Source organism: Hyaena hyaena, unplaced genomic scaffold (genome assembly GCF_003009895.1).
Source record: "Hyaena hyaena isolate Hyena2069 unplaced genomic scaffold, ASM300989v1 scaffold_741, whole genome shotgun sequence".
Lineage (NCBI taxonomy): Eukaryota > Metazoa > Chordata > Mammalia > Carnivora > Hyaenidae > Hyaena > Hyaena hyaena.
Window position 1 is genome coordinate 84240 of NW_024081373.1, and position 128840 is coordinate 213079.

Sequence of the window (128840 nt, forward strand, 5' to 3'; positions counted from 1 at the left end):
AACTGTTGGTAAACTTTTCCTATAAGGTATCTTGTTGTTGTTGTTTAAATTTATTTATTGAAATATAATTGAAATGAACAGTTTCAAGTGTATAGCATAGCAATTTGATATACGTATATATTGTGAAATGATCACCACAATAAATTTAGTTAACATCCATCACCACATATAATTACAATTTTTTTCTTGTGATGAGAATTTTTAAGATCTACTCTTGACTTTTCAAAGGCACAATACACTACTATTAACTATAGACGCCATGCTTCACATTACATCACCCGGATTTACTCATTTTATAACTGGAAGTTTGTACATTTTGACCATTTTCATCCATTTCACCCACCTCTCAACCTCCACCTCTGGCAACCAGCAATCTGTCCTCTGTCTGTATTTTTGTTTTCTCTTTAGAGAAAACTGACTTACTTCACTTAGCATAAGGCCCTTAAAGTCCATCCATGTTATGGCAAACAGCAAGATTTTATTCCTTCCTTCTTTTATATGGCTGAATAATATTCCTCCGTGTGTGTGTGTGTGTATGTATGTGTTTGTACATATCCCACATTTTCTTGATCTATTCACCCTTCAATGGACACAGGTTATTTCCATGCCTTGGCTATTACATGCAATGACACAATGAACAGAAAAGTGCAGATATCTTTTTGAGTTAGTGTCTTCATTTACCTAAGAAAATTCCCCAAAGTGGAATTGCTAGATCACATGGTAGTTCTTTTTTTTAATTTTTTGTGGAAACTACATACAGTTTGCCATAGTGGAAGGTACACAAGTGTTCCCTTTTCTCCACCTTCTCACCAACACTTATTATTTCTTGTCATTTTGATAATAGTCAGTATAACAGGTGTAAGATGATATGTCATTGTGGCTTTGATCTGCATTTCCCTGATGACCAGTGATGCTGGGCACTTTCTCATGCACCTGTTGGCCCTCTGTATATCTTGTTTGGAAAAAAAAAAGTTTATTCAAATCCTCTCCCCATTTTTAATCAGATTGTTTTGTTGTTTTGTTGTTTTTGCTTTTTGATACTGTTATATAAGTTCTTTTTTAAAATAGTTTATTGTCAAGTTGGTTTCCATATAACACCCAGTGCCCATCCCCACAAGTGCCCTCCTCCATGCCCATCACCCCCTTCACTTTCCCCCACCGCCATCAATCCTCAGTTTGTTCTCAGCATTCAAGAGTTATATAAGTTCTTCATGTATTTTAAATACTAACTCTTTATCAGATACATGATTTGCAAGTATTTTCCCCCATTTAGTAGGTTACCTTTATTTTTTTCCATTTCCTTTTTGGTGTAGAAGCTTTTTAATTTGATGTAGTCCCACTTGTTTATTTTTGCTTTTGTTGCCTTTGCTTTTCATGTCAAATCCAAAAAAACTCATTGCCAAGACCTATGTCAAAAGAGCTTACTGCCTATGTCTTCTTCTAGGAGCCTTATAGTTTCAGGTCTTATATTCAAATGTTTAACAGCTTTTTTGACTTTAAACCTGACATTCTTATATTTTGTTTTTCAGTTTGCAAGGGGAGCATTTCATAGGCTTAAAGAACAGGCTTTTTCTTTATTTTAACATTTATCAAAAATGAATTACTTCCTATTATAAACAGCTTTATAATGCCTTATGAAGGTATTATATACCTTTACATCACTATGGTAAAATAGGAAAATGAGGACAATTTATTGAAAAAGACATTTCTTACAAAGGGAAAGGCATAAGCAAAGAAATAAGACAACCATCTTAAAGGAAACCTCCCCCTTCCTTTACTTTGCTTTTAACCAAGTAGATTCATGGACCAAAAGGTGGAGATCAATGGTTCCTCAAGCCTGGCTGAGCATTAAAATCATCTAGGGAGCTTATAACAAACACCAACGTCTGGGCCTTCCCTGTGGAGTATACGATTTAATTGGCTTGGGGTGACATCTGGGCGTTGTCATTTTTAATAGCTCCTCAGGTGTTTCCAATGTTCAGCCAGGATTGAGAACCACTAGTCTAGAAACTGGATCAACTGCCCATATGAAATATATAGATAGCATAATCAGAAGTGTATTTTATTGATATTTTGACTCAAAGGGTAAAACTTAATTGATCTTTGATTTTTTTTTACTTTCAGGAAATGTTGTAGTTAGACATTAAACACACATAGGCATAATAGTACACCGTAATGAATCTGATCTTTGGAGCAACAGAGAGGCATGGTCTTTAACATGGTCTTAAATACTATTGGTTAATATCTCCAATGGGCAGTAACTGCCACAGTGATAATGACTGGTCTTTAATAAGAAGAGAATTGTACAGTTTGGGCTTCTAAGATGAATCATTAACCCAAACTCTTAACTATAGTGATGTTTGCATCAATTGGAAAATTCTTTGGAAGGGGCTATCCAATGTTCTTTTACTCTCTCCTGGATGTGAGAGTAATAACACATGAAGGGTAAAAGTAGGGATATGGGGTGGAATGCAGCGCCCATCAAAATCTCCTCCACACTGAGAAAACTGGTATAGTTTGAAGTGGCCAGGCTGTGTGTGGTTGAAGACCCCTGGAGAATATGTCTCTCCACTCCATCGCCGAAGGGCACATTGATAGGCAGGAATCAGGCTACAGGATTCAGCAGGATGAAGAAGGAGGCATGGTCTTCCTACTCAAAACATGCAAATATTTCTTTTATTAATTTTTTATCACTTACTTTTACTAGATGATACTATTAATTTAACATACTCTCAGGGATTCGTTGGAAGTCAGCACTAAATAAGAAGGGAGCATTGACTAGGTGGCAGAGTCTAGGCAAAACAGTGCTTCCACTAATGGATTAGAAGCCTTGATGGAAACCTACACCCAATGCTTTTCACATAGCTTTCTCTTCCCCAGTGATTGATTAGCCTGAGTGGACTTCCCAATCTCCTTCTCCCCAGATCTGTTATTGCTCCCTGAGCTTGTAATGCCGCCCTCCTTTCCTTCTCTCTTTCCATATCTGAATCCCTCTCAGCCATTGTCAGGGTGCCCATCAAAAATCCCATCAAGATTCTGGCTTATCCAATGAATATTTATGTAACCTTTGGCAACCTCAGTGTATAAAATGGAAATGATATTACTTGTCTTATGGTTTTTATTGTAACAAAAATTATATTAATTTGTTTAAGGGTAAACTGTAATTTTTGCTACTCAACTTTTGAGAACTCAACGTAGACAAATTCACATTGCTAATTTTTGTTTGTTTTTACTGTCAAATATCACTGTGGGAAGTGTTACAAAGACACTGATCCTACTGAAGTATTTGTTTTGTTTCTATAGAATTTTATTTTGAAAATACTATTTCACTTGAAGACTGGTCTAAAACCATTAAAATATTTTTTAGTGTTTACTTCTGAGAGAGAGAGAGAGAGCAGGCAGATGAGGGGCTGAGGGAGAGGAAGACACAGAATCTGAAGCAGGCTCTAGGTTCTGAGCTGTCATCACAGAGCCTGATGAGGGGCTGGAGCTCCATTTTGTCTCCACATGTGACTGGTGTCTAAACAATATGTAGTTTATACATAGGACTATATATATAGTTCTATATATATGGTTCTATATATAGAATCCCAAACTATTTAAAAGTTATTCTTATGGTTTGCCTCCCTCCCTCCCTCTCCCCCACTATTTTTCCCCTCCTTCTCCCCCATGGTCCTCTAATAAGTTCCTCTTAATCCTCCTATACGTGCAAACATATGGTATCTGTCCTTCTCTGCCTGACTTATTTCGCTCAGCATAACACCCTCAAGATCCATCCATGTTGCTACACATGGCCAGATTTCATTCTTTCTCATTGCCATGTAGTATTCTGATGGGGGTGGAAGGGAGGGGAAAGAGAGTAATGGGCATAGAGGAGGGCACTTGTGGGGATGAGCACCGGGTGTTATATGGAAACCAACTTGACAAACTATTTATAAAAAAAAGATTAATCAATCAAAAAATAAATAAAAATTATTCCAAGGGCACTTGGGTGACTCAGTTGAGTAAGTGTCTGACTTTGGCTCAGGTCATGATCTCACAGTCCGTGGATTCAAGACCCACATTGGGCTCTGTGCTGACAGCTCAGAGCCAGGAGTCTGCTTTGGATTCTGTGTTTCCTTCTCTCTTTGCCCCTCCGCTGGTCACACTCTTTCTTTCTCTGTCTCTCAAAAATAAATAAATGTTAAAAAATTAAAAAAAAAAGTTATTCTGTGAAATATCAACTTCATAAATATCAGAACTCAATGTACAGTAAAACAACCATTTTGGTAAACATGCATTTATTCACAGTTGATTCTCCTCTGGATAAATGCATAACTGCTCAAAATTATTTATGTAGAGGTATAAGAGAATACTTACAAATCTATTTCTACCTTCATTTTGAAGAAACACTGATCTTGGCAAAAAATCTGGCTTATTTTAAGATGAATGATTGCTGGTAAGAAGGCATACAGTAAAACTTTTCCGTGACCTGCACCTGCTCTTTTCTTTTTACATTAAAATATAAAAAAGCATTTGTGTTCAGAGATGTAGCTGATGATTGTGGCATAAGTGAATAATTGCATAAAAGCAGACCCTGAATGTAGTTGAGCATTAAAATGCCTGCAGACCCTCATTTTACTTGAAAGTTATAACTGCCTTAAATAGCAGTTGATCATAATTGCAAGAAACTGACAGAACCAGACCATTTTAGTGTTATGAAATTGATACAAAGCTGCCTATACAGCTTTCCTTCACTGAGCTGAGGTCGTATTATACTTCAAAAATAAGGATAAATACATTGAATTGTGAGTCTTATTTCTATAATACACCCAGTGTTTAAAGTAAGCTTCTAACAAGAGAAGTGGGTAACTGCAGAGTATGGATCCAGACTTGACTATTACCCATTGCAGTATTCAATGCCAGTCTGTACCTCATTGCTGTTCTTTAATTGTTGAGTTTAACTTTTTCAGTCTTCCTGTTGCATTGTTTAAAATGGCTATTTCATACCTTATCCTCGTACCTCACATCTCCCCTTCTTCCCCCTATTTTAGCTTCTGTGAATAGATCCCTTCTCTCTCTTAACAAGAATGATTGGTCTATCCGCTGGAGGGCTGCTTTAATTTTTCTGGCTATTTCCCTGAATTTTCATCTTCCCTATCTCTCTATGCTCCTGATGAATAGTCTCTCCTTTCAGATTACCTTGACTCAGTCCCATCTTCTCCTGCTCCTATGCAGCCTGCTAAGTCATCATATCCTCTCTGCCCTGCTTCCTCTCTCTCCCTATTCATTGGATGTTGGCTTCAGACATATTCATGCCACACCATCCACACCAAAGGAAACTCTCCTTTCCTCTCTTTCGACTTTATATAACCATGATACCTTCCTCTTTCTTGGACCCCAAATTTTTTAAGTGAGAAGTATTTCCTCATCTGCCTTTCAATACTTAACTTTTCGTTATTTATCTTCACCTCCTGTTCTCAAACTTTATTTTCTGTGGCTTCTCAGCTGCATGTCCTACCATTCATCGTTCCTATCTTTATGGCAGTAGCACCCTCTCTGGCCTCTGTGACAATGGCTGTCCTCATTTTTGTCTTACATCCCACGCTTTTGCACTGAACTCATTTTTCTTTCTGGTCTTCCGGGTTCACTTTTACACTAAATGCATTCATTCTACCACTATCTTGTCTTTTTAAGACTTCTCCCTTAAGATTATTATCCATTCTCACAAATTCCAATATGTATGTAACTCTCAAATTTGTTCAATGCTAAATGTGACTATTCTTGGGTCATACCTTGCATTTTCAATTGTTTGATGGTCACCCTCCCCAAACTCCTATAAAACTAGTTCATATGTTTCTGTAAGGCACATTTTTTCTAGTGCTTCTTATTTCTATCAATTGAATTATCAGCTATAGCTGATACTAGCACTTAGATTTGACTCAACTGCCCACCCAACCATATTTACTCTAAATGTAATTGGATTCATATTTAAAAAGCATTTATTCAGCCTAGCCATGCAGTAAAAAACTCTCCTAAATATACATACCTTATGTTTTCTTTATTGTCATTTATTTTTGTGACTAACATGAATTTTAGAAATATTATTAGTATGAAATGAATTATTAGAAATAGTTTGATTTGATGCAATTGTACTGATGGAAGAAAGGAATGGATTTATAGTAATCTGATATACAACTATTGTGTAGGAATTAAGCACATCTAATATCCAGTGTGGCATGAATCTCTTTTACAATAATTATTGTATTCTGCCTTTAGTGTCTTTTCAAATTTTATTTTACATCTTAGGTTGCAATGTTAAATGACAGTAAGGACTATGTCCTATTAATCTCTGTTTTTTAAATACTTTAATTTTAAGTAATCTCTACACCCAATGTAAGACTCAAACTCAGAACCCTGAGATCGAGTCACATGTTCCAGCAATTGAGCTAGCCAAGTACCCATATCTCTGTTTTATCTCTAGCTTCTAGAACATTGCCCATATATAATAGATAATCAATAAATATTCACTACATTCACAGAGACACTGAGTTCTTAAGATATTATGGAAGAAGTCACCCCACAAATGGAATGGCTGATGGGAAGATTGCTGATAACAGACTAAGGATTACAAAAAGCAATCTTTGCTTACTTATTGATTTTTCCCTAGGCCCAGACATAGCCGTGCATCCTCAGCAAGAACAGGAAATTAATACAAGAAGTGCATACAATTCTGCCCTGTATTACCACCATGTGTTTCTTATATTCTATTGGTTTCCTTTGTGGTTGGCAAGCACTACATATTTAGCTTAACTATTCAGTCTGGGAGTTCTTCCAGAAATATCATGAGATTAGCTCCCTTATGAAACTTGAGCAATTTTACTACACAATATTACTAGTAATAACAACAATTAGTTAATAAAGAGAAACATTGATTCAGAACCAACAGAGCTATATGGAATCATTTGCTGTTTGAAACATGATTGGAGGTGGTGCATGAAGCACCAGTGAGCAGAGTGTAGATATTTTAAAGCAATCTGAGCCAAGAATTATGGAAGCAAATCTTCGGGGAACCAACTTCCAACTTTATAAATTTCCTCATAAATTTTCAGGATCACTTTTTGAAAATTTTCATGAAATTCTGGCACCTTCCATTTCATTTTGGAACTTGGATTATCTTAGAATCAAGCCACTGTTTTAATCTGACTTTTACAGTTGATTTCATACTACCTTTTCATTAGTTTTACTGATCTCGGCTCTAGCACCATGCCTAAAAATGCTGGCATGTCAAGAAAACCCAGCTTTTGGTTTTTATTGCCAGCATGTTATGTATGACCTCATAGAGTGCATAGTGGGTAAATGGACAGTCTCCGTTCATTGTGGCAATAGGAATTAGCTTTCAGTGTACTCATTTGCTGAAGATGAATGTACTGGTGTAGGCTACTGCTTATGCCAGCAGTGTGTAAAATTAGAAACACATTAAAAGAAACCTTAGAACATGAAGACTTGATTTAAATCTTGGAGACTTTTTTTAAAGTTTATTTATTTATTTTGACAGAGAGAAAGCACGATGAGCAGGGGAGAGGCAGAAAGAGTGGGAGAGAGAGAATTGCAAACAGATTCTCCATTGTCAGCACTGAGCCAGAGGCAGGGCTTGAACCCACCAACCATGAGATCATGACCTGAGATCATGTCTGATGCTTAACTGAGCCACCCAGGTGCCCCTTGAAGAGTTTTAAAATTAATAGTTTGATATTCGATTTCTTAGACTCAGACAGGAAGTATAGAATACTAACAGGAAAAAAGTGAAGGGGTAAAAGGAAAGGAAAAGAAAAATGTAAAAGAAAAATCCCTTCCTTTGACTTTTATTGCCTTTTTTAGCCTATATAGGGAAAACAAAGTTCAGAGTTCATTATCAAATATTTATCCCGTGAGCTTGTCAAATTAAATGATGATATGTTAGTATAAGCACTTTAAAAATTATAAATAGATAAATAAATGGAATAGCATTTCAAGTAATACTAGACAGTAAAGACCAGAAAATGTTTTAATTTTATGAGAGATTGTAAGCTCTTCAATACTGGGAAAAATTTTTTGCTTCATCTTTTTATCTATTCAGGAAGCTGGTATATTTTAGTGAAGACATGAATGTGAGTATGTTAATATATAATTTGACATAAATAGATATGTGAATATATTTATATAATTTATATATGACTATACTTAAGTATGTATAATATATATGAACATATATGTGAAAGTTACAAAGAAGTAGTACTACCTCAACAAGCTTATATTTTCATCACCTTAATAGTCACACTGTATGTTTCTATTGTTCTGTGGAAACATGAAGAGTTAAATTCAGAAAAGTAGGACAAAGCAGGAGCCCAGCATTCTTCAGTGTGACATATTGGGAATATTCCTACAAAACAGAAATATCTATGGCTTGATGTGTATTACCTGAGAATATGGCCCTACAGAGATAATAGAATGAAGAAACATCTTGGTGACTTGTCTATTTTTAATAGATGTTCTACAGTGTATTATAAATGGAAGGCATTCTGCTCTAAAATAACACCCTCATTCTTTATATAAAGTTAACCTCATATGTCTGTTTCTTTATAGAACGTTTTAAAGCCAGCTCCTAAAACACTTTGGAGACTTAATAAAGGTTTACCAAAAATTTAGAATGGACTTTCTCCCCTGTTTATTCATCCTACCAGACCCTCAAAACCCAAGTCTTATCTCACCTTCCCCTAGAAGCATCTAAAGTCCAGAAAGGAAAAGTAACAATCATCTTACTGGCTGTATTATTTTCCACATGAGAAAATGGAGACAGAGAGGTTAAGTGACTTACCTAAGCTCACACAGTCTGTTGCTATGAGGTCAGAACTTAAACCTTCCAGTCCAAGTCTACTCCATTTTCCTGGCTTCCTCACCATCCCTAGTGAACTTCTTGTGCTTTGAAAATTATCAGCTAGATGCAGTAGGATGGTAGTGTTCTCGGATATGGGTGAAGTGTTCCAGAACCAACTGCCTTGCCTTTTCAGGAAGTGAGTCTTCCCGACAAAAGAAAAAAGATGTAGGAGGCCCTTTAGAGGCAAGGCCTCCCTCGTCCTGGCTGGTTAGTTTGAGGGGGTGATGATGGTAATTATTGCAGGGTAAGAACAACCTCCTTGTCAATATTATTATATTTTGCTTTTAATAGCAGGAATCCGCAAAAGTTCTAGAACATTGATTTTGAAACCGGGTCTATAAATGGACTTCAAGGAGTCAGTGTCTCCCACATAACAATCTATGCAGAAACTTTTTCCTTTGCATTTATCTGGGATAAAATCCACTGATGTCCTCAAATTTTCTGAGGGTTTTATGAACCAAATAAGAGTTCAGAATCACTGATTTTACATTCAAAGAAGGCAAATGCTAAAATAAAAACTGTAATGTTGGTATTTTATCTTGGGTATTTCCATCCTCTCCTTTCTGTAATGTTTTGCCTTTGTTAGTAATACTCTGTTTCTACTATCCCTTACCATTTTATGTACTCAGTATTCTCATTGTCTTTTTCTCCCTTTTAAAAACTTATCTTCGAGGAAAAAAAAAGTGCCCCAAACTCGTGACTCCCACTGAGATGTATGTAACTGATAAGACAAGAACCCACCCTTTGGTTTATTTGAGCTGGCAGTTTGAGGGGTCCATCTACTTCCTGCTTTGTTAATGTGAGGAAGTCTTGGCTCAATAATCCTTAGCTCTTTGCCATTCTCTCTTTTAGGCCAACTTGAATGATTCCCATGTGGAATGTAGTTCTCTTTCTGTGTTTATCAATTTAACCTTCTAGAGAAGATAGAGTTTTATCTGTGGGAGCTAGGTGATATTTCTATTAGCATTAAGTTCTAAGAATTCTCTAATAACCCTTGAGATTTGTGTTTGTTTGATCTTTAGTTGTTAAGAAGTCTGTTCTTAAATTCCCAATCATAAGCCTCCTATAGATTCAATTCAATCTATTAAGATTCTAAAGGCATATTTTACAGAAGTAGAGAAAGCGTTCCTAAAAGTTATGCAGAATCTTTTAAAAATGACCCTGAATTGCCAAAGAAGTCTTGAGAAATAAGAACAAAGCAGAAAGTATCCCACTTCCTGATTTCAAGCTATACTACGAATCTATTGTTGTCAAAATAGTCAAGTACTAGCATGAAAAGAGACAAACAGACCACAGAGCAGAATAGACAGCCAGAAATAAACCTAAAACATATTATCTCATGTTTTACAAGAGAGCCAAGTATACTCAGTGGTGAAAAGACAATCTATTCAATAAATGGGTGCTGGAATAACTAGATATTTGCATGTAAAAGAGTAAAGCTGCACCTATATCTTTCACCATTCACAAAAATTAACTCAAAGAAGATTGGTAATTTAAGTGGAAGACGTGAATCCATGCAACTCCTAGAAGAAAATATAAAAAGTAAGCTTCTTGATATAGAGTATGGTAATCTTATTTTTGGATATGACACCTAAATCACAGGCAACATCAACAACAACAACAACAACAACCATGTGAGACTACATCAAACTAAAAAGCTTCTGCACAGCAGAAGAAACCATCAACAAAGTGAAAAATAACCTACAGAATGGGAAAAAAAATTTCCAAACCATACATATGATAAGAGGTTAATATCCAAAATATAGAAAAACTCATATAACTCAATAGTAAAAAGTCAGTAACCCAATTAAAGAATGGGAAAAGGACTTGAAGAGACATTTCCCAAAAGAAGGTATATAAAAGGCAATGGTTCATGAAAAGATGCTCAACATTACCGGTCATTAGGGAAATGTGAACTATAACCACCATGAGATATCCCCTTACCCCTGTTGGAATGGCCATCATCAAAAGATAAGAGATGACAAATGTTGGCATAAATGTGGAGAAAAAGGAACGCTTGTTCACTGTTGTTGAGACTGTAAGTTGGTGCAGCTACTATGGAAAATAGTATGGAGGAGCCTCAAAAAAAAGATTAAAAAGAGAACTACCACATCATCCAACAATTCCATTGTTGGTGACGGTGCAGCTACCGTAAGCATCATGCTGCACACAAGGTATTGCTTTAGGAATATAGGAAAGCTAAGCCTTGAAGATTTTATGCTACAGATTTTCCTTGACTTACAATGGGGTTATGTAGCAATACACCCACTGTAAATTGAAAATATCCCAAGTTGGAAAAAAAATGCATTTAATACACCTAACCTACCCAGCATCATAGATTAGCTTAGTGTACCTTAAATGTGCTGTGAACACTTCCATGAGCCCACAGTTAAGCAAAATCATCTAACACAGGCCTGTTTTAACCTAGGTTAAAAGGATTTGCTTTGGGAATGATAGGAAGGAAGGGTGAGCACCTAGAGGAAGATAAGTTATGTAGGGCCTCCTATTCTCAAATAAATTTGAACAGTGTTATCTCTACAGATTGAGGTACAAAATAAAGTCTGTTTGCACAGACCTTGGCAAAAAGGATGCCAGGGAAAGTGACTGGGCTACAAGACTGGCTCTGGAGACACAAGTGAGTGAAGAAGGCAGTATATGATTTGGCAAATAATTCAGGTGGTCAATGAATCAGGCAATCAGAACAAAATAGTGGGAAATTCAGGCAAAGGTTAATTTTCAGGTTTCTGCAAGAAAATGCTTTTTGTGAGAACTCTCCATGGATGCCAGATCTTTCACACTGATTTGGGTCTAGGACAGAGATCAAGTCTTAAGGTGGGACTGTGACAGGCATGAGGACATCTCTCCCTACCAAAAAGTAAACAAAATCCCAAATCAGAAGCAGAGGACTGTGGACTACACTTGGTTAGGTTGGAGAAGGGCTTTATCAGCCAAGTAACTTATATCTAGAACTCTTTTCTGGAAATATAAATGTCCAGGCAGGAAATGGGATGCAGAAACTATCACAGATATCTAACAGGTATGATTCAACCATTTTATTCCTTAATCTAAAAGGGGCATCAATTCCTACTAATAAGGTCTACCGGGTGTGGAGAGGAATAGAGACTATAGTTTACATCTTATGTGCTATGCTATTTAGGATTGACACAAATTCTGGTATGAGGCAATTGAGCCTATGGGTAGTAACACCAGGAGAGCTGCTGTGAGGAGCTGGGGTGGGTAGAGGCAGGGGAAATTCATGAAGACTACAGAAAAGACAGAAGTTGTGTTTTTGGAAAGATTAGTCTAAATGTGACATGCAAAATATTCTTTTTTTTTTTTTAATTTTTTTATTTATTTCTAGGAGAGAGAGAGACAGCACGAGCAGGGGAGGGTCAGAGAGAGAGGGAGTCACAGACTGAAACAGGCTCCAGGCTCAAAGCTGGCAGTCAGCACAGAGCCCGAAGCGGGGCTCGAACCCACGAACCGCGAGATCATGACCTAAGCGAAAGTCGGACGCTAAGCCGACTAAGCCACCCAGGCGCCCCATGACATGCAAAATATTCTTTAGGGGAGAAATCTTGGAACATTACAGAAGTCCAAGAACAGCCATAGAAATTGAGAAAGGGAAGAATGAACATGACATAAAAACTACGTATGAGTAGAAAGTCTCGGCAAGTATCCTATTAAGAGTTTGGGTACAGGGGGTGCCTGGGTGGCTCAGTTGGTTAAGTGTCCAACTTTGGCTCAGGTCATGATCACACTGTTCATGGGTTTGAGCCCCATGTTGGGCTCTATGCTGACGGCTAGCTCAGAGCCTGGAGCCTGCTTCAGATTCTGTATCTCCCTCTCTCTGACCCTCCCCTGCTCACGTTTCTCTCTCAGAAATAAACAAAACATTAAAAAAAATTTTTTTAAAAGAGTTTGGGTACAGATGAGACATTATATAATTTACCATCCAAATCAAGCCATATTGAGAGTAAAAAGGAGTAATATCAATGGCTAGGCCAAACACCACAGGAGTAAATGGGGGCTGTCCCACTTGCTAAGATGCATGGTCTGGGAATGGGTTCAAAGTAGAAGAAGGATTCTTGGGTTTAATCAGCTCATGGGAAGCCCCAACCCAGCATACAGGGTAATAGCACTTTGAATTCACTCACCCTTTGTATGGTATGGGATCACAGGGGTGTTAAATAACCTAAGTATGTGTTATTTACTACTTTTCAGACCCATTTTATTATAACAGTTGCTATGACTCACATGTGAAGTATCATTATTGTAATGCTCAAGGCTTTGGACTCATACTAACTAGTTCAAAAAATATCTACAAGAGAGTTTCCCGAACCATACTGTAAGAATGCTATCTGAAATAATATGGTGGTTTTAAAACATGCCCTCAAATTCTTTGACATTCCTTCCATGCAGAAGAGTCTAATTCCCTCCTCTTAGTGGCTTGCCACTAGTAAATAGAATATGGTAGAAATTATACTGCATTTTTTTATGCAGTTACAAAATACAAATACAACTTCCACTCAGGTAGGTCTCTCTTGGGACACTTGCCCTTGGAACTGAGAGGCAATGCTCTGAGGGAGTGTCCAGGCCATGTAAGGAAACCTTATACATGTGGTCGAGTTCATGCCCAGCCCTGACTTCCAGACTTGAGAAAATGATCCCTGTCTTGTTTCAAGCCCCAGCTTCTGTCACACTGCAATTGTACGAGAGATCCCAAGCAAGAACTGCCTAGCCCGGGCAAATCCCAGAAACATGAGGGATAACAATATTCATATATGATTGTTTTATAAGTATTGATGGGTGGGAGATGGTATGTTATAGAGCAAAAGATGACTGGAATAGATGCTAACTATTCTTCCACCAAAAAATAGTTCCATGACCAAATATCTTCTGGCAATTCCAGATACTATCTTGGCATGTCACCAGATGTAGTAACATTAAAGTTTCTGATAAGTCTTACAGTAGAGAAAGCTGATCTGTCATAACTAGTGCATTCAATGACCACCTCCACCCTACTTTTTTTGATGGGAACAACTCAATATAAAAAAAAAATCATGAATTTTCACAGAGATTATTGAAAAAAGGACTAGAAAATCTCTTTATTTCTATTTGGTATTACAGATTGTTACTGAAATATGTCATTAGGGGCTAAATTCATGCTTTTACATGCATTGCTATCTTTCTGATTTTGTCAAAATAGATACTGTTCCACTGAATAAAAGCTTTTGCTCCAGTGCATCAAACATCCTTTCTGGACCAGTCAAGATCTGTATCGCAAGAACGGGCTAGACAGAACCCAGGGGAGATAGCACAGGTTATTAGTCTGGAACAGAATAAAACTCAAGTCTGTGGATAGCCTAAGCCCAAATGATCTACCTCAATGTCTTCTTGAGTCTCCAGCTCTGATCTCAAAATGCCATCTGAAGTTTATGAGAAGTAAAAATGAACAGGCTGAAACAATGCTAGAGCAATAGTAAGGAGCACAGAACTATGATAATATGCACGTAGGGCTTTGGGAAAAGACGATGAGGAATGCACAATTCAGTGTGAGATCTGACTTTAATGACGAGATAATAAAGACAAGTGTAAATTAGTCATGACTCACTTTGTAATCTGATCATGCCTCACCCTCTTATGTCAAGAATGGCCAGCCCTGTTTCTATTTTCCATCCACAACTGGTGGGAATAGATGGCTTTGGAGAGATTTGTTTTGTAAGATGAGCTTCTGAATTGTCTACTGCATTTTTTACGTGAGCTCTACCTCTAAACACAAATCCTTTATTATTTGTCACACTGTCAGGGGATGCCAACCTCTCTCAGTCTATGCTGACTAATCCCATGTCCTGGCCCTCATCCATTTCTACCTAAATTAACAATGAGAAAGGCTATAATTGGAGCAGAGGTTTGAAGAAAAAAAATTCTTGATTCAGAGGTAGGAGAACTGAATTTATTTCCTTTTTTGGCATTAACTGATAGTGGAATTTTTTTTAAGTGACTTGGCCTCACCAACCTCAGCTTTCTTAGGAAAATACGTGGGTTTAGCTCAAAGGCTCCCTGAGGTGTCTTCCCAACAAACTCGTTATTTGGTAGCTCCGATCCCTGTTGCATTCAGGAGCACCTCTGTTGGGGCTAAAAATGGTGTGGTGTGTTGTGTTGTGAAAAGCAGATTTGATTTCACAGCTCAGTTCTTCCCCTTCCTGGTTCTATCTTCTCCATCTCCTCCACCGATTTCAAATTCTCTTCTTACCATGCACACTATCCGCTAACTGCCCTGACTAGCATCCCTGGACTTCCTGTCCCTATTACTTTTCATTAGTTCTGAATTCTAATTTCCTCATTGGCTCCTCTCTCTCAGCCTTCAGGCTTCTATCCAGGTTGTTAGCAATCACTGGAACTGTTCTTATGTCCTCAGCTTGCTTCTTCCTCTCTAAGCATGGTATCTTCTTACAAGAACTCCATCCTGCCTGGACAGGAAGACTAACTCAAACATGACCAATGGCAATATTGCCTCTTGCCTGCCATCTTCTCCTACATGTAGTATACTATGTAATCTTTTATTTTATGATATTCGCGTAGCCTGGTCTTGATTATAAAGTCTCAGAGAAATAGAATGTTCTGTACTTGAGTGCTGAGCATATGAGAACTGAATTATCATGCTTATTTGTTATTTGTGTGATCCTCGGCAATGGATTCTTATATGACCTATGCAAATTTATGTTAAAGATACCTGCAGTATATTAGCTGTTTTCTTACCTTGCTCGATATTTTTTAAGGTAATCTGTAATCACTTATGAAGTGAATGAATGAAACTGTTTAAAAGATAGGAAGCTCAAAAAATAAGATATGAAAATCAAAAAAGTATTAAAAGTGTCATTTTCAATTAATAAATAGAACAGAGAGACACACCTACTTACTGACCTACGTCTCTAAGAAAAGCCAAAGTTTTAAAAAATTCAATAAGATTTTTCTGTAGCTCCCACTTTTCAGGTTTATTTTGAAATTTTCTAAATCCCACATCTTCATAGAAGGTATATTTAAGGTTTTTAAATGCAAGTGAAATAAAACATGCTTCTGGAAACTATCACTATGCTAAGAATTAGTTGATTTCAAATTTTCATATGACTGTGACCATCAGATCTCATTGATAGGGACACTACACTTAACACTGGTAGAATTGCCAGTAAATACAGTTGACCTTTGAACAACATAGATTTGAACTTACGGGGTCTACTTATTCACAGATTTATTTTGATAAATATAGTACAGGACTGTAAATATATTTTCTCTTCCTTATGGCTTATTTTCTTAATAACATTTTCTTTTCTCTAGTTTACTTTGTTGTAAGAACACAGTTTATAATACATACAACACAAAATATGTTTTAATCCACTGTGTATATTGTCTATAAGGCTTCCAGTTAACAGCAGACTATCAGTTAAGGTTTGGGGGAGTTACATGTTATATGTGGAGTTTTGACTATATGGGAGGTCAGCACCCCTAACATCTGCATAGTTCAAGGGTCAACTGCACATTTTTGTTTCCAGTGAAGGATGTTGCCCATTTTGGCAAAAGTGGGACTAATTTATAGATCACTAATTTACTCTGATGTTGTGTGTACAGATATGCATAAACAAACACATGTATATAGATCAATCGCTTGATATACTAAAGATAGATATATTATAGATAGATGTAGATATACTTTCCCAGTAAACAATAGCTCAGCTAACCAACACTGCAATCCAATTTGCCAGTGTCAATAAAAACTGGCTGAAATAACATATGTTCTAGTTAAACTGTGTCTGTCTCCAAATGGGAAAAGCGTTCACAAGCTTATACATGAACATTCTCTGCAACAGTGTCATAGCGAAATTTTAGACGCAACCTCAACAAAAGGGCATTAGCTAAACTGTATGTCCATACAATGGAGAATACAAATGCTTCAGAACTGTATCCATTAATGTAAAGATTCTCACAATAAATTTGTAAATGACAGGATGCCTTAAAACTTAATATCATGATCTCATTTTGGAAAAAGCAATATACGTATAGATATGTAGAAAAGTTTTCTAAAAGAATATACCCTGGAGTGATAACTTGTCTCTGGTTCGGGGAAGTAGGGCCTTTAAAAGCACCCTCCCCTTTTTTTCTTTTATGCTTGTTGGTACATTACTCAACATGAATTAACATTACAAGAAAGATATTTGGCCATATATTTTAAAGCCCAGGAATCATCATGCCTTCAGCATAAGACAATTTTTATACTTTGGAATGTAACTCAAGAAAATATTAATAATGTATACAAAATGCACAAAATATTGAATTGAGTTCCTCTCTTTTCAACAGTTGTGCCCTTGGCAATATAAAACATTATTATTTTTAAAATAATGATTTTTTTTTTTTTTTTTTTTTTTGTACTGAGACTGGATGGCTCAGTTGGTTATGCATCCAACTTCAGCTCAGGTCATGATCTTGTGGTCTGTGAGTTTGAGCCCCTCATTGGGCTCTTTGCTGAAAGCTCAGAACCTGGAGCCTGCTTCAGATTCTGTGTGTGTCTCTTTCTGTCTCTGCTCCTCCCCACCCATGCTCTGCCTCTCTCTGTCTCTCAAAAATAAATAAGTGTTAAAATTTTTTAAAATTTTGCCAATTTGATAGGTGAAAAATGTGTTTATTTCTGTTCATATTTTATATATTAGTTTTTAAGCAATCTGGAATTCATATAATGGACAGAAATTCTAAGGTAATATTTTCCTTTTATATATTAGTAGATTTACTAATTAGTAAACCTACTAATTAATATCATTTATTCATTTATTGAGCATTCTAAGCTTATATGAAATTATGACCTCATTATGCACTAAATTTTTTTTAATGTTTATTTATTTTTGAGACAGAGAGAGACAGAGAGCAAGCAGGGGAGGGGCAGAGAAAGAGAGAGACACAGAATCCAAAGCAGGCTCCAGGCTCTGAGCTGCTCGAACCCATGAACTGCGAGATCATGACCTGAGCCAAAGTCAGAAACTTAACTGACTGAGCCTCTGAGGCACCCCAATTGTGCACTAAATTTTAAAATATATTCCTGTTCATTTCTGGGCTGTGTATTCTGATCCACTTATCTGTCTATTACTATTCCTATTCAAGGCTTTTAAATATTGTAGCTTCGTGATCGATTCTAACATCCGTGGAAAATTTACCCTCACTTGTTCTCACTTTAATGAAGGTTGTTTACTAAAATAGAGAACTATTAATCACGAAGGTCAAGAACATGAAAAAGACTGTCCTGGGGCCATTTACAAAGCTTGACAGGTAAATTGCTGATATATTTCCTTAGGTCTCTGAGCCAGTAATTTCATTATGACTTGTTTACATACTTAGACAGGTTTTATCTGCAGATCAGTGCTCCTTCTAATCTGCTTTTCTGCTATAAATTTCCTTATTCTCTGGGGCACCTGGATGGCTCAGTCAGTTAAGAGTCCGACTTCGGCTCACGTCATGATCTTGCAGTCTATGAGTTTGAGCCCAGGTCATGATCTTACAGTCAGTGAGTTTGAGCCCTGCATCAGGCTCTGTGCTAGCCTGGAGCCTGCTTCAGATTCTATGTCTCCCCCTCTCTCTAACCCTCCCCTGCTCATACTCTGTCTCTCTCTTTCTCAAAAATAAAGAAATATTTTAAAAATATATCCTTACTCTCTGTCACTCAGCTTATTTCCTAGGATCAAGGAATAACAATGTAGAACCTTCCTATAGCTCCTTGGATTCTGTGGTTCATATTTCATTCTATTTATTCTACCATTCTGATCTCATTCACAAGGTATCACTGTTCCTGATAAATAACTTTCCTACAGTAAACACATTCTAAGGTGTGTACCCAGCAGCTAAGGTTATGTCAAGCAATTCTGGCAATGATTCATTAGGAAATGCATGCTTTAGTCATCTGAGATTGCTTCTGGAAGTTCCTGGGATACATGAAAATAGTTCAAGGCAATATTTGTTCATGAAAACTCTCATCTCCTATTTCTGCATTCTTCTTATTTTTCTCCTACAATTGCATCTTTGCTCCTAGAATTGTATATTTTTCTGTCAAGTCCTGGTATCCTTAGTTATCTACCCAATGGAAACTACTTTGGTGAATATTTTTCTATACCCTTATCTAAAATTCTCCACCAGCTTGTCACCTCGCCACTGCTCTGTCTTCCAGGCTGTCCAATATGCCTTCCAGAATGAGTTTCATTGTTTACAAAACCTGCATAGCTTTTAACATCTCTTCACCTGACTCAGCTATTCCAAGGAGAGTGCATATCTGTAGCTTTTTTGTAGACAATCCTCATTCTATTGCCTCCTAGGAATGCAGAAAGCAGTGTGGTTAGTTTTCCCAAGTGTCCATAGCCATTTGCATGCTCTACTCATGTACATGCTATGAGCATGTGTTGTTCCTTGCAATCAGCCAGCCATCTACATGTACTTAGCCTTCTCCCTTTTCACCTAGAATTTAGTACACATTTCACAGTTTTCTTTCTTTCAAACCCAGTTTCTCCCATCATCCCACATGATCACAACATTCATGTAATCTGAAAGAAAACCTTAGCTTCTCTCTCAGTTTCTGGACGTTCAGTTGCATTTATTGTCTCTCTTCTTATGCTGTTTGCAGAAAATGCTTCATTCTTGACTTATTCATCACTCTAAAATTCTTCAGCTTTGAAACATTAAAAATTTGTGATTTCTTTTTTTACTTTATAAAAATTAATAATGCTTATTTTAGAAAACTTTAAGAGATCACAAACATAAAAAGAAAATACAAATTACCAGTAAGCTCATGGTATTGGTAATTTGTATTATATATGGACCTCTGTATCTATCTATCTATCTATCTATCTATCTATCATCTATCCATGTCTATCATCTATCTATGTATCTATCTCTCTATCTAACATCTATTTATTATCTACCATATGTATGTTACTGGCTAGCTAGTTATTATCTAGCAATCTAATTAATTATCTGTAATTCTTCCTCTTCACACCCATAGCCACACCCTAACACACATATACTAATATATGGGTATACATACATAATTTGGTCTATGTCTATGTGAAATGGCATACACCCCATTCTGGCCCAACCTGCTAGAAATAAGCATGTGCTCTGGAAAAGGACTGTATAGATGCATTTTCAAAATTGTAATAATGTGATCCAAGCCAATTGGAGCAAGAAGCACACAACATCAGATATATTAGGGCTCATCGTCTAAATGTTGGCTCTTGAATAATTGCCAATAGTGCAATGAGCAACAGTGCCCCAACTGTCTTGCAGGAAATCCAAACAGCACTGTGCTCTATACCTCTCTGGGGGACTTAGGAGTGTCTGGAGCAGAAATATTTGGTCCCTATGCTCACATTCCTATCTTACATAGTCTTCTTTTGCATGTTTTTCTCATTACAGGCAGCTCTCTCTGAATGTTTGAGTGTGGTTCCTTCCTGTTACACAGAGATTTTTAAAAATACATTTTGGAGGCCAGCATATGCCTTCTAAATGGTTTATATACCTTTCATAAAATTATTTTAACATCCATGCTTTTCTATTAAACTTGAGAGTGTTCCATTGCCTTACTTCTGTACATATTTTCATAGACTCCAAGTTGGTTATTTTATTTATATTTAACTTGGATGGAACGATATCTTTCTACTTCTGATGTTTCCTAATATGTATGTTGATGGAACTGCACTACAGTTTTGTGGACCCCAACATCCAACATGTTCCTTGAGTCTGTCACCTAGAATAGGATACTTGGCTCTTTTTTTACTTGGAAAAATACTTTTCATAGTGTATGTACTTTTTTTTATTAGCTGCCAACATTTTTTAGATGTTCCTATAAGTGTAGTCATTTATAACCATAACTCCAGTGTAATCCATCTATAAACCCTCACATAAGTTGTCAACTGTTATTTGACAAAGGAACCAAGAACACTCAGTGGAGAAAGCTTAGACTCTTCAATAAAGAGTATTGGGAAAACTGGATAATCATGCAAAGAAGAATGAAGTTGGACCCTTTTGTACACCATGCACAAAAAATTAATGCAAAAAAAGGTTTAAACACATATCAGACCTGAAACCATAAAAGTCCTAGAAGAAAACATAGGGGACAAGCTCATTAACACTGGTTCTGGCAATGACTTTTTGGGTGTGACACCAAAAGCACCATCCACAAAAGCCAAAAATAATAAGTTGGACTACAGAAAATTGAAACACTTCTGAATAGGAAAAGAAACAATCAACAAAACTGTTGGTTTGTAACCCCCTCAGAAGCTTCCTGGGTATAATCAGAAACTGGCCCCTGAATATGGAGGGCTGGGATAGACCAAAGAAAGAGGCAGGCCACTCCAACTAGGTGGCACTTTTAGAAGCAAAGGGAACTTGCATACATGGTTTGTCTTGAGCAGCAGCAAGACAAATGGATCCTTGCACCTGCCTCCGAAATCTTAAACGTTTATAAAGAGGTCTTAATTGGGTTTAGTCATGTACACTGTGCAGATGTTCTCCTCGCCACATTACTTGTCCTTGGATCAGCCTCTGGGAGTGGGAAAGGCAAGTGAAGCCCACATTCCAAGGACAGAGGCACTTGGGGTGCCTCTTTTCATAGTGTTTCACACACAGGGGTGTGAAACCTCTGATTCCCCAGGTCCAGCTATAGGCAATGGCAGTCACATCTTTTTGATGACCTCCCCCAACATTCCACCCCTTGTGGCTAGCTCTTACAGTCTCACATGCCACCCTCTTCTGCCATGGGCCCTGCCTCAGTGATCAACAAGGGGCTTCACTAGCATGGAAGTGGCTCTTTTGACAGCTGTCTGGTTGCACTGGAGGCAGCTGCGACAGCCACAAGACAGGCACACACATAAGAAAACATAGATTAAGTAATGATTCCCAAAATGAGTGACAAAATTTTCCCTTAAGAGCTCCATTGTCATAGACTCTGGGTCTAAAGTTCTTTCTTGTCCAGCAAGAAAGTGGATGCAGGATTAAAATGCGAGAGATGGCTAATGTCTGAAAAAAGACAAGAGCCCCGAATAAGGGTCTGTATTTATTAAGATCAGAGGGCTTACAAACGTGATGGGTGTGTACAAAGAGACAATGAGTCTGTGAACATTAACTCATTTGTCGGCATGAGGGGAAGGGGTTTTGAAGATACATAGTGTTAGGAGTTTGGGTCAACATAAAATTCTGGCACTGGGTAGACATATGTTAATGGCTGACAAGAGGCGCCACCCTGTCTGTTTATCTTAGCCAGCCTAGGGGATAAGACAGATAAGAGCATGTAACCTTAGGGTCAACAAGACACCTTTCTTTTGCTAATTATCTCTTCTCTGGGCAACTTCACTTGCAGAGGCCAATAGCCCTATTTACCTGTTTACCTAATTTGGTCCTTCCTTCTTGTGAAAGCAGCTTTCTGCTATAGTACTAAATTGGGGCATTTTTGCCCTGAATACCTAATCTTGCTTACCTCATATACCTTTGTTTTGGGGCCTTTGGCCCACCCTCTCTATTCTGGGAGCCTTTGCCTCCCCTCATACTTATTTACCTGATCTTATTTACCCCAACTTGGGTATGAGCATCCTATGGTTTTGTAATTCTTTTTGCCTTGTTGACCTATCAGTGCAGGATCAGGGAATTCTTAAGCTTATTCCCCACACCCTAAGATCTGATTCATTGATTTATCAAGTCCCTTAAACAGAGGGTCGGATCACTCAGAATGTTTACTTGGGTCCTCATAAGAAGGACTTGTGACTTGATAAAGATAATACATTAGCAGATTCATCAGGTATGAACACACAACAATCTGTTTAGATAATGGCACAGATGTCTCCTTGAGAGGCAGTAATAATGTCTTAGGCTATTCATTTTGGAAAACAGCTTTTCTCCTGAGAGACATTTCAGTGATCAGTAAGGACAGGTTTGGTTGGCTATCAGTTAAGGCTTGCCTGGGGAATTTAGTAAAGGCTTCTATGTGTGCTATACCATCTTCCAGGCCAATCAAAGAGACAAAGATGGCTGCCAAATGATCATACTAGTGGAAAATAGTATCCATTGGCCTTAAAAGGAGGGAGGTTAGTAGTTTTAGGAACCTGACCTGGCTTAACATACATGTTGCCTAGGGGAAGCAGCATTATTAGGCATGAAGTGACAGGCTAGGGGTGGGATACACCAGACTGGGCCCCCCACCTTTTCCCCTCTTTCCATGGTGTGTGCTCCATTTCAGGTATAACACATTTTAGCAGGTCCAGGTTGAAGTAGGACATTGGGATCCTTGTGGACACTGAGTAGTTCCCCTTGACCCAGGGGTATGCAGTCACTCACCCATCTTAGCAAGACCTCACATTGTAAATTCCAGAATGCTCTCAGCAGCATGATCCATGTTGGCAATTGGGGCAATGGCTGTTTCCCACGACTTCCATACCTTTACTGTACTGGGTGCCTTGGCAGGGACCCCTTGCTTGTCATATAGGGCAACAGGACCTACTGGGTGGTCATTCACATGTATTCAAGCCTGGACCAATACTTCAGTCTACCTGGCCAAGATGGTTTTACCTGTTAATAATTTAATCTACTGCTTTAATATCCATTTTTCTTTTCAGCCAACTCTTTTGCCTGTGGGTTATAGGGGAGATAAAACCAGCTTTGCATGTCATGACTTTTGAAATGTATTCCTTAAAGACTGTCTTGTCAATGATGGTATCCTAGGTGGTATGGATAGATTTTATAATCCTCTATTAGCTTTTATACTCATCTAATGATGGCAGCCTGGTTTGCCCAATAATAGAAAAAAGCTTAGGTTAGGCCAGACATAGTGTCCACACAAATCAAGGCATATTTAGAACCCTTACTTAGGGGGAAAGGGCCCAACTAATCAATATGTCAATTCCTCACTGATTGGAAACTCAGGATTCTTTTGGTTAGTTGCTTCTGGCATTGTTTAAAACACACAAGACATGTGGTTACTACATTATACCAAATCACTATACTTCAAGGGCAATTGGCTTTCTTGGCAATATGCCATCTTATTTGGGCACCATGGTATTCGTTCTTTGTAAATACCCAATCTACTGTATATACTGAAGAGGTCAATAGCTAGGATTCATACCAGAGCTAAGGCATCAACTTCCTGATTACCAGGGACTGTCAATGTCTTATGAGTTGAGACACAAAAAACACTGAAGGCTGCCTCAGGCTCTTGTAGACAGACCCAAATGTCTTTCCACATATCTTGGCCCCAGAAGGGTTTATTTATGATCATGACTCCTCAGTTTTCCAAGCCATAGGGTTAATCCCTTTATAATACTCCAACTGTCAGTGCAAAGGGTTAATGTTAAGGGCTCATGAGTGATTAATCTCCAGCCAGACTGCTCTGAGCTCAGCCCACTGGTAGCTGTGTGAAAGGCTTTAGCTGGAGGAGTGCCATGTACACCACCAGAAGGCATATTGGGTTTCTACCCTTTTCCAGAGCTGGGGCCAAAACTCTGGGGGAATACTTCCCTTATTGTCTCTACCACAGGGTCTGACCCATACCTTCTAAATTCAAAGACACAACTAACCCAAATGTTAACCCTGCTTAGGAGATCCCAGAACTTTAATCTGCTTTGTTGGTGGTTTTGTTTTCTCAAAGGCAGCTTGTTGCTCTGATTCCCAGTCCCACATGTGCCCTTTCTTTATCAGGCAGCACAAGGGATGGAGGCACTGTGCCAGGTAAGGATTAAAAGTCTTCCCAAACCCCCAAATCCCTACAAAGACTTGCACCTCTTTCACATTCTTAGGGGTTGGATGAACTTGGACTTTATCAATCAAAACTTCTGGGACAACATACATTTTATATGACCGGATGACTCCCAAAACCGTACCGTGGTGCCGGGGCCTTGACTTTTTCATGGGTTTATTGCCCATCTTATCCATCATGGATGGTCCAGTAAAGTCTGTAGGGTGTCCTGCTGCAGAGAAAAATCTTCACTTGTTAACATTATACTATAAATGTAATGGGCTCATTTTACTGATGGAGGAAGAAAAGGGATGGGTCCCAGCTACCATCCCATGACATATTCATATTGTGTAGCTATGCAGGTAGCCTTGGAGGAACAGCTGAAAAGTTCATCATTGTTCCTCCTACATAAGAGCAAATTGATCTTAGTTATCAAAAACCTGTACTTGTCAAAGTCATTTCTATGAATGTCACTGAAGTGAAATACTTTTAAGCAGACTCCAATGCTCTGTGTGCAGCCCAGCAAAGGGCTCAATCCCACAACCACAGGATCATGACTTGAGTCGAAATCAAGACGCTCAACCGACAGAGCCACCCAGGCGTCCCAGAAACTGAAGCACTTCTGTAGAAACACATTTTTTGCCAAAGCATCAGGGTGAAACAATAATTGTCTGCAAATGACCAAAGACTTAAAAATTGCCACAATTAAGATGTGGTGAGAGTTCATTATACTACAATTGACAAAAGAATTTGATTATTTCTGTGACATACATGCTTACCTTTTAAAATTATGACCGATGACATTATACCGGGAGAAATGAAATGGAATAAGTCCACCTCAAGGGGTCAACTTGTGGTCATGTCTTCTCAATGACCTTTCCTCAGCACTCAATAAAAAGGAAAAGGATTAAAAGCACAGCTTTTAACCATACAAGTCCCTTTTGGAACACTTGTATGTAATTGGTATTTAGTTGTGGTGGTAGAGTTCATTATAATTCAATTGACAAGGGAAATTCTACATTTTAAACACCCCCATCTTCTTTTTCTTTAATCTCTGTGGGCAGTGTTTTTATCTTCTGGGGTGTTTACATTTCAAAGACAGGAAAAGATTTACAACTTTAAAGGACAGAGAAATAAATCAAGTTTTCTTCTAGGAGTTTGGGGTATAATTACTATTTAATTTTTGCTTTAGGAGTCAAGAAGGCATGGGGCATTTTGTCCATTTCCACATCAATTACAATACCCTCTTCTTTATTTTCATCACTTCCTCAGATGTTCCATTTCTTAGCCTCTAATCCAGCTTTGTTGCAAGTGCATGGAACTTAAATCAAGGCATCTTGGGCCCTTCTAGCTTTGCAAAAACAGCACGTGAAGGTTCTTATTTAGTATCCTGCTCTCCCACCTGATCACCCTCTAAACTGCTGGACTACTGGACACCCACATGCCCTTCTCTAATCTTTGCTCATCTTCTAACTTCCTGACCATAGCTTCCGCCTCTAGAAGGGCACTGGCAGCCAGATGAACTGCCCATAGTAGAGACCAACCCACTGCAGTACTATGTGCTTCTCTTTCCTGCTCCAGGAAGGGAAATGGAAGTCAGTCATTAGACTGACTGACTGGTGTTTTCTTGGGTGCCCCTGTACTGACATGGTGGTCCACAACCATCTAATATACGGGCCACCCCTCCCCACATAGAGGTCAACGGCCAATTCAGGACTTCCCTCTGAAGATGCCTCATTTCCATTTCTTTAGTCTCCTCAGAGTCTCACCAGTGGCTGGTTCCTAATCTCTTTGGGGGTTTCTGGGTATTATCTGAAACTGGATCCTGAATGGGGAGGGCAGGGAGCGACCAGAGAAAGAAACAGGCTCCTCCATGTTAGTAGGTGGCAGTTTTAAGAAGTACAGGAGGCTTATCTTGGGTAACAGCAAGACAAAAAGATGCACCTGTCCCCCAAATCTTAAAAGTTCATGAAGAGGTCTTAACCGGGTTCAGTCATGTGTACTGTGCAGGCACTCTCCTCACCACGTCACTGCCTCAAGGCTCTGTCCTCAGAACAGCCTATGGATCAGGAAGAGTAAGTGTAAACTATATTCCAAGGAGAAGGGAAGGGGGTTAGAAGCTTCCAAGTGACTGAGTTCAGGACACAGGTCAATCAGCGGCCACATCATCTTGATGACCTCTCTCAACAAAAATAAAAAGGCAGCCTACAGAATGGGAAAAAATAATTACAAATCATATAAGGGGTTAACAGCCAAAATGGAACTCCTACAGCTAAGTAACAAAACCACACAATAAAAAAAAAATGGGTAAAGGACATGAACAGACATTTTCCAAAAAATACAAATGACCAACAAGTACATGAAAAGGTGGTCAGTTTATCAGGGAAATGCAAGTTGAAAGGACCATGAGATATCACCTTACATTTGTTGGAATGGCTATCATCAAAAAGACAGGAGATACTGTCTGTACTGGTGAATATGTGGAGAAAAGGGAACTCTCATACAAAATTGGTGGGATCATAAATTGGTGCAGCCACTATGGGAAACAATATGGTGGTTTCTCAGAAAATTAAAAATAGAACTATCCAGCAATCCCAGCAATTCTACTTCTAGGTATTTATCCAAATACCTGAAATCAGAATCTCAAAGAGACACCTGTCCTCCCATGTGCACTGAAACCTTATTCACAATAGGCAATGTTTAGAAACAACCAAAATGTCCACTGATGGATAAGTGGATCAAGAAATGTTTGTATATACAAACAATGTGATAGTTTTCAGCCTTAAAAAAGAAGAAAATCCTGCTATTTATGACAACATGGATGGACCTAGAGAAGTTTATGTTAAATGAAATAAGTTAGACACAGAAAAACAAATATAGTATGATTTCATTTATGTGTAGAATCTAAAATAGTCAAATTTTAGAAGCAGAGAGTAGAGTGTTGGTTACCAGGGTATGAGGGGAGGGGGAGTGGGGAGTTGGTGGTCAAAAGATCCAAAGTTTCGATTATGCAAGGTAAATAAATTCAATAAATCAACGATACATAACAGTGCCCATAACTAACAATACTATATTGTATACTTAAAATTTACTGAGCGGGTAGATCTTATGTTAAGTGATCTTACCACATGAAATAATAATAATAATAATAATAATAATAATAATAAATAATGCTAGTGATACTAATAAAAAGGGGGCCTTTGTTGGTGGCAATGAGAGGGGAGAGTGTGCCCTGAAGGCCTTGAGCACACTGTGAGAGTCCAAGGTGGTGGTGCTGCCTACTCACCCCACAATGCCACACTCCGCCCCTCTATTGCCTGAGAATCTTTGCACCTAATCATATTGTCCACAAGTCCTGCTTCTGGTACTTTGTGTCTTAGCTGAAGAAGATGAAGTTTTCAGGGGAAATGGCCTACTATGGACAGGTGTTGGAAAATTCCCCTTATGGGTGAAGAACTTCAACAAGGCTGGGTTATGATTTCCCCAGTGGCACCCACAACACGTACTGGGAGTACCCAGACCTGACCACTACCGGTGCAGTCACTCAATGCTCTGAAACATAGGTGTCCTGCACAGTGTCCAGGGCCTACTGTATCCAGATCATGAAGGTGGAGGAGATCACAGCCAGCAAGTACTGCCCACCACCAGTCAATTGATTCTATGACTCCATGATCAAGTTCTCACTGCCCTCCTGGATCCGGCATCACCAGCACAAGATGCTGGTTCACCACCAGGAGCCCCAACCTTTCTTTTAGATGCAGAGCCTCTCTGCCCCCAGGTCTGCCCAAATAAACTCCTTGGGAAAATAATAATAATAATAATAATAATAATAATAATAATAATGAGAGTGGGAGGAAATTGTAGCAGGATTCTAGCACAGAGAGTCGTGACACGGAGGCTTTTCTTTCCAGGAAGTAACTTTATTCCTGCCAGCACTGCTCAGTTGGGTTCATCCTTAAAGAACTGAGCCCCAAACATCCTGTGGCATAATTTTTGATACATTTTCTATTTCTTAGGATCCCATATATGGTAACATACACAAACATGTAGTCTGATTAAGTAGTCTCAGTTTACAAGGTCATGAGGGATGTTGTCACGTAGGCACATAGCAAGGTTGCCTTGATGTTTTTTTTTTTCTTTTCTTTGTCTCTGTCTCTCTTTTTCTCCTTAGGGAGGGGACCCTACCACAAAATTATAAGAGAAGTTAGATAGTTCTATGGCTATACATTCATAGATGTATACGTATATCCAATTTCATCTACTTGTGTACATTAAATATGTACAGCTCTTTACATGTCGATCATACCTCAGTAAAGTGGTTTTTAAAAAGTCTGCTGATTTATATGTAGGCCTCATCAAAAACACCTTCATAGAAATATCCAGGATAATGTTTGACCAAATATGTGGGCATTATGGCTCAGCCAAGTTCACACAAAAAATTCACCATCAACATATTTATATTCTAAATTTTAATTTCTTCAAACACTTTTCTCTCAGTTCCTTGACATTTAGTTACATTTATCTCCTCCTTCTTAAGCCACTCTCAGATATGGATTCATTCTTGACCTCTTAAGCCATCTGTTGAATCCAAAAATTGAATATATGAATAATTGGATGGATTGCATTCATACATGTAGTATATAAATGATCACACATTGATAAGGGCATGGATTAACAACTTTCCTTAGTTTAGTTGACAGAGGAATCAGAAAAGATCGCTTTGTCCTATATTTGGATCCTGTCAACTTTACCAAATACTTCTTATGAAACAGAATTTGTAAAATGGCTTAGTTATAAATAGATCAATTGGTTGCACAGTACTCTTATCAAACAATGTTCTTCCATATAGTTTGTTTGAAAGTGAGACCATCACATTAACCTTAGAGTTCCTCCAATGTACAGAAACAACTTAAAGATTCATTGGTAGATGAATGCATAAAGAAAATTTTGTATATATATACAATATAATAGTTTTCAGCCTTAAAAAAGAAGGATCTGGAGAAAGTTATATTAAGTGAAATAAGTTAGACACAGAAAGAGAAATAAAGTTTTTGTTCTTCCTGGGTTACATGATCCCACCTGCTCAAAAGATGCACATTTGGGTCTGAAAGTCTACTTAAAAAACAAACAAAGAAACAAACAAACAAACAAAAAACCTTGACTCAGAACTTGCGATCAGCATCTTGTATTCAATTCCAGCTGTTTTTCATTCATTTTTATTAACCTGTTACATCTTCAGGCAGTATGTGGGATGCTCATGTGGATATCCCTTACTTTGTAGATTGGGTTCAGGATTTCTATCTGGAGAAACCTATCCTCTGTGTCCTACAAAGGATTACTGGGAGGGCCTTCTTTGATATACAAATGTAGGACACACACTTTTTTCCCTAAGATTAGTGGATTAGTATATAACACATTCTCTCTCTCTCTCTCTTTAATGGTTAAAAAGTTGCAATATCTATTTGGTATGCAGTAGATCTCTGTGGAGAAAGTGACAGTTTTAATAAAGAGCATTGGGTTTCCTAGGACAAAAAGGTCAAATCCCAACCTATATGCCCTGTGATGAATAATCGTGTGTGTGTCAACCTGGCTAGGCCATAGTACCCAGATATTTGGTCAAACAGTATTTTGTTTCTGTGAAGGTATTTTTTTTAGATGAGATTAACACTTAAATCAACAGACTTTAGTAAAGCAGATTATCTACTATAATACGATGTGTGGGCCTCATCCAATTTGTTAAAGGCCTTCATAGAAGAAAGACTGACCTCCCTGGAGAGAGATGGCATTCTGCCAGTAGACTACTTTCAAACTTGACCTAACATCAGCTCTTCTGTGCCTCTAACTGGCCAGCATACCCTGCACATTTTGGACTTGCCAGCCTCCACAATTTTGTGGGAACCTTTCAGGGCTCTGCATTATATCACATGTGGGAAAAGGTAACTTAGGCTGGAGAACTGGGATGTAGATAAAGAAGAGTAGGTTTGAAGCAGTATGGAGCTCATATCTCCTTTAGATCTAACTACTCTGGAATTAACAAGTTAATGTGAATAGCATCTAAGTCAATGTGGACTAAGAACCCTAATGTCTTAGCTGGAACACCATCGTAGTGCAGGGAAGGTCCAGGAGCTATAAAAATGCTTCAACAGTATGGATCAGTTTCAGATCAATAACCATACAATTGCAGTAACAGACCAGTCAGAATCCAATCCTCTTCCTATGCCTAGTATCTTGGAAGGGCATGCCATTCTATCAACTATGTAAAGCTGTAAGAGTTATTGAAAGATTTGGGGGAGGGGGTGTAAAAGAGAAATATGATGGACTTCCTGCTAATAGTGTGCAAGAAGGGCTCAATGGGTTCCTGAAAACTTTTCTAAAGTGAAAAATAAGTACAAAAATTCTGTGTTAATAAATAAAAGAATTCCTCCTAGGAAAGCTTTAAAAAATCTTTAAATTACTCACTTAACCAATATTAACAAATATTTATTGGACACTTGCTCTGAAACAGGCTCTGTTATAAAAGCTGGGAATTGCTTATTGAACAATGACTTACCCCAATGGAATTTGACATTCAAGCAGGCAGAAGACAGATGATAAAGATAAATAATAAGTAAACAAATGCCTAATGAAGAATGCTAGTGTGTGATAATTGTAATGGAAAAAATAAATAAAACAGCAAGGGGGATAGGTCATACCAGAGAGGAGAAAAATGGAAATCTCTGATCAGGTTACCTCTCATTGAGAAGGCTATGTTAGGCCAAATACCTGAACTGGTTAATCATTCAGGTAGACATCTGAGGGAAGTGCATTTCAGGAAAAAGGAGCAGTCCAAGCAAATGCTGAAGCAAGCATGTGTCTGACATATTCAAGGAATGTGGAGTATTCCAGTACAGGTAGGTTAAAGTGAGCAAGAAGATGAGGGCAGAGAGCAGAAGGGACAGAGAAGTGAGTACAGAGTACCAGACTGCCCACAGTCTGATAGATATTATGGTAATGAATGGAATTAATGGAGGTGGTGAAGAGTTTTTAATCACTCTGGATTTTCATGTGTAAGAAGACTATGAGAGTAAACATAAGCAACTTCTCTCTAACCCTGATTATAAATAAGAGGAATAAGATGTCCATGAGGGAGTTTAACTGTGAAATAAAAACATAATGAATCAAAGCAGATATACACAGAATACCTCTCAAGGCCAAGGACATGTTAACTGTTCCTGGAGGTGTCTGTGCTGGGTGCTTAATAATGCCTCCTACTTACCCCAATGGTGAGGAAGAGATTTCTGCCCTAGTGCACTAGGGGATGGCTGAACACATAACCCTATACACTGGAAAGATGAGATCAACAACAGTTTATGTCGCATATACTCACAACCCAGAGTTGGAGAGTGCCCATGGCATGCACACCACACCCAGACACCAAGGGTTGCACTTGGGAATGGTGTGAACTAGGGATTGTGAGAGGTAGGTTTAGTAGTATAAAGGGGAAGGGGTGCACCCTGGTTCCCATGGAAGTATGTGATTGGCTTGTTTGGGTAATTCTGTAGGTTCATAGGGAAATGAAGCCTGCTATTCAGGAGATAGGGAACTGTGCCTGTCCTGTAATTAGAATTGGTGTTTCCCAAGGGGGCCTGACCCTTGGAAATAGGGTAGAGAGGGAAACTCATAGTTAGGCCAATCCAGGCCCTCTAGTTTTTCCCCAGATGTCAAGGAATACATAATCTTGGATCTTAATTTTAGTTCTTATACCAGATGGAGGGCTGGGGAGGGGATAGGTCAGCAACAGAGCACAGAAATTGAAGGATCGGGTATAAAGATAGACAAAGTCCATCCTCATTCAACCTAGATGATGAAGTGCTCTTCTAGCCCTTTGTACTTAATAAGCTCTTGTCTGCTTGTTAAGTACGTTGGGTTATACAAATGGCAGATCAGTTTGATTAGACCCAATAAATCTCTGCTGATCACTGATTGCTTTTGGATTTAGATTTTGCATGATGAGAGGAAAGACCACTTCATATTATACAGCTACCTAGGAAATACTGTGAGTTGAGTTTCAAAACACTGCAATGTAGTGAATATTACAATAAAGTGCGTCAAATAAATTTGTTGGTTTTTCAGTGGATATAAAAATTATGTTTACATTGTACTGTATAGTCTATTATGTGTGCAATAGCATTATGTCTGAAAAAACAATGTACATACCTTAATTTAAAAATACTTTATTGCTAAAAACTGCTAACTGCTAATTATTAAGCTTTCAGCCAGTCATAATCACTGATTAAAGATCACCAAAACAAATATACTAATAATGGAGAAAATGAAGGAAAACTCCTTGAGATCATACAGGTCATAATGGCAAACCATCCAAACTGTCCAGGCTGGGTGCTCCCCACACCCATTTCCTTTGCCTACCTCTGGTAGTGATGACCCCAAGTCACCCTAGCCCTATACATCCAATCAGCTTTAAACACCTTTGCTGGTATGGGGTGGGGGTGGGGGGCTTCTTTTAACTTTATAAGCAAACGACCACCTTTGTTTGGGGCTCAGACTTCTGGAGAATGATCTCCTCTGAGCCCACTGGTGTAAAATAAACCTCTTCGCTTCCAAGATCTCCGAGTGCCACTTGGTTCTTCTGCCAGTGATCCAGACCAGATTCCGCAACACTAATAATGAAAAAGTTTGAAATATTACAAAAATTACCAAAATGTAACAGAGACCTGAAGTGAGCAAATGCTGTTGGAAAAATGGCACCAATAGCCTTAGCTGATGCAAGGTTGCCACAAACTCTCAATTTGTAAAAAACACAATACCTGCAAAGTGCAATAAAATAAGCCTGTACAAAGAACCTAATGGAATGAAGCAGGTCTTAAACCAACTGAATAATTCAGTGCCAGAGGGTGACTGGCTGATTATAATATTAAAACCTAAGCAAGAAACTAAACTCTTATGTAAATATAGTACCTGAAAGGTGATAACAAAATCTCTTGGCCTTCTTATGTAAAACTGTATTTACTAAGCTTAAAAGCAAATTGCTTTCTTTCTTTCGTGTTATGCTATCTAGTTACCACAGGTAGGAATATGATAAGTGAGAATAGGGAACCCTGAGACTTTAAAGTGGTTTTGGTTTTAAAAGACTAACAGCTATTTTTCCTCCTTTTATTCTAAGACTGGCTGTTTATGGCTTGTGGTTCAGAGGCTCTCCTTGTTTTTTAAGCAGTCTTACCCCAACCATTAATTCAGTGTGCCAACCCATATTTTAGTAGCTACTATTTTCAAAGAATTTCGCTGGGGGCTTGGATATAATGATGACCAGCACATATCCTGAAGGAGAGCTCAGTTTAGGGCAGGGAAGCCCTGTCAATAATTTTGTAAAATATTTTGATATTTTGGTATTTATTACATAATGTTTAAATTATTAAAAAAGATCAGCGCCTGGGTGGCTCAGTTGGTTAAGCATCTGACTTCAGCTCAGGTCATGATCTCACAGTTCGTGGGTTCGAGCCCCACGCTGGGCTCTGTGCTGACAGCTAGCTCAGAGACTGGAGCCTGCTTTGGATTTTGTATCTCCCTCTCTCTTTGACCCTCCCCTGCTCACGCTGTCTCTCTCAAAAATAAATAAAACATTTTAAAATTTTTATTAAAATAGTAACCATGACTTTAAAAATCCAGAAATATGGAAAGAAAGAGATAAAAGCTCCCAATCTCCCAGGACATACAGAAAAATTTCTCTAGGGGCACCTAGGTGGCTCAGTCAGTTGAGATCTGACTGTTATTGGCTCAGGTCTTGATCTCATCACTAATGAACTTGAGCCCTGGGTCAGAGACCTGCTTGAGATTTTCTCTCTCCCTCTCTCTTTGCCCTTCCTCCACTCATGCTTGTTTTCTTTCCCTCTTTCTCTTTCTCTCTCTCTCTTTCTCTCCTGTCTCTCTTCTTCTCTAAACAAACAAACAAAGAAACATTTAAAAAACGATTCTCTTTCTCTCTCCCTTTGCCCATCCCCCTCTCTAAAATATAAACAGTTAAAAAAAAGATTCTTTATCCTTTTGCCCATGCCCCTCTCTAAAATATAAATAAATACATAAATACAGAAAAAGAAAGAGAGATAGAAAGAAATAAAGAAAGAATAAAAGAAAAAAAGAAAAGTGTTTCTAAATAATTTGGCTTCCCCCACCCCCCGTTTTTGTTTTTTCACTCTGAATAGGTTTGTGAAGGTTTTATTTAGATTTTGATCATTTTGTATATAACTTTATTGCTTTACTTTTGTTCTAAGGCATAATGTAGAGATTTCCCATAATAGCAAAATTCACTGCATAGAGAATTTAAAACAATAGTTTAATATGTCACTGAATAGGTATGTAGGAGGTTCCATAGTTATCTTCTGATTTGGGTGATAATTTAGTTTAGGTTTTTCCTTTAAAAGTACTGTAATTAACATCTTGGTGCATAAAACCCGTTTTATACCTCAGACAAATTTCTTAGAGTGATTCTCAGTGGTGGAATTCTTGGTTTAAAAAGTAAGAAACTATTTTAAAATGTTGAATCTGACAACCAGTCTGTCTCCTCTTGGAGATTACTTTCAACCTTTAAGTTTGTGCTTTTGTTTGTTCTGTTCCCGGAAGTAGAGGTAGAGACGTGATTAGGTAAAATTTCAACATGTATACAATGAGTGCAGAGGGCAGAGAGAAGGAATATGTCCAGCCCTGTTAAAACCTGCACTTCTCATGCCCCTTTCCATATCCTTTAATAGTATCACTAGAGACAATGACTTGGCACCAACTCTGCACAGTTCCTTTCTGTCTGCAAGCTAAACAGTGAAGGCAGTGCCTCAGTATTCAGGCACCTTATGGTCTGTCTTTGGTTTGAAGGAGTGGTGAGCCTGTGTCCGCTCCAGAAGCAATTGCAACAGCACAGCGGTTTAGAAATGTTTTAATTAAGTAGAAACTTATATTAAAGATCTATACCCAAGGGTACCAATATTTGTCACATGTGCTTAGAAAAAGATCAACTGCCTTTGATATTTCAATGCTACTTCCTTCTCAAGGTTTTGGTAAGAATGAATGTACGCTATGATCTCACACTTCTTGAGTTTGAGTCCCAAGTCAGGTTCTGTGATGACAACTCTGAATATTCTCCTTGGGATTCTTTGTCTCCCTTTCTCTGTGTCTCTTTCCTGCTTGCACACTGTCTCTCAAAATCAAACAAACAAACAAACAAACAGATGGATTGATCCATGCTGATGTGAAGAGGCTGGCATACTCTAATCACCCAGAAAGGCTTTGCTCCCTTCTCTCTTCCTATTAGGAGGACCTGGCATCCTCTGCCTAAGTGAGGCCAAGTAGGTGGTGACCGACTTATCTTTTCCTCCTGGTTTCGGTACTAACCATTTGCTCTTCTTTCTATGTGACAATCTTTGAAATAATTAAATTGGAAAGCAGAAAGGACAGTGGGGATTCTGAGTTGAAAACAGATTTTTGTAAAATGAGGAAAGATATAATCTTCCACACGTGTGATTCCTTTTCTGCCCTTAGTGACTAGAGTACCTGGGAGTAGAGTCATTACGGTCCTGGGAGTGAAACAGTTACAGTGAGGTCTTCTTGGTGCTTCAGTAATAACCCACTTTGGGCACAATGGTCTCTATTCATACAATCTGATGGTTCTCAGTCATTATTTCTGAAGATATTTTGAAGCCTGTGGATGAAATACTTTATATAGAGAACACAGCAAAACAATTGTATTTATTTATTTAATCAATCCAATCTATGAGTCTTAGGAAATTACCCATACTTGTTCCATTTTTCCCATCTTCTTATTCTCAAGTTTTAGGTCCATCCATTCCTAAGAGAGAGGGGCCATCTACCATAAAGATAAGGTGTTTCGAATTTGAACACCTCCCCTCTTCATTTACCTGTATATGTTTTTTCCAGCACTTTCTTTTTTGAGATGTGCACCAGAAAAGGAAATAGAGGAAGGTATCATACCTTGATATATATATATACACTCTCCTCTAAGGAGCACTTCACAAAGAATCAGCAGCGCTCCAGACTAGATCCTGCTTGATAGAGCATTATCTGTCTCCTGGTTGGTGCAGGAGGATTCTTTTACTCTCTGTCCCTCCCCAATAGGCACCTGTGAAGGGCTTTCTCCTTCTAACAATCATTAACCACTGAACTGTGTCCCCTAAGGGATGAAGCTAGGATCTAGGCACACCCTGTTGGTGAATGCCACCACAAGACAATCGCCAGAAGCCACACACTGCTAGAGTCCTTGAGACGACTGCTTTAATACCTCTGGGACTCAGTTTCCTCATAGGAACTTGGAGTTGATGATATCTACATTGAAAAATTATTATAAGAATTAAGGGCACTAAATACACTGCACTTTAAGTGGTATTAGGGATACATTAAGGGGTAGGGACTTTCCCAATATCCCATAAATTAAAATACATAGGAACTGCACAATTTGGAACACTGGTAAAAGCAGTAATGCTCTTACTGCATCCAAATCAGATTTCAGACCCCACTATTTTTAATCCGATGGTTAAACGTGGATCACTTTGGGGCATCTGAGTGGCTCAGTCAGTTCAGCATCTGACTCTTGATTTTGGCTCATGGTCATGATCTCACGGTTCTTGAGTTCGAGCCCCATATTGGGCTTCATGCTGCAGAGCCTGCTGGAGATTCTCTCTCTCCTTCTCTCTCTGCCCCTACCTGGCTCGTGCCCTCCCTCTAAACAAACAAACAAACTTAAAAAATGGATCATTTGCTAGAATCCTCTTCTTAGGTGACATTTAACTAAAAGAAGTTTGTGTAGAATAGAAAATAAAATAGACATTTTACAAACGTGTTGAAAAGGAGGGACAATAAAGTATCCTTCAGACTGAGAAGGCACTTTGAGACCAAAAAAATGAAACCAGAGACTCTGTACAGTTACAGTTTTATTCAGGTAACTTACTGACTGGAAGAATGGGTGGCTTTCCCGCAATTCTTCCACAATGACCTTAGAGCCAGATCCTGGGAGTTGACTTGTATTCTTTCACTATAGTAGCAGTATAAACATCAACATGAGATTATTATACATACAAGACAAAAGAAGATATCTGGAACCCTAGTTCCCTGGAGACCTGGTTAAGAGGTGAGCTATCTAGTGAAGGTATCAGCAAAAGAGATCTTTTTGATGTGATTAATACATTTCTGCTATGAGGCATAAGTTCAGCATTCCGCAGATGCATAATTCCGTGATTATGAATTTCAGCATATATGGTGGCTCATGACAGGGAAATACTCCCTGAGGCAGCAGAGAAGGACATCAGTCATATGACGCTGGGCACAATAAGACAAATAAATGTTTCAAAGGCAATGGACATGCCAAATCTTCCTTTAGCAACAGCACAGTAGGTATCTGGTCTCCTCAGCCAGTACTACCCCAACTTTCCATCATTCCTCACTCATGAGCAATAGGGGTGAGTCTAGCTATTTCCTGCTGAGAAGGGGTGGAGATCAATCTTGAGGAATGAATGTACCTTGCATCCAATTGCAGATATTCCCTAGTTAGTAGAAGGTTGAGCCATTCTTCATAGAGCCATTATTTTGGCACTCTTGTGCAGAGTTTTAGACAGCATCTTACTCCATATTTTATAACAAGGTAAATTAGATCAGTTCAGTTAAGCAGTTTTCTGCATGTCAGAAGATGGTTCTGAAAGGGAGCTTTCAACGTCAGGCTGTAGCAGGATCTCACACAGAGAATCATGACGCTAATGTTTTTCTTTCCATGAAGGAACTTTATTTGTGACAGCATGGGCTCAGTTGGGTTGGTACCTGAAAAACTGAGCTCTGAACACCACGTGGTGCAGCTTTTTATGCATTTTCTACTTTTTTTCCTCCCATTTGTGGGTAATGTATAGACATACAGTCTGATTGGGGCAGTCTCCTGTTTTATGGTCTTGAGGGATGTCACATATGTACATACCCAGGTTGCCTTCCCTTATCTTGAGGGTTTTTTCTCACTATCTTCCTTAGGGAGGGGACCCTGCCACATGGCCTATAGTGTGCAAGCAGTCAGGTAGGAACTTAGCCAGATATACTAGGAACTTAGAAGAATTCAGTTTTAAAGGTAAATAACAAACATCCAAGGACAATTAATCAGAACTCGAATCTAACACCCATAAAGGTATGCTATTGAAACATATTTTTCTTCTCTCAAAAATCACCCTTAATTCTAGCAAAAATAGCCAAATTAAAACTAAACAGTAACAAACTTGGCTTATTTACATAAGTGCAGCAAGAATAGTGACTGGCCAGATGAATTCTTTTAAATCTGTTTCCCTGGAATTTTTCATAAGGAATTTCAGGTTGAATGTTTAACAGCTTCTTAAGGCTAAGATCCAAGCCAAATACTTGCTATCAGATTTGCCTATAATACTGTGATAGGGGACAATAGCATTCAGTAAGGCAGAGAGGGAAAGATTAGGGTCTGAGTTCCCTGGGTGGGGGAAAAACACCTATTTGGGAAAAATGCTGGGAGTGTCTGACCACAGCACACCCCCTCAGGCTTAAAGTTCCCCTTAAGAATGTAACAAACCCCACCTACTCCCCCTCAGTCTTCCCCTCTGGAATTTGACAAGAGCTAAGTATGGCTATAGGCCAGCCCTCATACAATGGAGATGAACCAATCAGGAACGGACAACCCAGCACCTAGCCCTATCAAGCCCATAAGGGTAGACCTGAGAAGGAATAAGGGGGAAAGGAGGGGGGAAGGCTGACCAGAACCTTATAAAATGAGGACCCTTGCTTATAGTCCTCGGACATTCACTTTGAAACGTCCACTCTCTGTAAAGAGAGCTTTACCTACTATTCTTCCTTTCTCACCTTACACTCTAATAAACTTTTGCCTGCTGCTCATTTTGTCCACCTCTTTATTCTTCGAGTGGTGAGACAATGAATCCCGGGTATTGTGGTAAAAAATCTTGCAAAAATACCTATAGATTTGGGTCACTTCCTCTTTTTTTGAGGTCCCCAAAATATGTCACAAAGTAACTTTCAGTATTTGCTTGGTAAGTCCCCCAGGAATGGTGTCAAAAAGATTCCAGGCCAATTTTTCCAAAAGGCTTCATTGGCTCCCTGAAGTCAACCTTAGTTCCTTAAGCTGTCTGGTCATAACTGAGTCTATGTATGTCACTCTCAAATATGACATTCCAGTCAAAGGCTTGGTAATATAACCAGTGGTTCCAATGCTGTCCTCTTACAAGGAGAACAGATTCTTGTTAACCTAATGCAAACTGTAAATTTCATGAGAGAAAAGAATACTTACTGAGAGTTCTGAATTCTGAAGGGATCAGGGAAGGAGGAAAAGATAAATGGTTTTTGTTTGTCGGTTTTTGTTTTGTTTTTTAAATCTGGTAGAGCAAATATAAGAAAGCCACCAATGTTTTTAACAAGAGTCAGAAAAACTACAATTGTTTTCTTCAACTCATTTAGTCCCATGTTACTAATTCTTGTTCTGTTTGAATGAGGTTTTTCCTTTAGTTCTGGAAACTCTTACTCCCACTTAATTTTGTGATCTTGCGATCTTAAGAGCATGAGAAACCTTTACCCATCAAAAGTCCTTCCCATGAATCTCTTTGAAGATAAAACACATTTGGAAGAACATCAGAACAATAGCTTCCAATGTAATTTAAATACCAAATAAATAAGCCTAATTAGTCAAAAAGACCTCAATTAGAATTTGAATTTTGGAAAGTTTGTTAAAAATGTCAGGTTTTAAATTTTGTTTTTTTAAATATTTATTTCTTACAGACAGAGAAAGAGAGAGGGAGAGAGCACTAGTGGGACAAAGGAAAGAAAGAGGGAGACACAGAATCCAAAGCAGTCTCCAGGCTCTGAGCTGTCAACACAGAGCCCAATGTGGGGCTTGAACCCACAAACTGCAAGATTATGACCTGATCTGAAATTGGACATTTAATCGACTGAGTCACCTAGGTGCCCCAAAAGTGTCAGAAGGTTTTAAAGCACATGCCTAAGTAGGAGTACAGATCATCACAAAACTTAAAACTTAATTTTATCTGGGGCGCCTGGGTGGCTTAGTCGGTTAAGCATCCGACTTTCGCTTAGGTCATGATCTCGCGGTTCGTGCGTTCGAGCCCCACGTCGGGCTCTGTGCTGACTGCCAGCTCAGAGCCTGGAGCCTGTTTCAGTCTGTGACTCCCTCTCTCTCTGACCCTCCCCTGTTCAAGCTGTCTCTCTCTCTCTCTCTTAGAAATAAATAAAAACATTAAAAAAAATCACTTAATTTTATCTATTTAACCCAGATGGCAGTAAGAGATTCTAAAGGCCAATATTGAAGTTTACATAGTTGTTAGCAAATTTTGGCTCATTTAATATTGAGATTTAGCTTTCTTAAATAATTAAAGACAGGATAAAGGCAAAATGTAAGAATCTTTGTTTTTTCTGGGCAGATAAAGAACTTTTGTTTAAATTTCCTATCAAGAGCAGACCGGCTATCAAGAAAACCCCACAAGAAAACAGAAAAACAAAAAAATCTTTTGTCAGAGAAAAACCAAATTCCAATCTTATGCCCTTGTACTTATGATATTAAAACTCATTCATTCCAAAAAAATAAAAATAAAAGTAAAACTCATTCATTCTGATCTTAGTCCTGACGATACATAAAATTATTTTCCAAAGAGTATTTTCTCACTAACTTTCTACAACTTTCTTTTTCATTTAGATTTTGTCCTGTTTTCTCTGTTTAAACAATCAGTCTCATTTTAGGACAACTTTACTTTCTCCCTCAAAAAATGTATTCCTATCCTTCATATGTTTCTTAACAAAAATGCATATTTTACTTTCCTTACATACAGACTTCTTTCCCTTCTTATTGCCAATGTCTTAATGGCATGTATTAGAATTAGAATTAATTAGAATTCTTCATGCTTAGAAACCTCACAGTCCAGTGAAAGCTAAGTAGTAAGCAAGTGTGAATTGTACATTACACCAGAATTCTTTGGATTGGCAAATTTATGAATACATTTCATAACCTCTAGAAATGTGTTTCTCTGTAGTACAATCTTTCAGGTAAGTATAAAACATGTTTGCTAACAGATTCAAATTTACCTTCTCTGTAATCAGACAAAAGTTGATTAACCTGTATTTAGTAATCAATGTTTCAATATTTTTTCATATTTAGAAAAGACTTATGAATTCAATTGGATTTATCATTTAAGCCAGCAAAAGTTTGAATATTTAGGAGCTATTTAAAAGTTCACCTACTAACCTGTTTACCTTTCCACCTACTTGTTCCTACCGATTACCCACAAAAACTCATGTCCGTTCATGAGACGGACAAAATCAAATATCATGTTGTATCATTGTTGCCGACAAATTGCAACAGAGACAACATGAATTTAACTAATAAATTCAGGTAGAATAAAAGTTGATTATCTGTATTATATTTGATGTTTATAACTCCAAAGGCATACCTATTTTAATTAAACCAACAAACTTAAATTAGCTTTAATATTGAATGTTTTTCCAAATCACATGGACTTAAAAAACATTTTGATTATCTCTGTTGTTTTGGGTTTTAGAATGTACAATTCTTACAAGTGCTTGCCTTTTAACCAGTGAAATGGAGCTTTTTTACAAGTTAATTTTAGCAATACAATCTGGAGGGAGAAAACACCACATATAGACAGAATCAAAAACCTTATAGTGAGCATTAGTATTTATCCTTAATAAGTAACCTCATGGAAACTGGCACTAGATTTTGAGCAAGGTGCTGATGAGGGAGCATAAGGCTGGCTGACAGGCCACAAACAATGCCTCCCCCCCCCACCCCCACCCCCATTCTCTGCCCCTAGGTGGGAAATGTATGAAATTCCTTGGGAACTCCTGGCACCCCAAGAACAAAGGAGAGGGGAAAACATATGGTTAACTGATAGAGATCACAGTCCTGCAGGACTGGAGTCTCCATCAGTTTACAAATATCTTAGCAAATTACAAGAAAATAGCAATCTGACCAACAGCCTGATCTCCAGAAACCTGTAGACTCTGTTTCCTAGAGTCCTAACATGACTCCTGTGTAGTGATGTGGGGAGAAGGCAAGAAGGAAATGCAGATAAATTTAAATTTCCTTATAACCTTCAGCCCCTGGACAACTACTTGAGACAGGCAGAGTAAAATGTTTCCCCAGGAGCTCCCTACTGTCTTAAAGCTAATGTTTTGCTAGAAGGAAAAACAACCTTAGCTTGACAATAGCTAGGCCTCCAGTTATCTGTGAATCTTCTTTATTTTTAAAATTTTTTTAACATTTACTCATTTTTGAGAGAGAGATAGAGTGCGGGGGGGGGGGGCGGGCAGAGAGAGAGGGAGACACAGAATCGGAAGCAGGCTCCAGGCTCTAGAGCTGTCCCCACAGAGCCCGGCATAGGGCTTGAACCCACCAGTGGTGAGATCATAACCTGAGCTGAAGTCGGATGCTTAACTGATAGAGCCACCCAGGTACCCTGAGTCTTCTTTAGCATATGAAAATCTCTTGGGAAACTTCCTCTTGACTTTACCCGCCCCCAACTCCCAGGTATATATTCAGTATCTCCTCAGGATCCTGGGACAGCTCTTCCTGTCCTCAAGTCATGTCCCTGTGCTTTAATTGTGGTGGTGAGTCACTCACAGAGAGTAGTCCAGACACAGAGACTTTTCTTTCCAGGAAGCAGCTTTATTTGTACCAATACAGGATGAGTGGGCTAAGACCCAAAAGTCTCCCATATATGGTAACATACAGTCTGAATGGTGGTCTATGTTGCAGAGTCCTGAAGAATGTCACATACCTGCACCCCCAAAACCTCATCAGATGCTTTTCTGGCCTTTTGTATTTTAAAAGTTCCCTTTATCCCTTTTTGAAAATTTCTGTCTTAGGAATGGGGAATGATCTAGATAAGAGTTCCCAGAAATGTTGAAAAACTGTTTTGTTTCTTGGGCCTCATTTTTAGTTTTTGCAACGATTGGCAAGATATGGACAGTTGCTTTCAATACCTCAAGCAATTGAGTTGCAATCCAGAAGACATTATCGGTTGACATACTCATCTGGTTCCATTTTCTCCTGTGAGTATTTTTAGAAACTCCCAAGTACCAATCAAAATATGCATCTGCTCAGGTTGTTTAGTCTAATAGCTGGCTTTCTCAAGTTGGGTGCATTTATGCACCATTAGATATCTTTTTAAAAAATCCTCATTTAGGCTATTTGAGTGTTAAAATCATCCTCTGTAATCTTCTTAAAACTTTCTTTTGACATTCTTCATCTGGGGATTTCTAGGCTATGCTTGAATAAAAGTATTCAATCTGCCAGTCCATTTACCAAAGGGGGCTTTCTCTCTCTCTCTCTGTCTCTCTCTCTTTTCCCCAAAGGGAGCTTTCTCTTAAAACACTTCCCTGGAGATCTCCCTTTCGCCCACTGCTTTAGATAGGAGCAGACCCTAAAGCTGATTTGTAGAGTAATGGCCACTCACCTGTCTGAAGGAACTCTCCAGTTGAAAGGTCCAGAGTGGCCACTGAGCCTTTTAGAGAAATCAAGGTGCACAAACCAGACATATCAGGTGACACGCGGGATTCTCCTGTGCCTCTCACCACCAGGTTCTCCTGCAACATAGATGAACTGGACCAGGTGAACTACAGCTGCCCACTGCATGGCCTACTGAGAGCTGGGGGGACTCTAAGAGGTTAGGTCAGAGGTACCACCTTGGTCCCCAAATCTGTAACTGAACTCAAAGGATTCATTGCCTAGGATGTTTTAAATTGAACATTCCCAAGGCACTGTTGAAAGCAAAGATTACAAGCAAAGAGACAGGAGATACCTCTCAAAGTGCTGTCTCTTGTAATTCCTTTCCTGTGGTGTCTTGTAATGCACAGAACAATGGCCGAATGACTGCAGTGATGGTTTGTTCACTTTCCCTTTTCCCTTCCATCCTTTTCCCCACCATTTCTGATAGGATATCTAACAATCCCTTGGGCCTTGGAGGGCATCCTTGTACTCATGTGCTGGTCTAAAGTGGTAAAAAAAAACCAGGTCAAGTCTCTCCACATGGAGGTGGCCAAATGTTACAGAATCTGGTCTGGATCACTCGGTGGAAGAACCAAGTGGCAGTTGGAGATCTTGGAAGGCAGGAGGTTTATTTTATAACCAGTGAGATCAGAGGAGATCATTCTCCAGAAGTCTGAATTTGGGATTTTCCCCAAGGACAAGAGGCTTTCCCCAGGGGAGGGACTCTTTTAGCCATGCTTGTTTTGTTTTTCCATTTTCTGGCTGGCTGGCCAATTGTTAGAAGACAGAGGAGAGGCAGTAGAGTCACCTCCAAACTGAGAAGGCACTTGGAGACTAAAAAACAAAACAGGACACTGCATAGAGTTGACACAGAGTTCTATTCAGACTAATTTACTGATGGGGGAATCTGGCGGGTGATGATCCAGACAGTGGCACAGCTATTCCCCACAAAGTCCTGACCTTTGTCTGCAGGTTTTATAAAGTGAGGGGATGTGCAGAGGGTGTGTGGTGAAGTCAAAGGGTCCATATACACTTACTTGATAGCTAACACTTAACAGACCTCGTGGTGCCACTGGTGTACAGGCATGGGGAGAACCTATATTTTCTCTACTAGTTACATAAACAACTTTAGGGAAGACCAGAATAAGCCTCCCTGCATTTCTGTAGGGGTTTATGTTAATGTCCAAGGGGCCTGGAATATGTAGCCCAAGGGAGGTCATCTCATGAACATGAACAAGATGGAGGGCCAAATATGGAGTCAGTATTGCCAGCACTTCTACAAATCCGTTTCAAATACATAATAGCCTTTGATCCTTGTAAACTCCAGTAAAACAGAATGCTAGAAGCTACATGTTATATGACTTTGGAACTTAACTTTATCTATAATTAAGCTTTAAGAGAAAGTTATAATCCCTGCATAATATAGCAAGTGGCAAAGTGGGACTTGAACTTGTATTTTCCCAACTCAAGATCCTGTACTCTTCCTCATGATACAACAACACAACAACATCTACTACTATAATTGTCAGGTTTCTGTGAGAAATAAAGGAGATCACATATTTAAAGCATTAGCCAGGTTTCTGGTACTTAGTTCAAAGAATTAGCTCTTACCATTATTATGGTTGTTTTTAGTAGTAGTAGTCATCTCTATTCTGATATCTTGCAATGTAAGTTTGGAAAAACTAATTTTTTTCTGAACAAAAATACCCAATCATGCTACTAGAAAAACAGAATTTCTGTAGATTAATAATTGGGAATCCCTTGCAAGGTGACTGCAATTTCAGTCTATAGAATTGTTATAAATTAGTGTGTGTAGAGCAGGAATAGCACTGGACGAGCTCTCTCCTGGGCTCGGGGATAATGTGACATGTGTTTACTCATTAGGAGTAGGGACCATGTCCCCGAATCACATGCCGTGTGATATTCATGATCCCTATAGTTGTTGTAATGAAAGAACATTTTGCAAAAGTAATTAACATAAATAAAAACCACAATGAGATATTACCTCATACCTGTCAGAATGGCTACAATTAACAACACAAGAAACAGCAGGTGTTGGTGAGGATACGGAGAAAGGGGAACCCTCTTACACCATTGGTGGGAATGCAAACTGGTACAGCCACTCTGGAGAACAGTATGGAGGTTCTTCAAGAAACTAAAAATACAACTACCCTATAATCTAGCAATTGTAGTAGTAGGGCATTTACCCAAATGATACAAAAATACAGATTCTAACAGGGACATGTGCCCCGATGTTTATAACAGCATTGTCAACAATAGCCAAAATATGGAGAGAGCCCAAATGTCCATTGACTGATGAATGGATAAAGAAAATATCATCTATCTATCTATCTATCTATCTATCTACCTATCTATCATGGAATATTACTTGGCCATCAAAAAGAATGAAATCTTGCCATTTGCAATGGCATGTATGGAGCTAGAATGTATTATGCTAAGTGAAATAAGAGAAAGGACAAATATTATATGATTTCACTCATATGTGGAATTTAAGAAACAAAACAGATGAGCATATGGGAAGGGGGGAAGGGAAGAGAAGGAAACAAACCATAAGAGACTCTTAATGATAGAAAGCAAACTGAGGGTTGATGGAGGGAAGTGGGTAGGAGATGGGCTAGATGGGTGATGGGTACTCAGGGGGGCACTTGTTGTGATGAGCACTGGGTGTTATATGTCAATGATGAATCACTGAATTCTACTCTTGAAACCAATACTGCACTGTATGTTAGCTAAAATTTAAATCAAAAAAATAGATTAATAAAAATTCTTTAAATATTTGGGATGCATGAGATTCTGGGGATCAACAGCAAAGACTATGGCATGGTTTTTAATCCCTATTTTGAAATTTAATTGAAGAGACACGTTTTCATAAATAAAATAATAATTCAAGATAGCATACAAGTTTATTCATCCACAGAAATTTATTAGAGATTGTGATAGGCCAGAGAATGCAAGAGGCCTTGTAGATGGGCATACATAGGTCTGCCCCTTTTTGCTATGCTCCTTTGGTCTAATACTTTCTTCTTTTGCAGAATAACTCCATGGTTTTGCTTCACATCTTTTTATCTTAGTGCATTCTTTTTAAAAACTAATAATAGAATTATTACCTAGTTCACAAGAAAGTTGTGGGGATAAAAATATGTTAATTCACATATAAAACTCAATACTTGTAATCTATTATTCTTTGAAATAGATCTCTAGCTTGGTTCCAGACCAATTTTTTTTTTTTAATTAACAACTGCACATCCTGTCTACATGTAAAACATCCTAAACTAGTATTTTCCTTCTTACCTGCTTTACTGCATAAATCCACTCTCTCAGAGAATAATACAAGCATGTGTATAGGACATATACCTATATCATAGATATCATACATATACATATATAAATATGTATGACACCATTAATCAATACAGTTTATTACAGTCTCTGAGTACTAGTGTGTGCTTTTTCACACTGTATGGCATTACTCCGAATTGGGTATATTATGAAATGTATGCAGCTCACTTATGTAACTATTCTTTTTTTTTTTTTTAAGTGTTTTTATTCATTTCTGAGAGAGAGACACACACATAGCGTGAGCAGGGAAGGATCAGAGAGAAAGAGGGAGACACAGAATCTGAAACAGGCTCCAGGCTCTGAGCTAGCTGTCAGCACAGAGCCCGACGTGGGGCTCGAACCCACAAACTGTGAGATCATGAGCTGAGCCAAAGTTGGACGCTCAACCGACTGAGCTACCCAGGTGCTCTTCATGCAACTATTCTTTCTGCCATTTATTTTCTGTCCTGGCAAAGAGTTTGACCAATAATGATGATAAAAGATTAAGTAGTAACATCATATCTATCACAAAGAAACAAAGGGGAAAATTAAACTAAATGTCAAAATCCAACTTTGGGGGCACCTGGGTGGCTCAGTCTGTCAAGGATCTGACTCTTGGTTTCAGCTCAGGTCATGATGTCAGTTTGTGAGATGGATCCCCCATCTGGCTCTGTGCTGACAGTGCAGAGCCTGCTTGGGATTTTTATTTTACCCCATCCCCCACATGCATGCATGCATTCTCACTCTCTCTATTTGAAAATAAATAAGCTTAAAAAAAAAAAAGAAATTTCAACTTTTATGTTTGCTCCATACATCTTCTAAGAAATAATGAGGAAAATAGAGAATAAAATTCATTTAGAGATTGGTATAAATGATTTGACATTAGACGGCACTATAAATATAATTCTAGGCTATGCAGACTGGCCAAAACTTCTGGGAATAATAACTGGAAAGGCATGGTGTGACCACAGATTTAAAGAGAACTGAAGGGCAATCACCAGTTAAAAAATGCCAACACGCATCGCTATGCAGACAGATCATTTCTCATTTCCAACGTACTGCCTGCCTAAACGGGCAAGTGTGTAAATTGCCACACTGGTTAGAACCTATCAGTGGTGCCCGTTACCTACAGGGACAAAGCCAGACATGAACTTGTTATGTTTAGCAGTATCTCTTCCGATTCCTCCAGGTACTCTTTGCTCCAATAATCCTAAAGTATTACCATAAACTAGAATGACATTACATCCTCATTTTTTTCTCACTGTTAATTTTTTGTTGACCTCATTGTTCCTGCCTCCAGGAAATCTTCCTTGACTTTCTAAGGGTAGCCTCTGATCTCCATGCCTGCATCTTTCCTAGCGGGAAGCATAGTGTATCATGATGTACAGGGAGCACTCACTTTGCACATCTTCATGGGAAATGTCCTTGCCTATCTCTCTCACCAGACTGTAAGCATCTCAGAGGGAGTAACCACATTTTCAACTTGATCTCAGAGTCTTTCACCTTAAAGGTACTAATGAATGTACATGGAATTAATAGGGGAAATCATGTAATAATTAAAAAGTGGGTATAAACTTTCTGTACCCTGAAAAAGACAAAGCAGTAGAACTTGAATTGAGAGAAAAGGAATCTGGGAGATTCCTAATCCTACAGCTGAAATGCTCAGTAAGTAGATTTAAAAATTCCCTGTGGTTGTTGCTTGCCTAAATGGCATTTTGAGAAATCCCTTTTCACTGAAATCACTCTATTACAAACATATGCTTCAGAATCCATAGAATAATGCCTAATTTTAATGGGTCAAGAATGGGTTTAATAATAATAATCTCAGAATTATCACATAGAACATGCATTTTATAGGAATATATACATACATACATATACATAATTTCTCAATAGAAATAAGACTGAGTGTATAAATCAGCTGTTAGTATGTGTGACTAAGAGCTCAGACAATATTTAGTTCAATTTCCACTTCTGCCACTTACTAGATAAATGACTTTGGACAAGCTTTTTTTTTAAGTTTATTTATTTTGTGTGTGTGAGAGAGAGCGAGTGCAGGGGAGAGACAGAGGGAGAGAGAGAATACCAAGAGGACAGAGCCCTACCTGGGGCTCACACCCAGGAACCCTGAGATCATGACCTGAACTGAAATCAAGAGTGGGATGCTTAACTGACTGAGCCACCCATGTGTCTCTGGGCAAACTTCTTTTTCTTATTTACTATATAAAGGAGGACAACTGAGTCTTAATCTTTTGAGTCTTTTATCTTTTTATTTTAAAGTGACTTTTTAAAAAAGTTTATTTATTTTGAAAAGTTGGGGTGTTACTGCGGAGAGAGAGAGGATCCCAAGCAGGCTCCACACCATTAGTACCGAGCCCAACGTGGGGCTCAAATCCAGGAATTGTGAGATCATGACCTGAGCTCAAGTCAAGATTTGGACTCTCAAACAATTGAGGTACCCAGGTGCCCCTGAATCTTTTATTTTTTTAAATCCCAGTTTTTAATCAACAAAATAGAGGTAGGATGGCACTTATCATACCAAAGTGTCATAAGAATGAATACGATCATAAGTGTCAGGACCTAGAACTTAGTAGGGGAGCTCACCATGAGCTATTTAGTGAGTTATACCATGTACTCTCTGGACATGCCCGCTCAGCCTCACTACCACCAATGACAGCCCCTTAAGGTATTTTTTCTGGAAATTATATCCTTCGGGGCTATAAGGCTCTCTCCTACTCCTGATTGTCAGTGATGTTACTGAAGATGCCCTTGGGGATCTGAACAACCTTAAACTTGGGTTGTCCTACCTTCTTATTTCAGGATGGTTCAAGCTCACTGAGAGCACCATTATGTGAGACTAGAATACAAAGATAACTGGAAAAGAGAATTTTTTGTCATAATTGTATTGGATTCGAAATTGCTTCCCTGAAACACCATATGTATGCGAGGGGAGAATACCATTTGAAACAACTTGTTGCCAACATAGCACATGCCTATATAAACATGTATATATATTTATGACATACATAATAAATGTGCACACTTACCGAGGTCCATCAAAGCCAGTTATCCCAAGCTAGCTATTTGGGTGATAGTAATATACTGGAAATGTACTACTTCCCAGTGGGGAGTGTGGGGAGGCGGGAAAGAGAAACAGTAGCTTATGGTAAAGGAGTCTGAGAGCCAGGAAGAGGCCAGAACTTCCTCCTGCCGCGCCATTGTCACAGGACAACAGCTTCGGGGTTGTGCAACACCTTTAGTAAACACTTCCTGAAGCAGAGACAGGAATGAACCCGGGAGTCTCAGTCTGTCTCACCTGAGACCAGACAGACCAGGCACTTTTGAGCGAGAAGGGCAGGCACTGTGCCCCTGGGATCACCCAACATGCTCCAGGGGCTTCTTCTGATGGCCACTCTCCTCCTTTCACCAGTTCCAGGTCAGTGTTTAATTCCTTTTCGGGTTCAGTTAGATATGCCAGGGGACGCTTGCTTTTCTGCTTCTCTCAATAGCTTTTTTTTGGTAACCAATTTTACTAACCAGTTAGGCTGGTTTTAGTGTGGGGGGCTGTGACTGAGGGAAACCCTCACTTTAAAGGAGAGGGAAGGACAGATGTCTTGGATAGATCTTCCTACCTCCGATCTGAGAATACATAACTATCAAAGGGAAAACTTCATACAGCTTCACTGAAGCAGAGAATGTGATCTTTGAGTCAACAAGTGGAGTTCGTCAAATCCCACTTGTCATTTTGAGAGTGGTAAAGATGTAGTGGATCTGACTAGCTACTGCTAAGCACGAGGCTTTCAGAAAGTATCTGCTGTTATTATAGGGACCAGCTTGGCTTGCACTGTTCCTTTTGAGTGCACATTTTTATGTTTAGTCTTGCCATTACTGGTGATAATAAATATGACTAATTAGGAATCAGTAGTTGACCAGCTTGATATTTATAAAGCATTGCGCTAGTCCCCCGATCAAAACAATGTTACTGTTAAACTTAAATTGATCCTTCCTTTCTATTTTGCTGGTTATCAAACATTTTAAGAATTCAAAAGGAGAGAAATTTTACTTCCCAATGATAAATCACTTCTAGCATGTCTCTCCATTTCTGAGAAATTCACCAATTAGATGGTGGTTAAATTAGATTGGGTAACCCATTTCCTTAACTTATTTCTATTTCTAGAGCTTATTCAAGTCACCACATTAGCTTAGCTGCGTGGAAATCCTTCCTAGTCCATCTTTTCTTGGGTTTTAGAGTGCTTGCAGAGATGTAGGAATGGGAACAGATCACCAACAAGAATTGGCTAGGGAGGGAAAGATTCTCTTCTCTCTTGCACTCTCTCCCTACTTTGTCACTAAAAGTAATTCCTCCCTCTCTCCTCCCCAGTGTTTCTGACTTGTTTTTCAAGCTTGTAAAAGTTTTACTTAATATCATTAAATATGGAACTGTACTAGGCACTTAAGTTATTGGCTTAAATGTCTACTTTGGGAGTCAAACTTAATAAAAATCTTTCCCTGCATTCTCCAAAAGTGCTATCCCTAAACATTCTTTGGGAGCCCTCACTTGGTTGGAACATAAGAATTGCTTGGGAACTAGCTTTATTGGACTGATTAAAGATCAAGCAGGATCCATTAACAGCTAAGCTTGGAGTCCACCCACATGACAGGCTTTGCATTACAATTGGGCATACCAGCTGATTCTCTTCCCCCTTCTTTGCATTCACAGCTTGGCACCAAGAGACAACTCCCTTAGAAACCATGCCTAAAGCTGTGACATCTTCAAGTATTTGGAGGTGGGGACAGAGGTTCTGCAGTATCTTTTGTGAGAACAGGGTGACCGACAATTACCCCCTCATCTTCTGTCTTGAACAGAAAGCTGCCCCCTCTCTTTACCTTCCATCTTGTATTTTCAAAACTATCTCCTTGGTAGTATTATTCCCACTGATATTATTCCTACATAGATTTATTTCCCAGACAGAATGTAAAAAATAAAAAAAAAATTCTCATTTTTTCATCTCTTCCTTCTTGTTGATCTGCACCCACCATCCAAAGAAAAAATGTGCACCTTGGACTGTGACATGTACCCATTTTCCTTATACATGAAATAAAAGAGTGAAATATAATTAGGCCAGCTGTTTGTATGCACTTCACTATCCCCTGAGAGAAATAACTTCAAGGATTTCATCATAGGAAAAAACCCAAATATTTAAAAGGATGTGACAGTTGTTTGGGGGGGGTGAGATGTAAGTGCACTGACAAAAGAGAAAGTTCTTTAATATATTTTAACAGGATACCCAGAGGGTACAGTACTTTTAAAAATTATTTTGTTTCAAATTAGCAATTCTTTCTTATCTTCATAAGGTGACCAGATGAGCCTCAAAAGCATTTATAATTTAATCTTAATAGTCAGAATGATAGATTTAATTAGGATGTGTTTTTCCTCCGTGTTTGTAGTCACTTTTAGTACACTGAGTTTAAAATCACCAGAGGGTTTGAGGGTGTGCAGAGTAGCGCAGATCTGGTCAATATTGAATAAACTCTGATCCAGGGCTTAATATCATGCGTTTAGTTTGGAAAGACATTCTTTAAATGATTTGGAACAGATTTGATCAAAAACAAAAATGCCAAGATTATGTACAAAAATGTGTGAAGCTCCAAAATTGCCCCAAACACATTAAAAAATAACGTAGCAATCCAGACCAGTGCCTGTTGTATTCATCTTGCCAATGAGTATTAACTGTTCTAAAACTAAAATACAGTAAAACAATTATCTAACGCAATCCAAAATAATAGTTTTAGTTTTTCTTGATCAAGTTTTGCGAGTCAGAAGTAATCCAGCATGTGAGTTCTGTGGGAGAGGGAGAAAGCAAGTACTAAAATGAATTAGTAGAAGCATATTGTGTTACATCTTGGATTTGTCTAATCCCTAGATGGCAGTTGTGTTTGTTCCACAGGCTTCCAAATAATTAGCCTGATGTTATTCAGCTGGGAGGAGGCTGCGTCATTTCCATCAACCTTAAGGAAGATTGAGCCAAACAATATTTAGATCTGTTGTGTATCTCTAACTGCTGTGTGATCTGTTATAATTTGAATCTCATTCTTTCAGGGGCCTTCTTGATCCCACAAAAATAAGAGCCATTAGGAGAAATTCTGTTTCCTGTAGAAACTGTTGCAGGAGTTTGGAGAGAGCTGAAAATCTGTTGTTTTCAAACTGAAGAAAGCGAGAGGTTCCAGAGGCTTTTATTTTTATTTAATTTTAATTTTAATTTAATTTTAATTTTATTTTTATTTAATTTTTTTAAACACTTATTCATTTTTGAGAGAGAGATAGAATGCAAGTGGGGAGGGGCAGAGAGAGAGGGAGACACAGAATCTGAAGCAGGCTCCAGGCTCTGAGCTGTCCACACAGAGCCCAACGCGGGGCTCGAACCCACAAGCGGTGAGATCATGACCTGAGCCAAAGTCAGACGCTTAACTGACTGAGATACTTAGGCGTCCTGCCAGAGGCTTTTTAAAAAGTATTCTGGTTTATTTGTTGATATATTTTATTTGCCGTTTGGAAATGTGCAGCCATCAAAGAGCTGGAAGTAAATTTCTCTGCTAATGTACATATTTGACTTCATATTTAAGTCAATTGGTAATTTCTGATTTCATGAAATATTAAGATTTAGATATGAACTAGAGCATGGAGATGAGTGTGTATGTCAAGAAAGCTTGCACTGGTCGAATGGCCTGTTTCCCTCACCCCTTCTGAAAGGAGGATGTGTGTGTGCTATCATTTTTTGTTTTTATAAAAAGAATCAGTTGGATAGTTATTATTTTAATGTCCTAAGGGCAACTTGGGCTAATATTTACTCTCAGAATAGTGTATTATGGATGAAAACCAATTTTCAAACAGCATTTTTAGAAGAGTTACTGTGGTTGCACATTGGTTGAATATATGGCTTCATGAACTCCATACTAATGGGACTAATTGCACTGATAGGACATAATCCACTAGGTAACATGTGGTTGCCTTATGGTATGTTTGTTTGGTGTTACAGGTATACAAGAAGCTTCAGGGAATTGGGTCAATACCATCGGTTAATTTGTGGCAAGAGTAATTTTCTTAACCTCTTGGCATCTCGTTATTTTGAAATAATTATGATAATTATGAAAATTTCAACTCAACATTAAGAAAATGATCGGTTTAATGTTCCTTTAGGCTTTTTAATTTCTGTTGTAAATTGTTTTAATAAATAATATTATTATTTTCCTTTACAAAAATTAATTAAGTAGAAATAAAAATGCCCAGTGATTATCTCTGCAATAGCAAGAAGTTCTTGAGGTATCTTAGGTAGCTCTTGAAGTCCTGTCTATGTAATGAGACTTATTTTACCAAAACCAATTACAACTTTATCCAAATTATCATCATCTCTCAAAAAGATTACAAGGAATTCTATATTTATTTGCATAAAACCGTAGACTACATGAACTATCCTTAAAGATCATTTAATCTTCTGTCTTTTCAAACAATTAAAAAATTAGAACCAAACCCAAAGTCCCAGCTTTTTAGGGTTGATTCCATGATTTTAAATCTTTTTGAAATGTTTTTAAGAGTAAATATCAAGTCATTTAAAAAAAGGCTATTGAATACCTTTAATGGCCCATTTTTACCTAATGAGTCTTTAGCCAATTGGATTACTATTACTATTCTTCAAAGTTAGATGTAAATGGCTCTTAAGTGGTCAAGTGTATCCTAAAATGATAAAAGAAAATGGACAGAACTAGGAATTTTTTAAAGTTTCTGATTTACGGGCACCTTGGTGACTCAGTCAGTTGAGCAACTTCTGCTCAGGTCATGATCTGACAGTCTGTGAGTTTGAGCCCTGTGTTAGACTCTGCTGACAACTCAGAGCCTGGAGCCTGCCTCTCTTCTCCTCAGAGCCTGGATTCTGTCCCTCTCTCTCGCTGTTCCTCCCCTGCTCGTGCCCTGTCTCTGTCTCAAAAATAAATAAACATTAAAAAAATTACAGTTTCTGTTTTAGTTTCTAAAGAACATTAAAAAAAATATTCTCTAGTGCATCATTGGAATAAGTGTAAAAGTCATCCAAGATGACTAACAGAAAATACTGGTTTTTTTTAATGTTTATTTATTTTTGAGACAGAGAGAGACAGAGCATGAGCCTAAGTGTGGGCAGAGAGAGAGGAAGACACAGAATCTCAAGCAGGATCCAGGCTCTGTGCTGACAGCTCAGCACAGATGACCCGGGGCTCAAACTCACAGATGGCAAGATCATGACCTGAGCCGAAGTCAGATGCTCAACCGACTGAGCCACTCAGGAGCCCCAGTGTTATTTGTTAAAAGATCAAAAATAATATAAATTTATATTACCATAGAATTTAGGTTTGAGTACTTTAATACATTGGATTATCTTTAGAGAGCACTCTAGTCATTACACAGAGAACTAAAGCCCATCCAGCCCACAGTGTTCGTAAATTGCCAGCCTGGGCCCATACTCTGATTTTTGGTTCCTACTGCATCTATATTCTGGATAGACCAATAGCCCCTTCAGAAACCCAAGAGCTGATCTACTGACATTTGTTTAGACACTCACTATTCTACACAGAGGAAGGCCTTGATTGAGTGGGGAAATTAAAAAAGAAAATAGAAAATTCAGTGTTAGTTTTGGGAAAACTGAATTCATCTCAAAAATAACTTGTAGAAACAATGCTGAGATGAGAATTCAACATGTAGATATAAGGTTGGATGAGATAACTGTTCAATTGTCTTTCAGTGTGACTCCAGGCTCAAAGTTTCCTTCCATGCCAGTAATAGTGTTGTAATTGTTTGCTTCTCTAATTTTTATTCTTTTCCTGCTTTGTGTGCAAAATTGAACGTACCTGTATTGCAAAAGCCAAGCATTCTATGGTGCTGGTATTGGAGCTTTATTACTGTGTCATGGTTTTCTTCACTAATGTAAAATATTGCTACAGGAAAATACAAAAAAATATTGGAATCAGAAACGACATACATTATCGATTTCATTTTTGTAACACTGTATAGTTTTCAGAGTACTTCTTTCTACTCAATTATGCTGACATTGATTAGCATCTTAAAGAATAGTTTGGTTTCTGTTTTCCTGTACTGGCTATTGCCTGTACTGCTTGCTCTGTTCCTCTACAGATGATTCAAGGTAGTGAAGAGAAATGGAAAAATCCAAAAGAAATATTTTCACAGAATAGAGAAATACTTTTAGGCTTTCAGTGGGGATGTATGTGAAGATATACGTTAAAGATTTGAGAGGAAGAGTGGGTTTCTGATTTTCTCTATCTCTACTCTTAAGTCACTCTGATGTAAAACTCAGTTAAGCCTCTGTATGTGACATTATTGCAGAAATGCAGTAAAGCTCATTATTACCAACCAGCTTGTTTATTTGTTCTGCTTCACTAAATCTTCTCTTACCTTTTTCCCCTTCCTCAGTAAATGCTATAAAAGAACTCTCTGGAGTAAAGAATTATGAAGTGGTTTATCCCAGAAGACTTCATTCACTACATAAAAGAGAGGTCAAGGAGACAGCACAAGAGGTACATCTTTTGACTTAACATTGAATCTTAAAAAAAAAAATACATATACTTACATATGGTATATATATAGATATATAACTATATATAAATATATACACATATTTATATGTAGACATTTTCATTTGTTATTTGAGCTATATTATTTTTATTAATCTTCACAATAACCTAGGGTTCTATTATAAGACTCATTTTGCAGATTAAGGTTCTGATGGTTGAAATAAAACTGTCCAAGATCACACAGAGAGTAAACTTTAATACTTTTATGATAATTTCTAATTCTGTGTATTTCCAAAGAAATTAGATACAACTTACTTAATCTATCTATTATCTACTTATTGATCATCTGTATATCTACATACTCATGTATAAACAAAACCAGGAACATTAAAACTGAAGTAGAAAATATAATATTGTGGATCAATTAATATATATATATACACATATTAAGTTAAGATGAATTACTGTAATGAAACATGAAATTTACCGTTGTCTTTTCTAAAGAGAAAGTTATTAAAGTTTGTATAGTTCTTACTACTTAATGAAACAACACAGTCTTAGTCAAAAGATGAAAGCTAAAACATGATGATCCATTCAATAGTTTTCTCATCACCTGCACTCAGAAGTCTTCTGCTGGGAGACAGGAAAAATACAAATAAATGAGACATAAATAATAACTTGTAAAAATATTGTAAGATGCAACTCACTGGGACTACATCCCCTCCTCGCCCCCCCCCACCCCCCACTGGATAAGCTTCCCCACAGATGATTTCTTCTAAAGCAAACTTGTTTATAATAGTAGAACCCATAGGAGACCCTGTTTATCGAAATTATTCTCTCTCAACAAAATGTTTCTGTCAAATTTAAATGGGGCCTATATGCACTGGATTACTCATCAGTATGAAGAAATTCAAATGCTTTCCAGTATTCTTTTAAAAATGCAAAACATTCCCTGAATATTTTGAGGAAACTTAATACATGTCCAGTGTTTTAAAGTGAATTCCTTATAAAACAAATTTAGGCTTTTGAACAATTTATTTTGATGGAAAACTATAGAATAATTGTTTGTACCTACTAAATGATCAATCTTAATTTTTGGAAGAATTGAGTAGATGTACTTGATATTTATTGCAAATACATTCTTTATCTAGTCCACAATTCGATTCACTAGAATAAGTTTTATCTTTTCCTGATTCATAGTGAAAGTGTAAAGGATCTGAATTCAGAAGGCTTGTTTATATCCACATCTTAACTTTGTTAATGTTCTCTATTAATTTAGATAGTGATGAACTTTAATGTTTACATCTCAAAATTGAGATAATAATAGTAATGCTTATCTTATATAGCTATTTGGAGAAAACTTATGTAGAAAGCAAAGCAGGATGCAATTATTAACCCCATGCTCAGGATTATACGATCACACTGTTCTATATAATTCGTCACCTTCTACTTCTGACTAATCATCATGATTCTTTTACTTAATGTAATAGTTTATTAAGCCATTTTGTTTCCTTTCTGCTTCTCAACACAACCTCCTTTTTAGTCAGCTTTGGTAATCTCAAGGCCTTTCTTAATAATATGCTTGTTTCTTATCTCTCTGCTCTTTCTCATGGATTTTTTCCCCCTATTTAACATGTTCTCTCTCTATGTAACTCTCCATCCATTTTATATTCTTTGTAAAGTCAGCATGGAATATTTGTGTATGTACTGACAGATCCTTTCCCTGGAGTCATACTTCAGGAATAGTCCATGTTATACCATTTGGTTCTTGATTTTCTTATAATATTGATTTCAGTATTGTTATGGTGTGTGTGTGTGTGTGTGTGTGTGTGTGTGTGACGTGTGTCTGTCACGTGTCTGTGAGAGTAAGTTTAATCTTCTCGTCTGTGTTGAAGCTACCCAGGTCAATAAAATAAGTGTATTTTATATCCTTAACTTGCCTCTGCCCTCCTTCATCCTTACCTCTCAACCTCTGTCCTGTGGAAGATATTGCATAAATGTTCATCAATTCAAAGAAATCTCACAGAACATATCAATCTTAACTTTTGGAGGAAATAAAAACATTACGCCAAATTCCACAGAGAATCGAAGGGAAATATGCCTAAATGATTTGAATGCTTTAATGTTTCTTTATATGGCAAATTTTATTTTATTTTTGTCGTTTCGTGTAGTATATTTGCAAGATTCTCCTTGCTGCCTTCAGTTGTAGACAGTAGGAGGTAACATGTCATTAGCCATGAAGAATGTAGCAGGGTGAGCCCTGAATGTTTCCATCCACCTCACAAGTACATGTAACTCAATCATGTTTACCTTTTAGTATTATTCAACTAGCACCGATATTCTCAGGGGCTGGTTGATGCCTTTGAAGAATCACTCAGCAAGAATGTGATCAAACCATTGATAAAAGCAATTCCTGGCTAAAGAAAGATTCCAAAGCACTCATCTGCTTTTCCCCGCCAGTGTTTCCCATCCTCTGATATTTCAGAATTTCACCTCCTTTCCCTCGTCACAGATGTCTAGCATTCATTCTTACCGTGTATGTAGAATCTCCAGATTCTAGCAAATAAAAATACAGGACGCCCAGTTAAAATTGGATGTCAGATAAACAATGAATGCTTTTTATTTTAATTTTTTTTAGTATAAGTGATCTCCAATATTGTATGGGTCATGCTTGTATTTAAGAATTATTCACTTTATCTGGAATTCAGGTTTAACTGATGTCCTGCATTTTAGGTGGCCATCATACCATGTGGCTTTTTGTCACATCCCTATAAATGTGTTCTGTCTACAAATGTAAGGTCTCATGCTGCTGCATGCCTGATGTCTCAGTCCTGCCCCGTCAGGCTTGCTGAGCTCTGCCATGTCACACTTGTCTCACAAGAGAAGCCAGGGCCTCCTGGTCTTTCTAACATGCAGCAGGCACATTCTTTTCCCTGACATAGAATCTTCTTTTTTTGCTCACATATAGCTTATGGCCAATAAGAACATTGTCTTATATAAATAGGCCAAGTTCTCCAAAGTTATCCCCTTGGCTTCTGGGTTGAGATGATTGGTCCTCCTTGTACAAAGAACTGATTAGCAATCATTAGAAATATCTAGAATTTGGAGTGCATGTGACAGAAGGGATTTCTACATGCTGTAGATGTTATATATGGTCTCAGTCAAAAATTAATCACTCCTCTAAGCAGAGAAGAAGAGGACTTGTATATTTATTATTATTTTTTTATTTTTAAAAAATAATTTATTGTCACGTTAGCTAACATACAGGGTATGCAGTGTAGTCTTGGCTTTGGGAGTAGATCTCCAACTTACACACAACACCCAGTGCTCATCCCAACTAGTGCCCTTTTCAATACCCATTACTCATTTTCTCTACTCCCCCAATCTCGTACCCCCATCAACTCTCAGTTTGTTCTCTGTATAAGAGTCTTTTATGGTTTGCCTTCCTCTCTGTTAACTTATTTTTCCTTCCCTTCCCCTATGGTCTTCCTTTAAGTTTCTCAAATTCCACATATGAATAAAAACATATGATATCTGTCTTTTTCTGACTGGCTTATTTCACTTAGCATAATACCCTCCATGCCCATCCACATTGTTGAAAATGGCAAGATTTCATCCTTTTTCATTGCCAAGAAGTTTTCCATTGTGTATATATACCACATCTTTACCCATTCATAAGTTGATGGACATCTGGACTCTTTCCATAATTTGGCTATTGTTGATTTATCCAAAGGATACAGGAGTGCTGATTCATAGGGGCACATGTATCCCAATGTTTGTAGCAGCACTATTAACAATATACTTATTATTAATCAATTTAACCCTCTGCTGGTCCAGAGAACAGAGGCACTGGCTTTACCTGTCAGCTGTGCCAAGAGCATGGCCCTACTCTCTGACTTCATCATGCCTGGCATCATGAAATAGTCCTTTGAAAAATTTTCTGGAGAGAATACTCAAGGCCAGAGTACAAACTTCTATGTTTTTTCGTTATTATATTTTTGGTTATATGCATGGTTTAAGAAAAACTCAATAAGTATTTGTTGAATAAATGAGCAAATGAATAAATAAGCAAATGAACAAATGGACAAATGAATGACTTACTGTAACTGGAATATATTACCCATATATCTGCATAGAAATGTATTCAGTAAGTATTTAATTAAGGTCCCTGATGTTAGGAACTTAACATTCAAAGGTAATCTCTGTCTTCTCAGGATTCTGCCTATAGAGCACACACGCTTCCTTAGAGGCCAAAACTACCAGGCTGTTGGCTCATGTCACAGAATAGAGTATCTGACAGCAAGTACCTTCTTTATATTGGGAACAAGTTCAGGCCTTAGCTTGGTCCACCAGTGTTTCTGGAAGCCTCAGATTACTGTATGTTATGGCAACAATTGTAATACTGCCATTAAACCTTCCTGGGACTTCTAGGGTTTCCTTTGCTATTTGCTGTGTGCATGGGCATCATCTTGACTTCATACTCTTGCTCCCATCCCAGAGACATTCAGGGTGGTGGCCTTCTCAATCCACTCACTAAACCTTACCCATGGATAGTATTTTTCCAGGGGGAAGTGTTTATTTATATGTCCCTATGACCAGCTAACCTTACTCATTGGGCTCCAAATAATTTCCATCTAGTGGATACTGTCCAAATCAAGGTGCATCTTTCCTCTCCTAACCTGCAGTTCAGGACCCAGGTTGTAAACAGGTGGGATACACTTTTTATTAGCAGGCATTGGACTATGGACTTCTACTTGGATAGTAGTTATAATATCACCTAGAGCACCCTCTTTCATAAAGCCTTGTTTTCTTCCTTGCTGTTTCCTTTCATCTATAATCTCTATGCTAGTGTTGGCTAAAACTTCCAGTCCAAAAGCAACAATTTTTTTTTAATGTTTTATTTATTTCTAGGAGAGAGAGAGAGAGAGAGAGAGAGAGACAGCGTGAGCAGGGGAGGGTCAGAGAGAGAGGGAGACACAGACTCTGAAACAGGCTCCAGGCTCTGAGCTGGCAGTCAGCACAGAGCCCCACGTGGGGCTCGAATCCACGAACCGCGAGATCATGACCTAAGCGAAAGTCGGACGCTTAACCGACTAAGCCACCCAGGCGCCCCAGCAACAATTTTTTCTAAAACAACCGCCAAATAAATTTTAGGTAAAAACCCACAAAAATTCACTGCTGACAGGAAATGCCTATCTGGAAGGCTCTTCTGGGTAGAAGATTATATCTACTATCCTCCTAATATTTTAATTCCATCTGGTTTTTCTTAAATCTGAATAATAAGTGGTTACAATGATTCCCTCTAACTTTTATTTTCAACCCCCAGGCTTTTTTTTTTTTCCTAGCTCCTGTTATTTATAAACACGAGGTGGCTTATAGCAGCCCCTCCTCATCTAGATCCACATATTATACTCAGGAGTTTGTGACTACAGAGAAGACTCCCATAATTGATCATTGAAAGGGAATGTGGGCCATAATGCTTGACCTTGGAGATGGCAAATCCCTACACAGGCCCCCTGATCTGGAGGCTCAAACTCACTATTGTCCCTTGCTGAGCTCAGGCACTGCTGTGGCCAGGAGAGGGAAGAAAGAAGAAAAGCGTGGTCTTAGGTGCAGCCCAACAGAGGAAACTACACTCAGTCCTATTTGGTCAGCCATATTTAGATCTCTTTAACAACAATGTCCTGGCACTCCTCCATGAATTTTTAGATATTGAGTGTAACCACGATCAATAATCCTGTTTTATAGAACAGAATAAGAATTCAGTACCCAATAACATCTTCTTTAACATACTTCTGTACAGTCCTCTCTCTCTCCTGTTGTATATATTAAAAAAAAAAACTCAATTTTAAACTGTTCTCCTTTTCTACATAATGTTTACTTGAGGTAATATTTTCCCTTTCTGAATTCCTAAGACTTTATTTTCTTCCTGATGACTTCTTTCTGCTTTTGAGTACATATTTCTGTTGTTTTGTCTATATCCTAACCTCCATTTAGCCTTGAGAAGACCTCCAGACCAAAAATGATCAGTAAGAATCTTCTAGGTCTTTGAGTCTGTGTGCATACTATTTCTTCTTCTCAAATGACTTCCCCACCTTGCTTCACCTGGCTAATTCATATCTCAGCTTACACGTTACTTCCTCAAGAAAGTCTCTCCTGACCTTAAGATGTTAGACACCCTACAGTGCATTTGTATTTATGGCTCTTATTCTATAAGTCATTTTTACTGTCCATATTTCCACAAGATTATATGCTTTCTGACAGTTGATGTCAATTTTTCTTGCTTAGAGTTGAATTTCCAGAAGCCAATAGAGTCATGCATATAACTCATACTCAAATAATATTTGTAAAATGCATGGGTGGATGGGTGGCTGGCTGGCTAGATGCATGATATACAGGTCTCAGATAATTTGTCTATTCAGGCAGCAGAGTTGTTTGATTTGTTAAAAGAGGCCAGAAGCAGATATTTGCTATTATATAGACTACTGTTAAAGAAAACAGGCATTGTTTGCTAATGATTAAAAAGAGGAACACAGCCAACTGAATATTTGTGTGTATTTATAACTACCAGTAAATGTTTGTGCATTTTTGCAGGAAAAATTTGAAACCGAATTGAAGTATGAAATGACAGTCAATGGGAAAATTGCAGTGCTTTACCTGAAAAAAAGCAAGTAAGTGTTTTTACTTCTCCTATTTTCCTTACCAACAAAAAGTTAGCAGGTAGAAATTGTGCTAAATGAGTCTGCTTCTACTTAAGGCTCTCAAAAACCTCAGGTAATAAGCTTTTTCTCTCAACTGGCCCAAGGGGTTGGGTAAATATATGTTCTTACTGATGTGGTGGAAACACATTGAGTAAAACAATAGTTTATTAGTGTTTATAAACCACAGTGAATGAGGTACAAGCAGATATACATTTTATCAAATTCTGTGAAAAGGCAGATAGATTTCTAAATCTTCCTCTACATTATTTTATTATTTTAATTTTAAATTTACTTATTGAAATTCAAGTTAGTTAACATACAGTGTAATATTGGCTTCAGGAGTAGAACTCAGTGATTCATCACTTACATACAATACCTAGCGCTCAGCCCAACAAGTACCCTCCTTAATGCCCATCACCCATTTAGGCCATCCCCCCACTCAACACCCCTCCAGCAACCCTTAGTTTGTTTTCTGTATTTAAGAGTCTCTTATTGTTTGCCTCCCTGTCTGTTTGTAACTTATTTTTCCTTTCCTTCCCCTATGTTCATCTGTTGTGTCTCTTAGATTTCACATGAGTGAAATTATATGACATTATTGTATTTTATTATTCTAGTACTGAAAGATTAGATTTGTTTATTTATTGAGAGAGAGAGAGAGCGCGCATGTGAGCTGAGGAGGGCAGAGAGAGAAGGAGAGAGAGAGAATCTTAAGCAGGCTCTGCATTTACGGCAAGGCTTAATCCTCTGAACCTTGAGATCATGACCTGAGCCAAAATCAAGAGTCTGGCGCTTAACCAACTGAGCCACCCAGTCGCTCCCCTGAAAGATTAGATTTGGAAACAATTTGAAATCATTTCCATCAGGACACACACAAAAAAGACATATCTAAATTAAATTAACCCTAGGACCAAAGAACAAGTCAGTGGTAAAACCAGAATTGGGCTCCCCTGATTCTAACACCAGTGCTCTTTCCACCCAGCTACACACTCCCCCCTCCCCCCACTTTCTCACACATTACATTGTCCTCTTGTTCCTTCATTCTCTTCATGAAGCCACAGGCAACATTTCTTTCAAATTTCACAGCCTCTGCTTTTGCTCAGATCTTGATTATCCTACATCTTGACTATATATCAAATGTAGTTTTCCCACCTAATTCTGTGCTTTGAAGCTCTTTCAATCCTTAAACTATTCTATAGAGTACGGCAAGATTTTTTCACTCACATAGACTACTGCCTTTTGCAAATATTCACAATGGACTGGAATTTGGAAACCATGTGGTAGAATAGAAATAGTAAAGGTGTGGACTTTAAGCCCACCTATAGGATCCTTTGCCACTCAAACTGTGTAATCTCATCTGAAAAATAGGGTGAATCATATTTACTATGTAAGATTTCAGAAAGGATAAAATGAATGATCCATGTACAGTGTGTAACTCAGTAGCTGGTATAAAGATGGCATTGAACACATACTAGTTACTTCCTTTTCTTCCCACCCTGCCTCTTTAAAAAGTATATCCAGCCTCTTTTGTGCTGGTGGGTAATTGAAAGAATTCTAAGAAGCTCGGCGAAAATGCTGGAAGGGCCCTACATATCAAATTCAGGTCAGTTCCCAGAAGACTTTTTACTGCTACAGTTGTTAGCCGTCACTGGGAACTGAAAAGGACTGGGTGGGTGAAAATGTAGTTACCGTAAACTGGTGAGGAGCACTGCTCTTTTCAGTCATTTTTATCAACTCTACCCTGCTCAGTTTCATTTTGAAATGGAAATTTATCTCCCCTCAAATAAGTATGACAGTCTGATGAAAAAGCAGATACCGTTCCAGGCTACTCAGGACTATCCCTCCTAATCCCTCTCTGTCTTCATGCTTGTTTTGAGGGATTAGGAGGAGGGGCTCAGGAGCTAGAACTTTCCTGCACATCCAGTGAAAGCTTTCACTTTGATCACTGGACTGTTTTAAAAAATTTTTTAATGTTTATTTATTTTTGAGAAGGAGAGAGAGACAGAGAGAGAGAGAGAGAGGGAGAGAGAGATATGTGAGCAGGGGACGGGCAGAGAGAAAGGTAGACTCAGAATCTGAAGCAGGCTCCAGGCTCTGAGCTGTCAGCACAGAGCCCGACATGGGGCTGGAAACCCATGACGGTGAGTCATGACCTGAGCAGAAGTTGGATGCTCAACAGACTGAGCCACCTAGGCACCCCTTATCACCAGACTTTTCAATTAGCATGAGTAATCATGAATCTTTTTTCTTTTTTTTTTCAGGGGTCTCCTTGCACCAGGTTACACAGAAACACATTATAATTCCACTGGAGGGGAGGTCACCACGAGCCCACAGATCATGGTAAAATAGAGTATCTCAGATTCATTGTCAATCAGTGTGTGACTCACACACACACCCAAAGGCAGTGTCATTGCCATACAAACAGTGAAAGTGAAAGCGTTTACGACATTGGTGCTTTTTCCAGTGGTAGTAATTTCTTAATAGATCCTCCAATATTTGTACAGTTTGACAAGAACAAAGGCATTTCTTGACAAACATGGTAACCCTTTCCAGCCTTCAGAGGCTCCCTATAGGAGGGTAGGCAGGAGTCTCTCATCTTCATCAGAAGAGTGAAAAATAGAATACATCTTGTGTTCTTTTCTTTTTCCATTTATTTTACTTTATTTTGTTTTGTTTTGTTTTTAGAGAGATAGCAGGGGGGAGGGGCAGAGGGAGAGAAAGAAAATTCCAAGGAGACTCCATGCTCAGTCCAGAGCCCAACATAGGGCTGGATTCCACAACCCTGGGGTCATGACCTGAGCCAAAATCAAGAGTCTGACAATCAATCAACTGAAGTACCCAGGTGCTCCTACATCTTGTGTTCTTAGTCAATGCCAATTATCTCATTCAATTGTATAGTCTGTAGAACTTGACTATTTCCTCTATGACAGAACTGTAGAATTCTGGTTTTTGTAAATAATTTTTATTCTTAACTCTTATTTAGAGAAGACAGCTGTATTAAGTAGTGTGAGGGGCATTTTACCATTGCCATCTTTTCTGAGCTCCATTTTTCTATTGGAAGGTTTTCACTCATTCTCCTCATAGTGATGGCACAGCCATTTATGTGGGCCAATACTCATCTGTCCCAAAGCAGAAAGGTGTCTTGATTAAGCTACATCCATATGGAAAAGTGCTAGAATTGGGCATTTCCAAATGGAGAGATGCCATACTAATCCAGTTAGTCGGCTGAAAGTTTTTGAATAAATCAAGAAATAACAACACAGTCTGGAAAATCCGCTCATTGGTAAGAGCTTGTAGGTGTTAGAAAAAAGTTAATGAGCAATCAACCAAGGGGAAAAAAAATGTTTGATGTTATAGGGGCTTGGGTTTTCAATTTACATCTATATGTTTGTTTCTTCCAAACTGTGTTCACCCCTCTTATCCTTTTTCTGCAAGAGTCATATTTACACCAACATTTAGTAAATGCTCTTTAAGCAATGGGCTCATTAACTAAATATTAAAGATTTTAACCATAAAAAGCTTCTTTTTTTTTTTTAATGTTTTATTTATTTGTAGGAGAGAGAGAGAGAGAGAGAGAGACAGCATGAGCAGGGGAGGGTCAGAGAGAGAGGGAGACACAGAATCTGAAGCAGGCTCCAGGCTCTGAGCTGGCAGTCAGCACAGAGCCCGACGCGGGGCTCGAACCCACGAACCACGAGATCATAACCTAAGCGAAAGTCGGATGCTTAACCGACTAAGCCACCCAGGCGCCCCACCATAAAAAGCTTCTTAACCATTTTTTATGTCTCAAAGTTGACTGTTGTTCAGCATAAAATGATTTAAAACTATTATAGACCTTATTTCCAGATTTCAAATTCAGATATAGAAGTGGATCTAAGAATACACATACAAAACCCTCTTTTTTCTTTTTTAGGATGACTGTTATTACCAAGGATATGTCATTAATGAAAAAGTTTCTGATGCTAGCATTAGCACGTGTAGGGGTCTAAGGTACGGCTTCGCGAATGGTTTGTGTATATCTGCGGTGATGGGTAAGTTTGTGTGTTTTAATAAAGCTGAAAAATCTCAAATATAATGAGTTATACTGTAGCTAAGTATGAATCCTAAGGGCTCAAGAACTTTGAAATTTGATAGTGATTAGTAAAATACACATTTGAATTCTTGCCGAAGTGTGTGTGTTTGTCTGCTTGTTTTCAAAACATAAGAGTTTTGTTTTTTGTTTTTTTTTTTGATCCTGAATCTTGAGGGAAAAGAAGCTCTTCTCCACCTTCTCTCTTTACTTTAAACTCTCTCTTCAGGTTATCCTACCCAAGCCTGTGACATCTTTTTCTTCTGTAGGCATCTGTCTGCAGTGAGACATTTCTTCTGATGCCAAGACTTGATTATCTAATTTTGTCTTTCATATCTCCCTATCTCTTCCATATCCGGATAGCTTAATGAAATCTCAATCTTAATAAACCTGAAATCAAACTAATGATTTCCTCCCAAATCTGATGTTTTTCCAGTGAATGGTATAATCAACCAACAACTTGCCCATTCCAGAAGCTTAGGTTCCTTAATGATTTCTTGCCTCTCAACTACCCATTTTCAACCCACTGTCAAGCATCATTGATTATATGTTCTAAATGTTCACTGCGTTTTTCAATACATTCTCGCTCTACTGCCACATCCTAGTCCAAGGTACCATGATCCTTCATGAAGATCATCACAACAAACCACTACTTCTCTCTTCACATCTAGTCTTTGTCTTCTAATTCTATGTACACTTAATCCAGTCTCTTTGCTATATATTCTTATGCTTTTTCTTCATAGCAACTATCTGTAATTATGAATATTACATATAATTATATGTACTTATGGGTTAAGTGTAGCTTTTTGATCCATATCCATCTTCCTTGGTTGACTATAAGCTCCATGAGAGGAGAAACCACAATTCTTCTTTTTTCTTACTGTCTGCCCTTCATCCAATGACTAATGAATCATGGGAAATCACCTTCATGGTGAAATGAATCTTAGCTTGGGGCTCCTGCTCAGATAATTCATAAGAAAATTGATAATATTTGTTGATCAAGTGCTTTATATATTACATCCTTCAATCCTTACAGTCATTCTAATAGGTGGGTATTACTTTCATTTTGTAAAAGAAGAAACTGAGGCTGCGTGAATTTAGGTAATTTCCCCATGATATCACAGCTATTAAGTTATAGACCCAGATTTTTAATCCTTATTGATAGGACTCTTAAGTCTTCATTTGCAGGCTTCTTTAGAGCAGAAAAGGCATGAGAATTGGAAGAACATTGGGTGAGAATCAGGAAATTTCCCTTCTGGTGTCAACTCTGACACAGGTGAGCTATGCGACATGACAGTAGCCACTTCTCTCCAACGGGCCTCATTTCATCATAGAAAAAAAATAAGGTTAGGTCGTCTCTAAGTGTATCTTCAGCTGCAGTGTTACACTTTATTCTACTGCCGTGAACTTGAAATGATGTGGCATCGGTAACCTTTTGCAAACTCTAAGTCTATAGCGCTCAAAAGCAGGAATATTTTCTAAGAAGCCTGGATTCTCGTGTTTTCCAGGGGCTACTTCAGTCAGGGAGATCAAAAGTACTTCATTGAGCCTTTAAGCCCCACAAATCAGGATGCACAGGAACATGCGCTCTTCAAGTATGACCCCGAGGAAAAGAAGGCTAACAGCACCTGCGGGATGGATGACATATTATGGGCACATGGATCTCGGCAGAATGAGGTTCCACCTGCCACCAGTCTGGTGGTACGCATGCTTTTATTTGCTATTTGCAGCACTCTCATTTATCTTGTCCTGCCTGCCCTGGCTTCCAGTCTTAGTCATTGCAATTAATGGAAACTTTATAGTCATTGTTGAACTAGTAGCACTAACTTACACCATAGATACCCTAAAATCTTGTGGTAAGTTGATGATTTATTTCATATGTATTCGTGGATCAACTATTATTAATGATGATGCATAAGGGTTAAAACAAAGTATGCTTATAATGCTTGTCAACTTTGCCAATACTACAACATTCAAGAAAGGTCTAAAGTATTATTACTTTGATGTAAAATAACCTTCTGTCTTCATGAATGAACGCGTTCAACAGATTTCTTTCTTCAAGTTCTGCCCTAGGTGTTGGGGAGGTAGTAGTGAGCAAAAATAAATACAGAGTGTGTCCAGAAAAACTGAGGGTATTCTTACATATATGAATTTAGCTTCTGGTCACAGAAGAAAAGTGAATATGGCTTGTTTGAAACCATAGGTGTATGTAAAAATCATTGTCATAATTGCTTTCATTTCCTTCAGGAGACACTATATCGAATCATGTCTTCTAACTGCTTTCAGAATCCATAAGCACTGAGCAGAATTGGTCTGAGTAAAAGAAAATCTCAATTTGCTGGGTTTAATTTGAGTTCATTTTGCTGCGGGTTTAAATTCTACCAGTGATATGGTATCTAGGAACCCAGAAGAACCATTCCTAGGGATGAAGAATCAAGGATTATTTCCAGACTCTGACCTGAGCAAATGATGAATGGTAGTAGTGTTTACTGAGAGAGGGGATGAGGGAGAAACAGGCTTTGCTGGCAGTTTGGGAATCGGTAGTTTTAAATTTGACCACATTAAGTGTGTGGTATTAGACATTTAAATGGATACATGAAGTAGTTAATTATACGAGTCTGGCCTTTAGAGAAGAGGCCAAGACTGGAGATATACATTTGATAGTAATTAGTGCAGGGTTCCTATTTAAATAAGGTGAACACATAAAAAAGTTACGAATGCCACATAATTTGAAGGTCATGGCAGTAGAATATAGTACAACATTGTAAGTACCCAGGAAGATTGCCTGGATCAAGTAAAGGGTTGAGCTTTTATGACAGCCTCTAATATTTAGTGGTCAAACACAGGAGGGGTAACAGGAGTTACAAACCTCTGTCTGGTTAGGGCCCCATTTCCCTCTGTAATCTCACCTACCTTCTTCTCGCCACCCACCGATGACCTCCCCCATTATATTCTGACAAACACAAACTTTTCTTTCTGTGCTTTAAACATGCCAGTATCAATTCACTTTAGAGTCTTCCTGTTCACTTTTTTTTTTTCTCAGCTGGAATTATTTTCCAATGTATCTTCCCTTTCCTGGTTTTTCATTTTCATTAATATGTCTGTACATGACCAACTCTTTAGAACTAACCATATATTCTGAAATAACTACCTTGTCACTCAGTGTCACATCACTCCATTTAATCCTTTGAATAGCACTAAAATTCTCACCTGATATCCCTATGCCTGTTTGTCTACTGGGAGCTCCTTAAGCCCATGGACTATGTCTGTTTCACTGCCGGATGCCTAGTGCCCACAAGACTAGTGGTGCGGTCAGGTGCTAGATGAATATGCCCATCCTGTGGAGGGCCCATCCATATTAGGCTTATTAGATGACACCTGAAAGTCTTGCTAATGGAAGCTTATTTACCTGTTAAAAACAAGCACTTCCTGAAATGCAACATAATAAACCTTGATAGTTTATGGTTTAGTATGAATAATGTATCTGCTACTTTTCAATGGAACAATCCACCATGAAATTAGTCTTTTGTTCTCCTTGTTTAGTGGAGAAAAAGGAACAGAAAATAGGGAAGCTTGGAATGTGGGAAAGAGATCTAGTTCTGCCTAAGGAGAAGAGAGCAGAGAGGCACCGGGGCACCCACGTAGCTAGGTTGGTTGAGCCTCCAATTTCTGCTCAGGTCACCATCTCCTGATTCATGAGTACAAGCCCTGCCCTGTGTCAGGCTCTGTGCTGACAGCTCAGAGACTGGAGCCTGCTTCAGATTCTGTCTCCCTCTCTCTCTGCTCCTCCCCTATCTGTCTGTCTGTCTGTCTCTCTCAAAAATTCAAAAGTAAACAAAAAGAAAAGAGCCGACTAGGTGCCAAGGTAGCTCTGGGCATTGCACCATTGCTAAGGAAGGAGGTATTCACTGGGAGAGGAATGAAGAGCTACTTAAAAACAAAAGCAACCAGAAAACACTGGGAAATTGCTGAAGTCAGAGTTTCTCTATTTCAGGGCAGGAGAATGGAAAGAGTCCATTGTTCAAGAAAATCCAAAGACTTTGGTTTTAGTTCCGGCACACTTATTAGTTAGTTGTGCAACCATTTAAATTCTGGCAAAATGAAGGGGTCAGACTAGAATATCACTGATATCCTTCCTAGCTCTGGTATTCTGAGCATCATCTATAGATAATTCTGGTTGGTTAGTTAGAGTTACAATGGTAATATTTTCTTCCTTTATTGTCAGATATCAACCCTTCCCTTATTAAATTACACATTTCAAGTAGAAGAATGATTCTTGCAGAGAATGATGTTGTCTCATTAATTTTCCTTTTTATATTTATTATAGAAATCAGAGGACCGGAAGGGTCGGGAACATAAGAAATACATAGAGTATTATTTGGTCCTGGATAATGGTGAGGTAATTATATCAGATACACATCTCTTTTAAAATCTCCTTCTGTATAAATTTGTTACATGAAATATTAAATATATGGATTTTAAAAAATCATGAATATGAACTATTGCTTTTTATGAATTGTTCTGATCCTAGGAAATTTGACATTGAATTAGAGTGATATGACTTCTCCTTTTCAGGAATGTACACCTGATATGATATGTATAAAGTGAATTCTTTGCACTTTATCCTTTATTATTGTCTCCAAACTTAGTTTCCAATTAAATTCCTTTGTTATTTTGTCTTTCATTAAGCAGTTAAATCATTGGTAAGTTAGAATTTATACTCATCAGAAAGTGGTAAATGTATAGGATTAACGAATGGAATCTTCTGAAAAAAAGGACACTTTTGGGGGGTAATATTTATTGTTTATATTCTTTTGCAAGAATTCATTTTTATATATTGGAAACCTGAGGTTCACATGTGTGATCCCACAAGGAGAAATTTTGTGCTGTGATAATCTAAGTTAAGTTGTTTAGGTCATAAAGCTTGGCTTCTCGTTATACTAAATTAATTTACTATTTACTATTCATATGTATATTTTTTAATGAATAGCATATTCCTTGTACTGAATCTGCACAGCTTATGAAACCATGGTATTTAAGTGGAAATATATTTGGAATAATTCCTTAGAGATTTACACCGAGCTACTACTTTAGATGCAAAACGTTATCTCTACTCCAGAAGTACTTTAATTTAGCTAAAGAAATAAGGAAGCATTTTGTGCCTTTTAACTGTTATCTTTTATAACTGATTGTAATTATAACCACCGATAAGCAAAATAACCTGAAGTTTCTTTTTTTCACCTTCTAATTATATTCATTTCTATCAATGCCTGTATCTTGTCTTGTTTTTTTTTGTTGTTTTTTTTTTTTTGTTTTGTTTTGTTTGTTTTTAGTTTAAAAAGTACAATCAAGATCCAGAGGAAATAAGAAAGAGGGTGTTTGAAATGGCCAATTATGTCAACATGGTACGGTATATTTTATTAAGTGCAATTTTAACAATTTGTGAGGCAGTGCCATTGGGTGTTTCTATGAATGCTCTTGAAACAGAGAAAGAAAGTCAACACTCTTGACTAATAATGCTGATTGGCTTTTGAACTTTGCTACTTAATCGAATATTAATATTACATGAGAGAGACATTTCTAACCTACTTGCCACACAGTTCTCAGGTTGATGAAAAGTATAAGAGATGGTTTTGTTTGAATTGCTTTTGTTTTTCTAATGCCTGGGTAGACATCACTGCCCAGCAAATCCCAACAGAAGGCCAAATATGTGGAAGAACATGGAAAAACAAACAAAATCAGCTGAATTCTGGCACAGTAGCATCTTTCAATATATTATTTCATTTAATCCTCAAAACTCTGTGATATTTCTAAGCCTTAATATTATAGCTAAAGAATTAAATTCTGGTAAGCAAAGTAGCATGCCTAAAGTCACAAAGTTAGGAGATAGTAGAGATAAGATTTGAACTTAGATTGGTTGGATGTCAAAGTCCATTTCAATTGGAAAGATGTTGATCTTGGTCTGTACATGCTGATTTTATCATCTAATTAGCTAAGTCTTTAAAAAATGATTTCTGTACCCTGTTTAAATCTTAATTGTTAGTGTCTTGTTAGTTAAACATATAGTCTGCCTCCTTAAATGGGTGAGTCACTTTGTGGTAGTCTGCAAATTCTCTAAGGATAGAGAGAAAATGAAAGTGGATTCAATGACCAACATCATCTGCATCTTGTCTTCTCACCACAAAGACTTTTCCTAAAGAACCCCAAGAAGTGGTCATATTTCCTGACCATCTCCTTTGTGACAGGAACTTTTCTAGATGACAGAAATAAAGTAGGGAACAAAATTGACAAATATCCCTTCCTTTATGGAAGTTTACATTCTTGTCCAAGACAAGAATAAAAATACGAAATGAAGAGCATGTAGGATGGGGATTATAAATGCTGTAAAAAAAATAAAGCAGGATAAAAAAAGAGAGAGGGGTACCTCTTGGGTGCTGTGTTAAATAGGGAAGCCCAAGTCCAAGATGTCCAAGGTGACATTTGAGTATGGAAAGGAAGGGGAGAAGCATCTGACCCTAGAGGAGGATGTGCAAGGAAGAGTGAGGTTCTGAGGAGAGAACCTAATTGTCATGTTTAAAGAACAGTGGGAAGGCCATTGTGGGCGGCATACAGTAAGCCACAGCAGGGGTGGGAGCAGATGACATCTGACAGACATCGGTGGCTGGACCCTGCAGGTCCTGGCAGACCTATGTAAGGACTTTGTTGTTCTTCATGGGGGAGGAACACATTGGAGGACTGAGCTGAGGTGTAACATGTTCAGATGTGTTTCTTAAAAAATTATCTTGGCCATTATGTTAAAAATACACTGAAAGCAATTGGCAGAAATAAGACCAGATAGGGGATTGTTCCCTAGTTCAGGGCAAGAGATGATGGTGGTTTGAGAGAAAGCAGTGGTAGTGGATCTATTGAGACTAGGTGATCTCTGAATAGAGTCAACGGAGTACATGAAGTAGATGACAGGTGAGAAGTGTAAGAAAAGGAATAGATGAAGTTACATCAAGGATTTTGACCCGAGCAACTTTAAGAATGGGTAACATATTGGCTATAGTAAATTAGAGGGAAGATTAGTGTCTCCATTTTGTACACATACATTTTGAGATATCTTGTTGTATAAAGATTTCCAGGGACAAGTCATTATGTTGTATACCTAAAATGAATATAATGTCATATGTCAATTATATTGGAAAAAAAATTATTTCTTAGTGGAGGTGACAATGGATGGTGGATTGCTCATTTTTATTAAATGTGTTTTGTGACTAAGTACTAAGTACTTTATAAAAATATGTACATGTTTCATGTTACATTTTTATATTTAAAATATTTAAAATATGAAAATATTGGAGACTCTACATTTCAAAAATCAGAGAAATAATACTAGGAAGTTTATAGATGTGTCAGGGGTAGACATGTCCATATTGACAATGCCCCCCATGTGTCTAGCACCTACTTTGTGCCATGTTATATCATTGTATGTGCCAGTGGATCATTAAGGATTAAAGAGAAGATTCAAAAACAAAAAAAAAAAAAAAAAAGAAAAGAAAAGAAAAAAAAAGTACCCAGGTGAAAATGCTAGATATATAAGATTGATTGAATGAAGTTCAAGGACAAGGTCGGGGTGGAGATATAAATCTAAGAGTCTCTTTTTTTAAGTTTATTTATTTATTTATTTATTTATTCATTTATTTGAGAGAGAGAGAACACACATGAGCAAGAGAGGGGCAGAGAAAGAGGGAGAGAGAGAGAGAATCCCAAGCAGGGTCCATACTGTAAGTGCAGAGCCTGATGCAGGGCTTGAACTCATGAACCATGAGGCCAAAATCTGAGCGGAAATCAAGAGTCAGACACTTAAATGACTGAGCCACCCAGGTGCCTCTAAATGCACATACAGAATGGCATAAGACATGGGTCAGCAAACTGTAGCCCGTGGGCCAAATTTGGCATACGGCCTTTTTATAAAATAGTTCTATTGAAACACACACCATTTGTTTATGTATTATCTATGGCTGCTTTCCTGCCACAGTGCCAGTTACAGCAGACACCACGCAGCCTCGAAGCTTGAAACATTTTCTATCTGGACCTTTATGGAATAAGGTTACCAACCTTAGTGTAAGGTAGCCAAAGGAATGGGGTAGAGAAGTAGAAAAGAGACCTAAGAACAGATCCATGAGGTGCCTCTTCAAGGAGAGGTCAGAGTACAGGAGAAGCTGATAGAGTCCAGTATAGTGCAGACAAAAGAGCTTCGAGGAAAACCAGGCGATAGTGTTGTTCTGGAAGCTGCTTGAAACAAAACACAACCAAAGGAAGAGATGATCAATGATGTTAGATGCTTCTGAGGACTGAGGATTGGCCATTGGATTTAACAGAGTAGAAGTTACTGGCCACCTGGATGAAGGAAATTTCTGTGGCATGATTAGAGCGAGCCCAGGGAGAACAGGAAGTGGAATTAGAGATAGCAGATACAGAAAATTCTCTTCAAAAATTTCGCTATAAATAGAAGCAGAGAAATGGGGCATATGTGACAGGCAGAATGGTCATAAAGTTATATCCCCCACTGTGATGGGTCATCTTTTCTATGCTGATGGGAATGAGTCTGTGGAAGGCTAAGCATAGACAACGCAAGGGAAATGGAAGAATTGCTGGAATCATCTCCTTGATCTGGGGAGACATTGGAGATCTAGTGCATGAGTGGAGAAGTTGGCCTTTGGCTCAGCATTCACCCGTATATTAAAGAAGGGGAGACACAGGTTGTTTGAAAAGGTATAGGTCAATAGGTAGTCAGTTCTCTTTTGATTGCCTCTATACTCTGAGTTTGGAAGCAGGGGTATCTGCTCAAAGTGAGGTTTTAATACCTTTTTTAAAAAAATTTGTTAATGTTTATTTACTTTCAAGAAAAAAGAGAGAGTGAGAGCAGGGGAAGTGCAGAGAGAGAGGGAGACACAAAATCTGAAGGAGGCTCCAGGCTCTGAGCTGTCAGCACAGAGCCCAAACCCGGGGCTTCAATACCATGAACCGTGAGACCATGACCGAAGCCAAACTCAGACATTCAACCGACTGAGCCACCCAGGCACCCCTCAAAGTGAGGTTTTAATAGGAAGTGGCAGAATTTCTAAGAAAGAAAAGTGAGTTTGAAAAAAACATGCAGAGGTGTCTGGGAGTATATGGGTTGTGGAAATGCAGCAGGTTTGCTGGAGACTGGTAAAGTACCACTCGAGGTTGGCATGATGGCTTCCAAGTGAAAGCAGTCAGCGTAAGCGCACTGTCTCCTGGCTGTGTTCGGGGACATGGTGCTAGGGAGGAATGGCTTTCACCAGGATTGGAGTTTTGTCAGGTGAGTAACATAAAACAGGAATAGGATAGGGAAGTTGAGGGAATAATCAAGGGGATGGTTTTAATCTGGTTAGATTTTGACTTAAAAAAATTTTTTTTAATGTTTATTTTTGAGACAGAGAGAGAGCAGGGAAGTGACATGGAGAAAGGGGGAGACACCGAATCCAAAGCAGTCTCCAGGCTCTGAGCTGTGAGCATAGAGCCTGAACGTGGGGCTCGAACTCACAAACCGTGAGATCATGACCTGAGCCAGTCTGAAGCTTAACCAAGCTGAGCCACCCAGGCGCCCCAGAGTTTGACTTTTCTTTTGATGATTAGTGCATTCCTCAATGCTTTTATTGTTTTCTCAGCAGAAAGTTGCCCCATGAGGAAGCCTGTCCCCATGTGTTTTCCCATCGCCAGCTTAATCGAGATATAATTGGTATATCACATTGTGTGAGTTTAGGTGTTCAGTGTATTGATTTGATATACTCATAATACTGCAAAACAATTTCCACCATAAGTTAGAGTCACATAATTGCCATTGCTTTTTTTGTGGTGAGAACATTTAAGAATTACTCTCACTAATGTTAAAGTATATTATATGGTATTAACTATAACTACCAAGCTATACACATTAGATCCCCAGAATGTGTTCATATTATAAGTGAAAGTTTGTACTCTTACCAACACTATGCAGTTATATAAACTATAATAGCAATTTAAACTTTTGTTTTTATAGTAAGTATATTGTCTTATAAGCTTAATTAATTATTGCTAAAGGTTATCCTATATGCATCATTGGTTGTTTGGTTCATCCGGTTTTAAGATTTAGAGGACCACTTGATTGTGACTCATAGATGCAGGACTTTTTCATATAGCACGTTCCTTTTCCCATGTCCAAACCATCACCGAGTCAACCTTGCTAATTCTGGAATGTGCTGACTCTGGAAACAATGCAAAGCATTTGAGTCGTTACATTTACATTGAAGTCATAGTTGTGAGCTACTAACAGAAAATTATAATCTGTCTTGAGGTGGCAAGGAGTTTCCAGACCTGAAATACCTAAGGGTGTCTGCCATGCCTGAGAATGGGGATGCTAGCATCTGTGAAAAGAGGTGGTAACTTCCATTTCACAAGTAGGTTTGGGAAAAAAGTTTTTACAGTGCGGTGAGAAATAGGTTTGAAAATCTAAAGTACATTGAAAATATTGAAAGATAATATCACTATGTCATTTCTTTGACATTTATTCTCTTTGGACAGCTTTATAAAAAGCTGAATACTCATGTGGCCCTAGTTGGTATAGAAATCTGGAATGACGAAGATAAAATAAAGATAACCCCAAATGCAAGCTTCACCTTGGAAAATTTTTCTAAATGGAGGGGAAGTATCCTTCCAAGAAGAAAGCATCATGATATCGCTCAGTTAATCACGTATGTATAGAGTTTCCCCTTTGTATGTTAAATGGTATTTAGCGTGGAAACTTTCCAAATCCTTGGCAAAGCAAGTGGTATCTTGGGCTATGGGGTAAGAGGAAGTGGCTTACACAAAGGGGGTAAAAGATTCAATTGAATCTTATGTTGAATATGCTTTAACTTTTGTTATAAGTGTTTCATTTTCTTTTTTTTTTTTTTTAAAGAAAAGCTAACAATTTAATAATGATTCACCAGAAATTTATCTGTTTTGATTGGGTAAACAGAAAGGAAAGACAAATTTATTTTTTCTTAAATATTTTTACTTATTTCTAGGAGAGAGAGAGACAGCGAGAGCAGGGGAGGGTCAGAGAGAGAGGAAGTCACAGACTGAAACAGGCTCCAGGCTCCGAGCTGGCAGTCAGCACAGAGCCCGAGCGGGGCTCGAACCCACGAACCGCGAGACCATGACCTAAGCGAAAGTCGGACGCTCAACCGACTAAGCCACCCAGGCGCCCCAGGAAAGACAAATTTAGATAATAGCAAGAGAAATTTTGATTCAACATTTTAAAAGTCCTGACTGATTTTAAGTCCTAGTGAGGACAAACTTCTTTTTTTTTTTTTTTTTTTAACTCTTATTCATTCTTGAGAGATAGAGAGAGACAAAGCGCAGGTAGGAGAGGAGCAGAGAAAGAGGGAAACAGAATTTAAAGCCGGATCCAGGCTCTGAGATGTTAGCACAGAACCCGATGCGGGACTCCAACTCACTGACCGTGAGATCATGACCTGAGCTAAAGGTGGATGCTTAACTGACTGAGCCACCCAGGTGTCCCGAGGACAAACTTCTAGGATGGAAAAAAATTGCATATTATATTCTAATTCCACACCTCTACTATCCTGCTGAAATGACTAATAAAAAAGGGGGGGGGGATAAATCTAGTGACTATAAATTACACAAAACTGTTAAGCATATTAGCATATGAATATGCCTGGAATAGTTTGCTGCTGGAATCAGACAGAAGAAAACAGCAATGAGTATTTAAAATTATTCAAGTGTTACTTTCTAAGAAGACAGTAGGTGTCATAGGAAATGAGTGGACTAGGTCCTGCCAGAATGAATTAATATTCTGTGTTGGTTGTTTACTACACATGGCACATCAGCCCACAACTCCTTGATTTAAAATAAGTGTGAATTTATGTATCTGGTTCCTTGCATGGTAGGACTGTAGCACAGGGACTGTTTGGTTATCTCTGGTTATATAACTTTCAAGTGGCTAACTTTTTTTTTTCAAGTTAGCCACTTGAAAGTTATATATAACTTTGGGTCTGGACGTCTTACCAGGAGACTAGCTTTCATCTAGAAGAAGTATTGTAGGAGGACCAAGAGAAAGCATTAAGTCTTTTCAGGACCAAATCTTAGAAATTACAGTGTCACTTCTGGTATATTCTGTTGGTCAAGAGCAAGTCATAGATCTATGCTTATTCAAGGGAAGGTACTACACTCGATAGGAAGGCGCATTGGGGGTTATATATGAAGAATACCTACCATACTTCTTTAATTTTGAAAGGTGAGTTCCAGACTCAAGGGCTCACTGCAGGGTGAGTTTTTTTTGTTTGGAGAAATTTAGTGATTTTTTTTTTTCAAGGACTCACAGCTCATAAGTAGTAAGGTAATTTAACTCTTACCAGACTGCCTCCAGGGCCATGCTCAAATTGTAGTAAATTCCCATACTTTGAACCAATAGGGTAGAGAGATAAAAATCATAGACAAGATGACAAATGGATAGATATAAATGGCAATTCAGGGGCGCCTGGTTGGCTCAGTTGGTTAAACGTCTGACTTTGGATCAGGTCATGATCTCACAGTCCGTGGGTTCGAGCCCCACGTCGGGCTCTGTGCTGACAGCTCAGAGCCTGGCGCCTGCTTCAGATTCTGTGTCTCCCTCTCTCCCTGCCCCTTCCCCGCTTGCTCTGTCTCTGTCTCTCCAAGTAGAATAAAAACATAAAAAATTTAAAAAAAATAGTAAATAGTAATTTGTAATAGTAAATAGTAATAGTAAATTGGCAATCCAATATGAAGAGTAGATTTCCTGACTAGACTAGAATAAACAGGATAAAAGTACTAAGAAGATATGATGGAAAGAAATAATTGTCCTTTCATTCATAAATATACCCAACAAATTAACAAAAAGTTATGTCTATACCTAGGCATAACAAGGTAAGAAGCTTGCGGTAGATCTATAATCTACCCACTAAAAGAGGAACCAAAGTAGCTAACTCCATAATGGGGGAAGATTTATTTATTATAAATGAGTTGGTAGTGAGAATTGAACCCACTTCAATGCAAACTCAAGTATAACTAATTTTATAACATGATTTTTAAAAAGGATATAAATGCCATGAATCTTTAAAAATATCATCTATTATGCAAAATGCCATTTCAAAATAAAAGATACCTGAAAATTTTCCAAAAGAAGTGTAAAGTGGAAAGAAATTCTCTAATTTTTCTTATTTTGCATGGCAAAATCAGTACTCTCCATTCTTGATTATGATAAGTGGGAAATATAAGTTCAACTTTTTATGTAAATGCATCTACTAAGGAGATTTTTAAAGTAATACATTCTTTGAAAATTACTAGAGATAAACCAGAGTCAGGATCTTGAACAGATCACAGAGTAATAACAAAGGCAGCACATGGAGTCATTGAAAATTGAAAGAAAAACAAAATGAACAGGACTAAAAAAAAAAAAAGAAAGAAATTAAAATTTCTTTCTTTTACTTTCTTTGGTTTACTAAAACCAAACCAATCATCTCTGCAAATAAATGTAAATAACTTAAATTCCTTTTAACAAGTATTTCAATAGCATAAATGCTTCATAAGGCAAATACATTCAGAAGGGGCCCAAATTCCATATCCCACTATAGCTTAAAACAGTGCTAAAAGTGAACAAAAGTAAACGATACAAAAATATATGAGAGTAAAATATAAATTAAAACAAACATATGTGATAATACTAATATTCAAATGTGTACACACACACACACACACACACACACATATAATGATAAAAATAGTCCTGTTTATTTCATGCCAGGAGATGAATTCCACAACAAAAACTATAAAATTGTGAATGAGAGATATCAAATATTAAAAATGATTATATCCAGGTGCTTGTATATAACAAGGTGATATGACAACCATTGCACATTAAAAACAATGCCTAAAGCAAATTCAAAAATCGAAGGAAGTGTTTAAGAGTTACTATTCACAATGTGAGTTTTCTCTGTTAACCATTTAGAGTTCTGGATGAATTTTCTATAGAAAATATCGTTTAGAATCACACATTGTCATATCAATTCTTTTCTTCTTTGCAGAGCAACAAAACTTTCTGGCACAACTGTGGGCCTTGCCTTCATGTCTACAATGTGCTCTCCTTATCATTCTGTGGGCATTGTTCAGGTTTGTTTGAAGATAAATAGTTGGTTCTGCAGTTGAAGTCTGTCAAATGCTAATTTTTCTGAATCATGTAGGTTTTTATTTGTTGTTGTTGATATGACAAATAACATGGATTGAACTTCAAATGTTGAAACTATCTTGCATATCCAGTATAAACCAAGCATAACCATAAGGTATTATCTTTTTCATATGTTGCTGGATTCAACACACTAACATATCTTGATGATTTCTATATTCTGTTAATCCTGAGGGATATTAGCCTGTAGTTGTCTTTTCTTGTTTTTTGTTTTTCAGGTTTTGTTATTAGGATAAATATCAGGGTAAATCTGGCCAAATAAAATGATATGTTCCCAAATCTTCAGTTTTCTGGGATGTTTTAGTAAAATTGGTATTATTCCTTACTAAAATGTTTGGTACGATTCATCAGTAAAACTATATGGGTCTGGCATTTCTTTATGGAAAGATTTTTAACTACAAATATAATTTCTGCCATAGATACAGGCCGATTCAGGTTATTGATCTTTTCTCAAATGAGGGTAATTTTTGTCTTTAAGGAAAGTGTTTATCTTATTTAAGTTGGCTTAAATTTGTTGATGATAGTCCTTTATTATCCTTTTTTTATATCTGTAGAATTTGTAGCAATGTCCTCTCTCATTCATGATATTAGCAATTTGTCTTTTTCTTTTTTTTTTTTTTTAAATGTTTTTTATTTATTTTTAGGAGAGAGAGAGAGACAGACAGCGTGAACAGGGGAGGGTCAGAGAGAGAGGGAATCACAGAATGAAACAGGCTCCAGGCTCCGAGCTGGCAGTCAGCACAGAGCCCGACGCGGGGCCCGAACCCACAAACCGCGAGATCGTGACCTAAGCGAAAGTCGGACGCTTAACCGACTAAGCCACCCAGGCGCCCCAACAATTTGTCTTTTTCTTATGAACTCACTAAAGACTTATTAATTTCATTGATTTCAAAGAAACAGCTTTTGCTTTATTAACGTTCTCTCTGGTTTTCTTGCTTTCAGTTTCATTCATTTTTGTTCTTGTCTTGATTATTGAATTTCTTTTGCTTTCTCTGCTTTGTTATTCTTTTCTATTACCTAAGGAACAGTGTTAGATTATTCATTTGAGGCTTTTCTCTTTTTCAAATATAAACATTTAGTGCATAAATTCCCTACCATGCACTGCTTGACTGCATCTGTGATATTTGGATATGTGTGTTTTCATTTTCATTCAGTTAAAAATATTTTCTAACTCTTTTTTATCTCTTTTTTGACTAATGTACTATTTAGAAGTATAGTATAATTATTACTATTATGATTTTTTTAAGTTTCATTATATTATGATCTGTATATTCATTTGATAGGGCTTCCATAACAAAATACCCCAGGCTGTATGGCTCAAACAACAGAAATGTATTTTGTAAGAATTCTGGAGGCTAAAAATCCAATATCTAGGTGTTGGTAGGTTTGGTTTCTCCTGAGGTTTCCCACATTGGTTTGCAGATGGCCACCTTCTTGCTCTGCCCTCACATGGCTTTTCTTCTGTGCACACATCCCTTCCTCTTCAGTCTTATTGGATTAGGGGCCCACCAGTATATTCTCCTTTAACCTTAGAGGCCCTTTCTCCAAATACAGTCACGTTGAGAGTTAAGATTTCAATACATGAATAAGAGTGTAGGGGTTGGCCACAATTCAGTTCCTAATAGTCTGGAGCATACTTAGTAGAATTTCAATATTTAAAAATTTTTTGAGGTTTGCTCTTGGTCAATACTGCATATGAACTTGAAAAAGAATATCTTCTGCTATTACTGAATGGAGCATTCCATAACTGGTAATTATGCCAAGTTAACTTACACTATTCAGTTCTGTTGAATAGTTTAATAGAGTGGTTAAGTATCCAAGTATAATTGTACATTTGTCTATTTCTTCTTTCAGTTCTACAAGTTTTTACTTCATGTATCCTGAAACTCTATTGTTAAGCAAATACACAAATAGAGTTGTCATGTCTTTTTGGAGAATTAATCCATTGTTATTTGATGTTCCTCTTTTTTTCCTGAAATATTCCTGTTCTGAAGTCTGCTTTGTCTGATATCGTTAGAGTGACTCCAACATTTTGTGGTTAAATTTGCTTGATGCAACCTTTTCCTTATTTTTACTTTTAGCATATATTTTATCTATATTTAAAAGTTTCTGGTATATAGTTGGGTTTTACTTTTTATCTAACCCAATGATCTCTGTCTTTTATTTCATATGTTTAAGTCACTTATGTGTAACATAATTGTTGATATTGTTAGACTAAAAGCTTCAATTTTTTTCTAGTTGTTTTCTATTCCATCTAGTCTATTTTTTCTGCCCTCTTTAGGATTGAAGGTTTTTAAAAATAATTTCTTTTACTTTCATTATTGGCTTTTCACTGTTAACCTTTGTTTGCTTATTTTTAATGGTTGCCCTGGTTTATTATATACCTTCATTTGTTGTTTTTTTTAACATTGAAATAATACTAAGCTGCATCACTTGTAGTATAAGGATGTTACAAGAGTATACCTCTAATTACTCCCTTCCATTTTTTGTGCTATTTTTATCATATGTTTAACTTTACATATATTATAAATACACAATGTACTGTTACTAATTTTTATTAGACAGCTTTCAGCGCAATTTAAAATAAGAAAAAAATTGGAACACCTGGGTGGCTTAGTTGGTTAAGTACCCAACACTTGATTTAGGCTCAGGTCATGTTGTCATGGTTTGTAAGACTGAGCCCTCTGTTGGGCTCTGTGTTGACAGCATGGAGCCTGCTTGGGGTTCTCTCTTTCCGTCTTTCTCTTTCCCTCTCAAAATAAATAAGCAAGCATTTAAAAATAATAAAATAAAATAAAAATAGTTATTATGTTTATCTTATCTTTATATACACTCACCTTTATTTCATTCTCAGCAGTCTCTATTTCTTTGTAGTTTCTAGCTGGCGTAATATTTTTTTATTTCTTCTCAAAGATTTTTAAAAAATATTTCCTGTAATATGCTGTGCTGTCAATGAAATTTTTCGTTTCTTTCAGATGACTTTATCTTTATTTTTTGTATATATTTTCACTGGGTTTATAATTCTGGGTTAATAATGTTTTTTTCTTTCAGTACTTCTAATAATTTCACTTCACTGCCTGCTGGATTATGGAGTTCCTGATGAGAAGTCTACTGTAAACTTGATCTGTGTTGCTCTGAAATGTATCTGTTTGTTTTGTACTTCAAGATTTTCCCTTTCTTTTTAATTTTCTTCTGTTCAATTATAATTGTGGTATAGCTGAGTGGAGTTTGAGAGAAATGGGTAATATATCACACTTAGTATTCCTTCAGCTTTCTTCAATATTCCTTCAGACCTGTTGGACCTGGGGCTTGTATCTGTGATTAATTTTGAAAAATTCTGGGCCATTACTTCTTCAAATATTTCTTCTATTTTATTCTCCTTTTTTCTTCCAGGGACACAAATTCCTATATCTGTGATGATTCTATACTGCTCCTTAAAACTTGTAAATGCTCAGTTCTGCTGTTTGTTTTCTTTTTTATCCTTTTTTCACTTTGTGTTTTCATTTGGGTAATTTTTGTTGAACTGTTAAGTCCCGTGATTATTTTCTCAGCTATTCCAAATCTACTGTTAAGCTTGTTGAAAATATCATTCATCTCAGTTACCGTCTTTTTCATTTCTAGTATTTCCATTTGTGTTTTTCTTATGGTGCCCAGCTCTGTTGAAATTTCTCAACCAGACTTGTGTGCTATTCATCCTTTCTACTGGAGCTTCTTCCATATGAATCATAGTTATTCTAAAGTATCACCTCATAGTTCTAACATCTGTGTCAGATATGAGTCTGGATATGTTGATTGACAGGGTAGGGCTTTCTCTTCCTTCCTTCCTTCCTTCCTTCCTTCCTTCCTTCCTTCCTTCCTTCCTCTCTCTTTCTTTCTTTCTTTCTTTCTTTCTTTCTTTCTTTCTTTCTTTCTGATGCTTTATTCTTTTTGTTTTTGTTGAAAGTCAGACATCCTGTGAAAGGCATTATCTGAGGGGTGTGTACGTGTACATGTGTGTGTGTAATTTTTCCTCAACTGGAAATGATCACTTCTTTCCATCTCCTAGGCTTCTTGAGTAAGGTTTGAATCAACCTAGCAGGAGGTGAGTTGGGTTTGGGATTTTGTTGTTGCTATGACTATGCTCAGTTCAGCACAGGCTTTAAATTCCTGTCACATTATTTTGTGTTTAGGGGGAAGGCTGGTTTTTCAGAGAGTTTTTCTCAATGAGTGCTTCCTACTCATCTTTAGGTCTTTACTGGATCCCCCAGAGAGTCTCTTTTTGCTGTAGGCTCTCTCCTCTCAATAGGTTGTTGTTATTTGTTACTGGATGATGGGTAGATTTTTGGTGGGCAGAGGGCATTTTCTTCTGTTTTTGCTAAGCCTCAGTCTTTGATAGGTCCTGTGTCCTGTAGTGTACATCCTTTTAGTGCTCCTGCTCCACTGCCAGGTGGCAGAGACCTCTAATTGACATAGCCCAGCATGTATTCCTGCCCTTCCTTCTCCTTCCTCCTAGGGGTAGAAGCTTTTGGTGTGTTTTATTTTCCTTCCTGTTCCTTTTTTATAGTTGCACTGAGACTTTACCAGTGCCCTAGGTTATAGGATTTGTTCCTTTTTCTCCCAGAAGCTTAAGCCCTTGGTTTAGGTCTAGGACTAGAGTAAGGCAAGTGAGACATTCAGTTCACCCTGAACCTCATCATGTTTACTCCAAAACAGAGAGAGGAGAATGATCTTAGAGTTATTTCATGCTTTTTCTATTCCTCTCCCCCAAGCCCACACTATGGGGAAGACTTTCTCAGAGCTTTCACTTGGTGAAGTCTGTGTGGAGAAAAACCCATGAATAGGTGGGAATTCCCACCTATGTCTGAAGTGCCCACATTTTGTGTATTTTCTTACTGTACCACACACACTTTAACTTTCTGAGTTTTAAGATTATTTTATATGAGTTATTACTGGCATCTGGCAATGTCTGTTCCGGGTAAACAGGTATTCATGTCCTGACTTTCCCTGTACTCACCAGCCTACCTTTCCTTAGATTTCATTTTGTTTGTTGCCTTGCGACCTCAGCTCTGGATGAGTTCTAGAAAATTGTGAATTGATGGTCCAGGGTCTTTATTTATTGTAAGTTTGGGAGTGATGCTCTTTCCAGCTTTCTACAATGTGGTGGTAAGGAACAGAGATGGGAGTTCTCTTTTGACTTTGTCTGGTTTTCATCTTAGGCAGGTCCTGGGTCTCAAAAGCAAAACTTTCTTAGGGATTTTTTTCCATCCTTCCCACAGCAGTAAAATTTTGCTTTCTATTTTTTGCAGATCTTTTGAGGAATAGTTTTGGGACCCTCCCTCAGTAGGAGGAAACATCAGTTAATATTAATATAGGATCCTGGGCTCAGCTCAAGAGCATTGTCTCTTGTGTCAGGAGTAGAGGGTGTGTGTGTGTGTGTGTGTGTGTGTGTTTAAACCTATTCCTTAGCCATGTTGGGTCTTCAGTTCTACCTTAGGTTGTCAGAGATTACTATTTCCTCCCCAGTGACTTTAGGCTTCTGTTCATTAAAGGAGAAGGGTCTGGATATGGTTTCATGCTCTTTTTCTTACAGCAGTTTCTACTTTACTCCTTCTGGACTGCTTCCCCAAGACAAACTCTTTCTGTTCTACTACCTGGCTCATGTGTGCCATGAGCTCCAAGAGGAGGTCCTTGGAGAAGACTCTCTAACTATGTGCAAAGCCCCCTTGTTTCAGAGGTTCTACAGATTCTATACTCTGACACTGGCCCATCCTAGGCCTTTAGCAACTCATTTAAGAAGTTAAATGAATTATTTCCCCACTTGTAGGATACCTGGCATCTCCTCTATGCTTTGCTAGAGATACATCAGTTCCATCTGTCCTTGGAGGGCCTATTTTTAGGTTTCAGTTTCTGTGCATGTCCTGTAACCACAATTGACTGATAGATTCAAGGACAATTATAATTAAGTTTATCTGGCTAGTCCTTTTTGTTAGTACAGGAATAATGCTCTTCCCAGCTTTCTTCATTCTAGGTGGAACTGAAATATATTTATATATATCTCTCTATTATATCCTATGAGTCTGGGTTTGTGATAAGCTTCATGAGATGAACAGAGGAAGTAAAGAATGCATTTTCTAACTTGAAAGAGTTTACCATAAAATTGGAAGAGAAACTGGACTACATAAGCAATATTTAATATTATATGATAGTAGAATTGAAAATTGTAGTAGGAATCCAGAGGAGAGAGTCATTGATGAAACTTAATGTGGTCAGGAAAACTTCCTTTAAAATAAACTTCAAAGGGTGGGTAGGATTTAGAAAGGGGGAAGAGAGAATGGAGTTCATTCCAAAGGAAAGAAACATTTCAGTTATGAGAATAATTATTTAAGGAAGAGACTATAAGTTTAAAGGGACCTAAAATAAGGCAATCTGGAAAGTCTAAACACTTTTACATTTTTCGTAATTTTTTTGGTTTGTTTTTGTCCTCATCTTACTAAATACCAAGGTTTACCAGGTTTATCTTGACAGAATGATACAATATCATGAATTGTAAGTATGAACTTCTCATCTCACACAGGTGCTCCTTGTTTGCCTGTCTTGTACCATGCCTTATGGATGGATCTCCTTATTTGGTTCTTTGACATGAAGTAGATAAGGAAATCAGGTGTCTGCGGGTGGCTGTGATTGGCAGATTTCTGTCTCCTCTGTGGGAAATTAAAACCTTCAATGATTCTCTAGTGATGTTTTATTGCTCTTGAAAAACCTGGAGCTCCCAGTCCAACACTTCAAATCAGAAATAATCTGGTCATGAAGTTGGCTACTGGCTGGACTTCATTCAATGGGGCAAGTCTAGAACTGACTGATATCTAGCTTAACAGTAACAGGATTGAGAGAGCTACCAATGGTACTAAAGTCCTAGGTTAACAAAAACTTTTGGATCCCTAGAGGCTAAACATATCCAAGACCTTCAGTCAAATTAGAAGGTATTGAAAAACAAGCCAAGGGGAAGGAGATGGATCAGTTTTAAACAATTCTGATTCTCTATCATTTTTGAAGACATTTTACCACTACTTCTCATGGCAGGCGGCTACAAAAATGTTTCTCATTGTAAATATTTCCCATTTACAAGAATAAAGGGCAAGCAGTGTGCCCTGTGATGGGCATTCAGTACCGAAGTTGTGTGTGTGTGTGTGTGTGTTCGTGTGTGTGTGTGTGTGTGTGAGAGAGAGAGAGAGAGAGAGAGAGCAGGGGGAGAGGAAAAGGTGGGGAGAGAAAGGGAGATGGGGATTAGTGAAAAATCTGAAGCTAAAATCATTCTATCGACCCCACATACAAGAACTATTTAATTATACCCTGAGTGATCATTTCTTTTACAAACCAGAGGATCTGTTTCCCTATTCTTGCCCTTAGGACCACAGTGACAATGTGCTTAGAGTAGCAGGAACAATGGCCCATGAAATGGGCCATAACTTTGGAATGTTTCATGACTCCTATGTTTGCAAGTGCCCTTCTACAATATGTGTGATGGACAGAGCACTAAGGTGAGGCTTTTTGGAAAGACGCTTTATATCCCTGTTTTTGGTTCACTCTGAACTGTGCTATTCTTTTATGTCTTTGGCAATACATTCAGGCTTTCCAGTATCAAATAGTATACTCATGAATGAATACCTATACTAAGCCACCTTATCCCTCATCTATATGCAATTTTTTCCATTAACTAAGACATGGTTTAAACATATTATATCATTGCTGTTAGGGTGACTTGACATTTTTAAATTCATATTATCTACATTACACCTGGTTCCATAAAATAATTGGTATTTATCAAATTCTCAATAAATTCAGATTGGGCAGTGGTAGGGAAAAAGTTCTAGGGGAGAAATCTAATTAGAGAAGAATGTTCTTACAGGAGAATGAAGAGATTATGCATTCCTGCCTTGTCTAAGTAAAGTTGCCTTGGAATTTTATCCTTAAAAATCCCACAGTCCCTTTCATATATGTATTTCCTCTCTTCTACTTCCCTTTCCCAGCTCACTCAATGTAGGGTTCCATAAAATAGCATTATGGCAACATCTCCCCCAGATACTACTTCATTCTTAAACCTCGTCTTTATTTGTGAAATGAAGACATTCTGTCAAAAGTAATTCATCTGGAACGCTCATATGACTTAATTGGTTAAGTGTCCACATCCTGATTTAGGCTCAGGTCATAATCTCAGTCTGTGAGGCAGAGCCTTGAGTCAGGCTCTGCACAGACAATGTGGAGCCTGCTTGGGATTCTCTCTCTCCCTCTCTCTCTGACCTTCCCCCTCTGGTGCATGAGCATGCATGAACTCTCTCTCTCAGAGTAAATAAACTTTTTTAAAAACGTGATTCCTCTGAAGGAAATGAATTCTTAGACATATAAACAAACATGACTTTACTACCTTTAAGACTTCACAACCAAAATGACCTAAAGCTGAATAAGATTATCTGGATAAGTCAGTAGCATCTTTTTTTTTTTTTTAATCTTTAAGATCTGACCACATTTTTTCATTAAAGCTGGAGGTATTTGGGGACACATGGGTGGGTCGGTCAGCTGAGCGTCCAACTTCAGCTCAGGTCATGATCTCGCGGTTCATGGGTTTGAGTCCCTCGTAGGGTTCTGTGCTGACAGCTCAGAACATGGAGACTGTTTCAGATTCTGTGTCTCCTTCTCTGTCTTCCCCTCCTCCACTTGTGCTATGTCTCTTTCTGTCTCAAAAATTAAAAAAAACATTAAAAATTAAAAAAAAAAGCAAGATGTGTTTGTGTCCATCTGGAAGGGCTAATTCAAGCACACGAATGAGCTCATGATTTAGCAATTGGACACTGGATTGGATTTCATCTTTTGAGGCAGGTTTGGGGGTATATCATCCATAGTGTGTGACATTGTGCCCTTCATGCTCAGCATGACTGTGTTCCATTCTCTTTTTTCTGTGTCTTCACAGCTTCTATATTCCTACAGACTTCAGTTCCTGTAGCCGCGTCAGCTATGATAAGTTCTTTGAAGATAAATTATCAAATTGCCTCTTCAATGTTCCATTGCCTACAGATATCGTATCTACCCCAATCTGTGGGAACCAGTTGGTAGAAATGGGAGAGGACTGTGATTGTGGGACTCCCGAGGTACCATCAAGTACTTTATGTTGTGTTTTTTTTTTTTAATGTTTATTTATTTATTTATTTTGAGAGAAAGAGCATGAGTGGGGGAGGAGTAGAGAGAGAGACAGAGAGAGAGAATTCCAGGCAGGCTCCGCACTATCAGCATGGATCCCAACATAGGGCTTGATCTCACAGTTTGTGAGACCTGAGTCAAAATCAAGAGTCAGATGTTTATCCAAATGAGCCACCCATGTGCCTCCAACTAAGTACTTTCTAAAATGATCTAGTATGTTTTTTAATTGCTAAAAAAACCGTAAACCTGTATTAAGCAGGTTCACTCTGAAATTGTGTGTTTCTATAATTTCTCATATGTTCAGGCCAGACTTTCTAACAATGCTGCATTGTTTTAAGCTTCATTGCTTAAAAACCTTCCTAATTTCCTTCTTGGGGTTCCTTCTCCATTCCCTTTTTTTTTTTTTTTTGTTAAGAACAATCAACAACAGAGTTTTGTATCTTCTTCCTTCCCTTTCTGGCAGAAATATTTAATGGTTCCTATGTGCCTATGACCTACTGAGCAGTTACCTTAGGCACAGCACTGTGATCTTGCTCAGAAAGTGTAAATAGCTTGCCCAGGGTCGCAGAGCTGGTGAAGGGAGGAGCCGAGGTATGGACCCAAGTGTTTGTTTCCGCAATCCCAAAACCACCCTGCACTGGGATTTAGTTCTTTCCTTTGTGGCTTAAGAGTTTTTACCATTAGTACTTCTGGCTTGATCCCTCTTGATATGACAACCAGGGTTATGAATGGGACCCTTGCCCCCATTTTATTAACACTTATTATGAGTGACGTTCAACCCCTCGAGGAGTCAGCTCTTCAGTAACTTAAAATATGACCACCACAAATGTATTCATTCTGTAAGAAAGCAGAATCTTTCCAAGATGGTGTGTATATTTGAAATAAGGGTGAGAGTTTTAACCCTAAAAAGTTGTAACTCTAAATGTATCTTAGGGATACTAAGCAGCTCTAAGAGAAATTTTCTGAAGTAGGAATTTCCCCAAAGCCTCACACAGGTGCCTGATTTCTTAGAAGCAAGGTGGGGAGAGCAAGACAAAGTCTATCGCTTAACACAGAGTTGGCTTGAGTGTCAAAATGGGATAAAGAACAATACTTTTAGCTCTATAGTATATGCCCTAGAGATTAAATTAACTGCTGGGTGGGTGCAAAGCTGATGAGTTCAACTAATTATGTTTTTAATTATTCAGATAAATTTTATTTTAAAAGACTGTTCTTTTCCCTTTTGTTTTCACTCAAATTTTACCAAAAGTAGACCATCTTCAGTACAATCATGGGAGGTTGAGCAAACTAGAAGAGACATTCAAATTAAAGAAAGAAGGTGTCAGTAACATTCAGGTCATAACAAATCACCAGTGGCTCCAAAATCTGGTTTTCTAATGTTAAACTTTGTTCTTTTGTTTTTTTTATTCTCCTGAAAATTATATTTCGAGTGTACCAAAGTAGGGTTTGTGTGATGAAAAAATTATATTATGAATTTGTATGAAATGAGAGCAAAAATTTGAGGCCAAAACCAGCATTTCACATTTGTTTCTGGCATTTCTTAGGAATGTACCAACATTTGCTGTGATGCTAAAACTTGTAAAATCAAAGCAAGTTTTCAGTGTGCATTAGGAGAATGCTGTGAAAAGTGCCAGGTAAGATTATTATTTCATTCTATTTTAATAGTTATAAATACTGTTTATTTTTCTATATTAAAAATCTCCAAGATTACGTTGAGTGAAATAACAGAGGTCTAGTTTTCTGTCTACAGAGTAAGGCTGCCTACCATTTATAAATGTGTGCTTTACAAACACAGGTCCCAACAACCCTTTGAATTAGATATTATCATCTCATTTTGCTTTTGAGGGAACAGAGGCTCAGAATAGAGAATGTGCAAAATAATAGGGTCACTGAATTGGCAAACTCCAAGTACGATCAGTTCCAATGCCAATGCTGTTCCCACCTGCCACTGCTTCTGATCCAAGGACCTTCTTGCACCAAACCTCTTAATTGGTTGCATATTTCTTTAATAACAGCTTTGTGTAAAAGCTTTTATTTTAAATAATTTGAAGTTTCCCCTATCTTGAAACCTGGAAGTCATTCAGGGTGAAATTCTTAGAAAACTGACAAAAAGTGAGGATTCTGTGTCATATTCTCTGTGGGGCTTGTTGCCTTTCCTTTTAGGTTCAAGTTTAGAATTTTACACTCTATTGTTGCATAAGATTCTCTATTATGATTATTTGTTTGTGTGTCTATTTCCTTAGTTAGATTGACTCCTAAGAACAGGGGACTGATTTGTCCTCACCTAGCACAGAGTTTCATACATTTTAAATGCTCAAAAACTGTTCATGGAAGGAATGTGTAGAATGATAATGTACCAAATTGTGGGTAGTATTGGGGAGAGATTGGTATCTTTTAATATCAGAGGGAAAGGAAAGAAATAAAGGAGGCCAAAAGGAAGAAAACATGAGAACATAAATAGTATTCAAAAAGTATTTAGTAAGTGCTATTTGATAGAGACTGTGGAAGATTGAAAAAACAAAGTAGTCTCTGACTTCAAAGAACATGCTGTTTCTTGAGGGTAATGACATACATACCTGAAACAGATAAAAATACCATGTATGATTCAATGCCCAGGTAAACATTATGAAGATATACGCCCTTTGTGCAACTTGTTTTCACTTAACTTTCAGAATGACTCTGTAAAGCCAATATTCAAAAGGGAATTGGGTTTTCAGAGTGATGAAGTCCGTTTCCAGCACCCAGCCCCTGGCAGAGCCAAGATCCAAACCCATATCTTCCAAATCCAAATGTAAATCTCTTCCCACCCTGTGCAGAAAGGAAGGATGGCAGTGTGCACTGAGGAAGTCAGAGGAGGCTACATGGAAAATGAGACTGTCACTAGTCTGAAAGTAGTGTGTAGATTTTTAGATAGCCAACAGAAAGAAAATGTTCCCAGAAGAAGAGGCTGTGGGAAAGAATAAAGATGGAACAGGAGGTATAAGCATGTCTCATGTGACAGCTGGGAAGAAAGCTAGTCTGGCTGGAGCAGTGGGGGTTGAATTTGGAGGGTCTTGTATGCTTCTATTAAACTTTGGATTCCATTCTGTCATCAGCGTAAAGATATTGTAAGTTTTCTGATGATAGGGAAGCACGCCTGCTCAGGTCACCTAGGGAAAGATACGCCTGCAGTGTCCACGCAGCCTTCCTAAGATTTGCATCAATGGCAGAATCGGCTTGGCCAAGATGTCTCTGAGGAAGCAAGGGCAAGATTTGCAGTAATAGACTGTGATGCAGTTAACACATCAAATGTGCATCAGGCTATTTCTTCTCCGCAATAATTCACTTCGTAGGAAGAAGTGAGTTGAAAAGAAATATTTGAGCATACAATTAAAGGAATTCATTCACGTTAGGAAATGTGACGCCTGGGAAAGTCTCAGAGTGTGCTGAGCTGGTGCTCATAAACTTATTTTCTTTAATACAGAAGATTCACTTCACCAATAAATCTCTGAAGTTGCAGGTTTAAATCTTGAAAATCTTGACAAAGATGCATTTGGTAAAGGAAAAAGTAAATTCCTTCTTTGCATTTAAGATGAGGCTTGATTTTCTTCTGTATTTTTCTCATTGATATTTCTATATGGTTGCACTACAAATTCAGAAATATTGATTACTTAAAGACTCAGGCCTTTGGGCAAAGTCAATAGAAGTGATATAATAGGAGATGTCTTTAGCTTATAAAGTGCAAATGTAAGCAAATGTAGAAGAATAGCATCATTCTATCTTGCTGAAAGGCAACTACCTTGCCCCAAAAAAGGCCAAAAGGAAAATATTATTTGAATTAATTTGAGATATTAAGGTAAGTCAGGTGGGGAAAAAAAAACCAAACTTCTCTTCCCATTTATTTCCCTGCAGTTTAAAAAGCCTGGTGCAGTGTGCAGACCAGCAAAAGATGAGTGTGACCTGCCGGAAATGTGTGACGGTAAATCTGGTATTTGCCCTGATGATAGATTCCGAGTCAATGGCTTCCCTTGTCAGAATGGGAAGGGCTACTGTTTGATGGGGGTGTGCCCCACGCTTCAGGAGCAGTGTGCCGACCTGTGGGGACCAGGTAAGATTGCAGGCCCTATGTTGCTGTCATTCCTGCCTCCCTTTCTGCACACACAAGGAAAAATCATATTATAATGGGCAGCAGTGTTTAATCATGGCCAAAGTAATCTTCTGTCCCAATCTGCTTTCTTAGAAATGGTGCATCTGCTCAGAAATCTGGGTAAGTGCATTTTTAAGACATATGGTCAATTTGGGGATTGCTAGATTCAGCAAATAAAAATAAGGAGGGCCCAGTTAAATTTTAATTTCAGATTAATAATGTTTTTTAGCATCAATATGTCTCATGAAATATTTGAAGTAGACTTATACTAAGAAAACTTGGTTTATCTGAAATTCAAATTTAACTGAGTAAAGCAGGAAGGAATATCCAATGGGATAAAGACAGTCTCTTCAACAAATGGTAGAACTGGGAGAACTGGAGAACTGGATAGCAACATGCAAAAGAATGAAACTGGACCACTTTCTTACATCATACACAAAAAATAAATTCAAAATGAATTAAAAGTCTAAATGTGAGACTTGAAACCATAAAAATCCTAGAGGAGAACACAGGCAGTAACCCCTCTGACACTGGCTGTAGTGGCTTCTTTCTAGATAAGTCTCTGGAAGTAAGGGAAACAAAGGCAAAAATAAACTGTTGGGACCTCATCAAAATAAAAAGCTTCTGCATAAAGAAGGAAGCAATCAACAAAACTAAAAGGGAATCACCGGAATGAGAGAAGATATTTGGAAATGGCATATCTGATAAAAGGTTAATATCCAAAATACATAAAGAACTTATAAAACTCAACACCCAAAAAATGAATAATCCGATTAAAACATGGGTAGAAGACATGGATAGACTTTTTTTTCCAAAACAGACATCCAGATGGCCAACAGACACACGAAAAGATCTTAACATCACTCATCATCAGGGAAAGACAAATCAAAAATTATAATGACCTCATACCTGTCAGAATAGCTAAAATCAACAACACATGTTGTTTTATATATAAAAATATATATACATATATATGTATGTGTATACACACACACATATGTATACACAAACACAGTGGAATATTACCTAGCCATCAAAAAATGCAACCTTTCCATTTACAACAATATGGATGGGGCTAGAGAGTATAATGCTAAGTGAAATAAGTCATTCAGAGAAAGACAAATACCATATGATTTCACTCATATGTGGAATTTACATGTTCCATATACAGGAGCCATGTGAATCTCTGTATCGTTCTAATTTTAATATATGTGCTGCTGCAGCAAGCACACTCACATGTGGAATTTAAGAAACAAAATAAAAAGAAAAAAAAGGAGATGAACCAAGAAACAGACTCTTAACTAAAGAGAATAAACTGATGGTTACCAGAGGGGAGGTGGGGGGGGGCATGAGTAATATAAGTGATAGAGATTAAGGAGCACACTTGTGATGAGAACCAGGTGTTGTATGGACGTGTTGAATCACTATATTGTATACCTGAAACTAATAAGACAAGTATGTTAACTACCTGGAATTAAATAAAAACTTAAAGAAAAAAATTTAGCTGGATATCATGTACTTTATCTGGAAACCCTACTCAAGATCCTTCTCAGATGAGTACCCCCCTAGAAGTGTGTGTGTGTGTGTGTGTGTGTGTGTGTGTGTGTGTGTGTGTAGAGGTGGCAAGGGTGCTGGGAGATGGGCAGAGTACAAGGAAAGGGAGAGAAAAGAAAGAAGGGCTGTGGGAATGCAGAGGAGCAATTTGGGAGAGCCAAAATCTCTTAAATGTTCATTTTGTCCATAATACCGGGATTTTAGAAGACATAGTCTCTGATTACACCATAAAAAATAAGCTGAAAATAAAAGCATAAATTAACAATCTCCAAAACTATAAATTAAAACTTTAGCTGTGCCAAACAGACTGATCAGAAAGACAATTTTAAAGATATAAATTCTTTGGACATCCTGCATATAATGTCCATTGTGCCTGTATATTTAATTTTCATACCCTCCTCTGCAACACCTCCAGATTCTTACCTAAGTGGCTGAAAGACTTTTTTAAACAGAAAATACATATTCCTAAAAATACTTGAAGAGGGCTGTCACATGCCACAACTTTTCATAATCCCTAAAAATATACATAAAACAAGGTAAAGGAAAGCAACAGCAATCACTGATTTACAATATATTCAGTAAAAAAAAAAAGAAAAAGAAAAAGAAAAAGAAACCTGGGAAATACATGGACTAGAACTTAGAAAAACTCCTAAACAAAACCCTTTGGATCAGGCAAGGGGGGCTGAGACACAGTTTGAGAATGCTTGATAAGACTGGTACATCAGGAAATGCGCTGACCCCTGGAATCTGGCCTCAGCAAGCCTCCTGACTACAGGTCAGGCAGACGCAAATGCTAAATTACAGATGGACACAGAGATGATTTTGCAGGTTAAATAAAGAAAGATGGCTTCCTTGACTCACTTCAGTATATAACAGAAACCTGGGAAAGGAAACTTCAGCACACAGGTGAAGGTCTGAGAATCCCCTTTAGTATCTGGTGATAAATCTCTGCAATAAATACTTTTACATGGTCCTTTTGCCTGACCCTTTGCTATCTGCCTCCCCTACAAATCTGTAAATTTCCCAGTACCTGGACACCATGTATTTTGTTCACAGCTGTGTTCCCAGTAGGTCCTAACACACTCTCTGACTTTAGTAAATGTTCAAAATTATTGACCCAATGTGGAATATATTTATCTGATATTGGAACAGGGAAGATCTTTAAATAACACATTTAGAAGCAGCCCTTATAAAAGACCAGAGAAGCAGATTTGGCTAAATAAAACTCCAAATTTTGTAATTCATAAGGGCTCATCAATTTATTTCAAATTAATTTTTAAAGTTTGAAAAGTCTATAGCAAAATAAGGAGGTCTTGAGATCACTATTCAATATCAAATTATTTCTTTTTTTAAAAATTTTTAATATTTCATTTATTATTTCTGAGAGAGAGAGAGACAGCATGAGCAGGGGAGGGTCAGAGAGAGAGGGAGATACAGAATCTGAAGCAGGCTCCAGGCTCTGAGCTAGCCGGCAGCACAGAGCCTGATGCAGGGCTCAAACCCACGAAGCATGAGATCATGACCTGAGCCAAAGTTGGACACTCAGCTGACTGAGCCACCCAGGTGCCCCAATATCAAATCATTTCTATAAATCAGTTGCAGTTCCAAGTATTAAAAATGTGACCCGGGCATTAACATGCAATTTGTCATAAAGAAGGACAAACATCTAAAGAACATGAAAATCATTTTAACTCACTAGCAAGAAATATGAAGTACTGACACATTCATGTGTCAGGATACCTAACTATAGTAAGAAATATGAATGAAAAGTTGATTCCTTCGACATTTGACAAATTGGCAAAGGAGGCTCAGTGTCAGTAAAGCAGTGATAAAATACCTAGTTTTATAGTCTGGTAAGAACATGAGTTAACATAGTCTTCCCAGGAAGAATTGGAAAAATATGTGTACAATCTAAAAAGACAATGCACTCCTTTCCCTAGCAATTGTATTCAGGAATATTTGTTTATAAATGATTTTCAGCTAGCACTTTAAAAAATCATAATGGATAATTGGGAAACATCTCAAAGTCCAAGAATAAGCATTAGTCAAAATAAATTATATAGTATTTATCCAATGCAAGTTTTTAGACATGATACTGAAGAATATATAGTGACTGGGGAAAGGACAAGTATATTGTTAATTGGGAAGTGTATGAATGATATATTCCACAATATTAGCAGCAAGAGCTCTGAAGCTTGGGATTAGGAATTTGCTTTTCCTTATTATCCATGTCTAATTATTCACTTTTTTCAGGCTAGATATTTTATTAAATAACAAGGAGCCTATAAATGTTACTAAGACCAAACGATTAAGAAAATACGGTAATAAAACTTATTTTATCACCTTGGACATTGAAACATGAAGGTCGTTTAAAATTATTTGAGTTACAGAAAAACCCAAAGGTTAAGGTACTTGGCCAAGGTCACACAGCAGCAACTTAGCTCCTGAGCCCTGAACCACTGTATTCTATTGCTCATCTGATGGAGCTGAAAGATTAGATGAGAAATGAAATGTGTGATGCACAAAACAGTTTGACTAAGCATTGTAAGAAATGGTAACAGTAGCAAATATTACCAGGAGAGCATTCCGATGTCTGTGGGCTGTTAATATAATGATTGTGGCTCTCTTAATTAATCTTCATATTTAGATGGATTTTTCTTAATCTACAGCAAGTCAGCCATATTTCCACATATTTAGATGACCATTATTCAGAAATTAAATACTTAAAAGATTATTTTAAATTCTAACCAGCTTTCTTAATAACAAATTATTGCAGCCTGTATTTCTGACAACGGTCAATGGGAGTATGCCCTAATAGTACTCCTCATGCTATAGATTTCATTAATTTTGTATCTCATGAATGCTTCGTAGTACTGAACCTCTTCTCTCTTTTATTTTCTAATATGTCCCTGCTGACCATGCCTGGTTCCAGGGACCAACGTTGCAGATAAATCGTGTTACAGCAAGAATGAAGGTGGGTCAAGGTATGGGTACTGTCGCAAAGTGGACGACACACACATTCCCTGCAAAGCAGCGTAAGTGGCCCTGTTGTTTGAATCTTCCTGCTCCACAGATTAGGGAAATCACTCTCTCCCAGAGGCACATTCTGATTCATTCCAATTAAAGACAAAGTGAACTTAGACATCATCCATTTGATACGCATTCATTGGGTGACTATTATGTGCTATGGTTTTAGGCTAGGGACTGAGTTTTAAAAGACAAATAAGAAATGATCTCTTTTTTCCAGTCCCTCTGGCAGGTGCTTCAGATGACATTGAGTACAATTGTTACGTAGAGTGAATGTTTGGATGAGGCATGCAGCAGTGAGTAGGCCTGGCTGGAAATCTATTATTCATGGTTTTTCCAGTATTCCTTAGGTGCTTTTCCATCTAGGTCTTTCATTATGATTCAAGGAGCAGAGATATTGATCTACACAGAGGAATAACCAATATAATGCTTATATAGTTTTATTTAAACTTGCTGTGGTATTACAGAAACAAAAAATACGGTAAGAGAAAAGATTGACAATTCACCTGAAGAATTTGTTTTACTTTTTGTATTGATATTCTGGGGAAAGTTCTAGAATGTCATAATCAATGGGCATCCCTGACGTGGGTCTCAAACTCATGAACCGCGAGATCATGACCTGAGCCAAAATCAAGAGCCTGACGCTTAACCACCCAGGTGCCCCAGGACTTGAGATTTTTGTATTAGATTTTTTTATTCCAAAATTTTAAGATGACTTTTAAAATTTAAATTAGCATAGATTAAACTTAGTACCTGCTCCAGATTTTATACATACTAAGTAATTCATACCAAGCAAGAGATTGAACAAGGTTAACATTTCTCAAAGCTTTTCTATTAAACAATAGTTGTTCTAGATGATAAATATTACCAAACTCGATGACGTAGTATTATCTCTTGGGGGTCTGAGCCTAAAGGATAATAATATCCTGTGGTCTCTTCTTTATAAGAAATCAGGACGGATTCTAAAGGGAAAACAGTTATGTAAAAGGAAATGTGTATATGTTTTGGGGAGACCAGTATGCGGTTTGTGAGATAGTGAGTGGGAAAGGGAGCAGAGTAGCTCCATTCCCCTATGTAGCATGTACACACACTATTGTCCTGTATAACTGTATGGGTCCCAGGTCATTTCTGCAACTAGAGGCACAAATGTGTCATTCATTCCATGACCTGATGTCCTGGTCACTTTTGAATAGTCATTAACTGCAGTGGAGAGTAAGCCTGAAATTCTCTGTGCTCTAGAGCCTTCTGTATAAAGTGACTCAAGAAGACACCTTCTCAGTTTTGGAGAGAATGGATACCTTTCTCCACTCCTCTGTCACATTTCCTAACAGCCACCAGAAGCCTCAGAAGAATCTGATTCTGTCACTCTCAGAATCGTTTCTTTGAGACTTCCTCTGAATTCTGCCCAAAGCAATTGACTCGAATTTTATTGGTGTTGACTTTATTCACTTTGGGAGTAAGTGAATAGTTTTACTGAATGTCACTCAAGGCTCAGCCTTAGATAGACACAGCTACAGTTGGGAAAATTATTCTGTGCAATTCATAAAAGTAAAAAGTAACCTTAGGATGCCTGGATGGCTCAGTCCATTAAGCGTCTGACTCTTGGTTTCTGCTCAGGTCATGATCTCGCGGTTTGTGAGTTCAAGCCCCTCATCCAGTACTGTGCTGATAGCTCAGAGCCTGCTTGGGATTCTCTCTCTCTCTCTCTCTCTGCCCCTCCCCTGCTCATACTGTCTCTGTCTCTCTCCAAATAAATTAATAAATGTAAAAAAAAGTATCTTAGCTGAAACAAGATAGAAACTGACTCTCTTTGTGAACTCCATGATGTTACAAGTCCATTCTCCTTTTATCTTGAAAATGACCTTCATTCCCAAGTGGTTTTTTTTGGCCTGTCATGATTTCTCCACCTCCAGCCATTACATTCCAATATGCCAAAAAAAAAAAAAAAAAAAAAGGAATAGGACACATTCCTTGATGTAAGGACACCTTCAAGAATTTGCACGTAAAGAGTCTGCTTTCTTCCCTTTGGCCAGAACTTAGGCAATTGGCCAAAATTAGTTGCCTGGGAATCTGGGAAATCAGGGGTTTGTTTTGTTTTGTTTTGTTTTGTTTTTGAGCAACAATGTGCCTTATTAATATTTGGTATTTCTATTATTGAAGAACAAGGGGAAATTTGATATAAAGGAGAACCAGGAATCTCTGCTATAGGGAGAAATACCATTCATTAAATATTGATAGTCAGGGAGATGTGTTACATTTGTATAAACCTGCAATTTGGATCCTCGTATTTTAACTGCAGAAAATTTTGGCTTTTCCTCAGTGATGCCATGTGTGGGAAGTTGTTCTGTCAAGGTGGGTCAGATAATGTGCTCTGGAGAGGACATATAATAACATTCCTGACATGTAAAACATTTGATCCAGAAGACAGCAGTCAAGAAATAGGCATGGTAGCTAATGGAACTAAGTGTGGAAACAGGAAAGTAAGTTGGAATTGTAGCTTTTAATCAAAATGTTCTTATGTCTTGTTTTTTGTGTTGTTTGCTTCTCATGGCTTCCTTCTGTTCCATGGAGGACAGTTTTAAAAGCAGTACTTACGCCATTCATTTATGCATGCTTGTCTTCCTCCCTTCATATTATTTAAGAAGTAACTATCATGTGCTTAGTACTAGATCATTAAACCTAGGTAAATTTTATTGCCCCCAAATCAGTAGCATCTCAATAAATTATAAGCCATTCTGATAATAATAAAGAGAATAATAAAAATACTATTGATTTTTACATAAATGATAATTACTTTACTTTCCAGATGATATGATATTAACATGTTCTCCATAATATTTTTGTGTGGAATGGGTGCCTTGTATCACGTGCAATGCTTTGCTCAGTGCTAAATATTAATCTCAGGAGTGGACTGAAGTAGATTAACAGAATGACCCATGAGGAATGAAATGAAATAAGCAAATATTCTTTAGAGAACTTTCTAAATTTTTTAAAATCAGTATTATCTAGATCCCATCTTCTTATTTTCAAAAGAATGTTGTGATTGCCTTAATAAAAAGGTTAGTTGGGGGGTGCCTGGGTAGCTCAGTCGGTCAAGCGTCCGACTTCGGCTCACGTCATGATCTCATGGCTTGTGGGTTCAAGCCCTTCATCGGGCTCTGTGCTGATAGCTTGGAGCATGGAGCCTGCTTCAGATTCTGTGACTCCCTCTCTCTCCGCCCCTCCCCCACTTGCGCTCTCTCTCTTTCAAAATAAATAAACATAATTTTAAAAATTCTTAAAAAGGCAACTTTGATGACAATAGTAGTGGCTAGTAATATAAGAGTAAATTCCAAAGACTGAGCAATTTGCAGAACTGAAGCCACTGGGGATTGATGTGAACTCGATGTTTTCCACACCACTTTCAGGTCTGCATTAATGCAGAATGCGTGGATATCGAAAGAGCCTACAAATCAACTAATTGCTCCTCCAAGTGCAAAGGACATGCTGTAAGTTTTGAAAATGTTTCCCCAAGTTCGCTGAATCTTCTGTAAATTCAGGTCAGTCTGGATGATGCTAAAGTAACGTTTCAGCATTAAATGATACTAAGTTTGCCTAACTGCTCAGAAGTTTGGTTCAATGAAAAAAGTTTCTTCCAAGAACTTGGTATTGACATTTCTATGGTGGATTCATATGTTATGTAGATAGTTGGATGTGTGCAGAGCAGGGGTTAGTCCTTCTTCTGAAGGGATGAACAGGCCCCTTGGGTTGGTGGTCAGCCTAGCGAGGAAACTAACAGGATCACTGATCATCTAGGTGTGTGACCACGAACTCCAGTGTCAGTGCAAAGAAGGATGGGCCCCCCCTGACTGTGATGACTCCACAGTGGTCTTCCGTAGGTAACATTACGCATCTTGCTCTCCTCTTCTGAGCTTGTATTTTGTAGTACATTAGATTTCATTGCCTTTTTTCTCTTTTCTTGGGATTCTTGTTCTGTAAATATTGAATCTACAATATTAATCTTCAAGGTCTCTAACAACTTTTTAATCATATTTTCTACATCCTTATGCTTCTACCTGACATACAAAAAGATTTCCTCAAATTTTAAGTTTGTAATCTTATTTTAATTTCCCATATTTTCTTGCTTTATGACTATCCTATTTTGATAACATCTTTGACTTAGTGCATAGATATGAGATCCTCATCAAACTCTAAAAATCGGCCTTAGATTATTTTTGTAGATTCAATTCTGTTCTTTGAATCATCTCTATTTCTTTCGAGTTTGATTGATTTGCTTTTCACCTTGTCTTTTATTTCATTGTGCTGTTTTTTCTTCAGGATATGAGACCCTTGTTGAATGTGGGATTAGGCTGACTTGAATGAACTTGTATGGGTTTTCTTTGTGTGTTTTTGCACTTGTACCTACCGATTCCTCTCCAGATGGGACATCTGGCTGTGAGCTCTATCAGTAGACAGAGAGACCTGCCTCTAGGACTTTGGCATGGAAAGCAGCCAGGGTGGGGAATTCTCACCTCCAGTCACCATGGTGAAGAGTACTTGGCCCAGGAGAGAGCTCTTCATTGAATTTACTTCCTGAGAGAGCTGCTTTTCCTCCATGTTCTTTCCTTGATCCTCCTTTGTCTCATCTACTGTTGGTATCTGCAGTTAGCCTCCATTCTACTCCTCAGGCTCTTGCAACCCTCACTGCATCTAGAGAGCAGTTCTTGGATCTTTGTCCAAGACAAAGCCCACTATTGCTCTGAATACACAAGGGATGGGGATGCGGTTGGGGATGGGCCTGAACAAACCATCTGTCCCAAGTTCAGACTCTCTGATGGCTTCCCAAGAAAAAATGGCATCTACATCTAATGTTTGGGCTTTTTTTTTTTTTTTTTTTTAAACTTGCTGGTTCTTTGCTAGACTTCCCAAGAAAGAATAGCATTTACTTTTGATGCTTTGAGCTACAATTTACTCTGTTTCTGTTCACCTAAATTCCTTTACTTTCTTTTTGCAATTTCTAAAAATTCTACTATATTTTTCTAGTGCTCTATGGTTTTATTACATATATATCTAAATAATAAATATATTATTACATGTATCTATACATGCACATACATACACATTTTAGGATGTGTCATCTGGTATTTGGATGCATAAACATAATCAACTACTTTAATTAGAAAATTCTTTAATGGTTTCATCACTCACTAAAAATCCTTTTAAATGATGACTTTCCTCTCATTGAATTGTGTTTTGTTTCTTCTCTTGATTTGCTAAATCACTTCCATTAGTAATTTCTTCTTTCTTCTTAAATGAAACTTAGCATTTATAAGGACTTAACTCTGTTCCTAAGTAGAAAACATGTATAGCAGGTAGGATTGGATTAGATTTTTTGACTCACAGTTTTAACATCATGACTCTTGAGAAGTGGATACTGATATTCAAAGTTCAAAAACTGAGGTTACCCTTATTTTGTTTGTTGGTGTTGTTAAATAACCCTTTAAAAATAATTAGTTTATTTCCCCTTAAATGTTTTTACAATTGCTACTTAATGAAAACCAGTCATTATGCCAGCCTGGGTGCTGTTTTCTTTTTATAATTTTGATTGTTTGCCATTGAGGTCTTTAAAAGTGAGGATTTGATTCTTCCATTCAAGGAATGTTTCTATTATTACAGATTTAAAAATGGATTCTGTTCCACTTTTTTGGTTTCTAATTCAGAGATGTAAATTATTTGTATCAAATATCTTGATGAGGTGGCCTTATTATCTTTATAGTTTTATTTTCTGAAAGCATATATTCTATGTGTACTCTACCTCTACATATTATTTTAAACCTAATCTTTTTATATTTTTATGCTTTTTTCTCCTTAGTTACATATCATCCAATAAAATAGAATCAATTCCAACACACACTGTTAAAGTATTTCTTCAAAACTTTAAATCTAGGACTGGTGATGCAAAGAAACATTATATTACATCAAATTTATATCTTAAAGGAATCAAGGAGGCAGCTGTAGTGGTTCATGATACAATTGGGGAGGTTTTTCTCTGAATCACTTATTCTACTCTTTAAAACCACTGTGTCAGGATTCAACTTTATCCATCAGGTTTTCTTTCTGTTTTCTTTTTGTTTCCATTTCTGGCACAACCTCTGACCCAACCATCAAGGTAAACCTCCACCAGACTGAGGAAAGTCCTCTAATTCAGGAAAGTGTCCTGTCACGAAAAGGACAGCTCCCAGTGGATAGTTTTCATGATATCCAGGCTTCTCATCTAAACTTGAATGATAAAAATTACATTTCTATTTTCATTAAATTCTAACTAGAATTTAGAATTTTCTACAATTACAGGGATGTAAAGCAACAAACCACCGTGGTATTAATAGTTCTCATGATTTTGTCAACCATACAAATTATACATTATTTTTATTTTTATTTTTTTAATGTTTTATTTATTTCTGAAAGAGAGAGAGAGGCTACATGAGTAGGGGAGGGTCAAAGAGAGAGGGAAATACAGAATCTGAAGCAGGCTCCAGACTCTAAGCTAGCTGTCAGCACAGAGCCCAACACAGGGTTCGACCCCACGAACTGTGAGATCATGACCTGAGCCGAAGTCAGATGCATAACTGACTGAGCTACCCAGGTGCCCCAAATTATACATATTTTTGTATCATATTGCAGTTGCAACACAAATCTTATTTTTTAAAATTATTTATTTAAATTCAAGTTAGTTAACACAGTGCAGTATTGGTTTCAGCAGTAGAATGCAGTTATTCATCACTTACATATAATACCCATTGGTCATCCCAACAAGTGCCCTCTTTAATGCCCATCCTCCATCTAGCCCATTCCCCCACCATTTCCCCTCCAGCGACCCTCAATTTGTTCTCTATTGTTAAGAGTCTCTTATGGCTTGCTTCCCTCTCTGTTTTTATCTTATTTTTCCTTTTCCTTCCCCTATGTTCATCTGTTGTGTTTCTCAAATCCCATATATGAGTGAAATCATATGATGTTTGTCTTTCTCTGACCGATTTATTTTGCTTAGCATAATACACTCTAGTTCCATCCATGCAGTTTGATTCTTTTCTGATCATTGAATAATATTCTGTTGTGTGTATATGTGTGTGTGTGTGTGTGTGTGCGTGTGTCCACATCTTCTTTATACATTTATCAGTTGATGGACATTTGGGCTCTTTCCATATTTTGGCTATTGTTGATAACACCGCTATAAACATTGGGATGCATGTGCCCCTATGAATCAGCATTTTTGTATCCTTTGGATAAGTACTTAGTAGTCCAATTGCTGGGTTATAGGCAGTTCTACTTTTAATTTTTTGAGAAACCTCCATATTGTTTCTCAGAATGACTAAAACTACACCAGTTTGCATTCCCACCAACACTGCAAAAGAGTTTCCCTTTCTCCATATCCTCCCCAACATTGGTCTTTGCCTAAGTTGTTAATTTTAGCCATTTGGACAGGTGTGAAGTGGCATTTCATTGTGATTTTGATTTCCCTGATGATGAGTGATGTTGAGCATCTTTTCATGTGTCTGTTCGCCATCTGGATGTCTTCTTTGGAGATGTGTCTATTCATGTCTTCTGCACATTTCTTCACTGGATTATTTGTTTTTTTGGGTGTTGAGTTTGATAAGTTCTTTGTAGATTTTGAATACTAACCCTTTATCTGATATGTCATTTGCAAATATTTTCTCCCATTCTGTCAGTTGCCTTTTAGTTTTGTTGATTGTTTCCTTTGCTGTGCAGAAACTTTTTATCTTGAGGAGGTCCCAATAGTTCATTTTTGCTTTTGTTTCCCTTGCCTGCGGAGACTTGTCTTGTAAGAAGTCGCTGTGGTCAAAGAGATTGCTGCCTACTTTCTCCTGTAGGATTTTGATGGTTTCTGTCTCACATTTGGGTCTTCCAATCATTTTGAATTTATTTTTGTGTATGTATAGGAAAGTGGTCCAGCTTCATTCTGTATGTCACGATTCGGTTTTCGCAGCATCACTTACTAAAGAGACTGTCTTTTTTTCCATTGGATATTTTTTTCTGTTTCATTGAAAATGAATTGGCCATGCATTTATGGATCCATTTCTGGGTTCTCTATTCTGTTGCATTGATCTCTGTTTTTGTACCAGTACCATACTGCCTTTATGATTATAGCTTTATAATATAGCTTGAAGTTCAGAATTGTGATGCCTCTAGCTTTGATTTTCTTTTTCAACATTGCTTTGGCTATTTGGGGTCTTTTCTGGTTCCATACAAATTTTAGAATTGTTTGTTCTAACTCTGAAAAAATGCTGGTGTTACTTGGTTAGAGATTGCATTGAATGTATAGATTGTTTTGGATAGTATAGATGTTTTAATGATACTTGTTCTTCCAACCCATAAGCATGGAATGTTTTTTCATTTTTTTGTGTGTGTCTTCTTCAATTTCTTTCATAGGCTTTCTAAACTTTTCAGTGTACAGATCTTTTACCTCTTTGGTTAGGTTTATTCCTAGGTATTTTATGGGTTATGGTGTAATTATAGATAGGACTGGTTTCTTGATTTCCCATTCTACTGCTTCACTATTGGTGTATAGAAATGCAACCAATTTCTGTACATGGTGTTATATTCTATGATTTAGCTGAATTCATGGATCAGTTCTAGCAGTTTTTGTTGAAGTCTTTTGGGTTTTCTGCCTAGATTATCATGTCATCTGTGAAGAGTGAAAGTTTGACTTCCTTCTTGCTGATTTGGTTGCTTCTTATTTCTTCTTGTTTTCTGATTGCTGAGGCTAGGACTTCCAACGCTATGCTGAATAATAGTGGTGACAATGAACCTTTTTGTTGTGTTCCTGATCTTAGGTGAAAGCTCTTAGTATTTCCCCATTGAGGATGATATTAGCTGTGATCTTTCATATATGGTCTTTATGATTTTGAATTATGTTCCTTCTATCCCTATTTTCTTGAGGGTTTTTTTTTTTTAATCAAGAAAGGATGCTGTATTTTGTCAAATGCTTTTTCTGCATCTATTGAGAGGCTCACATAGTTCTTATCCTTTCCTTTTGTAATGTGGTATATCACATTGATTGATTTGTGAATATTGAACTAGACCTGAAACCCAGGAATAAATTCCACTTGATTGTGGTGAATAATTCTTTTAATGTACTGTTGAATTCAATTTGCTAGTATCTTGTTGAGAATTTTTGCATCCAATTCTGTCAGGAATATTGGCCTGTAATTTTTCCTTTAGGTGGGTCTTTGTTTGGTTATAGAATCAAGGTAATGTTGGCTTCATAAAATGAGTTTGGAAGCTTTCCTTCCATTTCTATTTTTTGGGACAATTTGAGAGGAATACATATTAACTCTGCTTTAAATGTCTGGTAGAATTCTCCTGGGAAGCCATCTGGTTCAGGACTCTTGTTTGTTGGGAGACTTTTGATAACTGTCTGTTATCAAAATTTCTTTGCTGGCTATATGTCTGTTCAAATTTTTCTATTTCTTCCTGTTTGAGTTTTGGTAGTTCATGAGCCTCTAAGAATTGATCCATTTTTCCAAATTGCTCAGTTTGTTGGCATATAATTTTTCATAGTAGTCTCTTATAATTGTTTGTATTTCTGTGGTGTTGGCTGTGATCTCTCTTTTTTCTTTTGTTATTTTATCTGTCTGGGTTTTCTTTTTGATAAGTCTGGCTATGGAGTTTATCAGTTTTGTTTATTCTTTCAAAGAACCAGCTTTTAGTTTTGTTGATCTGTTCTACTGTATTTTGTTTGTTCATTTGTTTGTTTTTATACCATTTATTTCTGCTCTAATCTTTATTATTCCCCTTTTTCTGCTGACTTTAGTCTTTATTTGCTGTTCCTTTTCTATCTCCTTTGGATGTAAAGTTAGATTGTATATTTGGGAACTTTTTTGCTTCTTGAGATAGGCCTGAATTGTAATGTATTTTCCTGTTAGGATTGTCTTTGCTGCATCCCAAAGAATTTGCACTGTCATGTTTTCATTTTCATTTGTTTCTATGTATTTTTTATTTCTTCTTTAATTTCTCTTGGTTAACCCATTAATTCTTTAGTAAGATATTCTTTAACCTCCAAGTATTTGAGGGCTTTCCAAAGTTTTTCTTGTGATTAATTTCAAGTTTCATAGTGTTGTGGTCTGAAAATATGCATGGTATGGTCTCAATCTTTTTGTACCTGTTAAGGGCTGACAGCTACATAAATTTTTAAATATCACATGTATGTACCTCTAATTTGAAATTATGGTGGTTTTTAATCTACCAATAGATCTTATAATTTAGGTCTTAAAAAAGAAGAAAATATTTAACTAGATCACAAATTGTTTTATAATATTTTGATAGCTGTATTCTAATATTATTGGCTTCCTTTTTAGTCCTATGCACTTTATTAATGAATTTAAAAACATTCAAAGAAAGGAATTATAGGTTTTATCAGATTTCCAAAATGATCTGTGATACATAAAAGGTTAAGATCCCTGCTCTATAATATGACCATACATAACCATGGGCTTTCAAGCTTACATAATTAAGCCACTTTCTTAGTAAAATGTATACAAAAAACACATAAATAGATATGGCCCAGACAGTCTGGGCCAAGGAATGGAGAATTGCCAGCAGCCCAGCATCTCCCTTGGCCCCATACCTGTCCTAATGTCCTCTCTCCCTCTAAAGGTTAACCCTTTCCTGTGTATTATGTTTTCAAAATCATCCATATTCTTATGTGTAACTGGAATTAGTTTATTTTTGCTATTGTGCATAATATCACAATTTTGTCATATATTGGTGTAATATATGTAATTGATATAACATTATATACATATACATATATACATATATATGACAATTTCCTTTTTTATTGTTTTTATGAATACTTCAAGGCTATGTTAAGAAAAAATTTCCATAAATTTTATCATTCAAATCCAGTTTTAAAAATGCTTATTTATTTTTGAGTGAGAATGAGTGGGAGAAGGGAAGGGAGAGAGAAACAGAGAATCACAAGGAGGCTCTGCACTGTCAGCACAGAGCCCAAGGGGAGCTTGAACTCATGAACCTTGAGATGATGACCTGAGCTGAAATCCAAGGTCGGAAGCTTAACTGGCTGAGCCACCTAGGCGCCCCACATTCGAATCTATTTAACTTAACTGTATCATACCAAACTGCTTCCAGAGTGGTTGTACAAATTAACACTCCCAGCAGCAGTGAGTATAAATTCCTATTCCATAACCTTTAAGCCATTTGCCATTGGCAGACAGCAAATTTTAACCCTTCTGCTGGGTTAGTGACAGCATGTTGGGTTTTTAATTTTGCTTTCTATAACTATTCATATGCATAATAGAACATTTCCTTATCTTTTGGCCATTTGGATTTTATCTTCTTTGAAGTATTTGTTCAAGCCTTTTTGTTTGTATTTCTAGTGCGTTGTCTCTCCTCACCTTTTTATTAATTTGTATATGTTTTAATATTATATTTTTGATACAAACTGTTTTCAGTTATATATGTTAAAAATAACTTCCCTGCTTCTGAGTTTTCTCATGCTCCTTGTGGTGTTATGTGATTAACAGAAGTTTTTAATTACAATATAGTCTATTTTTTCATCATTTTCTTGATTGTTACGTTTTTCTTTGTGTGTCTTTTTTTAAGGAAATTTTCCCTACTCTGAAATTATGAACATATATTCATAATTCATTCTGGATATTGTCTTCTAAAAAGCATTTTTGCATTCTGTTTTCAAATGTAAGTCTCTAATCTACCTGAAATTCTTTTGTGTCTGATGCAAATGTTTAATTTCATTTTTATCCCAGATTAATGCCCAATTGTCACATCATCATTCATATGATAGATCATCCTTCCCTAAAGCTATAGTGTCGCTGATCTAATAAAGCAAGTGTTCATATATGTGTCTTTCTGGGATATCTGTTCTTTTCTGGTGGTCCTATTTATCCTTGTACTTGTATGACATTCTTTTACTATGATGTCTTTAAAATAATTTTGATCTAGGTGGTCCTTTAAAAGTAAAAACACTAGGTGTTCTTTTTTAAAAATTATTTTAATGTTTTTTTATTTATTTCCGAGAGAGAGAGAGAGAGAGACAGAATGAGCAGGAAGGGTCAGAGAGAAAGGGAGGCACAGAATCTGAAGCAGCCTCCAGGCTCTGAGCTGTCAGCACAGAGCCAGACGCAGGGCCCGAACCCATGAACCGTGAGATCATGACCTGGAGCTGAAGTTGGAAGCTCAACTGACTGAGCCATCCAGGCACCCCTAAAGTCTATAGTTCTTGAAGACTAATATAGCTGTACGAAATTTCTGTTGGTCTCTTTTGCGTTGGTATAACATTTTCCCCATACTTTTACTTTCATTCTTTCTGAAGCCTTGTGTTTTAAGTCTATCTCTTATTTTTGAAAAATGTGGAAATATACATATTCTTCACATTTTAGTCTTATCATATATTTTTTAAACCAGAGTACTTAGTCCATTTAAATTAAAGATAATTACTGATATACTTGGGTGTAATCTACAATCATATTATATGATTTTTATTGTTTTGCCTGTTCTATGTTCCTTTTTCTCTCCTTCCTTGTTTTTTTTTTTATGGACTTACTAAGGATTTTAATCATTTCATTTTTCTTTCTATTAATTTAGAGATTATATATTTATTTTATATTATTTTAGTGGTCATAAAAATATTCATGTTATTTATTTATTTTTTAAAAATAGACATTACTTTTTGGAACACTTTGAGTTCACAGCAAAATTGAGCAGAAGGTACCGAAAATCCCCATGTATTCTCTGGCTCTCCACCCCTCCCTGACACAAAGCCTCCCTCACTATCAACATCCCCTACCAGGGTGGTACATTGTCACAACTGGTGACACACAATTGTGACACAAATGCCATAGTTTACATTAGGGTTCATGCTTGGTTAATTTACCATTCATTCCTTCCTCCTTCATTTCTGAACTTCCAAGACCAGGGTCATTTTCCTTTCTGTCTTTCTGGGTTCCTGCCCTCTCACTAATCTTTCCAAGGTCATTTTCCCCTATTTTTTTAATTTAAAAATTTTAACGTTTATTTTTCAGAGAGAGACAGAGTATGAGCAGGGGAGGGGCAGAGAGAGAGGGAGACACAGAATCTGAAGCAGGCTCTATGCTCTGAGCTGTCAGCACTGAGCCCACCGTGGGGCTCAAACCCACGATCCGTGAGATCATGACCTGAGCCAAAGTCAGACACTTAACCAACTGTGCCACTCAGTTGCCCCTTCCCCTATTTTTTTTTTTTAATATTGCCATAACTTTGATAACATTTGTTTTTGGCAAAAATGACTTAGTTGCTCTTACTGAGAGAGTTAGTCTGAATTTCTCAGACCACCATTTCCAGAAACAGAAGAATGTATTTTCTCTTCAATTATTTCCATCCTCAGATGCATACCTACTTCCTATTATGATCCTTCTCATCTGTCTTATACCTCAGCTTTCTTTGCAGACCATGTCCTTTCAAATTAGGGGTGTTTGTGAAAGAGTCAATTTCCTCTTTATTTCCTCTTATACCATGTAAGTCTTCTGAAAATAGTTACAATTTTAATGTAACATTGAATTGTAAATGTGTAATAAATATTCAACAGAATATATCTATATTCAACAGAAATCCTTCAAAATTTTATTTCCTTTGGACTTTTTGATAGGCATTGTTTTGCCAGGTGGAGAATATTAGATGCTTGTTATTATCTTACTTAAAATTCTGCTTCTGATATCTTTGCCTCTGTCTGCATGTATGAGTGTTCACACTTGGGAATTTTTCTTGCATTTTTACTGCAAAAATTAATTTTATTATTGCTTTGCTGATCTCTAATAAGAAAGCAGTAGCTGTTTGCATTGCTCCTCAAACTTATACCTCCTGGTCTCTAAAGTTTCAGATTATTGTACGAAAAATTAATGCTTGTGGTAGCAGAAGGTTGAAGCTGCATTCATGACTTAGATCAGTAATTAAAAAGAGAAAACACCATATAGATCCAGGAAATTTGTTCAAACCATTCTGTGGTTCGCAAGGTCACATAATCTCTTTTCTGTCCGGAATCATTCTGCTCCAGAGTCAATATCAGTAGGACGAACAGACACTCACTTATGTCACTCTCAGTTCTTGTCTTCATGTCGTCACTCTTCCTTTGCTCCTGACAGGAATATGATCTCAAGGCTTCCATTTCTTTTTCTCGGTTTGGTTCCAAGGCCGAATTTGAAAAATGTGTCGCTCCTTTTCTTCCATCTTCTTCCTTCATATTCCCTCTGGTCTCTCAACCCTACATTTTCCATTGGTTACAGAATCATTCCTTCTAAGAATTCTCAGGAGCCTGATGCTTGCCCTACCTCAAATGCAATGTTTAATATGGATTTCCCCTTTACTTCCTCCAGCTGCATAACATTACTACACTCATGATCAAAATGCATTTTTATTTTACTGACTATGAGAGATTTTCCAGGGAACGTGTGTTTTCTGGGGGGGGGAGGGGAGATGGAATTTGTGATAAGAAGAGAAATAAGGACTAAAGTGATGCATATTTGTGAATTTCTCATGCCCTCACCAGCTCTGCTTCTCTTTGTCTCAGACTTCTCCATTGTGGTCGGAGTGCTGTTCCCCGTGGCTGTCATATTTGTGGTGGTTACTATAGTAATCTGGCACCAAAGCACCAGACGAAAGCAGAAGAAAGTCCAGAGGTAGACTTCTTTCTTGCTTTGGGGACTTTTTGGCCTCTAATTTATTTTAAATTTAAGGATATGACCCAAATTCTCAACGTTAATTGTGGTTTACTTCAAATGCTGTGAAATAAGTACAGATGCTGGGTGTCAATTTTACTGGGAAATCCTTCACAGTAAGAGATGTCTTTTTATGTTTATCACTGTATTTATAGTTAATAATAAGAGTTATAATAACTCTCATTATTAAGGATTTTATATCCATTATAAGAATAAAATATGTAACATTTATTGGTTGCTCTCTTATGACCAGTGCTGTGCTAAGTCTTTTTGCATTCATTATCTCTAATCTTCACGAGAGGGTTGTGAAGTAGTAACTATTAGTTGCATTTTATAGATGAAAAGGTATCATATATTAATCCTTAAAACAGCCTTGCAAAGTCAGGCACTGAACACTTTTTCTAAAGTGGAAACAAAGGTTCAGGGAAGTTAACAAATATGTTCAAAGTCTTGCAAAGTAAATTGGTGGAATCTTGATTTGCCCCTAGATTGGTTAGTCTTTCAAACATAGTCTTGACACTATAGTATCTTTCTAGCATTAAAAAAAAAAAACAAAAACAAAAACTGACTTATTCATATAAATGGGTTTTCCTAAAAATTGAGTGAAGGAAATAAGTCATTAATTAAATGACACAATTTATATAAATGTTGATTCAACACCATCATTATTAGGAATCAGGGCTCTGGAGAGAATCACAAAGAAAACTAGGGGTGGTGATTATGAATTCCAGAACAAAGAAACCTTAAGAATGTCTTAGAGAGCAGAAGGAAGGCCAGTCAATGACCAAAGATGATACAACAAGCAAAGGAAATTGGCAAACTCCTCTTGAATGTCCTCATCATGGTGAAGGAACTGCTAAGTCAATTTATATGTTATGTTTTCACATACAGGCCACCATCTACCACTGGCACCAAGCCACGCAAACAGAAGAGGAACCCACAGATGGTGAAGGCTGTAAAACCCCAAGAGGTGAACCATAGTTTATAATGTGCTTGCCTTGGGCCCCAGTTCATGATTCTCTCACTGTCTCGTCCTGACCACCTATCTATCATTCCTACTCAGCACTATTTTCATAAATCCAGTCTGCTAGTTAGTATGGAGTAAGAATTTGGGGTTCTGTAACTACAAATTCAGAAAATTTTCCTTTGCTTTTGTCTTAAATCCAGAAGAGTTTTCCTAAAATGCAGAGGCTGCTGGCTGAAGTTCACAAATGCAAATAAATAAAGAGAAAAAGAGAGTAGACTCCAGATTTCCTTCTCTCTCTCTCTCTCCCATTAATTGTAGGTTGATTCTTTTTCCTTTTGCAAATGTCCCAGTAAAGACAATGATATATATATTTGTATGACAGTGTATGAAATATGTATAACCATTAAAGCCATGGCTGTGTCCTGCAAGTTTAAAATTCAAGCAGAGGTTGGTTAATAGCAATGCCATTGGCAGTGATGTTTGATGGAAACTTACCTGCTTCTAAGAGAATGGTGATAGCTCTGGTGATAGCAGAATGCAGCAGCTGGGCCACTGTGATTTCCTGTCTGGTTTTCTGTGTCATCTCAGTTCTGATCTCCCATGTCTTGAAAGGACTGCTTATTTGGAAGTTGAACTTAGGAAACTGACCATTTCAAGATATTATTATTATTATTATTTTAGATGACTCAGATGAAGCTCGATACACCTGATCTGCCACTAGAGGGCAATGAGCCTCCAGCTTCTTTTGTGAGTTAGCAACCTCTCTTAAATATCACTTCCAATCTAATCTCAAGGAAATACTCGCAAGAGACATAACCTACAATACCCAATTATTTCCTTAGAAGAACGTTAAAATCTGTGTGACTATTAATATAAAATATAGATTTTCCTGCAAAACTCTTTGAAAATGCAAAAAAATGAGAAGGTGGGCTTCTCCATTATATTCCTACATTTAACCTCTAAATCTGAATTACAGTGGTCTGAAAGGTTGGTAACATATTACAAGAAGAGTAGAAATCTGCTTCCTAGTGTGCCATCATCATCTGTCTACTGGCACTGAGCACATACTGAACCGCATATGTGTACCTAGATGTAAGCACTTGAACGTACAGGTTTAGGCTATTTTCATGAGCAGGATCATGAGTTCCCCATTTCTAAAAATGATTTAAGCCTTCCCATCAAGCACATTTATTTTCAAGGCCCCATCTTTGAATTAATTTTTTTTTTACCTTTTCACTAGCTAATTACAAAGCCAGATTTTCCACCGCCACCGATACCTACAACTGTGACATCTTCCTCTTTCCTTGTAAGTATCACTCAGTCACTAATGATTCCTTAAATGTCTTCTGTGCTCATGTGAACAGTGTCTCCAAATCTATAGAATCTTCTCAACATATGTGCTCCCTAGGTCAACCTGAGGTATTGTAGCACCTAGGTATAACCGAGAAAGTAAGACCTACTTACTATCTATAAATTAGTATGGGTATTAATTTTTATTGTTAAAAATAGTTCTACTGTTATATAATCATCAAGAAGTGATAAAAGTTCTATCTACCTCCTATAAAAGCTATAGGAGGTAAACAGTCTCCTCAAAGCATAGTTTCTAGATGCTTATTTTGGAGAATATAAAATCTTATTATAAATTATATTTTACTTTTTAATATATATAGATAGAATAAGGCCTATATTAGCCACAATCATCTATAGAAGGTAGGATATTAAGAAACAGACCATATGTAGGCAAACTTGCAATAAAAGTCAGACACTATAAAGTAAAAAGTAGAATTCATTCACTTGAGTCATTACTGAACACATTGTTTCTTTGTACTTAGTACTCTGCTGTGGGTAAATGAGAAAGAACTAAAATGTTTTTCAAAAATGTTTACATGCTTAGTGTGAAAACTAGTCATATCCATATAAAGCACTTAATTCCTCACATATTTTTTGCACCAAAGCAAGTCATACTTATGAGAAAATGTGGCGAAAAGGGAAATGAATGGGGTCTGATTAAGTCAAGAGAAAGATCCATTGACTAGGTGGTTAGAATTTGAACTAGACCCTAAGAGTTGGGTAGAATTTAAATGAGTGATGGGGAAGTAAGGCATGATTTAAATTAGGAAATAAATATACCATGGATTGGAAATGCATAGCATTTCTAATGGCCTACTATTATTTTTGTCCCTAATATAGCATGCCACAAAAGTGCTTCCCTCTACTGTTTTTAAGGATAAAACAATGTCAACACCTAAGGTAAGAGGTCAATAGCCAAACTATTGTAATCTTGTCACACTCCTACTATGAAGGAGAGAAGTTCTAACCATGTCTTCCTGGAAGATTTTCACTAAGAACAGTGTCCATATGACTATGGGAAAGGAGCTAAGATGTCTTTCTTCTAAGTTTGGTCAAACCCACGAGGAAGATGGAAGAATTTTAGCTGGAAGGTGATGATGATCCCAATATTCATCATTTTCTCAGAAATATATCCCATGGAAGTGAGATAGAGGACATTTCTCATAGAATAATCACCCAATGTCTCATAAATGTTCTATTGATTCCTCACTTCCTCCACATTACACCAATTAGTCAGATGGATATTTGGATCCCAGTGTGAGGTTTTTCTCACTTTCTTTCCCTACCTTTCCATGTTTCCATCCCTTCACTGTGATTATCAAATAATCTATAAAATAGAAAGTGTGACTACACAGAATTTATTTTAATTTCTTAAAAGTTCAAAGGTTACATAATATCTAAATTTTTAGAATGAGTTGGTCATTTAAGAACTTGTCTTTTTCAGGGTTCCAATCCAAAAGTCTGAAGCAGCAACTAAGCAGGATTGGTGGGTAATGATTAGCTTGGAAGACTGGAAAATCTGGATGGAAGAGAAGTGTACTTACTTCTTACTAAATATTCTTACCTATTATTTGCTCTTGATACCCAAGGGTGTTAACATTTCTTGACTCGTGTTATACTTTGAGATTAAACAAAAATTTTCAAGAGAGACATACTCTTGAGAATCTTTGTATGACTTTCAGATTTCTAGCCTCCACACTTATGGGAAAGAAGACACTAAAAAAGCTATGAATCTAAAATGTCTAATTAGGTGACTTTCCTTGACACCCCCTTTTTCTTAATAATTGTTCCTCAAATATTTTGAGTATCTTGATTTTCTCATTTGGTAAGAAGGAATTTACCCTCTAATTAAAGCAAGCAAATGAACAAACAAAAACTCTGAGTAATTACAGGAAACTGAGAGGGATGGAAGAAAACTGTATATTCAATTCATTAGATGTTATTCATTAGATAACTAGCAACATCTTGATTGTTTTAACAATTAACCTGTCACATTAGAACCCTAACAACAAAAACATATAAACATTCTCTGATTTACAGAACATCTTTTTCCTACATCATCTTTTGCAATCCTTATTAGCTACGTCATTTGAGGTTTACTGCAAGTGAATAAAACTGCATTAATTAAAATTTTCACAGAAATTTATATAATTCAGTTAATGGCAACTTTACTTTCTATGTAGAGAAAGTTTTAGTTACATAAATGTATAACATAAACCAGAAGTTATAAACTGGTAGTTTGCAGGACATCTCTGGGCTACAGATTTACTTTATTTGGCTGGAATGATTTTGGTCATAAAGTGTCTTAAAATGTTTCAAATTCATTGCCAATATTTAAAAATTGGGAGATCTTATGTAAACATCGAGTTCCAGCTTTTTAAAAGTAATCAAATGATTTGGCGGTTCTGGAATCACATTGTCTATAGCAACCACTAGCTTAGTTGACTGGTGTTGGAATAAACATTACTGGTTGCCTACCAAATAACCTTCTTCCTTGCGCTCAGAACTCCAATTTTATTCGGCTATCCATATTTTAGAAAAGGCAATCCCGACTCCATCTCCAGAATAAATCTCTATTACTCTAAAACAATTGTAATAATCTTATTTCCTTTACTAGTGCTTGATTTAGTAAGTGTATGACTTCACTTTTTTTTTTTTTTTTTTTGGCCAATGAGACAAGAGGAAAGATATGCTAGGAAATATCTACAAAAGATATCCTTGTCGCTTCTTCTGGATGTTGGCATTTGGATAGCCTATATGGTATTGTTGCAACCTTGTTGTGATTCCTAGCGCTAGGTTGTTACACTCAATTGGATAGAGCAGAAAGATAAAAAGAATAAAACCTGGTCTCTTAATAAGGTCATTGAGCTGGTAGATTAATAACTGCTAAAGTTGTCCTATACTTTGTTGGGATTTCCTGTTATGTGATCAATAAAATTTTCTTACTGTGTAAGCCATTTCAAGTTGGGTTTTCTTTTCTTTCCTTTCCTTTCCTTTTCTTTTTCTTTTCTTTTCTTTTTTAGAGACAAAGCATGTGCATGTGAACAGGGGAAGGGCAGAAGGAGAGAGGGGGAGAGAGAATCTTAAGCAGGCTCCATGCCCAACACAGACCCTGATGTGGGGTTCGATCTCATGAACTGTAAAATCATGACCTGAGCTGAAATCAAGGATCAGATGGCTTAACCGACTGAGCCACCCAGGCACCCTCCCCTCCTCGGATTTTCTTATTTGCTACAAAAGTCATCCTACCTAATAAAGTAGCTGCTACCATTATTGGGACACATGCTTTCCATGTGGGCAATTAGGGCCACTTCATCTTCACCACTATGTTCATTTGTTTGTTTGTTACACTTGGCCTGTTTTACCAACTTCCACCATGGACCTGGTCCCATACATCTTCCTTTCCATGGGGGACTTTACCCACCAGAAGTTCATTTCCTCTTGCAGTGTGAGTTTCTATATAAGCTCATTCTGGCCTCAAAAGTGAAGCTCAATCCCCAGCAAACCCAGAATCCATCTGTCAACTCACTCCTAGTATAGCAGCCGTTCTTTCCATGTGGGAGTATACTCAAGAACATATTAAAAAGTATAGCTTTATCTAGGGTGAAGTTTCAGAAAACCTTGCCCTAAGAAAGAAATCCCTGTTTTCCATAGGGCCAAAATCTCACTTATGACAAGCCTATAGATCTTTCCTGCATTGTTTGTTTGCTTTATTTCTTTGTTTGTATGTTTGTTTTGGTTTTTGTATTAATTCCTGTCCCTATCTCATTCTTTTTAATATTGATACAATAGAAATCTTTAACTTATGAATCTCCAACTAGCTACCACATGACCCAAGCTAAAAATAAAACATAGGCTCTCAAGAAGAGGCATCTGAACTTTACTGTAAATCCTGAAATGGTGGCAGTACGTGTCTGGCATGGAGGCCTCACAGCTCCTTACGAAGACAGATATCTGGAGGGCAATGACAGTAAAATGATTCTTTTATCCTAAGACTTTGACCCAAGCCCTGCAGAGTTTCCTGCTGCATGGAACTGTAGAGCAATTTCGACAGTTTAAAGCAAAGACTTTGATTTCACAGTCCTATTTTCCAAATTAGATATGCCATTTATGAACCTTAAGAGAATTCCTCGATATGACATTTAACCACCTCGAGTATGCTCCCAAACCTGTTTTTATAATTAGTTATTTTTACTTTCTCTTCTTTAAAATGATAGATTGAATTATGGTCTTTTTCAGGTACTCTATGACTGGTATACCATATGGTCTCTCTAAATACTCCTTAGCACCTCACCAAGTTATTGCTTTTTATGAGTTTTGAAAATGCTTTTAACTATGCATGAAATGACAAAGTTGTGTGTGAAGTGTGGGTGAAAAAGAAAGCAAGTTTTAGCTGCTATCAGAAATTATGGAAATATTATTATTTAAGTGAGTGATAATGACATCTATACAGTAGAGACTTGAAGGTGACTTCTGAATGACAGCCAGTGGGGAACTGTGCCGGTCAGTCCAAAGACAATTGAGGGGCTAATTCTGCCAATAACCACTGAATGAACTTGGGAGTGGCTCCTACCCCAGTTGGAGCTCAACTGCCTACCTGATGAAAAACACAGATGCAGAAGACTCAGCTCAGATGAGCCCAGATTCTACAAAACAGAAACTATGAGAAAATAAATATATGTTCTTTTAAGTTGCTATGGTTTGGGGAATTTTTTTTATGTTTCTTATTTATTGTGAGAGAGAGACAGGGAGGCAGAGAGAGAGAGAGAGAGGGAGAGAAAGTATCCCAAGCAGGCTTCACACTGTCAGTGCAGAGCCTGACATAGGGCTAGATTTCACAGTGAGACTATGACCTGAGCAGAAATCAAGAGTCGGACACTCAATCAACCAAGCCACCGAGGTGCCCAGGTTTGGGGAAATTTGTTTCACAGCAATAGATAACTACTGCAAAGAGTAGAGATCAAATATTTTGAATATTCCAGATGGGTTTAGATAGAATTAACCACTATCTTTAACAAGAGTTCTGTCATCTCAATTTTTCTGTTTTTCTCTCTATATATTCCCTTTCATTTATTTTTCTCCTTTTTAAAAGAATATCAGTCTTCTCATATATCATGTTCTCTCTCAGATTTTGTTCCTGTTTCCTTGGCATTTGTAAAGAATTCCTTAAGTTTATCTTTCAAATTTTTGATTTTATGTTCTATATTGTCAATGCTCCTTTTTACAAATTTTACAGCATTTTGTCATTGTTTCTCATGTTTGCTTAATAACATTTTCTTCTTTCTTATCTTATTTTAGTTGCATAAAAGCCTGTGAATGGACTATTTGGCTTTTGTTTCCAGAAGCTAACTCTCAGAATTCAATTAAAATTTAATTGTTTTCAATTCTGCTTAAACCTTATTAGTGCTTCTCAAAGTAATTTTCAAAACTCCATCCTTCCTCAGCCATTTAAGTGCTATGCTGCCAGACTTTCACAAAGACAATTCTTTTCTTTTCTTTTTTAGATATTTTTTATTATTTATTTTTGGGAGAGAGAGACAGAGCGCAAGCAGGGGAAGGGCAGAGAGAAAGGGAGACACAGAATCTGAAGCCGGCTTCAGGCTCTGAGCTGTCAGCACAGAGCCCCATGCAGGGCTCAAACCCACGAACTGTGAGATGACAGCTGGAGCCAAGTGGGACACCCAACCAACTGAGCCACCTAGGTGCCCCAAACACAATTGTTTTCATGGGTGTTGCACTGCCATTTTCAGTTGACTCATCTTTGTGTCTGGAAAATTCTGACCTGACCTGTAATAATCTTAACATTTTTTTATCTTTGATAAAAGTATCTATCTCTTCAGCCAAAGAACTTCAGTACACTAACATTCACAGTGTCATTTGCAAATAGGTTGGGTCATGAGTATATCTTGCATATTCTCTGCCAGATTCTCTTTTCTTTTTAGCTAAAACCATCTACCAGTGCCAGACCAGGAGTGGCCCACCTTGTCATTAATACGGAGATCTACCTCATCAGGCTTTCCTGATTCATTAGGGGAACACCTCCATCAACAAAATCTGCAACCATCTTGGCATATCTGCTCTTGAATTCGCCTTGTTTTTTCTGTTGCTTCCAGAAAAAGACCTGCCCTTGCCAATGACAACTTTAGACATTGCTTAGCAACTAGCCCCGGGCAGTCTGCTATGCTGTTCATCACTAATACAATATTACTATTATTAGCATGCTAAGTAAGGAAAATTGTTATAGAAGCTAAATCCTTAGGCAGAAGAAAATTATGGTATGTAATTTATATGAAGGCATCTCCTTGTTCATATTTAACTCTTTTCTTTCTCATGCTTAATGTTGAATTCCAAACTCTTTTTTTGATACACTTAAAAAATTATTGTGCTGAGAACACTTAACATAAAATATACCCTCTAACAGATTTTCAAAGGTACAATAAATACACCATTGTTATCTGTAAGCACAATGTTGTGTAGCATATCTCTAGAGCTGATTTATCTTACACAATTGAAGTTTTATGTGCATTGATTAGCAACTCCCTACTACTTCCTCCCAGCCTCTGTTAAACCACAATTCAATGCTTTGCTTCTATGAGTTTGCGGGTATTAGGTACTTCATATAAATGGATTCAGGCAATATATACATACATATATATATATCACATAAAAAATCCATTCATCCATTGATGGACATTTACATTGTTTCTACATTTTTGCTATTGTGAATAGTGCCGCAATGTACATGGGATTACAGATAATTCTTCCAGATTCTGATTTCAATTCTTTTGGATAAATATCCAGAAGTGGAATTGCTGGGTCATATGGAAATCCTATTTTTAAGTGTTTGATGATCTTCCATACTGTTTTCCACAGTGGCTGCACCAATTTACATCCTAGCCAACAGAATACAAGGGTTTCCTTTCTTAACATCCTCCCCAAACTCTTGTCATCTCTGGTTTCTTTTGATAATAACCATTCCGATAGGAGTGAAGTGATATTTTATTGTGGTTTTTATTTGTGTTTCCCTGATTAGTGAAGTTGAGCACTTTTTCATATACTTGTTAGTCATTTGTATATTGTCTTTGAATATATGTCTATTCGAGTCCTTTGCCTATGTTTTTAAAGTTTATTTATTTTTGAGAGAGAAGTGGGAGGGACAGAAAGAGAGAGAGACAGAGGATCTGAAGTGCTGTTAGCACAGAGCCTGATGCGGGGCTTGAACTCATAAACCATTAAGATCATGACCTGAGCCAAAGTTGGATACTTAACTGGCTGAGCCACCCAGGTGCCCTGCCTTTGCCTATTTTTTTAAATCTGGTTATTTGGGGGTATTTTTTTAAATATACATAACAAAAAAGCTACTTTCTTAACCATTTTCAAATTTAAATTTCAGTGCCTTAAATACATTCATAATGTTGTATAACTATCTTAACTCTCCATTTTCAGAGCTTATTTATCTGAACCACTTAGTATCTTCCCATTACTCTTTCCCCCAGTCCCTGATAACCTCTGTTCTACCTCTGTCCATATAATTTGCCTATTCTAGATATTTGATATAAGTGATACATACACTATTTTGGCTTATTTCACTTAGCCTACTGTTTTCAAGTTCCCTCCATGTTGTAGAATGTATCAGAATTTCATTCTTTTAAAGGCTGAATAGCCTAATACTATTTTAATATATGTTTTTCTGTTTGAAGCAGCTGGGGATAATTTCTGGGGCTCCACATACTCATTCATATTAAGATTGCTTTTTTTTAGATTTTAAAAAATGTTTTATTTATTTCTGAGAGAGAGAGAGAGACAGGGTGACCATGGGAGGGTCAGAGAGAGAGGGAGATACAGAATCTGAAACAGGCTCCAGGCTCTGAGTTGGCTGTCAACACAGAGCCCAACATGGGGCTCGAACCCACAAACCACGAGATCATGACCTGAGCCTAAGTTGGACGCTTAACCGATTTAGCCAACCAAGTGCCCCAAGATTGCTTTTTATCCTTGCTCATTCTTTAGCCAAAAATGATTTTTACAACTTCATTTTAATCTGTACTTCCGAGCAGGGAAGGGGCAGAGGGGGCGGGGGATGGAGGATCCAAAGTGGGCCCCAGGAGCCCAGGGGGTGCTGTGAACTCACAAACCACGAGATCATGACCTGAGCTGAAGTCGAACACTCAACCAACTGAGCTTCCCAGGCACCGCATAAATCAGGGTTATTTCTATCTTCTTCTTAGCAAAAACAAAAAACAAAAAAGCAAAAATGCCAACCCCCCCCCCACAAAAACATAGTCTAAGTTTACTTTCTTATACTTATCAGCCATCTGCATCAGTTCCGTGTTGAAATCCATGGTGTACCACACTGAGGGGAGAAGGAATGAGCAAGTTCAGACATCTATCTTAAGTGAAAACAAGGGTGATGACACTATGGATAGAGATAATGGCCTCCTCCTAATATCCTAGTAACTTCTGAGGAGAAATGGTCTCTTCCTCGACACCGCAGAAGTTACTGTATTTCTCATAGTGAAGATCTCTGATTCACAGGCTAACTGTTACGAGTCAGGCATAGCATTTTTCCCTTGTAAGTCAATGCGTGTCACCAGTCTGGCTTTCTAAACTCTTTCACTGCTGTGAAATAGCTCACAGAGATTTGTGTGTCTTTTGGGACATGTGGTAACTATAAATGGAATGGAGTCTACAGGAGTGTTTCTAGGCAGAGACTACTTTCCTTGTACTTGCCAAAGGCAGAGCCAAGCAGGTCCCGTGGGAGTTGAGGTATCAGATGAGGAACCAGGAAGGTCAAGGGAAAATTCAGTAGAAATGTACAGGGGAGAATAATAATTTTTTTTCTTTCTAAAATCATGCAGGGCTGTAAGCAGAGACAGACCCCTAGCTCTACCAATAACTGGCTTTTTAGAGTTAAATAATTTAAACTCTTTGGACATCTTTAAATTTCCTCATTCATGGAATGGGATGAAAGATTCATGACTTACCAATTTCCAAAGAAGGTTTTGAAAATATACAATGAGAAAAAGAAGAGAGATTCTAAAAGGGTGACTCTGCCCTTGGGTTTGTCAGAGGTGAGGCCCCTCTGTGTGTGGGCTACTGTTCCAAACAGCTTTGAGCAGGAAGCCAGACAAAATTGCTTATTATTTGTACATAGTTCATTGGTGAGCCTGTATTTTTCTTGGTGCTTTATTCTTCCTCCAAAACGTGTCAGGGAGCAAGAATTTCTTCAAGAGTCCTTCTAGCTGGACTGAGAATCAAATTGACATGAGACGGCTTAACATGTGAAAATCAAATTTAAGAGTGTGAGTACAGGGAATCCACACAGACAGGAGAATTGCAAAGACAGGCAAAATGATGTATAGATGCCATTATGAAACAAGGAGAAGGGGGTCTAGGGCTTCAGAGGAAAGGAATGCACCTCACGGGGCGTTAAGAAAAAAAGCAGATGTTTACTATTTATTTTAATTTGAGTATGGTTGACAATTTCTTTTATACCATGTTTCCAGGGAAAATTTATCAATGTGGCAGTCAAATCTTAGCCCCCTGACTGCCCACTCCTTCTGAAAAACGCTTCTGATTTTTGTCCCCATTTTCATGACTAGTGATCACGATAGAGCCTTGGAAATGGAAGTATTAAAAAAGTCTTTGTTTACAAAGGTATTCAGTCAAGACCCTGGATTTATGCATTGCGCAGGCTACACTTACCTGGATGTTTTCTTAGGTTCTTTAACTCAGACATTTACAAAATTCTCATTCACTACGTTGCCACTGGATATGGAAAGATTAAACTCTTTCCCCACTTTCCAGGGATTCACAGCCTTCTTTTGTTATTATTGTCACTGTTTTAAGTTTATTTATTTATTTTGAGAGAGAGAGCATGAGCAGGAGAGGGGCAGAGAGAGAGGGAGAGAGAGAGAATCCCAAGCAGTGCAAGATCATGATCTGAGCCACAGCCAAGAGTTGAATGTCTAACCAACTGAACCACCCAGGTGCCCCATTAGCCTCCTATAAGACTGACATACAGAAATACAGAAATAAAATAATTGCTAAAATAGAGGTAACTTGTTAAAACACCAGCACAAGGGAGCACAGAGGAAATGTTTATCAAGGGAGGACACAAGAAGTTTCTCAGGGAGGTACCATTTAAATCTGAAACTGTAGATATGTAGACATATCACTGTATGTTATGTGGGTGTTATGTGGAAACTAATTTGACAATACACTATTTGTAAAAAAAAAAATAAATCTGAAACTGTAGGTGGTTTATCAAGACTATAAAAGAAAACAGGGGAAAGGGCGTTATAGAGAGCTAATGAGGTTCGACAATAGCATGTATGAAGTCATGATTCATCAGGTTTATTGAGGCTAGACTGAAGAAAATAATTTTATTTCTTTTTAATGAGCCCTTTTGTATGTATATATAACCCTTCATTAAACATGCACAATTTGTGCATACACAAATTGAGGTTTAGAAGAGTGGAATGAAAGAAAAACAGTTCAGAGAATAGAAAACACAAAAGCAAGAAAGTTACAGAAATTGTACAGCCAGGGTTCAGAAGAAGCAAGTGGAATATATATAATTCTACTGTCTGATAAGTATGAGCTTCAAGTTCTACTCCAAACGTTCTAAAAACAAACATAAAAGTAAACAAATGAGAAGTAAACAGGATTGATTCTAGATTTGTAGTGTCCCTAATGTAAAGACACACATACTGTCAAGAAGGATAATAAAATCACATAAACAGTGTGAAACCAACCAATCAAATAAATAAAAGTCAGGAGCTCAGGAGTACAGCTCTTCCACCTCTGAAATCTGAAAGAAGTTTTCATGAAGGTATTGCTCTCAGATCAAATATGGGAATATCTCTCTGGCTTTCTATTCTCTGGGCTCTCACACTGAGGGAGGTATTTCACATATACAGACTCTTGGCTCCTTGTCCCAACCCACACACTGGTAAGAAAAGTACCCCAGCAGGGAACAATGTGTGGGCTCAAATTAGGGCATCTGCCCAACCTTTTTGACAGTAACTTTTACCACTTGCCAAGATAATGGAGTAATCATGTTTAGTTTTATTTATTATTTTGTAATGTTTGATTTTGAGAGAGAGAGAGAAAGAGAGAGAGAGAAACAGAGTCCAGGTCGGGGAGAGGCAGAGAGAGAAGGAGACACAGAATCCAGAGCAGGCTCCAGGCTCTGAGGTGTCAGCCCAGAACCCTATGCGGAGCTCAATCCCACAAATCATGAGATCATGACCTGAGCGGAAGCCTGACACTTAACTAGTCGAACCATCCAGGTGCCCCACGGAGTAATTTTTTTTTTTAATGTTTTATTTATTTCTAGGAGAGAGAGAGAGACAGCGTGAGCAGGGGAGGGTCAGAGTGAGAGGGAGTCACAGACTGAAACAGGCTCCAGGCTCTGAGCTGGCAGTCAGCACAGAGCCCGATGCGGGGCCCGAACCCACGAACCGCGAGATCATGACCTAAGCGAAAGTCGGACGCTTAACCGACTAAGCCACCCAGGTGCCCCAAGGAGTAATTTTTTTTTAACTGAGCTGTACATCACGAATTGGGAAACCAAGTAATAGCCCCTTCTTAAGCTAAAATCTCATATCAACTCTAGACAAATAAAATAGGTATTTTCATCTAAGAATATTTAGGAGCACCTGGGTGGCTTCCAGCTTCGGCTCAGGTCATGATCTCACAGTTGGTGGGGTTGAGCCCTGCATAGGGCTCTGTGCTGACAGCTAGGTCAGAGCCTGGAGCCTGTCCTCGGATTCTGTGTCTCCCTCTCTCTCTGGCCATCCCCTGCTGACATTGTCTCTCTCTCTCTCT

At 37.6% G+C, this 128840-nt stretch overlaps 1 protein-coding gene across 6 annotated transcripts; it reads left to right on the forward strand.

Moving 5' to 3' along the window:
- Positions 1–50802: 50802 nt before the first annotated feature.
- On the forward strand, positions 50803–118660 carry ADAM28 (ADAM metallopeptidase domain 28). Of its 6 annotated transcripts, XM_039218161.1 has the most exons (24): positions 50803–50950; positions 56972–57075; positions 63667–63743; positions 66032–66110; positions 67684–67760; positions 69348–69540; positions 72167–72238; positions 73173–73244; positions 78409–78578; positions 81933–82017; positions 89477–89607; positions 91035–91212; positions 92806–92895; positions 95153–95348; positions 99874–99976; positions 102289–102448; positions 103376–103456; positions 103764–103842; positions 114544–114652; positions 115583–115661; positions 116340–116405; positions 116899–116964; positions 117849–117908; positions 118453–118660. In XM_039218161.1, exons 1-24 carry the CDS (start codon positions 50899–50901, stop codon positions 118471–118473), a joined length of 2400 nt encoding a protein of 799 aa, XP_039074092.1. In that variant the 5' UTR covers positions 50803–50898; the 3' UTR covers positions 118474–118660. The 6 variants fall into 6 exon arrangements, with proteins under 6 accessions (XP_039074092.1, XP_039074095.1, XP_039074093.1 ...); XM_039218164.1 differs by lacking the exon at positions 116340–116405 and having other exon boundaries at positions 103764–103846; XM_039218162.1 differs by lacking the exon at positions 116340–116405.
- The last annotated feature ends 10180 nt before the right edge of the window (positions 118661–128840 follow it).

What these genes read in the sequence shown, in the direction of transcription:
- ADAM28 (XM_039218161.1), top strand. Translation starts at nt 50,899, where the DNA reads ATGCTCCAGGGGCTTCTTCTGATGGCCACTCTCCTCCTTTCACCAGTT. An exon ending in TGGCCAATTATGTCAACATG is followed by an intron (nt 73,245 to 78,408) that starts GTACGGTATATT and finishes CTCTTTGGACAG; the next exon opens with CTTTATAAAAAGCTGAATAC. An exon ending in GTGATTGTGGGACTCCCGAG is followed by an intron (nt 91,213 to 92,805) that starts GTACCATCAAGT and finishes GGCATTTCTTAG; the next exon opens with GAATGTACCAACATTTGCTG.